The 143749-nt window shown below is 46.6% G+C and overlaps 2 protein-coding genes, 1 long non-coding RNA gene and 1 other non-coding gene across 7 annotated transcripts in view; 2 read left to right on the top strand and 2 right to left on the bottom strand.

Annotated features, from left to right (window-relative positions):
* The window catches only part of EIF4EBP2 (eukaryotic translation initiation factor 4E binding protein 2), a 25903-nt gene extending 5261 nt beyond the window's left edge, over positions 1-20642 (bottom strand). The window contains exons 1-3 of the mRNA XM_020877396.2: positions 20200-20642; positions 1037-1222; positions 1-50 (exon numbers count right to left, since the gene is read on the bottom strand). The exon at positions 1-50 is cut by the window's left edge and continues 5261 nt beyond it. Of these exons, the coding sequence (XP_020733055.1) occupies positions 19-50; positions 1037-1222; positions 20200-20344 (363 nt within the window). The 5' untranslated portion in view covers positions 20345-20642 and the 3' untranslated portion in view covers positions 1-18. The remainder of the gene's footprint in view (positions 51-1036; positions 1223-20199) is intronic.
* LOC139036059 (uncharacterized) lies at positions 8349-20075 on the bottom strand. Its single transcript, XR_011488775.1, has 2 exons — positions 12951-20075; positions 8349-12624 (listed from the first exon to the last, which is right to left on the bottom strand). It is a non-coding gene; the product is annotated as an uncharacterized lncRNA (long non-coding RNA).
* Positions 20643-48132: 27490 nt separating the features above from the next.
* On the top strand, positions 48133-124125 carry LRRC20 (leucine rich repeat containing 20). 4 transcript variants are annotated; one of them, XM_020877456.2, is made up of 5 exons: positions 48133-48219; positions 56501-56639; positions 90071-90220; positions 100842-101009; positions 121635-124125. In XM_020877456.2, the coding sequence occupies exons 2-5, from the start codon at positions 56558-56560 to the stop codon at positions 121787-121789; spliced, it is 555 nt and encodes a 184-aa protein (XP_020733115.1). In that variant the 5' UTR covers positions 48133-48219; positions 56501-56557; the 3' UTR covers positions 121790-124125. The 4 variants fall into 4 exon arrangements, with proteins under 4 accessions (XP_020733115.1, XP_070326868.1, XP_070326867.1 ...); XM_020877457.2 differs by lacking the exon at positions 48133-48219 and adding an exon at positions 56299-56374; XM_070470767.1 differs by lacking the exon at positions 100842-101009.
* TRNAQ-UUG (transfer RNA glutamine (anticodon UUG)) lies at positions 113308-113380 on the top strand. The gene has a single exon. It is a non-coding gene; the product is annotated as a tRNA-Gln (tRNA).
* Positions 124126-143749: the final 19624 nt, after the last annotated feature.

Genomic DNA, 143749 nt, shown 5'->3' with positions numbered 1-143749 from the left:
CTGATCCTCGAAGGACAATCAGATGTCCATCTCAAACTGAGCATCATCCCCTGGTTAGAACGAAGAAAAGGAAAAGTTGGGCACAAAAAGGAAAAGCAAAACAATTTTAACTAACATTCCCTCTGCACAAGAGTCAAAAAAGAATTCAAACTGTCCCTTCTCTGTAGCCTCGAAACAACTATTCTCTGCCTTGGCTGGTCTTTTTAATCTGGGGGTGGGGGAGGCCAACAAAAGAGTGGCAGTCATATCACCCCAGGCAGGAACAATTATGGGAAAGAATACAAGTGAAAACTTTCCAAGTTTCACTCTCCTTTGTCCGAGGTTGACCAAACAGGAGCTTCTAGAGAACTCTTGGCCATTTATCGAGTCAGCACACTCTTCTGGAAGCTCTGAACTTTTAGCCCTACTCAGAATGACACACAGTCCATCAAAAACTCCTTTGGAATTTGAGAAAGTAGAAAGTTGGCTCATGTACAGGGGTCATGGAGTGCAACCCAAGGTATACTTCAGGAGCTGGCCATTTCCACAGACATGGATAGGACTTATTATTAATGGTAAACATGTGTGTGAGTGTGCGGGGTGTGGGAGGGGGGTGTGTTTACCGAAATAGGCTATCCTGAAAATAGGGTGAAAAACAATACTGCTTTTCCCTACACCATAAAAAAGACATTCTCTTTATAAGAAATAAGGTCTATTTCCCGAGGGTGATGGAAATGGGAGTTATTAAATTCTGCTTTGTGTGTGTGTGTTATCCCTAGTCCAACAAAGTCCAGATTCAAGAAGTCATCTTTGGGATTTACCATTCCCTGATTTTGGATTCTTCCTCACCCCCACCCCTCTCCTAGATTAGATTTGGCTATGGTTTAAAACTCAGGTTTCCAGAACATCTCAGTAAGTCTTGGTGAGGGCAGGGGGGGGAACCTCAGAGATGTATGTATTTTCAGTCGAAAATCAATTATAACTGAAGCATCAACATTTCTTCAGACTACTCGAATCACAGGGCTATCTCTTGGTCCCTAACACCAGCATCTCTTACCAACTGCATGTTTCCTGTCATGATTGTTCAAGTTGTTCAAATTGTTTACTTCTACTTTGGAGTCTTCAATTAAGGTGCCAGGGCTGGTGACTCCTGGGATATTGGGCAGATGGCAGGGTGGGGTCTGAGCCATAGGAGAGTTGCGACGATCCAACAAAAACTTTCGATCATAAATGATTCGAGTTCCTGGAAAATAGGGTTTAAAGAAGACGAAGTTTTATATACTGTTTCAAATATAATTTTACACTAATGAAAGTAGAAAGTTACCTTCACTTTCTTTGCTTTGAAAAATAAGAACTAGTAACAGTTCAAAAAGGCAGCTGAAATTATGAAGAATGAATCATTCTGGAGAGCAGAAAACTTAGATCAAGTTTGAATTATTTAGGATGGAAAGTTTTCCAATACAAATTTTAAAACTTTTTACTACCTTAAACAGAAAACAATCCAACCCTTTCTTGATGCATCAGGGTGATTACGAAATTCATTTATTATACTATGTTGTGACCCAGGAAGACTCAGGGCCTATTCAGTTGATGACCTGTATTCTCCATAGACCGAACAGGACTCAGATAGCCAAGGCTGTGCTGGTGGCCCTCCCCACCAGTTTCCGTGTCTCTCCTTCACTGTTTGGCTAAGAACCATGTTTTTTCCATGTCTTAAGTCAGTTTGGCTGCCATAATCAAATACCACATATTGGACTGGGTGTCTTACACAGAAATGTATTTCCTCACAGTTCTTGAGATTTCCAAGACAAAGACACCAGTTTAGTGTGTTTCTGCTGAGCGCTCTCTTCCAGACGTGTAGACACCTTCCCACTGTGTCCTTTCATGAGGGAGAGGGAAGCAAGTGTCTCTTCTGGTGGGGCATTAATCCCACTGTGAGAGCCCCACCCTCAGGATTTCACCTGAACCTAATACCTCCCAAGGCCCCATTTCCTGGAGAAGGAAATGGCAACCCACTCCGGTGTTGCTGCTTGGAGAATCCTATAGACAGAGAAGCCTGGCGGGCTACAGTCCACGGGATCACAAAGAGTCGGGCGTGACTGAAACGACTTAGCAAGCAAGCCCCATTTCTAAATATCACATTGTGGGTGTCAATCACATTGTCAGCGTGTCAGTATATGAATGGGGAGAGCACAAGTCAATCAACAGTACATGCTTTACACTCATTCTAACTTAATGTGTCTAATCTGCTGGGTCTGAAAACTGGTGATCTGATTTCAACACTATGCAAAATAAGAGCAAAGAAATAGAGGAAAATAATAGAATGGGAAAGACTAGAGATCTCTTCAAGAAAAATCAGAGATACCAAGGGAACATTTCATGCAAAGATGGGCTCAATAAAGGAAAGAAATGGTAGGGACCTAACAGAAGCAGAAGATATTAAGAAGAGGTGGCAAGAATACACAGAAGAACTGTACAAAAAGATCTTCACAACCCAGATAATCATAAAGGTGTGATCACTCACACTCACCTAGAGCCGGACATTCTGGAATGTGAAGTCAGGTGGGCCTTAGGAAGCATCACTATGAACAAAGCTAGTGGAGGTGATGGAATTCCAGCTGAGCTATTTCAAATCCTGAAAGATGATGCTGTGAAAGTGCTGCACTCAATATGCCAGCAAATCTGGAAAACTCAGCAGTGGCCACAGGACTGGAAAAAGTCAGTTTTCATTCCAATCCCAAAGAAAGGGAATGCCAAAGAATGCTCAAACTACCGCACAATTGCACTCATCTCACACACTAGTAAAGTAATGCTCAAAATTCTCCAAACCAGGCTTCAGCAATACGTGAACCGTGAACTTCCAGATGTTCAAGCTGGATTTAGAAAAAGCAGAGGAAACAGAGATCAAATTGCCAACATCCACTGGATCATTGAAAAAGCAAGAGTTTCAGAAAAACATCTATTTCTGCTTTATTGACTATGCCAAAGCCTTTGACTGTGTGGATCACAATAAACTGTGGAAAATTCTGAAAGAGATGGGCATACCAGACCACCTGACCTGCCTCTTGAGAAACCTGTATGCAGGTCAGGAAGCAAGTTAGAACTGGACATGGAACAACAGACTGGTTCCAAATAGGAAAAGGAGTATGTCAAGGCTGTATATTGTCACCCTGCTTACTTAACTTATATGCAGAGTACATCATGAGAAACGCTGGGCTGGAGGAAGCAGAAGCTCAAATCAAAATTGCTGGGAGAAATATCAATAACCTCAGATATGCAGATGACACAACCCTTATGGCAGAAAGTGAGGAAGAACTAAAGAGCCTCTTGATGAAAGTCAAAGAGGAGAGAGAAAAACCTGGCTTAAAGCTCAACAATCAGAAAACTAAGATCATGGCATCCAGTCTCATCACTTCATGGCAGATAGATGGGGAAACAGTGGAAACAGTGGCTGACTTTATTTTTCTGGGCTGCAAAATCACCGCAGATGGTGACTGCAGCAATGAAATTAAGAGACACTTACTCCTTGGAAGGAAAGTTATGACCAACCTAGTCAGCATATTAAAAAGCAGAGACATTACTTTGCCAACAAAGGTCCATCTAGTCAAGGCTATGGTTTTTCCAGTGGTCATGTATGGATGTGAGAGCTGGACTATAAAGAAAGCTAAGTGCCAAAGAATTGATGCTTTTGAACTGTAGTGTTGGAGAAGACTCTTGAGAGTCCCTTGGACTGCAAGGAGATCCAACCAGTCCATCCTAAGGAGATCAGTCCTGGGTGTTCATTAGAAGGACTGATGTTGAAGCTGAAACTCTAATACTTTGGCCACCTGACGTGAAGAGCTGACTCGCTGGAAAAGACCCTGGTGCTGGGAAAGATTGAGGGCAGGAGGAGAAGGGGATGACAGAGGATGAGATGGGTGGATGGCATCACTGACTCGATGGACATGGGTTTGGGTGGACTCTGGGAGTTGGTGATGGACTGGGAGGCCTGGCGTGCTGCGGTTCATGGGGTCGCAAAGAGTCGGATACGACTGAGCGACTGAACTGAACTGAAAATAAGAGCAAACAGGCTGGGAAGGAGCCTGATGGTTTTCCAACGATCTAAGGGAAGGAACTTCAGTGGATGGATTTTGTTCTGTCACCAGCACCCCCCAACCTTTTATTCATGGCTAAGTTTCAGAAGGGTGAGATTTTTACTGTGAGATGTTCTTACTAACATTCATGTTGCAAGTCAGAACAAGATTATTTTTACTTCTGTAGTATACTAAACTCAGAAACTCTTGGGGTGAAGTGGTGAAAAAAGAGCACAGGGTAAAAGCAAGCTTTCTATTTCTAAGTTGTATATCAGCAACAACATAAACATTACAGCACTGTAAATGAGCCAAGTAGAAAATTAGTAGTAGAGATTCAACCTAAACATGTCAGGTATAACAAAGTTTGAAAAACTCCTATTCCTGTGCAGAGGCAATAAAAAATATTTTTTACTGCCTTGAGATATAATTCATGTACAATTCAAAGTGTGCAATTCAATAGTTTTTAGTATACTCCTGGAATTGTGCAACCATCACCAGTCTTTTTCTTTTTTGCTTTTGAATGCACCACCTGACTTGTGGGATCTTAGTTCCCAGGAACTGAACCCAGGCCACAGCAATGAAAAAGCCAAATCTAACCACTGGACCACTAGGGAATTCCCACCACAATCTACCTTAGAACACTGTCACCATCTCCAAAAGATAACCCTTAAACATTTAGCAGTCCCTCCCCACTTTACTCCACCCTCGCCAGTCTAGGCAACCATGAATCTGTTTTCTGGCTCTATAGATCTGCCTATTCTAGGCATTTCATATAGGTGTGATTATGTAATATGTGACCTTTCGTGACTGCTCCTTTCACTTGCAGGTTTTTAAGATTCATTCATGTTTGGCATTTATTAGTACAGCTGATCCTTGAACAATCCAAGTTAGCACTTTTTCAATTGTAAGTACTACAGTACTATACAGTCAGTGTTGGCTGAATCCATGGATGCCGAGGGCCAATGATAAGTAACACGTGGATTAACCCCCATGTTTTCCAAGGATCAACTGTACTTAATTTATTATTATTGACAAATAATGTTCTGTATGTATTAATGTATATCACATTTTATCAATCTGTCCATTGATGGACATCTGGTTTTTTTCCATTTTGAATAATGCTTCTGTAAACATTCATGTACAAGTTTTTGTGTGAACTCCTGGGTATATAAGAGAGACTTGCTGGATTATATGGCTTATCTTTTGAGGAACTACCAGACTTGTTTTCCAAAGTGGTAGCACCATTTTCATTCCCATCAGCAGTATATGAGGGTTCCAGTTTATATACATGTAGCCAACACTTTCCTTTTTTATTTTTCACTTTTCCTTTTGGCGGTTCCCCAGGGCATGCAGGATCTTAGTTCCCCAAACAGGTATGAAACTCCAGCCCTCAGCAGTGAGAGCATGGAGTCCTAAGCACTGGTCTGTCAGGGAATTAATTCCCTTTTCATCTTTTTTATTACAGCCATTCTAGTGGGTGTGAACTGGTATCTCATGGTGTTTTAATTTGCATTTCCCTGATAGCTAAAGGTGTTGAGCATCTTTTCATATATGCCTATTGGCCATTCCAACAAATATCTTCTTTGGAGGAATGTCTTTAGTCCATTCTTTTTTTAATATTTATTTATTTATTCATTTGACTGCCTCAAGTCTTAGCTGTGGTATGTGGGACCAACTTCCCTGACCAGGGATTGAACCCTGGTCCCCTGCACTGGGAGCATGGAATCTTAGCCACTGGACCACCAGGGAAGTACCTTTAGTCCATTTTTTAATGGACTTTTTACAACTGCACTGTACGAGTTCTTTATATATTATGAACACAAGCTTTTTTAAAAAAATTTTATTTTATATTGGAGTATAGCTGATTAATAATGTGTTAGTTTTGGGTGTACAACAAAATGATTCAGTTATATATATACATGTATAAAAGCTTCATATTCATAGATGATTTGGAAATATTTTCTCCTGTGGGGTGCCTTTTCAATTTTTTTCAGAGTTTTAAATTTTAATTAAGTCCAATTTATGACTTTTTCTTTGGTTGCTTGTGATTTTGGTGTCATATCTAAGAAACTTGCCTAACCAAGGTCACAAAGATTTGTGCCTATGTTTTCATCTAAGAGTGTTACAGCGTTAGTTCTCACATTTAGGTCCTGGAGTCATGGGGTCCAAATCTAGTTTTTGTGTGTGGACATCCAGTTGCACCAGCATGATTTGTTGAAAAGACTATTATTGAATATTTCCCCATTTAAATGTCTTAGTATCCCTGTCAAAGATCAATTGGCTATAATTGTGAGGGTTTATTTCTGGGCTTCCATTGATCGATGTGTTATCCTTATGACAGTAACACACTCTCTAGATCTATAACAACTTTTGAAGCCAGGTGAGTCTCCTAACATTGTTTTTCGTCTTCAAGATTGCTTGAGGTTATTTTAGGTCTCTTAAAAGTTTCATATATGCATTTTAGGGTCAGCCTGTAAACTTCTGCAAAGAAGCCAGTGGGGATTTTAATGGGGACTGTGCTCTGAATAGATAAATTTGGGGAGTAGTACCATCTTAACAATATTGAGTCTTCCAATCCATGAACATGGACCGTCTATTTATATAGACATTTATAGGTAAATGTCTATCTTTATTTCAAGAATGTTATACAGTTTCCATAGTATAAGTTTCATGCTTTTTTTGGTTAAATTTATACCTATGTATTTTATTATTTTCATGCTATTGTAAGTGGAATTATTTTATTTCATTTTTGGATTGTTCACTGAAAAATACAAACACAATTGGGCTTTGTATACCAATCTTGTATCCTGAAGCCTTACTGAACGCACTTACTAGTTAATTCTAATAGTTTCTAGTGAAGTTTTAAGTTGCATTTGGTTTTAAACGGACACAAAGTAAACAGCTTAGAAGAGAAGCCACCCTGAAGCGTTACAGCTGTGATGATGCTGTTACCGTTCTCAAACACGGCCAGGGAAAATACCGACACAAAACCACAGTATTTCACGTGTTCCAATTGTAGATCACTGAAGCTAAAAAAATTGTTGCAGATAAATGGCAAAAAGAAGGAATTAACCTGTCAGTGACTAAGGATTCTATGGTGTAATTCAAAAGCATTTAATATTCAAAAAACCAAAACTGTCGAAAGAAAAACATTAAGACTTGACTATAAATAAAATGCCAGGAAAAAACCCCTTTTTTGATATTGTGTGTACTGTGAAATTATATAAATTCCAAGACAATTTAAAAACCTAAAATATTCAGGGTCTCTTAAAAATGTGCATGCATAGACACATCTTATGAAGCAAGAACTTCCAGCAATTCAATTTCAACTGCCAGTCACATTTATGTTAGCCCAATTCAATGTCAACCAACGCATGCATAACTAGAGAAAAGTTAACCTTACATCTCTAAGGGAAAGAGACATACCGGGAAGTAGAGGCAGACAGGCAAAGAGTATAATCTCACATGCTGCTGCGGCTTAGTTGCTTCAGTCAAGTCCGACTCTGTGCGATCCTGTGGACTGCAACTGCAGCCTGCCAGGCTCCTCCATCCCTGGGATTCTTCAGGCAAGAATACTGGAGTGGGTTGCCATGCCCTCCTCCAGAGGATCTTCCCCACCCAAGGATCGAACCTGGTCTCCTGCACTGCAGGCAGATTCTCTACTGCCGAGCCACCAGGGAGGCCCCATAATCTCACGTGGTGGAGAGCTAAAACTGACAGACTGAGACACAGAGGTTTAACTAGATTTATTTAGAGTTTTAAAGGTAACTACCCAGGGCTTCCCTGGCGGCTCAGTGGTAAAGAATCCACCTGCCAATGCAGGAAACATGGGTTCGAGCTCCGATCTGGAAAGACCCCACATGCTGCAGACCAACTAATCTCATGTGCCACAAGCATTGAGCCTGTGCTCTAGAGCCGAGGAACCACAACTGAGCCCTCATGCCTCAACTACTGAAGCCTGAGCGCCCCAGAGCCCATGCGCCACAATAAGAGAAACCATTGCAAGGAGAAGCCCACGCACTGCAGCTAGAGAGTAGCCCCCACTTGCTGCAGCTCAAGAAAGCCTGCACAGTAATGGAGACCCAGCACAGCAAGAAATAAATACACAAACACTAAAAATAAATACATAAAGGTAACTACTCAGAAGAACCAAAACAATAAAACAATTTACAGAAACTGGTAAATGGAGAGAGGCGAGTGGAAATAAGAAGTACAGAAAGTAATCAAAGTGTCCCGTATCCCTCATTTTCATAACAGGGAGTCAACAGTATCCTCTAATGTTAAGAAATCAAGAAATTGTGGTATAAATATTTATTATTTATAGCAACAGTAGCTAACCAGTAAAATCACTACACACAAACTTTTAAAAGCAGCAGTCTATTGGCATTTTACTTTGCATTTTAGGTGTTTCTGTTCAGTTTTCCTTTTTCTATTTTGTTTTAAAAACATGCATATCTTAGTCTTCATGTTTGGATTTCAAAATAAATAGGAATCTTTAGATCTAGGTTAACATTAGATATCTACACACATTCTTCATTCCCTGGTGACCAGTTATGTGGATAAATCTAGTACCCTGACCTAGCACTTTCTAAATGCTGACATTACTAGGAAAACATGAGAGTAAAATTGAGCCCTTTTGATGGAGAACAGAGTAAGGAGAAAAAGCTGCTACTTTTCGTTCTAGAAATTAGCGATTTTCAAATGGCAAGGAAAAAGAGGCAAATAAATGAGATCCAAAATTATGCTTGCCAAGATGGTCAGTACAGAAAAAAGGTCATTCAAGTCTAAGGGCCTCTTTCAAGACCAAGTAGCTTAGTTTAAATGATAGTCAATCCATAAGTAAGCTATATACACCCAAGAAATTGTATAATCTGATTCAAAACTGCCTAGACTGACAAGGCTTGTAGTTACTATACTTTCGCAGAGCCCAGACCATAAAACTGTTTAAGGCTGCTTCCAGAATTAGAATTAAGCAGCCACTCATGCAAATAAACATCTTAGAATAAGAAACAGTTAAGTAACTTGCCCACATTGAACAGGTGGTGACAAAACCCTCCAAGAAACCTGAGATTAACCTACGCCTTCCCAACAATATCCCAGGCAAGAAGGGAGAGTGTGGAGTCAAACAGGGCTTCCCTCAGGGGACTTGCCTCATCAAAGAGGAAACTGTTTCTCATAAAACCATAGTGGACTCCCCTCTATGATCATCAGGTCAGAACTGAGTCAGATGCCCACCATCCCAGACACTAGGGAAGCCATAGAGGAGTCAGGGTATATTTTCTGGGGCTTGGCACACTACTACTTTTAAAATAATGAGGAAATCTGGGGTAGCATGAAAAGAAGAGAGAACAGCTGTTGGGCTGGAAACCAATAGTGTCAGTCACATCCATATTTAATATTTACCTAAATTTAAATCCTTATCTTCCATAGTAGAAAACTGTTAGTATCTTAAAACTGAGAAATAGAATTAAATCATATTATTCAGAAATCCAGAGCTAAATGCTAGAAGAAATAGCTAAAAGAGTTTAAAATGGTTTTTCCAGGAATGGAACTAGAGATGAGATGGGATGTGAGACTGTTGCTTTTTGTTATTAGCCTAATACTACTATATGCAGAGTACATCACGAGAAACGCTGGGCTGGATGAAGCACAAGCTGGAATCAAGATCGCTGGGAGAAATATCAATAACTTCAGATATGCAGATGACACCACCCTTATGGCAGAAAGTGAAGAAGAACTAAAGAGCCTCTTGAGGAAAGTGAAAAACTTGGCTTAAAGCTCAACATTTAGAAAACTAAGATCATGGCATCTGGCCCCATCACTGCATGACAAATAGATGGGGAAACAGTGGAAACAGTGACACACTTTATTTTTTTGGGCTCCAAAACCACTGCAGATGGTGACAGCAGCCATGAAATTAAAAGACGCTTACGTCTTGGAAGAAAAGCTATGACCAACCTAGACAGCGTATTAAAAAGCAGAGACGTTACTTTGCCAACAGAGGTCTGTCTAGCCAAGGCTGTGGTTTTTCCAGCAGTCACGTATGGAGGTGAGAGTTGGGACTATAAAGAGCCGAAGAACTGATGCTTTTGAACTGTGGTGTTGGAGAAGACTCTTGAGAGCCCTTGGACTGCAAGGAGATCCAACCAGTCCATCCTAAAGGAAATCAGTCCTGAATATTCATTGGAAGGACTGATGTTGAAACTGAAACTCCAATACTTTGGCCACCTCATGAGAACAACTAACTCATTGGAAAAGACCCTGATGCAGTGAAAGATTGAAGGCAGGAGTAGAAGGGGACGGCAGAGGATGAGATGGCTGGATGGCATCACTGACTCAATGGACATGAGTTTGAGTAAGCTCAAGGAGTTGTGATGGACAGAGAGGCCTGGCGTGCTGCAGTCCATGAAGTTACAGAGTCGGACATGACTGAGTGACTGAACTGAACTAACAATACTATATGACTTTTAAATTTTACTTTCATAGGTAGAAAAACAACAGGGTGACTGCATGAACACTGAAGGTATTTTGTTAAGTCAAACAAGTCAGACACAAAAACCAAGTATCTTTTGATCCCATGTATATGAGGTACCTGGACTAGTCAAATTCACATAGAAAGTAGAATGATGGTTGCCAGTGGCTGGAGGTGAGCAAGTAATAGGGAGTTATTGTCTAATGAGTATGAAGTTTCATTTTGAGAAGATGAGAAAAGTTCTGGAGATGGATGGTGGTGACAGTTGCACAACAATGTGAATGTACTTACTGCCATGGAACTGTATACAAACATGGTTAAAACAGTAAATTTTATGCTATTTACACAATAAGAAATACACATGATTTCAGACTTCCAGCCTCCAGAAATACAAGAAAATAAATTTGTTTAAAGCCTCCCCACACACAATCGTCTTTTTAATATCAACACAAAGTGTTTTAGAAATAAAAAGCAAACCCCATTATAAGCAATTGGGGGCAGTGAGTGACTCAAAAAAGTATTTGTAAGTATATATATATAAAACAGACTGACCCTACAGTCATGAGGAAATCTAGAAATTTAAAAAACAAAGCACTTAGCAAGTAACCTCAGTATTCCATTAGGAATTCTTAACATCCTCCATCTATGCCTCATAATAAGGCCCACCAAGAGATCAGAAACAGACACAAGATGAACAAGCAGCATAAGTGCATATGTGCCAAGTTTCTCAGCCGTGTCCGACTCCCCACAACCCCATTCACGGACAGTAGCCTGCCAGGCTTCCCTGTCCATGGAATTCTCCAGGCAATAATACTGAAGTGGATTGCCATTTCCTTCTCCGAACAAGCAACAAGTGTTTCCAATACACTCAGAAAGGTAGTCTGCCTCTTTCCCTCTCCCCCCAGCTCCATCCCAATAGTAAGAAGAGAACATAAGAAGTGAAAAATACAGAAAGGACTTACAAAGAAAGTGGTTTTCTCTGTTTTTTATTCTACCAGCGTAGGGGGGTGATTAACAAGGTCTGTGTTTCACTATGTTAGAGAATATTTTAAATGCATTTCAGTTTTAAACATCTGTTCTTCATGGAGGCTCCGGATGGAACAGACAGACTCCTAAAAGCTCTATGCCAGATAACCCAGAGGAGGCTAAAAGTTGCTTGACCCAGTATCCTCCAGGGAGGCTGATGGTGGCCAAATCACATTCAGAGTGTACAATCATCAAATCTCTAAAGTGCTAATAAAACCAAGAGAGGGACAATTTTTACATCAGCAAAAGGCACAATTAGAGCCAGAGGATATTATAACTTGGTATGGCTAAATAATTATGGCAAATGGAAGACATCCAAGGTTTGTGAAAAGTCAATTCTACTGTCCTTTGATTAACTCCAATTCTCATAACCAGGAGCAAAGATTTCCAAGACATTAATGTCAAAGGAAGGCTCCCTACCCAATCACACAGGACTCTGCCAGAGTAGAACACACACCCAGGCTGAAAGGGAAGTTGATAATGACTATGCTCCTATTCACAAGGTTCTGTTAGAAGAGGCCTCAGACAGCACCTGGTGGAAGCCGGTCATTTTACAGATGGAGAAAACAACATCCAAAGAAAGATCACACAGTGAGTGCCCCAGGAGTCAGGAGACCAACACAAATAAGCAAGGCAGTGTGAGCAAATCTGCCTTTCTTGAGTCTGGCCAAAAAATGGCTGGAAACAAATTACTTTTTTAGTTAGTACCAGGTACAAAGTAGTATACAAACCACAAACTAATCTCAAATAAATGCCAACTGATTTTAAGACTATCAAAATTAAGTACGTCAAATATGTCCATGTCTGTTTGGGTTTGAACACTCGTCTTGAAATAAATTTTCTTCACAAGAACTATCCGGTTCTGGTTCCAGGAAAATGCTGGTTGGATGCGCCAGACTGCTGACAGCATCCTGGATCAATTCTTTGGATTAGATTCCACACGTGCTGTGGTTCAGCCTCTGCAACGCTAATAATGAACGAGGGCTCGCTGCTCTGGCACGGGGAAGCGCGCGGAGTCAAGCCTGACCGTCACCCCCACTTCTTCTTTTCCTCCCAGTTGACTCCTCTCGGGCACTTAAAAAAATAAAAATAAAAACAATGCATAATACATATCTACCAGTATCTTCTACTTACAGGAAGGAACTTGAACTCATCAATAAACTTCAGAGGCAAAAGCCTACTGAACATCACTGTTCCACGTCACTTTATTTATGTGCTGCCTCTTCATTATGGTTCAAGGAACTTATCAGACCACAGAGTGGTTTCATTTCAACGTAAAAGCAGCCCAACTCTAACATAAACATTCTCTGGTGATGAGATGAGCACCTCTCTGAGGCCCAAAGAATGAATTACAACATCTTAAAAATGAATCACAGGTCTAGCAAACTTTTGATAGGTACCTCTTAGAATGGACTCTGCAGGTGGCGCAGTGGAAAAGCATCCGCCTGCCATGCAGGAGACATGGGTTTGATCCCTGGGTCTGGATGATCCCGTGGAGTAGGAAATGGCAACCCACTCCAGTCTTCTTGCCTGGAAAATCCCATGGATAGGAGCCTGGCCTTAGAACCTAGAGAGTAATCAATGGTCTATCTTCACCAATCCTCACCTGCTATAAACATCAGACCATTTCTTAAAAAAATTAAAATTGAGTGAGGTATTACACTGATACTAAAACCAAAGATACCACAGGAACAATAGACAAGTATCTCTTAGGAATATAGATGCAAAAATCCTCAACCAAGTATTAGCAAACAGAAGTCAGCAACATATAAAAAGGATTATATACCACAATCAAGGGTACTTACTCCAGGAATGAGAGGCTGGTTCAACATCCGAAAATAATTAACACGATACATCATAAGAACAGAATAAAAAACAAAAATCATAGGATCATTCCAAAAGATACAAAAGAAAAAACTGCCTCTTGATAAACCAACATCCTTTCATAATAAAAATAATCAACAACAACAACAAAAAATAATAATCAACAGACTAGGAATAACAGAAAACTTCCTGAACCTGATAAAGAGCATCTATGAAAAACCACAGCTACCATTTTACCTAATGATAAAAGACTGGAGGTTTTCCCCAAATACTGAGTACAGGTCAATGGTATCTGTTCTCATTCTCTTGCCATGTTTGTTCAACACTGTACTAAAGGTTCCAGTTCTAGCCAGGGCCATTAGGCAAGAAAACAAACAAAAGAGGTACCTAGATCAATAAGGAAGAAGTAAAACTATCTTTATGCATATGTGGTCTTGTATATAGACAATACCAAGGAATCTGTAAGAATTGTATTTTCCAGTTACTGATTCTTGTTTACTAAGCATTTTACTTTTTAAAACAACTCAATGACATGAACAGCTTTAGTTCATCAGGGCATTTGTCCTCAAAATCTAAAAGACAATTTATTTAGAAACAAATACAAATATCTGAGCTTTTGGCTTCAAACTGTGGCCTGAGAACCAGGTGAAAAGGGCCTTTAAAAACTAGTCCTGTATCACATAAATCAAAGCAAGATTCTCTATGACCCATCTCCAGGGTAACAGGGTAACAGAAATAAAAACAAAAGTAAACAAGTAGGACCTGATTAAAAGCTTTTGCACAGCAAAGGAAACTATAAGCAAGGTGAAAAGACAACCCTCAGGATGGGAGAAAATAAAAGCAAATGAAACAACTGACAAAGGATTAATTTCCAAAATATTCAAGCAACTCATACAACTCAATGCCAGAAAAACAAACCACCCGATCAGAAAGGGGGGGAAAGACCTAAACAGACATTTCTCCAAAGAAGACATACAGATGGCAAACAAACACATGAAAAGATGCTCAACATCGCCCATTATTAGAGAAATGCAAATCAAAACCACAATGAGATATCACCTCACACAGGTCAGAATAGCCATCAACAAAAAGTCTACAAACAACAAATGCTGGAGAGGGTGTGGAGAAAAGGGAATGCTCTTACACTGTTGGTGGGAATGTAAATTGATACAGCCACTACGGAAGATGGTATGGAGACTCCTTAAAAAACTAGGAATAAAACCACCATATGATCCAGCAATCCCACTCCTAGGCATATACCCTGAGGAAAGTTGAAAAAGTTGAAAAAGACACATGTTCACACACATCCCATTGTTCATTGCAGCACTATATATAATAGCCAGAACATGGAAGCAACCTAGATGTCCATCCACAGATGAATGGGTAAAGTTGTGGTACATATACACAATGGAAACATTACTCAGCCATAAAAAGGAATGCATCTGAGTCAGTTCTGATGAGGTGGATGAACCTAGAACCTATTATACCAAGTAATGTGAGTCAGAAAAGAGAAAGATAAATATCGTATTCTAACGCACATACATGGAATCTAGAAAAATGGTACTGAATAATTTATTTTCAGGGCAGCAATGGAGAAAGAGACATAGAGAATAGACTTATGGTCATGGGGAGAGGGCAGGAGAGGGTGAGATGTATGGAAAGAGTAACATGGAAACTTACATTACCATATGTAAAATAGATAGCCCACAGGAATTTGCTGTGTGGCTCAGGAAACTCAAACAGGGGCTCTGTAACCTAGAGGGGTGGGATGGGGCGGGAGATTCAAAAGGTAGTGGATATATGTATACCTATGGCTGATTCATGTTGAGGTTTGACAGAAAACAACAAAATTCTGTAAAGCAATTATCCTTCAATTAAAAAAAAAAGTCATATATCAGATAGATAGCTGCTGGGTTGCTAAAACACAGATTTTAAGGGGTCTTCACAAAACAAAGTCTGTGATAAACAAATTTGAAAATGGTAGCCTAGGTCTTACTTATTCAATAAGCTAAATGATGGAAAGTTTCAACTGACTTTTGTTCTATTTTAAATAGAGCAGCAAATATCTTTGAAACAGTAACTTTCATCTAAAGACTTGGGAGTCAAGAAAAAGTTCTATCCTTTACCAACAACTATTATTCTACTTGGGGCTCTCTTCCTTCCAACCAGGTGAACTAGTTTTCCCACGTTAACTTTACCCTGTCTGATCAGCAAATCTTATTTTTTTTCCATCACATCACAGCCTTTACTGCTGACTGGCAGTGAAAAATCTCCGATATTCAGTACTGTAGCTATCTGAGTTCCCAAAATTATTTTGGCTGATTCCATATAAAAATAGAAAATCTGACATTCCTTAGTTATTGGTTATGACATGTCCACATACCAAAATATTTTTTGCCCATACAAATCCATGAAGCCTAAATTTTACTCAAGATAGTATATCAAAAAATTGAAAGGACATGATCCGTAACTTTTTACACACACACATGTAGTCAAGCCTACAGTTGTCTCCAAACCATGCAAGACCCCTCCCATAAAATCATTTTTAAGACACCAGTCCTCAAAAAGTCCTTGCGGAACCCTAGTAGTGCCAGTTTACAGACGCACATTTCACCCGTAGGCCGTGGGAGAGCAGAAGGGAGTTGCGCACTACCCGCCTGGACCAGCTCCGGCTTCCCTCATCAGGTTTCGTCTAACCTGGAGCAGGCAGAGGCGCTCCCTGCCACACAATACACTGCCGTATGCCCCGCGGCCGAGGGCTGCTGCCTTCCCCGGCAAACATGGACCCAACACAAAAGTGCACCCACCGCAAAACTGAGCTACATCTTCTGGTACATACTTTGGTGGCTGACGAATATGAGACTAAAGCCAAATCTCCTCTGGAATGACAACACATGTTAATTTTTGTTACTCTGAGGTAAGTAAATGCCAACTTCCTTGAACACAAGGCAAAGTGAACAACTTTCAACGTGTTTTTCGTGCACTTCTTACATGTAATCATGAAGTCCTTCAGTTAATAACTGAAACTAGAGAGCCAAACAAGTACATTTGCTGGTTCAGAAATTTTTGGCTAGAATAAACTCAGGTCACTGTATTAGAAATATTATAACAGTGAGAAATTGGCCTTTCCTCCCCATATCTACAGGGCTCTATTCACTTCTCCCAACAAAACTAGATTAACATTCAGGACTCTCCCCAAATATTCTTACTTTATTATGGCTCACACCAAGTGGATTCTTTTCCCTTCTTCCTGTCTTCTCCTTTATCCCCAAACCCTTCCAATGGCCTTCAGGGAACCAACCAATTAGAGCAACTCTTCAGCTGGCAGAAAGGATGCACAAGAGTATGAACAAGATTTCAAACTAACAGTTCTCCTCTGGCGCTCTTGTTACGTCAACAGCATACTTTTCCACAGATGAGGAGGATGTTATGCAGGAAAAGTAAGGCAAAAAGGCTCAAAGAGGTCTCTTTGTTCATTCCCCAGAGCACAACCCTCTCAACAAGGAGACAGTTCAAAACTCATTAAAATAAATAAATAAATAATAAGGTAGCAAAAGCATCATATTATCTGGCATTCCAGAGGTAGAAGAGTCTTCTTAGACGTTTGCAAACTTCCTTTCCTAGGAAAATATGCAACTTAAGACAGCAGAGAAAAAACCTGAAATAGGAATCAGGACACTAAGTTTGAGACTACCAACTGACATTAATTAGCTGTAGGACACTAACAAGTTACTTAATTTCTCTCAGTTATAGAAGCAAAGCATTAGGTCCCTTCCAGCTAACCATTGTTACAAAGGTGAAGCAGACTGTAATAACTTTACCTTTCACTGAGGCTAGAAGCAGCTTCTCAAAGGATGAACCAAATGTCATGCCCATTCCCCCAAAGGCAGATAAAACAAAATAAAAACCCAAGAGCGTTTTGTTCTGAATTTGGTCAAAAATTTTGTTCTTCCTTAATAGCGAGAAAAAGGTACACTTCTAAAAATATGAGAAATGTAAGAGGTTACAGAAAGTTTTCATTTCATTTCCCAACTCTCATTTTCCAACCACAGGAGGCAATTTTGAGAAATCTTTTCAAGCGTAAGTTGTATCCTCTGTGGGGAGATGGCAAGTTCATTATGCTGTCAATGTCTCTGCCCAGTCTGATCATACAGGGCATTCAGCACATCAACGGTTATCTGGAATGCTCTGACCTGTGTATGACACTCTAGAAGCTTGAGACAGGAAATTCTAATCCTCTTCCTTCCTACTAGAGATTACTCATACAAGCCTACTACCACTTTTCTAAATGTTTTCAAGTCTGAAATATGTAACTTCGCACTTGACTCTTTACAAGTTTTTTATTTTAGAACTAAAAAGCTTTTCTACCCAGCAAGATTTTAAGACCACTGAGAGTAAAGACTGCATTTCCTACTTTTGTCTGTGGTCCCCTTTTGTGCAAAGCACTGCCCTGGACCCACAAAACTCACTGAACATACCTAACCACACCAATTCAGGTGCCTAAAGGTGACCAAATAACAATCATGATTCAGGGAAAGAAAATTACATAGAAGAGACGGAAATGTAACAAAAGAAATGAACAAATCATCAGAAAATTGGAAATTTTCCAAGGCGGGGGGATTAAATCAGTAAGTACTGCATATCTAGGTGGCACTGAGGTAACTGCTATAAAAATGGTGTTTAAATCCAACCACAACAGTGCTACATCTTATAAACATATTAGGTAAGTCTTTGTGTTAAAAATTTATGACAATGTGCTCTACTAATAAATAACAGCTCTGTAAAATAGATGAGCTAAGATGTATTTAAATCTGCAATTAAAAAGAAGAAACCATCTGGAGACAGGATAAGTGATATTTGAGAAAGTAGATGAGGACTATGTATGTAGGGAGGAAAGATAAATGATTCAGTATTTCCAGCAGAATCTTTCCCAACACTGTAGGAACTAATTCAGACTACCAGATAGGCATGTATCTTTAAGGCACACTTAAAGACAATGCCCTTACTTTAAAAGCATATAAGCTTGGGTATTTGAAATATGTCTAAAGGTGCCCCTGCAGTTTTTCCCTCAAAGGAATAATGATTAATATACAGCTAAAAGTTTAGTTCCTTCCTCAAATAAATAATTATCTGCTACTATGACATTGGTTCTAAACCACTGGAAGCACAGGCATTACAGAATTCACAAGGAATTCTGGAAAAAGTTATAAATTTCTTTCCATCACCTCGGAAAACAACATCCATTTCTTAAAAGTTGTCAGTTCAAGTTCAAGACAACCTATGGAGAACAGATCCTGGTTTGCCAAATCTTTCACGATTAAACGGCAAGAAGATTTCAGCATGCTCAGAGGCTGGCCTTGACCAGATGAGGTCAGGAGAGAGGTATCTCCAATGAGGTAAGCCACCTCACTAGAAACTCCACTGTTCCACAAAGTTACAACTTCCTTAAGCCCAGTTCTCCACATACATCAAAGAACGTCTCCTGCCTGGATCATTTAAAAGTATTCCAAGGCAGCCACGCCACCCCTAAAGTCGCCTGGGTGGATTCCTCTGTAGAGCTCTCTCCGAGATTTTTATATTCCTTGCTGGCAAGATCTTCTTACTCTACCGTCTTGATATTGTGCAACGATTAAAAAATGGCCCAGGCCTAACGGCAAGGGACTGGTTGAAGCACAACTGGTGAGCCCAGCCCACAGGAACCAAGCTAGCAATCCCGCAGACAGCAAGGGCTGCCAGCAAAGTCCCAACCCTCTAGCCAGAGGCCACCATCAAAAAGCTAAGTAACCAAATTAAAAATGAAGCACCATTCCCTTCATGAGGTCCCTCAAGATCGCTCTCCAGTCTTCTCCCACTGGATAAAAGCCCAGTCAGGGAACAGACAACCTTTGAGCTCCCTTTTCCAGTGACCAATTAATGCCACGCTCTTCACCTCTACCCCAGTGTTCTTCCTTGTAAACAGTCTTGGTCGCACTCTGCAAAGTAGTGCCCAGGGACCCCGCTCTGCACGGCCCCTTCCCCCGGATGAGGCAGTCCCGCCGGGGAGGGTACCGTCTTCCACCTATCTCCACAGGCGTCGCCGCCAAAACTCTACCCTCAAGGCTGCCAGCGCTCCTTTCCCTGGGCTATTACTTGAGCATGATTTTATCACTCCTCCTCCAGCCTGGGGACTCCCCCCACCCGTGGGGCCTCGTCCAGCAAAGTAAACAATGCTGTCAAAGCAGGATAACACTGGGCGAGGCTTCCAAACTCCGCATTCCAGCCTCCCCCCTCCTGGAGTTCTAGAAGCAGCAAAACAAGTCATCGCAGGGTCCCAGGAGCAAACTACTCTCCCCAACTTCCTTTCTAAAAAGGCCGGGAGACAGCTCCAAAATCAAGCTTCAATGTGCACAAAGACACTATAGGCAGAGGGAATGCGGAGCGAGTGCAAAGCCAAGTGTAGACGAATTTGCCCTGGAGTACGAGGGCGGGGGAAGGAGAAAACTGGGTCGAGTGCGTAAACCTGCCACGAAGCGGGAACAGGGGCTTTTTTTTTTTCCACGAGAGGAGAGCCAGCCACGTTCCCAGAGCGGGCACGCGCTGAATAGAGTTGCGGGAGAGAGAGAACGCGAAGCTAATGTTCTCGAAAGCCGTCTCAAGGGGGGTTCGGGGAAAGCCCCAGGAAAGGGGCTTTGGTGGAGCAGGGGGGGCCCGAGCGGCCCAGAGTGGATACGCCCCGAGTTAAAGGACCGCGGCGGGAAACTGTGGGGACACCGCGAAGGTTAGCGCGGGTGCGCTCGGGTACCGGCCGCGGGCTCGGGTGAGGGCGGCGCGGGCGCCGACGCTCACCTCCCGGTGTGGTGGAGAAGAGCGTCCCCCCGGGCGTGGTGCAATAGTCATGAGGTAGCTGCGCGGCGTCGCTGATGGGCACGGTGCGGGTGGGGATGGCGCGGCTCTGGCTGGGCTGGTGGCCGCTGCCGGCGGACGAGGACATGGCTCTGGGCGCGGACTCTCGGGCTTTTGTCCGGCGGGCGGGCGGGCGGGCAGGCGGGCGGCGGCGGCGGCTGAGGGCCCGAGCTGCTCCAGCTGCTCAGGCGGGCTGAAGGGCGGGCGGGGCTAGGCGCGCTCCGCTCGCTCCTCGCTCGCTTCCTCTTGCTCCCTTGTCCCGCTCCGCTCCCGCCGCCGCCCTCTCAGCCGCCGCCGCCGCCGCCGCCCGATCCTCCGGCCTCCGCCAGCAGCCTCAGCAGCAGGAGCAGCGGCAGCAGCGGCGACGACGACGACGACCGGAAGCGGGCGAAGGCGGGAGCCAGAGGGAGGTCGGGGTAGCTGGTCGGCCGGACGTGACGTCACGAGGGCGGGTCCTGGGTGGCAAGGCTCTTGGTGGGGCGGGGCTTATGCCCAGAGGGCTGGACGCGAACCAGACTGAACTTACGCCAAGTGTTTGTGAACTGAACGTAGGTGTGCTTGGAAAACTTGTGTGGGTTTTTTATTATTATTATTATTGTTATTATTATTGTCAGTCAACACTAATTGAGTTGACTTCTGTTTCCTATATCGAGGCAAAAGTGTTATTTTACTTTTAATTGTTCATTATTAAATAAAAGGAATGCGTGCATGTATTAAAAGACGATCAGAATGGTTTATGGTGCCACCGTGCTCAAAGGGTAGCAAATTTTTTCGATAAAAAATTTAGCGAGAAAGCAGCCTTCGACAACATGTAAATAAATACGCTTGGATCCAACAGGACTTTATTGACAAAAACAGGTGACCAGGTGGATTTGTCCTGTGGGCCATGGTTTGCAGATCCTGTCTTTGTTTTTGTTTTTGTTTCGTCCAGGTGCACGTCTTGTGGGATCTTAGCTCCCTGACCAGGGACTGAACTTGGACCCAGGCAGTGAAAGCCGAGTCCTAACCAGTGGACCACCAGGGAATTTTCCTGTCTTTGCTTACACTATACATGAATTCAACAAATCTATAACAAGCACCTACTGTGTGTGTCAGGAACTTTCTAGGGGAGAAAGTATAGCAGTAAACAAGACAGAGGCCCCGCAGCTCAGTGGAGTGAACATTCTGCTTGGAGCAACGGGGCTCTCCTCCCCACCTCCCCTCCCCTACCTAACCCAGACTCCTATTTAATACTTGGTGTGGGTGGCACTGGGCTTTCCAGGTGGCTTGGTAGTAGAGAACCTGCCTGCCAATGCAGGAGACATAAGACACATGGGTTTGATCCTGGAGTCGGGAAGATCCCCTGGAGGAGGGCATGGCAAACCCACTCCAGTATTCTTGCCTGGAGAATCCCATGGACAGAGGAGCCTGGCAGGCTACAGTCCATAGGGTTGCAAAGAGTCCCACATGACAGAAGCAGCTTAGCACACATGCATGTGGGTTGGCCTGCCTTGACTTTCCTTGTGCTGTCAGAGGTGGTTCTTCCCCTGGGAGCTCCCACAGTGCCCTGTGTACACTGACGTCACTTGTACCGATCGTGTGCATGAGTGTTATCTGCTTACGCCTCTGGCTCCCTTCAAGGCTGAACACTTCAACGTCAAGGGCTGGGCCCATCCTCCCCTCATAGTTTGGGGCCTAGCTCAGAATCAGCCTGTGGTCTGCGGCATTGAATTGACCTTAAGAAGTCTTTGTGGAGACTGAGAAGGAAACGTTAGGCATAGTTGTGGGCAGTTCGGCCGTGGAGGGACCTGTTCAGCTGAGAAGTTGTGTTTATCAGCTGGGTTATGTGTACCTCTTTTATGTGTCCACAAATTTTGACAGATGTTTATTTTACATCCTTGTAAACACCACCCCACTGAAAATCTGCAGCATTTCCTCACACCCAAAAGTTCCTTTGCAGTCATCACTTCACACCCCAAGCCTCAGCCTGAGATAATCACTGATCTGCTATCACTGCAGGTTAGCTTTGCCTGTTCTAAAACTTTATAGAAATGAAATCACACTGTGTATATTGTTTTACACTTGGCTTCTTCACATAGCACAATGTGTTGCTATATCAGTAATCCACTCCTTATGGCTGAGTAGTATTCCATTTATGGATATACCACAGTTTATCAGATGAGAATTTAAAGGAAAAATATCTGTTGTTCCCTTTCCCAGAACCTACCATGGGGAATCAAGAGGGTCTTGGGTGGTGGCCTCAAATGTACAGGCTGTGTATTTTCTCTTATATTAAGAATATTGTGGTTTATATTAGGAAATATGTATTTGTCCTCAGTCCCTGTTCCTAGCACAGAGCTCCTAAGACCATTAAAACTTCCTGAGGGATGAGAGTGATCTAGGTGTCTTTTGTGATGTCAAGGTGAGTTTTGAAACACCCTTAGGTCACCCAAGAAGGAGAACTGGTCACCAGTGAAACCAGCTAGGTGATTTGGAGAGCTAGAACTTTCATTGTCACCCCTCTGACCTCTGGGGACGGAAAAGGGGCTGGAGAGCGAGTTCAATCACCAATGGCCAGTGAGCTAATCAATTATGCCTGTGTGATGAAGCTTCCATAAGGACCTAAAAATGATGGACAGAGAGAGGCTCAAAGAACTTCCAGGTTGGTGAACATGTGGAGATCTGAGGAGTGTGGTGTGCCTAGAAAGAGCATAGAAGCTCCACTTTCTTTCCTCATACTTTGCCCTATACGTCTCTTCCATCTGGCTATTCTTTTTTCAGTAGTGTTTTTTTTTTTCCTTATTGGAGGATACTTGCTTTACAATGTTGTGGTGGTCTCTGCTGTACATCAATGCAAATCAGTCCTGATTATATACACCCCCTCCCTGTTCAGCCTCCCTCCCGCCTCAGTCCACTCCGCTGGGTCACCACAGATTGCCAGGCTGGGTTCCCTGTGTTTTACCGCAGCTTCTCACTAGTTATGTACCTGGCTGTTCTGAGTTATATCCTTTTATAATAAACCAGTGGCCTAGTAAATAGCAAGTTTCTGAGTTCTGTGAGCCACTCTAGCAAATTAATCAAACCCAAGGAATGGGTAATTGGAACTGCTGATCTATAGTCGGTTGGTCAGAAACACAGGTGATAATCTGGACTTTAGATTGGCATCTCAAGCTGGGGGGGGCGTGCGGGGAGCAGTCTTACAGGACTGAACCCTTAATCTGTGGCATCTGATGCTATCTCCAGGTAGTGTTAGAATTAAGTTGAATTATAGGGTACCTACCAAAACAAAAAACAAGTGTAAAAAACTAGGGACTTGCTTGGTGGTCTAGTGGTTAAGACTCCTTGCTCCCAATGCTAGGGGCATGGATATGATCCCTGTGGGAACTAAGATCCCACATGCTGCGGGATGTAGCTAAACAAACAAAACAAAACCAAGTGTATAGGGCACCCAGTTGGTCTTGGAGAATTGCCTGGTGGTGAAGGAAAAAAAAACATTTCAGAATTGGGGGCAGAATCTTATCTCTGAATGAGGTTATCTAGATAGCTGGTGATTTGAAAGCTGCTGATGCAATTGTGACCTCTGGATCCATACCTGATGTACTGCCAGGATAGAATGTCCAATATATACCGCATCTGGAGAGCCCTTTCTTGGAAATTTTAATGTTAACTAATATAACTTGGGTTTCAAATAACAGAAGTGACCTGGGTGTCCCCAAATTAGGGGTTCTCCTTCTGTAGCCTATTATTCCAGTGTTTAGCTAGCAGGCCTTACCCAAATTCATTCCTTTTAACTCCCCTGTACCTACCTGTTATCACCTTTCTCTCTGGTTTCGTCTTTCTCCGGGGCAGAGAGAGGCTCTTTCCCCCGCCCTCTGTATTGAGGCCACCCACACTAGATCTGTATCATCATAAGGATAATAGCCCCTTATCTTTAGATAACGCTTTTCCACTTTAACAAGCACTTTCAGACCATTATCTCACTTAAGCTGAGCCACAGCCCTGTGATGGAGGCAGCCTGCTTATTATTCTTTTCATTATTATTATTGATATTCTTCTTCTTACATTTCACAGATAAAGAAATTGTGACTCAAAGAGGTTATGACTTCCTGAGCTTCTGGTTGGCCATTCTATGTGCTTCCTATTGTGCCCACAGGCCTCCTGCATCATAAAGAGGGTAAGGTGCCCCCTGGGTACCCGTTCTTTATTGTCATATTTGCTGAACTCATGGAGGGATAAGCAGTAGCCATTCTTGAGCTCCTGACACATAAAATACTGAATGTGTTCAGATGGTGATAATAATCATAGATAACTTTTATAGACAATGAGGCTGAGTCACATGCTGTTTTAGGCCTTCTAGAGATCTTATCTCTAATACTGCCAACTTCCATACAAGGTGGATATTATTATGCCTGTTTTACAGGTAAGGAAACAGCCTCAGAATCCACCTGCCAATGTAGGAGACAAAAGTTGCAGGTTGGATCCCAGGGTTGGGAAGAACCCCCAGAGGAGGACATGGCAACCCACTCTAGCATTCTTGCCTGGGAAGTCCAGTGGACAGACGAGCCCGGCGGGCTACAGTCCATGGGGTCACAAAGAGTCAGACACGACTTAGGGACTGAACCCACACAGGCACATTCAGAAAGGCTAACTTGCCTGACGTCACCTGTGTCTCTGAAAATTCTCTAGCCTCTCACTGTGGTTTGGAGAAGGCAATGGCACCCCACTCCAGTACTCTTGCCTGGAAAATCCCATGGCCGGAGGAGCCTGGTAGGCTACAGTCCATGGGGTCGCTAAGAGTCGGATACGACTGAGCGACGTCACTTTCACTTTTCGCTTTCATGCACTGGAGAAGGAAATGGCAACCCACTCCAGTGTTCTTGCCTGGAGAATCCCAGGGACGACGGAGCCTGGTGGGCTGCCGTCTATGGGGTCGCACAGAGTCGGACACGACTGAAGCGATTTAGCAGCAGCAGCAGCTCATTGTGGTTTGGAACCCTCCACTGTGACCTCGCATGTACATTGGTTCAAGTGCTGGGTCTCCCACCTGCTTGCCACGTGACCATGAGTCTCAACGTGTTCCCTCACTTGAAAAATAGGAGGGGTCCCTCATTCACAGAGTGCTCTTCTGAGGAATAAATGTCAGACCCAAAAACCCAGCCCAGTTTGGCAGATGGGAATGATGATTAGGCATCAATCCTGGTCCAAGAAGATGATGGGGGCCTGGAGGCTAGAGGGCGGAGTGTCTGACTGTCAGGGCCCGTGTTTCAGTCTAGGTATTGCCTCCTTCAGAGGCTTTGTCAGGTGATGCCAACAAAAGTCTGCAGTTGTAGACATCATGAGGTAGGGTTTGTTCAAAGTTATTAGGTATCATAAAGTTCTCTGTTGAAACTGGTTTATTATCTGCCTGTTTACTACAATTCAGCACCTGTATTCATCATTTTCTCTCCATCTCAAAGCTTAGTAGAAGATTCTTCATGAATACAATCCTTCCTCTATCACCCCTGGCTTGCAGGGTGAAAGCGGACAGTTCACTTAAAGCCACATCACATCCAGTGGTGTGTTCTGGATTGGATGACTTGAACTCCAACCAGAGAGAACACTTGTAAAATGGAAATGCACTGTCATCCAGAATGAATGGTGTGCCACGCCCTGTGCCAGCCACAGCCCAAAGGCAAGGCACACAGTGTCCGGAGCCTGGGAGCTAAGAGTGGGTGCTCACTAAGTTGAGTCAAGAGGCACTTCTGCCCTCTCTTGGGTGGAGGCTAGGGTTTCCAACAGGAATCATTTAGCAATCATTGAGTGGTGCTCTCGGCTTCAGAGTGGATGACGTAACTCAGTTAGGGGATCTGATTCTCCCTGTGGGCTCTGGACAGGTTACCTGGCTTCCATGTCTCCATCAACTCTGGGTTTGGGATGAACAGGGCAGACCACATGCAGCTTCCATGGGAGTCATTCAAGTCCTTGTATCCAGGTCTTCTGGCTAGATTTAAATGGGGCCATTCGTCTTTCCACACTGAGTTAGTGTCAGAAACCCTGAGTTTAGCAATGACTGGCATGTGTATTGTATTGTCAGTTCAGTTCAGTGCAGTTGCTCAGTCATGTCCGACTTTGTGACCGCATGGACTGCAGCATGCCAGGCTTCCCTCTCCATCACCAACTTCTGAAGCTTGCTCAAACTTATGTGCATCAAGTCGGTGATGCCATCCAACCATCTCATCCTCTGTTGTTCCTTTTCTCCTCCTGCCTTCAATCTTTCCCAGCATCAAGTTCTTTTCAAATGAGTCAGTTCTTCACATCAGGTGGCCAAAGTATTGCAGCTTTAGCTTCAGCATCAGTCCTTCCAATGAATATTCAAGACTGATTTCCTTTGAGATTGACTGGTTTGATCTCCTTGCAGTCCAAGGGACTCTCAAGAGTCTTCTCCAACACCACAGTTCAAAAGCATCAATTCTTCAGCATTCAGCTTTCTTTATGGTCCAACTCTCACATCCATACATGACTATTGGAAAAATCATAGCTTTGAGTGGACAGACCTTTGTTGGCAAAGTAATGTCTCTGCTTTTTAGTATACTGTCTAGTTTGGTCATAGTTTTTCTTCTAAGGAGCAAGTGTCTTTTAATTTCATGGCTGCAGTCACCATCTTCAGTGATTTTGGAGCCCAAGAAAATAGTCTGTCACTGTTTCTATTGTTTCGCCATCTATTTGCCATGAACTGAAGGGCTGGATACCATGATCTTTGTTTTTTGAATGTTGAGTTTTAAGCCAACTTTTTCACTCTCCTATTTCACTTTCTTCAAGAGGCTCTTTAGCTCCTCTTCACTTTCTGCCATAAGGGTGGTGTCATCTGCATATCTGAGCTTATTGATATTTCTCACAGCAATCTGTACCACCACCCTGTGGCTTCCCATACCTCTTAGGATCCTGAATAAGGTCCTCCATGGTCTGGCATCATTTCCTGTCTTTCTCCTCCCTTCCTGTGCTCCTGTTCCTCAAATGGACTGTATTTCCTCTTATCACAGGGCCTTTGCAAATGCTATTCCCCATGCCGGGTCGTTCTCTGTGATGAACAGACTTTAAGGTGACCCCCACAACCCCACCGCATGATCCCTAACTCCTGGTGTTCACACCTTTGAGTGTGGGTGGGACCTGTGACTTGCCTAGAATATGGCAAAGGTGACAGAATGTCACTTTTGTGATTATATTATGTAAGATTCCATCTTGCTAGAGCCTCTGACCCTTCTCTAGTCAGGTCTCCATGTCAGAACACAGCCCTGCCTCACCCCCAAAGAAACTGTGAGATAGCAAAAGTATTCTTTTTTTTTTGGGGGGGGGGGTGGTACTGCACAGCTTGCAGGATCTTAATTTCCCAACCAGGGATTGAACCTGGGCCCTCAGGAGTGAGAGCGCTGAGTCCTAACCACTGGACCTTTGAGGGAACTCCCTCTAAGGTCTTCTTTTAAGTTATGTTTGTTGTTTAAAAAGAAAAAGCTGGGTAAATGCATTACTATTTTCTATATGCAGCACAGAAAACCAATATATTCTCTAATATTCACCTAGTTTATGCCTACTCATCCCTCACCATTCCCACCCCACTGAGATTTCTCATCAGCCAAGATGCTAAGGCCAGTCTCCTTATTAGAGGTTCTCAGGCCATTGTGTGCCTCGCCACTGCATGACTTACATAGTTATAAGTGTGTGATTATTTAATGAATAGCTGCCCCCCTCCCCAGATTGAAAGTGCCAGGAAAGCAGCCTGTCATGGTCTCTATATTTCCCAAAAGACTAGCATACTGCCTAGCACAGGTAGGTACTCAGTAGATATCTGTTGAATAAATAAGTGATTTGTAGAACACTCAGGGTCAAAACGGGTTAGGGTATAGACAGGGGCTGAATTGTTCAGTGGCTAGAGGTTAAAATGACTTGGGTGGAAAATGGATTTTGTAGTACTAAAAACTCACTTTGGGGATTTCCCTAGTGATCTAGCGGCTAAGATTCCAAACTCCCAATGCAGAGGGCTGGGGTTCTATCCTGGTTCAGGGAAAGAGACCCGGCATGCTGCAACAAAGATCGAAGATCCAGTGTGCCAAAACTAAGACGCAGTGCAGTCAAGTGAATAAACAAGTGTTTTGTTTTTTTTTAATCTTGATTTTATTGTGATGGAGCTAGACAACTGAAGCTAAAAATGCATTTGGGGGACATCTTTGTTGGGAATAATATGTGTCCATACAATAGTCACATGAGCCACCCCATGGCTTGGCATAAGGATGTTTCTCTTCAAAGCTCCAGACTCCCTTCTCCTTCCAGAAGAATATCTTGTATTTTGATCACCAGGCAACTCTCTTGACAGTGTCCTTCCTATGAGCTTCCACCTTCATGGTCAGAGAAGGGACAATGCAGGGGGAGGAGGGAACGGTGTGGCACTCTGGCTGATCACATTTAATTCACAGATGTTATTATTTTGCTCACATATCATTCAAAATCACCTAATGAACTTCCCACATTAAAAACCTGGAGATTCCTGTGCAGAACAGCCAGACAGGCTCCTTGAGGGGAACAGGATCACCAGGACTTGCCGGCTCTGTTGCCTGGACCTTCAAGGAGCAAGGAGGCTGCCTTCTGAGGCCAAATTGGGGGGTGGGGGGGTGCCCTCTGCCTGTGCTCCACCCACCTCCACCAGCGTGCATGCCTCTTCCCTAGAGAGACTGTGGTAAAACAGTACATGAATCAATAAAGAAGTGATACAAATTCTAGCCTAAGAAAAAAAACAAAACCTGGAGATTTCAACATAAAAAGTGGGTTTCTGGCTCTTCCTGAAAAATGAGATTTAATAATTCTTGACCCAGAGCAAGAGCATCTAGACTGGATGCTGATTTACAGCTGCCCCACGTGGTGGGCCCTTATCCAGTCTCCCCCTGCCTGCTTCAATCACTCATGCTGCTGCCTGGACCCCAGAAGCATCTGAGTTTGCTATACTTAAACTGAATCTTCTCAAGTTTTCATCTAGCCTGGGATTTTTACATGACTGCATGTAAGCAGTGGAGGAAATTCCCTTGGGGCTTCCTCTAGGTTCCCTCTCTGACTGATCCCAGTAAATCCACCTTCCCACATCTCCTCAGTAAGAAGCGTTACTAAACCCATCTGCTTTTTGCCTCTTTTCTCACTTCCCTGTCTCATCTACTCTGGCCACCCCATCATCATCGTGTTTCTAATACTCCTCTGGTTCTGCCTTTAGCTATAAGGCCCATGGCATTTCAATAGTGGGGCTCCTCACAGCCCAGCCTTTTCAGGCATTTCCGTAAAGACTGTGTGTGCCTGTGCCTTGCTGTTGCTCTGGAGGTGACATTAAGCTTTAAAACACCAGAAGACAGATGAGTGGGATGTTCTTCTATAAGATTCTGAAGGTCCCCTAACAAATACAGATGAGCTAAAGAGAGTCCAGGGAGATGGCAGTCCAGTTAGAAATTCATTCCTGCATTCACACCTGCAGATATTGGGCTGGCCAAAAAGTTCATTCAGGTTTTTTTCTGTAACATCTTATGGAATCATTTTAAAAAATAATAAGAATAATAAAAACTTTTAAAAAGCCATGTAATAAGAAGTCCAGGGAGTTCCCCGGTGGTCCAGTGGTTAAGAATTCACCTTCCAATACAGGGGACACGAGTTCAATCCCAGGTTGGGGAACTAAAATCTGACATACGATGGGGAAAGCCTGTGTACCACAACTAAGACCCGACACAGTTAAATAAATATATTTTTAAAAAAGAAAAAGAAGTCCAGAGCTCTGAGGTTGTTGGAGTTGATTCAGGGCCTCTCTCTCATGGTCAGAACATGGTACTCAAGGCTGCAGCTACTATATTTACATATAAGGCAGGAAGAAAGTTTGTCTTATTGTATCAGGAAAGTGAACATTTGCAAAATACCCCCAGCTGACTTCTGTTTTTATTTCATTAGTGTTAGGGGTTCAATTATGGCCTTCCCCAAAAAGGTATGTTGGAGTCCAAACTCCCAGTACCCCCAGAATGACCTTATTTGGATTGTATATACATACATACATATATATATTTTGCCACACCTGGCCAGGGATCAAAACCAAGCCTTTGGCAATGAAAGCTTGGAGTCAGGGCCGCCAGGGAATTCCCTGAAGACTGTATCTTTAAAGAGTTAAGCAAGTTAAAATGAGGTCATTGAGTGGGTTCTAATCCAATAGGGTATCTGTGTAAAAAGGAGAAACTTGGACACAAAGGGAAGACAATGTAAAGAGACATTGGGAGAGACTTCCCTGGTGGTCCAGTGGCTAAGACTCTGCCCTCCCAATGGAGGGGGCCCGGGTTCGATCCCTGGTCAGGAAACTAGATTCCTCATGCCACAACTAAGACCTGGTGCAGCCAAATAGATAAATATTTTTTTAAAAGACAGAGAGAGAGAGAGAGATTGGAAGAAGATGGTCATCTGCAGGCCAAGGAGAGACACTGGAATTGATCCTTCACTCGCAGTGTACTAAAATTGCTTTCCGAAAGAAATTGCCCTGCTGACACCTTGATTTCAGACTTGTAGTTACCAGAACCAGGAGACAATACATTTCCATTGTTTAAACCACACAGTCTTTGGTACCTTGTTATGGCAGCTCTAGGAAACTGTTACAATTGACAAAACCACAACACTAGGTTTTCCCTAGTTTCAAGAGAGGGCAGGGAAAATGAATGTGTAGTTGGTCTGTTGTTGTTCAGTTGTTAAGTCATGTCTGACTATTTGCAACCCCAAGGACTGCAACACATCAGTCTTCCGTCCCTCACCATCTCCCAGAGTTCGCCGAAGTTCATGTCCATTGAATCAGTGATGCCATCCAACCATGTCATACTCTGCCATGCTCTTCTTCTCCTGTCTTCAATCTTTCCCAGCATCAGGGTCTTTTCCAATGAATTGGCTGTTCGCATCAGGTAACTAAACTATTGGAGCTTTAGCTTCAGCATCAGTCCTTCCAGTGAATATTCAGAGATGATTTCCCTTAGAATTGACTGGTTCGATCTTCTTGCTGTCCAAGGACTCTCAAGAGTCTTCTCCAAGGCGAGGGTGGGATGTTTAGAAAGAACAGCATCAAAACATGTATATTATCTAGGGTGAAACAGATCACCAGCCCAGGTTGGATGCATGAGACAAGTGCTCGGGCCTGGTGCACTGGGAAGACCCAGAGGAATCGGGTGGAGAGGGAGGTGGGAGGGGGGATCGGGATGGGGAATACATGTAAATCCAAGGCTGATTCATGTCAATGTATGACAAAAACCACTACAATATTGTAAAGTAATTAGCCTCCAACTAATAAAAATAAATGAAAAAAAATTTTTTTAATTAAAAAAAAAAAAGTGTCTTCTCCAGCACCACAATTTGAAAGCATCAATTCTTTGGCATTCAGCCTTCTTTATGGTCCAGCTCTCACATCTGTACATGACTACTGGAAAAACCATAGCTTTAACTATACAGACCTTTGTCAGCAAAGTGATGTTTTTACTTTTTACCCTGCTGCCCCAAACAAAAGTGAATTCTACTGATGAGAAAAAAGAAGAAGGTGGATGTTGGAATAGCAACGGATAGCATCAGCCAAAGTCCTGGGGAGTCAGAGGCAAAAAAAGCCAATCTACAAGAAGGTGTGAAATGAATGGATGAATGACTGATTTCCTGGCCTGCTGATAAATGAACAATTGATCAATAAACAGTTACTAAGCATGTGGGGTCTCAATCCTGTGCCATGCAGAGGATACTTGCTCAGTCAGTCTCAACTCTTCCCTCCGTCAGCTCATAACTAGACTGTAAACATAAAATCTTTATTTATAAACCATATTTTCCTGGACCCCAGCAGTTTGAGCATGAAAGTGACTTAGCACACATGTACACCTACATTTTAATAGGTGGAGACTAAGCTAAATAAATAAATCTTGTTTTTCTTGCTCAAACTGCTGGTGCCCAGGGAAATATGGTTTATATAAAATGTAGGCACTCCTACCCTAAATCCCTCCTTTGGGCAGAGATCACTAATTGCTCCCCAGTATCCATTTTCCCCTTTTTTATAAAATTCACAAGTTTTAGCTGGGCACAAGAACACTCAGCCATGGACTACATTTCCCAGCCTCCCTTGTAGTTTGGGGGTAGTCACATGACTAAGACCCAGCCACAGGATGTAAAAGAGAGTGCTCATGTGGGTCAGCTCCTTAAAGGCAAAGTGGCTTTCTCCAGACACTTTCTTTTCCTCTTCCTGACAGCTTAGAACTAGTATAACTGCAATAGTAGCCTTAGACCCAGAGAAAGAAGGAACACATTGAAAGTGACAGAGTAACTGGCCATCTTAATTTTTAGATGATCTTTTGGAGCAGAGCTTGCCTAGACCACATTTATCATAGGAGAGAAACTATCTTATTTAAGCGGAAGTATTTGAAGGTATTTTTTTACAGCCACCTAGATGAATCCTTAGTGATATATTCCATGAGAATAAAGTAGGGGCGACCCATGTGTATTTTCAGGTATACTTGCCCTTCTGCACAGTTAGATGGGATACTCTCCACTCTGTGATTTGATTTGATTCCAAACCAGTCCTGTCTAGTTTTCAGTTTCTCACTGAGACCCAGAAGCTAGGGGCAGGGTTTGGGTGGGGCAAGACCTAAAGAGGCACTTTCAGACCTGTGTAGGGTTGGCAGCGGCAAGTGAGTGTGAAACCGAGTCCCCCTAAAACTGAGTCCCCTTCCTGAGTTTTATGATTAATATCTCTATCCAAAACTTTACACTCTTACTTGCCTCCTCTGAACTCAATCCCTTTCCTGTCCCCTTTGACCTCCATCCTGTGGTAACTGAACACCCATTAACCAGAGTCAGATGACTAAGACTGCTGCTGTTGATAATATCGTTAATGTACTAAAATTGCTGTTGTAGAAATCATTAGCGTACAAATTCAGGCTGTTTCTCCAGGGCAAGATGAGCTCACAGACCTCTTAGCCATGGGCCAATTGGCTGAGAACTGTAAGCTAGAGACATCCTGACTCTTGAAACCATGATTAAGAAATGTCACAAGACGATGATTAATCCCAACCTCTTTGTTCTTCCCCCTTAAAACATACCTCGCTCAAAGACCGAGTTGAAATATATATGAGAATTGTCTCCCACTTCTTAGCTGCGCATCCTGCAAATAAACCCTAACTTTGCTGCAGATACCTGCTGTCAGGGTTTGGCTCTCTGTGGCTGTGAGCACATGAGCTCTCCTTAATTTTTGCATCATTGTGTTCCTAAGTCTCCTTAGGAACCTTAGTTTTCCTAAACCACTCTAGTCTCAGCCCTGCCAGAAGTCATAGCATTTTCATTTAAAAACTTAAATATATGCTTGTTCTTTGTCCTAATTGCTAGGAATTCTTCCTTTGGAAATAAACAAACAGGGTTCTAAACCATATGTTCAAAATGATCATATATATAAGACAGGAAGGACATGCACCCAAATAATAACAGAGGTTATCTCTGAGAGATAGGGTTATAGATTATTTTTTCCATTGTGCTTGTGGGTTTGTGTGTGTGTTTTATACATTTTCTGCACTTGACAAAAATGTTTTTGTGGCTAGGGAGAGATAACGTTATATTTAAATATGACCTATTGTGCTTAGGCTAAGCATCTGACTGCCCTCTTTCCTTCTGGACAGCTCTTTCCCATGAGGCTCTCTGATCCCTCATGGAAACAACCCCACAGAGTCTCACCCCACAGACCTCGCAGACAGGCATACACATGTCTGAATCTACAGAGAGGCTGGGACAGGCCTGTTGGGGTGCGGTCTTCTCTGAGGGCACTGTAGGACGGGATATGATGATTTAAAGGCCTCTCCCCAACTTCTTCCTCCTCTCCCAGGGGTTGTTCAGGGAATCCACACCCTCGTGGAAGGAGTCAGACGGACAGGATTTGAATCCCTGACTTTGCCAGGTACAAGCCATGTGACTCTGGGCAAGTTATTTCATCTCTCTGCTCAATCTTCACATCCCTAAAATGGAGATAACACTGAAAGTTATAGCACAATGATCTTCTGGGGCCAGTAAGAAGATGCATGGGAAGTGTGGACGCCAGTCTGGCATGAGATGACTCAACAAGAGGTAAGTGGTGGCATTCTTATTGATGCCCTGGTGGCTGTGTCTCCCTCATCTCAAACACAGTACTGGACATGCTGAACTCTTAATCACCCCCACCCCCAATCTGTTCCTTTCTAGGCCTGGGTCATGGTAGCACCCAGGAAAGGCTCACCTCTCTTTCAGTCTCTCAGTTCAATCCACCTCCATGTCCTGATGGTTCTGCCTTCTAACTATCTTAACATCCTTCTGTCTCCTGTCACCATTATCTCTCCACTGGAAGACTGAATGCCCTTCCCAATTATTCTTCCCATGTCCACTCTTGGCCCCCTCCAATCCTTTACCACATTGCAGCCATAGGAATAGTAAAATAGAAATCAGCTCTTGTCACTCCCCTGTTCAAAACCCTTTTGGACTTCCAATTGCATTTAGACCACACGAGGCTACCAAGCCCCCCCCCACCACAGTCTGCCCTCTGGACCGCTCTCATCCTTTGCCCTGTCTCCCACTGCAGGCCAGCCTCACAGACCTCTTGGTTTCCTGGAAACACCAGTGCTTTGTAGCTTCAGAGGCTTGAGCTTCAGAATACCTGCCCCAGATACTCTTCTCCCCTTCTTGGCCTGACCCTGCTCACCCATACTGTTGTTCAAGCCCCAGCCTAAAGGCGGTTTCCACAAAGAGCCACCCCACCCCACAACACCCAGTCTAAAGCAGGCCCTCCTGTTGTTCTCTTCCCCTGAACTCTCCTTCAAAGCCTTTTTCACAAACTACCCTGGTCAGCATGTATTTGAATGTCCTTTTAATGTCTGTCTCTAATACCAACACTCCAGGAAAGCAGGGACCATATTTCTTTTGCTGATTACTGTTTCCATAACACCCAGTGAGGTACCTGGGACAAAGTGTATGTCAAACAAAATATTTTTTAAAAGAATTAGTTAAATATCAGAATAAAAAAATCTCTGAATGTTAATATACATGCTATATAAACTCAAAGCAAATCATATTGGAATTTGGGTCAGTGAGAATTTATCGTGGGCTGGTTTGGCCTGATAAATCATCTTGGAAGAGGACGTCCCTGCTAATCTAGTGGATAAGAATCTGGCTGCCAATGCAGGGGACATGGGTTCGATCCCTGGTGTGGAAAGACTCCACATGCCTCGGGGCAACGAAGCTTGTGTGCTGCAACTACTGAGCCCACGCTCTGGAGCCTGTGCTCGGCAACAGGAGAAACCACCACAATGAGAAGTCCGTGCACCACAGCGGAGAGTAACCCCACAACTAAAGAGAGCCCACGCACAGCGAAGAAGACCTAATGCAGTAAAAAATTTAAAAATGAATAAATTTTTAAAAATCGTCTTGAAGAGCAGTAAGCATCCATCTAGCTATCCATATACCCATCAAGTGATCCACTCATAAATCCATTCATTCACTCAACCATCCATCCACTTGCCCAAATGTCCATCCATCATTTCATCCAACATTCATTAAACACCACTTAAAATGTTGAAAGGTAAGGATCTAATATAAAACATGATGATAACACTATATTGTAAAATTAAAAATTTCTTAAGAGAATGTCCTCACAAAAAATAAGATAAATTTGTGAGGTAATGGATATGTTAATTAGCTAGATAGGGGGAATCCTTTCACAGTGTGTATTTATGCCAAGTTACCACAATGTGTGCTTTAAATATCTCACAATTTTATATTTCACTTATGCTTTAATAAAGCTGAAATTTTAAAAATGTTGAAAGGGTGTAGAGGGAATAAATTAAGATTTTGAAATTAACAGATACAGACTACGATATATAAAATGTATAAATACAAGGACCTACTATATGGCATAGGGAATTATATTCAATATCTTATAATAATCTATAAAGGAAAATAATCTGAAAAATTATATGGGTATAATAATCACTTTGATGTATACCTGAGAGTAACACAACATTGTGAATCAACTATCCTCCAATTTAAAAAGTGCTGACAGAGCTGAGCCAGCATCTAGGACAGTGGCTGATAAGCATTTCTGACATTGATTTACAGTTAAAAAGTCCCACACTTATTATCATGACTTGGTAAGTTCATTCATTTGTATAAAACAGAAACAAACTTTTTGTTAAATAATACCCTTATCACATGTGAACCTCCCTGTTGTATTCTATCCCGTTCCATTCTATTCTATCCCATTCACAGAAATGTTAGTATTACCCACTGTGGTTGGCAGTTTCTGAAATGGCTCCCAGTGATTCCAACCTCCTGATATTCATACCATATGTAATCCCTTCCCTTTGAGTGTGGGCTGGACCTACTGACCTGCATCTAATCAACAGAACACAGCAGACATGGTGAGGTGTCAAGTGACAGGAAGTCCTGGATTAGGTTACAGAAGACTGTGACTTGTGCACTGACAGCACTCTTGCTGACTCTCCCTCTCACCCTCTTCCTTGCTTGCTTAAATAAAGCAAGTTCCCGTGTTGAAGGATGCTCTGCGGGAAGGCCCATATGGCAAAGAACCGAGGGAAGTTCTTGGCAACAATTCATGAGGATTTGAGGTCTTAGTCCAACAGCCCATGGGAACTGGATCCTGCCAGCAACCCAGTGAGTGAAGCAGGAAGAGGGTTCTTTTCAGTTTAGCCTCCAGAGACAGTGAGAGACTCAGAGCCAGAGGACCGACCTAAGCCACTCCCAGATTCTTGCCCCACAGAAACCAGGATAGAATAAATGTTATTTTACCTACTAAGTTTGGGGTAATTGGTTATGCAGCAATAGATAATTAATACCATCACTAAACTGACTTCTCAACTTGCTGATGAGTATTGACTTTCTAGATGCAAGTCCTGTTCTGGGGCGGGGGTGGGGGGAGGGCATCAAAAAGAGGTTGAGGATGAATAAGTCCCGGTCATTGCCTTCAAAGAGCTTTAACTGTTTTTTAAGGATCCGTAATTTAATAGGATGCATATATTTGTGGGTCAGAGTTCAAAGACAGAAGAAGTAAGTGAGAGGTTCGCCCAGGCTGAGACAGACCACTGTGATGAGCACAGAGATATCTTGTTTGGGGATTCCTTATAGGGGGAAATACAGCCTTCACAGAAGGATTCTTCCACACTCAGAAATGCTTGGAAGAGGAGGATGTGACCACGAAGAACTCTACTCAGGGGAAGGATCAAAGCGGCCACAAACCATGTCTTACGTCTACTGTGGTTAAAGTCTGAGGATTACTCAGGAGTCTGAGAGTAGGGAAGGCGGGAGGAGGACAAAAATGTTATAAGGCGTACATAAATAAATATGTGTAAAATGCTAAGAATGGTGCCTGATGCATACTAAGTGCTATGTGGTGTTATTCCTGTGGTTTTGTTATAGTTGTCTGGTCCTGCCCCTAGCAGTGCTCATCGGCAATGTCTAAATGATCAAACTCAGCAAATTTTCTCAGTTTTTCCCTCCTCACCTCCCTGCAGCATCTGACTTCTCTGCTGCCCAAGTTTCCACTGAAGCTCTCCAGACCTGCACCTTTTATGAGCCCTTTCTGCCCTCTCTGCCACACTGACCTCCTCTTTCAAACCCAGCATCCACCTTCAGATGTTGCTCTAGTGTCCATTCTCAGATCTTGCCAGTTCTCACTGTGCCCTCCCCTCTCTGCTCTCTGAGGATCCTTCTCCTTGCACAGCTTTCAGCCAGGGCCTCTGACCTATGAGACTGCAGCCTTGACCTCCAGCCCTGGTCTCTCTCTGCACCTCCTGACCTCTACTTCCAAGACTTTGTTGGACAGCTCCAAACGGACATCCCCTTAACATCCTTCTCAGCATATTCTACATCCTCCTCCTCTTTATTCACCCTACACCAGCAAGACCTCCAGGTACTTTAATCCTGTGCAAGGCACAACCTAGTCCCCCACACCTGACACCTCTCCCATACGTTTTGTTGTCGTTTAGCTGCCAAATCGTGTCTGATTCTTTGTGACCCCATGAACCGCAGCACACCAGGCTTTCCTGTCCTTCACCATCTCCCGGAGTTTGTTCAAATTCATGTCCATTGAGTCAGTGATGCCATCCAACCATCTTGTCCTCTGTTGCCCCCTTCTCCTCTTGCCCTCAATCTTTCCCAGCCTCAGGGTCCCTTCCAATGAGTTGTCTCTTCGCATCAGGTGGCCAAACTATTGGAGCTTCAGCATCAGTCCTTCCAATGAGTATTCAGAGTTGATTTCCCTTAGGATTGGCTGGTTTGATCTCCTGGCAGTCCGAAGGACTCTCAAGAGTCTTCTCCAGCACCACAGTTCGAAAGCATCAATTCTTCGGCATTCAGCCTTCTTCATGGTCCAGCCCTCACATCCCATACATTTCCCCCCACATCAGTTTCCAAGTGCTGCAGGGTCTATCTCAGAATTATCTGTTGAATCTGTTCCTTTTTGGTCCCCTCTACACCTACCCTAAATTTGGCCCTTCCCTTCCTCACATCGACCATCAGAAGGATTTTCTCTTGAGTCCTTCCATAGTTTTGAGAACTAAACTGTTGTCTGCTGTGTCAGTAAACAAAGGATATTACAGTCAGCAAGCCATCACATTACGGCCACCTGGGTGGTGAGCCCTGAGGAGGCTCAGGATGGAGACAAACAGGCAGCCCATTGCCAAGCCCATCTAGCAGTCACCCCCATCACCACCACCCCAGAGCACACCTAAGGAAACCTAGGATGGGGAAACACAGGACACTGCCCCCAGGTAGCTGAGGTGCATATCAAGGGAATGATTTCAGTGAGCCCAGACTTTTGCATGTCCTATACACAGAGAAGTGTTAACTTCCTTAACTAGAGATATCTGGTTTTCTTTTATTAACAATAATCTTTTGATGTTCCGACTACCCGGTTTTGCTGCAAAGACTCCTATATACCCTGCCTTCCCCTTTTCTTCTTTGGAGCAGTCCCTCAGTGCTGTTTGAGATGTTGTCTCCTGGGCTTGAAATCCTAAGACTATCTGACAAATAAAACGTAACTCACAACTTTTAGGTTCTGCATTTTCTTCAGTCAACAGTACAGTAGTTATACATGCAGAGTTATAGAGATAGGCTACCTGAAATTGAATCCTAATGCGTCCACTTAGTAGCTCTATGACCTCTGATAAACTATTTTATTTCTTCATGTCTTGGTTTCCTCATCTTTAAAATGGGGCTACTAACAGGTGTGTGTGCCTGTGTAAGTATGTATGTATGTATGTAAAGACTGAGTAAAGTAACAGCTTAGTAGAAAAAGTGATATTTTAGTGTAAATCATCATTGTTATTATTATTTCAAATCATCCCATGCTCTGTCCCTTCCTCCCAGAGTGCTTCCCTAGTCATACCACTCCCTTGCTCAAAGGCTTCCAGAGATCTTCTGTTACCTATTATGGGAGACTGATGTCTTTACAGTGCCAAAATGTTTACTCCTCCCTTGATCCACACTCTAGGTGCCCTTCCGTATGGACTCCAGGCTTGGCCATGTTTTGGTTAATCAGGTAATAGAAAATCTGTGCCACTACCAGAGGTTTGAAAAGTGCTTTCACTCTGGGCTTGATTTTCAGCCTGGGCTGACCCCCTGGGCAATAAGAGACCATGTGGAGCAGAGGCCCATCAGCCAACAGCGAGCCCTACTGACAGAGGCAGGTGTGAGTCTGTCCTAGATCATCCAGCCCCAGCCAGGTGCCAGATGATTATAGAGACCAGCTGAACCAGTTCAGATGGAACTGCCCAGCTTAACTACAGAACTGAGAGAGATAATACACATTTATGCTTGTAAGCCACTCATGCTCAGTGAGGTTTGTTGCAAAGCAACAGCTAAGTGAAACATCCAGTAAGTAAATCAAGTATGCCCTCCTCATTTTGGCAGTGAAGGCTCTCATGGGCAGATCAGTGCACCCTTTCCTACTATTCCCATTGTTTCCTTCCCTCCAACCCCCAGCCCAAGCCTCGGGCAGGAATACACTGAACTTGCTGACTTCTGAGCTTCTGCTCAAATTGAGCCCTCCTCCAGAAATGGTCTTCCCTGTCCTACTCCTTTCCTACTCTCACTGGCTTCTCACTCTTATTCTGTGCCTATTGAAATTTAACTCAACCTAAGATTTATTCAAGTACCTTTTTTTTTACCCCCTGCAGTTCGTGGGCACATTGGGAGCAGCCTGTTTTTGGAACTCTTTACTTGGTACTGCTGAACTCAAATTTCTCTTTATTGCAATATGACAAGTCTTTCCCAAGGAGCTGATTCCTGGAGCTCCAGGAACACTGATGTGAAAACTATTCCCTTTTCAAATCTTGCTCAATCATCTTGAATTAACCAAGGCACTGGTATGCTTTACCATCTCCCTAACATTTGCTAGACTCTTTTATAAAAAGAACAAGTCTTTATAAGTCCCAGAAGCAGACCTTTAGCAGGCAACAATAATTTGCTATAATTAAAAAAATAATAATAATTTGCTATAATTTAATAACATTGATTCATTTTAATTATATTTTAAAATCTTTTCCACTTCTATTGAGACACAATTGACTTATTGTTTATTTTTAATGTTACTTTCTATAGAAAATGATATGAGTTTCCACTTGTAGTAATGATACAAAGTTTCCTTTAAACTAAATTTTTTTTTAATTTGAAGTATAGTTGACTTATTACTGCAATGTTGTGTTAGTCACAGGTGTGTAGCAAAGTGATTCTCATATATATGTACATACATATATATGTATTTTTTCAGATTTTTTCCATTATAGGTTGTTATTGGACATTGAATATAGTTCTCTGTGGTATACAATAGGTTGTTATTCATTATCTCTTTTATACATACTAGTGTCTATATGTCAATCTTGTCTCCTAATTCATCCCACTCCCTCTTTACCCCCTTGGTAACCATAAGTTTGTTTTCTAATCTGTGACTCCGTTTCTGCTCTGCAAATAAGTTCATTTTTCTAGATTCTACATGTAAGTGATATGATATGATATTTGTTGTTCTCTTTCTGATTTATTTCACTCTGTATGACAATCTCTGGGTCCATCCATGTTGCTGCAAATGGCATTATTTTGTTTCTTTTATAGCTGAGTAATATTCTGTTGTATATAAGTACCACATCTTCTTTATCCATTCCTCTGTTGATGAATATTTAGGTTGCTTCCATGTCCTGGCTATTGTGGATAGTGCTGCAGTGAACATCAGGGTGCATGCATCCTTTCAAATTACCATTTTCTCCAGACATATGCCCAGGAGTGGAATTGTTGGGTAGCTCTACCTATTCTGTATATAATAGGGTGTATCTGTTAATCCCAAACTCCTAATTTATCCCCCCCTTCCCTTTCAGCAATCATCATTTGTTTTCTAAGTCTGTAAGTCTATTTCTGTTTTGTAAATAAGTTAATTTGTATCATTTAAAAAAAAATTCCACATATAAATGATATCATATGAAATTTGTCTAACTTACTTCACTTAGTATGATAATCTCTAGGTCCATCCATATTGCTGCAACTGGAATGATTTCATTCTTTTTATGTCTGAGTAGTATTTTATATATATATATATATATATATATATATATATATATATATATCACGTCTTCTTTATCCATCTGTCTATAAATGGATATTCAGGTTGCTTCCATGTCTTGGCTATAAAATAAACTTTTTTTTTTTTAAGTTAAAGGAAAAATGAATTTAAAGGAGTACTCTTGCCTGGAAAATCCCATGGACGAAGGAGCCTGGTAGGCTACAGTCCATGGGGTCAAGAAGAGTCGGACACGAGTGGGCAACTTCACTTTCACTTTTCACTTTCATGTGTTGGAGAAGGAATGGCAACCCACTCCAGTGTTCTTGCCTGGAGAATCCCAGGGAAGGGGGAGCCTGGTAGGCTGCTGTCTATGGGGTCGCACAGAGTCGGACACGACTGAAGTGACTCAGCAGCAGCAGCAGCAGCAGCAAGTAAACTGTGTTACCACTTCCCTCCAAAAAAGCCCTGATTTGTAGTGTGTGCTGGTTTCCACACTGTAAATTTTGTCACCATGCTCATTTCCAATAACCTACATGATGCCACTAAATGCAGGGTTGGAAAAAGAAGTGTAGGATGCACCCTCTGGGTCCATAGTAGTGACTCATTGTTGAGTGGCTCAGATATTGCAAATATCCAGAAAGTGCTATGGCAATGCCTGAAGCTTGAGGACCACTTTGTTATAGTCACTTTTTGTATTAATCTTATTCCCCATAGCAAACAGCAAGCATCTTTAGTGAACTGATTGCTTCTTGATCATCTTTGCAAAGCCTGCACTATCTACGGGGGGCTCATGGTGGGTACCTTTCACTAGACTAAGCTTTCTGGAAGAGGGACAGTGGTGAACCACTCTTCTGTTTAGGATGGTAGTGACTTGGAGTGACCTTGAGCTTCTGGCTATGGTAACTTGGCTCTAGGCAGAGGTGTGGCCCCAGGTGGACGACTTAGGGAGGCAAAGGGTGATGCATGGGTCTGCCTCATCCATGTCACTGAGACTTCATGTTTTGTTTCTACCCAAATGTACTTTTCCCTCAAGGGGTGTATGATAAGAACAAATATGAGGAGAACAGAATGGAAAAGGAGAGATTGAAGGCCTTGTATCACTTTTATAACAGACGACCACAAACTAGATGGCTTAGCAACAGTAGTTTACTATCTCACAGTTCTGGAGACTGGAAGTCTGAAACCAGATGTTAGCTGAGTTGACAAATCAAGACGAGAGTCATAAGGAAAGGATCCGTCCCAGGTCTCAACCCTTGGCTTGATTTGTAGATGGCCCTCTTCTCCCTGTGCCCCTTCACACTGTCTTCCCTTTATGCTTGTCTCTCTGTGACCAAATTTCTCCCTTTTACAAGGATATCAGTCTTACTGGATTAGGGTCTACGCTGTTCACCTCATTTTAATTTATTACTATGAAGACTCCATCTTGAAACAATGTCACCTGAGGCACTAGGGGTTAAGATTCCAACGTATCTTTTGGGGAGGATGCAGTTCAAACTGCAGCAGGCCTGGAGATTGATTCTAGTGATTCTCTGATGGGAAGTGTTCCCCATCAGGGCTCTCAGTCACAGGAGTTGAGCTGTTGGCTCTATGCACAGGATATGTCCCCTCCACAAGTGCCCTGAAAATTTATTCTGCTCAGTGGAGGGGTAGACCCTCCAGGAAACAGTCAGATAACAATTTTGTCATCACACAAAATTGTTTCCTATCTGGCAGGCAGCTTGCTAGGCTATCAGGCTTAATAGGGACTGTGTTTGCACCCTGGCTAACATCTAATTCTCTCCCTATTCACAGGTAAAGATGGATGGCTTTCAATCAGGTGACCAGGTTTGGACCAGATCCCTTGGGGACCCAGTTTTCTAAAGATGCTCTGGATCTCTTCAGAGGAGGCTGTTTGGGGCCAACTGAACTTCTTCCCTGAGAAGCCTCAGTGGGACTTCCCCTCACACAGGCTTGTCTTCCTGATGCCCTCTTTTGCTATTCTGAAACCGAAGGTGGTAATGGATAGCTTATGAGTGAGGGCTAAAATTCTGCCAATTAATTGCATTGAATGAAGTTTGTGAACATTGTGATTGGAAATTTTAGCACTGTCAATAAGTATTTACTGACTACCCACTACGTGGTAGATATCGTGGGAATATTTTTGAGTACAGCAGTTGGCTGCAAAACCAGCCCCAGCTCTCTATCCATCCCTGTATCTGTGTTCCTTGCAATGTGACTTTGCTGCTCCTGCCATCAGGAGATTGAATCAGGGTGTTGCTGTGACTTGGTTTAGTCAATACAACTATGGAAGTGACACAGTCCTGGTTCTGACTTCGGCCTTAAGAGACCTGCATGATTCCAGTCTTGCTCATCGAACCCTGCAGCTCCATGTGAACCAGCCTGGACTAGCCTGCTGATGTATGAGGAACATGTGGCCTCATGTTACCTCAGTTGATAGCCACCTGCAAGAAGCAGAGCCTCTGGCTGCCTAGCAATTACCCCAGAAGCATGAGCGTGTCCAGCGGAGACCAGAAGAACTACCCAGTTGAGCCCAACCTAAAATCCTGACCCACAAAAATCATGAAATAAACTAATATGTTTTAAAGCCACCTTTAAGTTCTGGGGTATTCTAACATGCAAGAAAAAAAAACCTAAAAATGTACTGACTGATACAAGCACTTACCTCACGCCAAGCCCTGGCTCTGGTCTATTTGAAAGCATGCAGAGTCTTGGGAGCAAAGGCCTGTGCAAATGTGCCATATTGGGTGTGATGCAGAAAGTGCTGTGGAGGGCAAACTCACCAGGAATAGAAGAGATGGCATGTGAGATGGGGAGGCGTCATGTCCCTGTGCAGTAGGCTGGTCCAGGATGAAATTCCTGAGAGAGGAGAATGAGTGAGGTAAGGCAAGAACATGGGAAATTCCAGGCTGGGGCCATCAGTGGTACTTACTGAGCACTTACCTTGTGCATGGAAGCATTACACAGGCCATCCCAGGTCTGCATGAGGCCTAGCAGGAGAGAGAAGACAGCCATATTGCTGTAGCAGAATTTAGTTGAGGCACCCCCATTATGTTAGCCCTTTTTCAGCTCTTACTCTTTCTGCCCATACAGTCTCCTACAGATGTTTTGTTTCCCCCTCTCTTGTTTAATTGTACTCTGAAAATGATTGCTTTCTAGCCAAAGTTGTACTATGTACCTGATGTTTACTTCTTGAAGACAACACTCCTTAACACTCCTTTTCTTTGTGAGTATTCTTCATGCCAGAAGGAAGGTCACAGAATGATGACCTCAAGGACCACCAGAACCTGTTCTGGAACCACCTGCCACCAGCCCTAATGATCTCAATGTCTCTAGGAGGAAAGAAGAATGCAAGACTACATCAGTCCCGATCCTTATCGACAGCCTATTTTCCACTCTGCAGCTACAAGACCATTTCCTGTTTTCCAGGAAATGAGGCAATTGAGGCAATTGAGGGTCTTAGCCTGCCGTGCCCACATCTGCCTGACAAAGTAATAAAGCTACTCTTAAAAAAAAAAAAAAAGCTACTCTTTTCTGCTCCTCCAAAGTTCAATCTCCACGTTTCTATTCGGCACCAGTGAACAGAGGCCAAGTTTTTGGCAACTGTATGTAGAAGTTGGCCAGAAATGTCAAGCTGGTTTTAACTGAAACAGGAGCAGCAGAGTCTGCTTTGTCGGGGGTAGTGAGAATCTTGGCTTGGGCAGATGGGACTTGATCTGTTTGTTATTTATATCTGGTTCCTGGCATGTGTGTGGCAGGGATGGGGTGATGACGAGGGTGGGGAGAAGCCTCTGTAATCTTCCCAGGAAGGCACAAGGAGTCAGAAAACCAGCTGCTTGCCACCCTCCCCCCAACCCCACCCCACGAGTGGCAATCTCTTGAGGGCAGAGTCTGTGTTTGATTCACATTGGTCCACCCTATGACACAAGGCCTTGCATACACTAGGCATTCAGTTTTGCAAGACTTTTTCGCACGTGTTTCGCATTCCCTTCCCTTTATTCCTACTCACCCACTGAATTAGTTTCCCATGGCTGTTATAAGAAATTGACACAAGCTAGGTAGTTTAATATGAGAGAAACTTATTCTCATAGTTCTGGAAGCTAGAAGTCTGAAATCAAGGTGTCAGCAGAGTTGGTTCCTTTATGGAGGCTCTGAGGGAGCACCCAAACCTTGCTTCTTCATAGTTTCCAATCCTTGTCCACAATCCTTGGAATTCCTTGGCTTGTAGACACATTACTCTACCCTGCCTCCATCTTCACAAGACCTTATCCATTTCTGTCTATGTGTTTCTTCTGTTATAAGAACAACAGTCATGCCCTTTGCCAGTATGATTTCATCTTAACTAGTTATATTTGCAATGACCTTATTTCCAAATCAGGTCACATTCTCAGGTACTGGGAGTTAAGAATTCAACGTATCTTTTTTTCTTTTTTTGGTTGGGGGAAGATGCAATTTAACCAATAACATCCATCAAGACCCAGGTGAATGTATATTCCTTGTCTAACTGCCCCAATCCCCAAGGGCAGAATTAAACATTATTTCTTCAGGGCTCCGACACATTTACACACATGCTTCTGTTTATTGGAGCATTTGACTCATTGACCACCACGACTGGTTGAGTTTGGGGCCTCATCTCTTTGGTCTTCCTCACAGTGCCTAGAAAGGAATATATGGGAAAGGACTTCCCTGGTGGGCCAATGGTTAAGAATCTGTTTTGCAATGCAGGGGAGGTGGGTTTGATGCCTGGTCCAGTAACTAAGATCACACGTGTGGTAGGGCAACTGCTGAGTGACCCGTGATGAAAGATCCTGCGTGAGGCAAGGAAGATCCCTCCACCCCAACAAGACCTGATGCAGTCAGGTCTTGGTTTACCTTCCAAAAAAAAAAAAAAAAAATAGAATCTATTGGAAATCCTCTGTAAACTTAGGTCTATGAAGCAGCCACCCTTCCCTGAGCCATCATGCCTGGCACTCCACTAAACTTTTCATGTGTTAACCCTCACAATGACCTGTGAAGTAGATATTTATACATTTTAATTTCTATTTTATAGAGAAGAACATTGGGACCTAGAGGGGAGAAGTAACTTAGCAGTAGCGAGAATTAATTGCCTCTAAAAAATCAGTAACCTCAGATATGCAGATGACACCACCCTTATGGCAGAAAGTGAAGAAGAACTAAAGAGCCTCTTGATGAAAGTGAAAGAGGAGAGTGAAAAAGTTGGCTTAAAGCTCAACATTGGGAAAACTAAGATCATGGCATCTGGTCCCATCACTTCACGGCAAATAAATGGAGAAACAGTGGAAACAGTGACTGACTTTATTTTTCTGGGCTCCAAAATCACTGCGGATGGTGATTGCAGCCATGAAATTAAAACACGCTTTTTCCTTGGAAGGAAAGTTTTGACCAACCTGGACAGCATATTAAAAAGCAGAGACATTACTTTGTCAACAAAGGTCCGTCTAGTCAAGGCTATGGTTTTTCCAGTACTCATGTGTGGATGTGAGAGTTGGATTTTAAAGAAGGCTGAGCGCCGAAGAATTGGTGCTTTTGAACTGTGGTGTTGGAGAAGACTCTTGAGAGTCCCTTGGACTGCAAGGAGGTCCAACCAGTCCATCCCAAAGGAGATCAGTCCTGGGTTTTCATTGGAAGGACTGATGCTGAAGCTGAAACTCCAATACTTCGGCCACCTGATGCGAAGAGCTGACTCATTTGAAAAGACCCTGATGCTGGGAAAGACTGAGGGCCAGAGGAGAAGGGGACGACAGAGGATGAGATGATTGGATAATATCACCGACTCAATGGACATGTGTTTGAGTGGACTATGGGAGTTGGTGATGGACAGGGAGGCCTGGTGTGCTGCGGTTCATGGGGTTGCAAAGAATCGGACACGACTGAGCGACGGAACTGAAATGAACTGAACTGAACTGAAAAACCTTAATGGGCGCCAAGAGGCATTACGAGAAAAGCTTCCTTATCCCTATCTCCCTGATCTGGCTAGTTCAACTCTGCTCCCTTGAGAAAAACAAATCCGGACACTCAGTCTTATGGATCCTGGAAACTGTCGTGCATTCGGTTCTACACTCCGGCCATCCAGAGCGTTTTTGCTCCAGAAGTCGAACACAAAGCGGATCCACCCTGCGGACGCGAGCGCGCGGGCCTCCTTCCCGGCGCACCGCTGCCGGGCGCGGCGTGGGGAACGGCACGCTGATTGGTTGCATAAGCCAGCCTGCTCCCGCCTCGCGGCCGCTCCTGACACAACTATTGGCCAAGCGGCCGCGCGCTCAGAGCCTGCAGCCCCTCGAGCCCCTCCCGGCCGGCTTCAGCTACCCGCTGTTGCATGGGGCGCCGCCGGCGGCCGAGGGAGCGTGACTGCGCTGCGCAGGGCGCTAGGAGGCATTGTCGCCGTAAGTGGAACAGAGATCGACCCGGAATCGGGCACCACTTTCGTGCCCCGCAAAGTAAACGTAGTCTGAGGTTAAGCGCTGGAGGGGCTGGGGGAGAGAGGGAGAGAAATGCCCCTGTTTTTTGGAGAGTACCCTCCCCTCCCCCAAGTCACCCGGTGGAAGGAGCATTGGTGCACCCGTTGCGACTTTAGCAGTGCCAAGGGGCCCGACGCCAGACCGGTTCTGGCTTGCAGACTGCGGCTGGACCGCAGCTGGCTCGGGGGAGCGGGCGCCGCGGTACCAGGAAATAGGGAGCCCGGGGAAGCCGTTCCAAGAGGGCCTCCGTTCCCCGTGGGAGGCGCCCCTGTTCGAAGAGGCTATTGTAAATTTCGTCCCTCACGCCACACTTTGAGGATTTGCTTCCGCTCTGGGGAACTGCCTGTCCCAGAGCGTGCTTCTCGGCCTCGGGGTACCGCGGGAGTCCCCCAGCCCTCGGCGATCACCAGCATTCTACCCCTCTGCCGGCTTTATTCTTCCCAGTCCCCGCCTGCCGAGCGAGCGGAGGGCCGGCGACGAGAAGCCATTGGCTGCGGGCGCCGGGGGTGGGGAAGACGGTGAGGCGGGCCTCTAGAGCGAGGCTTGGGGACCCTGCCGTGGCCACCGCGCTCAGTCCTGGGAGGTGCGGACTGAGGATGCTTAGATGCCCATACAGAAGCGTGCCCCGGGCTCTGCGAACTCCGTGGCTCAAAAGCAGGGCGGCCAGCCCGTCGCGTTGTCGCCCCAGCGGGCTTCTTCCCTTGGGTGGAGAAGTGGGTCAACTCTGTCTGGCCTCGAGTGGGCCTTCGGGGCTACTTGGGTCCGAACCAGCTGAGTTCTTCTCACTTCTCCGGTGGCTTCTTAACTTGGCGAGGTCCAGAGGGCCCGCTGCAGCCAGCGGTGGCGGGGAGCTTGCACCCATGGCTCAAGAGGCTCCAGTTGCCCTGCGGGCGGCTGCCAGGCTCTAAAGTTCCCAAGTGACCACAGCCGTAACTAAATATAGGAGCAGCTGGTGCGCACGGGGTGTTGCAGCAGCTCCTTTGCACAGATCTCGGGGCTTCAGATAAGGTAGAACTCTCAATGATGAGGGCGGTAGCCCTGGGGGAGGGCTGTGGTCAGTGTTTAAGCAAAAATCATCTCTTCTCAAACCTGTATCCAGGTGAAACCAGACTATAGATACAAGAGGGCTCTGTTGCCAGCATTCACAAAGGAGGACAACCTCTTTTCTGGCATTACATTTGTTATATCCTAACTTACCATCTGAAGTGGTTTAAGCACATACTAGTAATGTCTTAGTGTGGGAAGTGCTTAACAGTTTGCAAAGATTTCTCAAAAGTTATGTATCATTTACTTCTCAAAACAACCCAATGAGGAGGGTGGTATTTCCAGCTGACAGATGGGACTGCTCACAACAGTGATAATCTCCTCAAAAAAACTTCCCATAGTTGCCTGAAGACTTGTAGGATGGGCTCCAGCCCCCTCCCCCGGGAATCAAGGGACAGACTGACTGTCTCTCTCCCTCTTTCTCTCATCATTTTGGGTCCCTCTGCTCACCCCCTGCCCCTGTTTCTTCTTCGCAACCATGGCCTGTGCCCTCATGGCAGAGGGCACACTTGCTCTTCAGGCTGGCGTCGTGACCTCCAGCACGTGGCTCATCCTACCTTTTGTCACTGAGTCTCTCTTACCTGATGGACAGCTCATCCTGGCCCATGTCCTGTCTCTGCACCTCTGCTCCTCCAGTGTGGGCCTAAGACAAGAGCCCAGGCCACGTTTGTTGGATTGAACATTTTCTTGGAATGGTACACACTCTGAGGAAAGATGAGCTGGAGAGGGATGTTTTGCTGGAACAGCAATAGTGTGAGTATGAGTTTGGACCTTGTGCTGAAGGGTCTTCAGGCTTTAGAACACTTTCCTTGAAATTTTCTAAGGCTACCCTCTGGTCTTGGGACCCCAAGCCCAGAATAGACCTGTGTGGGCTGATGGGTCCTGTTTATCTCCTTTGGGACACTCTTTGATTTTCAGCTACCACTTTCCCTGCCTGTGGGATTGACCAGATGTCTCAAGGAGCCCAGAACTTGAGCCTGTGTGGTTGACTTGTCTTGGGATGCTGTGGTTGGGGTCTAATTCTGGGAGTGCTGCCTTGCACACTGATTGCTCCCGCTGGCTAGCATGATCTTCCTTTCATGGAACTGAATGAGAACGGGCAGCCAGAGTGGTGGTGCTGACACGAAGATTTTGGTTGGCTCAAATTGTTTATTTAGTCAGGGGCCCCTCACATCCTAGGGCGGTCGGGGCTTCACACTTAATGAAGAAATGGGCCCATATCTCTCTCCATCACTCATGTGTAACTCAGACAATTCTCTATTTTTCTTTAAAACAATTTAAAACCAAAGAGAAAAGTGCAGTTTACTTTATTCCACCTACAACCCCCCAACCCTGGGCCCAACCCCTTTCTCTGTCGGCTCCTGTTACATGCTCAATAAATTCTTGCTGCTTTTTGGTCAAAGAGGTTCAGTGTTGGGTTGGTGCTGAAAGGAGCTGTCAGCGAAGTTGGGCAACCTTGTAGGATCACTTTTGGGGACACACTCTAGACTCTCATCATTTCAGGTTTGTTCTTCCTTCAATTCCAGGGCCCTCCTACCCCATCTTGGGCCTCATACGCCTGTGGTCCTGTCACCCTCCCATCTCAACCCTGCCTGTGCCAAAGAATAACAGGCCTTGGTCACCTGATCTGCCAGAGGGACTGTCAGCTGGACTTTATAAGGAATTCTCCCTTGGTGGAGGGGTGGTTTTAGGTGAAGGAAGCGTGGTTTCCTACCCAGATAGTGGAGTGGTGATTTTAGGCAGTTGGAACCTCTTGGGAGTCTAGGGCATATCTGTGCTGTATGCAAAGCATCTTCTGGAATGTAAAGGGCCTCTTCTAGTCATTTGCTTTGACAGCCAGATTTTACAGGCTGTTCCTGTTCCTGCTTTGAGGTCCAATCTCTGACCCACATTATAGGATGTCTGAGCTTGCCACCACCTGATGAGGTTTTTAATTTGACTAGTTTTTAATCAATGGGTTCTGAGGTAAGGCGCTACTGCTCCCACCTGGTGGCAGCTGGTAGAAATTGCAGGTATAGTGCCTGATGGAAAATAGTCAGCCTAGACAATCCCACCAGGATTAGCACAGACCCTGGGTAAGCTTGGAGATTTACCTTCCCTTTACCTCTTTTGTGAGGCCAGGATTGCCTTGGTGATGTTCCTTAGAAAAGCCTTCCTCATCAGAATCATAAGTCAGAGCTATTTCTTATATTTCCTTCCTCTCTATGCTTTCCCCCTGTACCTTGTGTGTGTAAATCGCTCAGTGGGGGAGTCGCTTTTTGTGACCCCATAGACTGTAGCTTGCCAGGCTCCTCCGTCCGTGGGATTTTCCAGGCAAGAATACTGGAGTGAGTTCCCATTTCTTTCTCCAGGGGATCTTCCTGACCCAGGGATCGAACCCAGGGCTCCCACATTGCAGGCAGACTCTTTACCATCTGAGCTACCAGGGAAGCCCTATCCTATGCTCAATACATGTTTGTGATTATTAGTGATGAACACTGTAGATGAGTAAAGAAGGGAGAATGGTATGTAGGAAGAAACCTATTCTGAGAGTTAGGGTTTTTTGTTTCTAAGCCAAGAAATACCTGGAGTAACAGGCAAATTTGGCCTTGGAGTACAGAATGAAGCAGGGCAAAGGATAACAGAGTTCTGCCAAGAGAACGCACTGGTCATAGCAAACAGACTCTTCCAACAACACAAGAGAAGACTCTACACATGGATATCACCAGATGGTCAACACCAAAATCAGATTGATTATATCCTTTGCAGCCAAAGATGGAGAAGCACTATACAGTCAGCAAAAACAAGACCGGGAGCAGACTGTGGCTCAGATCATAAGCTACTTATTGCCAAATTCAGACTTAAATTGAATAAAGTGGAGAAAACACTAGACCATTCAGGTATGACCTAAATCAAATCCCTTATGACTATACAGTGGAAATGAGAAATAGACTTAAGGGACTAGATCTGATAGACAGAGTGCCTGATGAACTATGGACAGAGGTTCGTGACATTGTACAGGAGACAGGGAGCAAGACCATCCCCAAGAAAAAGAAATGCAAAAAAAGCAAAATGGCTGTCTGAGGAGGCCTTACAAATAGCTGTGAAAAGAAGAGAAGCGAAAAGCAAAGGAGAAAAGGAAAAATATACCCATTTGAATGCAGAGTTCCAAAGAATAGCAAGGAGAGACAAGAAAACCTTCCTCAGTGATCAATGCAAAGAAATAGAGGAAAACAACAGGATGGGAAAGACTAGAGATCTCTTCAAGAAAATTAGAGATACCAAGGGAACATTTCATGCAAAGATGGGCTCAATAAAGGACAGAAATGGTATGGACCTAACAGAAGCAGAAGATATTAAGAAGAGGTGGCAAGAATACACAGAAGAACTGTACAAAAAGATCTTCACAACCCAGATAATCATGAAGGTGTGATCACTCACACTCACCTAGAGCCGGACATCCTGGAATGTGAAGTCAGGTGGGCCTTAGGAAGCATCACTACGAACAAAGCTAGTGAAGGTGATAGAATTCCAGTTGAGCTATTTCAAACCCTAAAAGATGATGCTGTGAAAGTGCTGCACTCAATATGCCAGCAAATTTGGAAAACTCAGCAGTGGCACGGGACTGGAAAAGGTCAATTTTCATTCCAATCCCAAAGAAAGGTAATGCCAAAGAATGCTCAAACTACCGCACATTGCACTCATCTCACACGCTAGTAAAGTAATGCTCAAAATTCTCCAAGCCAGGCTTCAGCAATACATGAACCGTGAACTTCCAGATGTTCAAGCTGGTTTTAGAAAAGGCAGAGGAACCAGAGATCAAATTGCCAACATCCACTGGATCATCAAAAAAGCAAGAGAGTTCAAGAAAAACATCAATTTCTGCTTTGTTGACTATGCCAAAGCCTTTGACTGTGTGGATCACAATAAATTGTGGAAAATTCTTCAAGAGATGGGAATACCAGACCACCTGACCTGCCTCTTGAGAAACCTGTATGCAGGTCAGGAAGCAACAGTTAGAACTGGACATGGAACAACAGACTGGTTCCAAATAGGAAAAGGAGTACATTAAGGCTGTATATTGTCACCCAGCTTATTTAACTTATATGCAGAGTACATCATGAGAAACGCTGGGCTGGAAGAAGCAGAAGCTGAAATCAAAATTGCTGGGAGAAATATCAATAACCTCAGATATGCAGATGACACCACTCTTATGGCAGAAAGTGAAGAAGAACTAAAGAGCCTCTTGATGAAAGTGAAAGAGGAGAGTGAGAAAGTTGGCTTAAAGTTCAACACTCAGAAAACTAAGATCATGGCATCTGGTCCCATCACGTCATGGCAAATAGATGGGGAAACTGGCTGACTTTATTTTTCCGGGCTCCAAAATCACTACAGATGGTAATTGCAGCCATGAAATTAAAAGACGCTTTTTCTTTGGACGGAAAGTTATGACCAACCTAGACAGCATATTAAAAAGCAGAGACATTACTTTGTCAACAAAGATCCATCTAGTCAAGGCTATGGTTTTTCCAGTCCTCATGTGTGGATGTGAGAGTTGGACTATAAAGAAGGCTGAGCGCCAAAGAATTGATGCTTTTGAACTGTGGTGTTGGAGAGGACTCTCGAGAGTCCCTTGGACAGCAAGGAGAGCCTACCAGTCCATCCCAAAGGAGATCAGTCCTGGGTTTTCATTGGAAGGACTGATGTTGAAGCTGAAACTCTAATACTTTGGCCACCTGATGTGAAGAGCTGACTCATTGGAAAAGACCCTGGTTCTGGGAAAGATTGAGGGCAGGAGGAGAAGGGGATGATAGAGGATGAGATGGTTGGATGGCATCACTGACTCAATGGACATGTGTTTGAGTGGACTATGGGAGTTGGTGATGGACAGGGAGGCCTGGTGTGCTGCAGTCTATGGGGTCGCAGAGTTGGACACGACTCAGCGACTGAACTGAACTGAACTGAGCTGATTTACCTTTCTTCTTGGTTCCTCAGGATTCTCATTCATAAAGGCATTCAACTGAGTCTGCAAGTTTCCAGTAGCATTGCTGTGACTCAGGCTTAGGAGGATGGTCTTATAGGTAGCAGGGGGAAGGTGTTGAGTCCAGTTTGCCATAGTCTGAACTATTCCCTTCTGTTCTACCCTGGCACATTTTATGCAAATTGCCCACCTGGCCTTGTTATGACTCATGACCCTTCTATTTAGATAGTATCTTTGTTGTAAGAGTTGGTTGACTTGTATTTAGATTTGAAACCCAAATGATGGCTGTTGATCGATGTCACCATTGGGGGATACCAACTGAGCATTTTCTTAGTATGTGGTATAAAGTGCAGGAGGAAAGCACAGTATATATCTGCTCCCTGCCTTAAGTTGCCTGCAGGCCAATTGGGGGGACAAGTATGTATATTTTTAAAAGCTCATAAATAACCCCAGTTTGTGCCAAGGCTTTAAGTGCTACTGAAACTCAGGGAGGAGAGAGTGCTGATGGTTGGGGCTATCTGGGAAGATTTCCTGGAGGTACAGAGATGAGAAGTTCTACTCATTCCTTAAAGATGAGTTCCACTGACTTGTTGGTTCAGAGTCATATGGATATTTAACTGGGATTAGGTGCTGGCGTCACGTCTGCACGTGTCCTGCTTAATCCTTTCAGCTAACGTTTAGGAAGTAACTTACGTGTCCCAAGCCCTGATCTAGAAAGGTATGTATTTTTTGTTCAATCATCATTTGACCCAGGGTGGTAGGTATTACTAGATCTCTTACTCAGATGAAGAAACTGGGGCCTGGACTAGTTAAGAATCTTTCTCAAGGCTTCTCAACTAAGAAACGCCAGAGCTGGGCATTAGGCCTGTGTATAGCCTTGGCGAGATACAAGCACGCACTGAACTCATCACTGACTCTCCCTGAGCAGCCGAGTGGGCTTGCCTGGGCCTCCATGTCCAGTTGAGCTCATGTGGACTTTTCCTTGGTGTCTGTTGGCAGTTCTGAGCAGTACCCTCACCCGCTTCTCTCTGCCCTTCACATTGTCCTGTCTTTGACTCTCAGATGTGTTCAGTAGAGCTCCTTGAGCTGTCTGTGGATCTGGGATTGTGAGCCAGGAGCAAAAAAGGGCAGCGACCTTGGCCTCAAGTTCATTTTCTCCATGGGGTGCTCCCACTGGCGATGTGAGTGACTTTTGTAAAGAAGAGAACACTGAATGTGGAGTTCAGTTAGATTATTGCCATTTACTTACTTTGTTTGACCTTGGCCAGCTTCCTTGAGTCTCTCTGCCTCAGTTTCCTTCTCTGTAATAAAAAGGAGTTGGAGGCATTTCCTGAGTCCCTATTGTCTTCAACACTTGATCATTTTGATTGTGTCCTCATAGTAGTCGTGGCCGAGTGGTTAAGGCTATGGACTTGATTGTGTCCTCATCCTTTTTTTTTTTGGCTCTGCCACACAGCATGTGGGATCTTAATTCCCAGACCAGGGATCAAACCCACACCCAGTGCAGTGGAAGCACGGTGTATTAACTACTGGACCACCAGGGAAATCCCATCCTCACCCTTCTTTAACCCTCTTCTGTGCAGTGATCCAGTCTCCCTCTTCTCATTTTCCTGCCCCTATTTCTTTTCCCCTGGGGTCTTGCCGATAAACTCAGAATCAGGGTGACAGTTAGGTCTGCGACTAAAACTGTAACCTTCCCTCCTTACTGCCTCGTGGGGAGGGAATTCTTAGAGACCACCCACTCTCTAAACGGTGAGCTCCGACCCAGCAGAGATTTTGTAAGGAGAACTGGAAACTGGAGGAGTGGACAGGGCTTTGAGGCTGTGGGATGGAGGGACAGGTGTCTCTCCTTGCACCTGGCTGCACCCTGCCTCCTCCCTACTGCCCTGCCAGTTCAATGAGTCACAGGCCAGCACACACCAGAGTCCTCACACCTGCCTGGACACGGGTTGAGGTCTTGGCGAGGTCACACATGTTAACCCTCCCAGGAAGCTGGTAGGGCCGGACTGATGGATAGATCAGGTGCTCTGAAGGCCGAGCTAGATGTCGCCTGGGCTCTGGGCCCCTCAGGAGGAGGTGAGTGGCCTGGGGCCCTCCCTGCAGACTTCCTGCAGCCTGGGTCCTCGGGTAAGGCGGGTCAGGGGTGGGTCCTTGGCTGATTGTGGGTGGGTACTTCATGGCCCTGTGTCTTCCCTGGCGCAGGTTCCTTTGTGAGCAGCAGACCAGCCTAGTGGCTGGTGATAGGATACCCGCATCTGCATGCTGAGGAAGATGGGTGAGGCCGTGGCCAGAGTTGCGAGGAAGGTCAACGAGACCGTGGAGAGCGGCTCCGACACCCTGGGTGAGTGAGGGCATGACTTTTCCAGCTGCAGCGCCCCCTCTCCGTGGTTTATTGAATCGGGCTGGAAATGAGATAGAAGGAGAAGGTGAAAGCACAGTATCAGTATGCACCCTTCAGCATAAAGGGCAGTGTTCCATGGACTTTTATTGTAATTGTGTTCAATTTGTATATATGGGGTTCCAGCATAAGACATGTTTCTTGCTATGGGTCATAATCAAAGAGGTTTGGAAAGCACTGAGTAGGGGTGTCATCTGCTGGGAGCCTGTCTGCTTGCCCTCAGACGATTGACAGCTGCAAATATGTATGTGCCCTTGGACCAGGGTGATGGTAGATGACACTCCACGTAGCCCCAGGATGTGCACAGGTGCCTCATGAGTGTGACCTTGCTGAATCTTCACAGCCTCCCCGGGATGGATGTTACCCACCAGGCATGACTAGCCACAGATTTCAGATGAGGAGATGGCGGGTGAAGGCCAAGTGGGCTTTTTCCAGGTCACCCAGCCAGGAGGCCCCTTTTCACTCCACAGTTTTAATTGAATCATGTCATATATTGTTGAACTGGTCATAGCATTTTAGCCCGTGTAACTATCCTAAGGCTGTAAGCACATAGGCAAACCATCCCATTTAATTGAATTCAGTAGATATTTATTGGGGATTCTCTGGTGGCTCAGATGATAAAGAATCTGCCTGTAATGCAGGAGACTTAGGTTTGATCCCTGGGTTGGGAAGATCCCCTGGAGAAGGGAATGGCAATCTACTCCAGGACTCTTGGCTGGAGAATCCCATGGACAGAGGAGCCTGGCGGGCTACAGTCCATGGGGTTGCGAAGAGTTGGACACGACTGAGTGACTAACTCATTCACTTTCAGATATTTACTGACTTTCCACCATATATAAGAGTGTGTGTGTGTGGTCTCTGTGTGTGACCTGCTGGGACCTAAGTGCCCCCTTAGAGTCACAGGTGTGTGGCAAGAACACAGAGGAGGTGAGTGCAGACCTGCCCAGGGGATGACTGTACAAGTGGTTGGATTGGGATTTGAATTGGGCCTTTGGCACACAGAGAGGAATTTCATCAGCAGGTAGGCATGTGTGTTCTTGTGTCTGTCTGTCTGTCTCATGGAGGAGCATTTCCGAGAAAGTTACTGCCTGAGAGATTGGGAAGGTGGAGTGTTTCTGCTAGCAGCCTTTGGTCAGGTGTGTCTGAGGGTCTTAGGGCAGGGGGTGGTGGCCCAGAAAGTAGAGGGATACTCAGCCTTCAAGATGTGCTTGGTCACCACCTCTTCCAGGAAGTCCTCAGCCCTGCCTGATCCACCCCTTGCTCCCTTCCTCCTCTGGAGCACTCATTCAGTGTCCCTGGAGGGCAGAGATCCTGTGTCTTTTGTCCCTCACCTGCCAAGAGCCAGAGCAGTGTCTGGCACTTTGTAAGCATATAGTGGTGTTGGCTGAACTGAACAATAGTGAGAGAAACATCTCTGCCAGCAAACAGACTTGAAGATAGCCATTGGCTTTTTAAAAAAATATTCATTAATTGTTAAAATTTATTTATTTATTCATTTACTTGGCTGTGCTAGCTCTTAGTTGCTGCACATGGGATCTTCGGTCTTCATTGTGGCATGTGGTTTCATGTGGCATGTGGGATCTAGTTCCCTGACCAGGGGTCAAACCCAGGCCCCCTGCATTGGGAGCATGGAGTCTTAGCCCCTGGACCACAAAACTCAGCCTTTGATTTGGGAGGGAGGCCTGGCGGGGGGCTGTGTGGAGTGGGGGAGGGGAGGGCTTTTGCATGGGGAGCTGAGGGCGCTCAGGAGAGGAACTCTGGAATCCTGTGCTGGTCACTCGCGTGGTTGCATTTACCTGAGTGCTCAAGGCTGTCCTCCACTGACAGGGCCTGGGTTCAAACCCCTAGGCTGCCACCTACTAGCCTGCTCCCTTAGCAGATTGCTTTACCTCTGGGAGTCTTGGTTTCTTCATCTATAAAATGGGGGCGGTAACTGTGCCTCCCTCATCAAGGTGGTAGGAGCAGTTATTAAATGCCAGGCAGCGCTGTCAGCTCTTCACTGGTTTTGACTCATTTAATTCTCACAACTGTAAGCCAGAGGTGATATTAATATCCCCATTTTACAGATGAAGAGACTGGAGCATGGAACTTTTTTATGCAGTGTTTCTAAGTGTTCCTTAGCATTAGGGTATTTACCTTGTCTCCTCTGCTCTATTTCTTTTGAAGTAGGAGACTTCCCTGGTGGTCCAGCGTTTAAGACTCTGCCTTCCAATAAAGGGGGTGGGGGTTCAATTCCTTGTTGGGGAACTAAGATCCCACATGCCAAAAGGGTGAAAAAAAGAAATGAAGTAGGAGCTTCCTCTGTTTAACAGGTGCTGGAGCTGAGGCTGAGGGTGTGAGTGACACAGCTGTTTAGAGGTGGAGCCAGGTTCAGCACAGGTCTGAGTAGCTCAGCCCTGTCTTCCCCATGCACCCCTGCTGCCCCCATTGTGGGGAGGGGGCGGCCAGGAAGACGAGAACTTGGAGATCTGAGTAATCCTCCTCCCTCCTTAGGTTGCCTCTCCTCCCACACCATTTTGGAACCACAGTCAGCCTACCTTGTCCTTTGAAAGGAGGAAAATAATGAGAGTCTAATATCTGCCTGGCCATTTAAGATGTCTTAGGTGGTAAGGAGAAAGGGACCGCCCTCATAGGCTATATCTACTTATGTGCAAACCGTGGACCCCACTCTAGAGCTTTCACAGTGGAATCTCAGAAGGTGGGCGTGATGACCTACACATTAACATGAACTCTGTATGATTCTTCCCTGCCTTGAATTTTGGGAACCACTGGCTTACTATTTACAATCTGGAACTTTCTTTTCCTGGCATGTTACAGGGTACTGGCCAGGGGTTGGAGGTATTATCTGGGTAGGTCTCTAGATATCTGTGTGTGTGAGACAGAGAGAATGAATATGAACATGGACTTGGCCGTCCCAGGGAACTGAGGGGCTAGGGTGGGTGCTGTGAGATAACCAAGTGAGGAGACCAAGACCCTTCTCCCCCGTCCCCTCCAGCCCTCCCTCCCTCCTCCCAGGCTCACTCACACTGGGGCCACTTTTCTCCTGACTCACCAGTAGATGGCACCGTGTTACCAGCTGACCTGGTGACAGGCCGCTGAGCCCAGGACTTGGCCAGGCTGTCGCTGGGCGTGAGCGTCTGGTCCTGACAAGGGCTTCCCTGCCCAGGCCAGCTCACATTCTGTGTCTCCAGTCCTAGCTGACTCCGCAGCCATCTGATTTGGCAGCTCCTTTCTTGAGCAAGGGTGCTGAGGAAGTGTCAGGAAGCACTCCGTACATACTCACTGGATCAGAATGACATCTTCCCTTGGATCAGACACTGCCACCGGCTCCTTTGTCAACAGACACACAATGAGCACGTACACTATGTGCCTTCCCCGGAGGACTCAAGTGCCCTAGAAGTGCCCAGTCTAGAGGAGGAGGCAGACGCGCACACACCCCACGGGAGGGGGGCAGCCAGGGCTTGTGGTGGGAGCAGTCTTTCTTCCCCAAGAGGGGCTTGTGGGTCCACGGTTCCTAGCTTAGGGCCCAGGAGGCGGGTGGCGTTCGTGGGGGAGGGGTGTGTGCTGTGTGTTTTGCTGCTGTGTCACCGGGCCTGGGGAGTCCTGAGGGTCAGCTGGGTACAGGTCAGCTCTGAAGGCATGGAGTGGGGAGCCGGCTTTCACAGGGCAGCCCCCAGCCTGGCCGGGACTGCCTGTCTGTTTATCATGAAGGCTGGAAGCTTCAAACCTGCCATCCTCTACTTCTTGCCTCTCAAGTGGGGAAGCGGGCTGGGGTGGGGTTTGCCAGGGGAGGAAGGGATAACCCCTGCTGCTCTCCCCACTCTGTTTCCTAAGAGGAAGGCATGATGTGAGGGGTGACTCGAAGCCTTCTGCCTAAAACTCCACCTCTAGACTTGGTCTCTCTGGATAGGGGGTTCTGGGAGGCTGAGAACTGACCTTGATCCTCCCCTCCCCTTTACACCCCTGAGCAGAGGGATTTTCTCCTCGAGGACTCAGCACTTACTTGAAATGAAGGCTTTATATCCCTCACTGGGTGTTTCTCAGTCTTGGCACTGTAGACTCTGGGGGCTGGATGAGTCTTGGTGGGGGGCTGTCCCGTGCATTGTAGGGTGTTCTGCAGCTTTTCTGGTCTCTCCCCACTGTATGCTCATAGTCCCCTCTGCTACTCTCCCTCCAAGTTGTGACAACCGTGTCTCCAGGCCCTACCAAGTGTCCCCTGGCAGCAGAACTCCCCACCACTGAGAACCACTCCTCTAGAAGGTCATGCCTATAAGTTGTTGAGGCTGATGGCCCGTACAGTCAGCTCTGCTGTGGCAGGACTGGAGCCAAGTGGAGTGTGGTCGGTGAGCTGAGAAGAAGATGGGAGCTCTGTTTTGTGGAAAGGGCTCTGATCCAGAAATCAGGAAGCTGGGGTTCTGGATCTCACCTAACCCCAACTATGGGTCAGTTTCCTGTCTGTAAAGGTGAGGCTCCAGCTCTGAGCTTTTTTAATTCTCTCTCTTTTAAACCCTCATTGGCTTCCATCTGCACAGAGAGTAAAACCCAGGCTGGTACTGCAAACCTGGGAGTTACTGACACCTGCCAATTTCTCCCACTGCACTTTGGGCCCCTCAGGGCTTCTCTCATTATATCCAGCCAGATTGGCCACCTGTCAGTTCCTTGGACTGCTAAACTCCTTCCAGCCTCAGGGTCTTTGCACATGATGTTTTCTTTGCTGGGATGCTGTTCCTTGTTCTTCATGGCTGGGCCCTTCTCATACCTTAAGTTTCAAACTAAGTGTTTCTTGTTCAAAGAGGTCTACCTGGCTTTCTTTTTAAGTGACCTTCACCCAAACATTTTTCTTAAAAAAAAAAAAGGCTGTGAAAAGGTATACACAAGTAGCAAAGTTCATAAGATCATACATGCTTAGTTCAGCAGACATTTATAAATGAAAACGCATGTAACTACCACCCAAGTCTAGACATGGAATATTGCCAGAATCTCCAGAAGCCCCTCCCACCTGAGAGGTAACCATTCTCCTAACTGTTGTGATGAGCTTTTCCTTCCTTTCTTTAGTTTGATCTTGCTCTTCTTTAGTTTTTGGCCCTTGGGTTCTGGAGAGGGCAGGATGTGGGTGCTGGTGAGGGGGCATCAGGAGGTCTTGTGTCAACAGGCTGTGCTAGTGCAGAGAAGGGGTGGAGGTGAGACCCTGCTGGGGGGTTGCTGTGGGAGCGCATCATTCAGTGGTAAGTAGTCAGGGTGGAAAGGAAAGCCCGCAGAGCTTTCAGAGCGTTTATGGGTTGCACTGGCACAAGGCGGTAGCCTGTGGTGCAGAAATGCAGGGCCTGGGCCTGGGCTGCCCTTCTCATTTCAGAGATGATTGAGTGATGTCAGCCCAGCCCAGCATGCCTGTGGCATTCTGGCTGCTTCTGAACTGACTCAGAGAGATGGAGAGAGAGGGCCATGTCCAGGTGGGCGGGACTGAGCTCACTGTTCAGGCAGGCGAGGAGGAGCTCGGGTAGGGATTTCTGGCTATGCTTTGCACCCATGCCATGGTCTGGCATTGCCTCTTTGCGCTCAGATTGGCATGGACTCAATTGGGGCCTTTCTGGAGCTCCAGCCTTGCGTATAAAAGGGGCTGTGGAGGGAAAGGGAACAGCTTAGTCTTGGAAGGCCGCTCTTAAGATAGAGAGAGAAATGTGTTCTGTGGCTCCAGCCTGGGCATTTGCACTCTGAGAAATACTTTTAAAACTGCATATGTTTAACTTGGTGGGGGGGGCGGGGTAGTTGGGTTTCCCTGGTGGCTCAGACAGTGAAGAATCTTCCTGCAGTTCAGGAGACATGAGTTTGATCCCTGGATCAGAAAAATCCCCTGGAGGAAGGCTTGGCAGCCCACACCAGTATTCTTAACCTGGAGAATCCCATGGACAGAGGAGCCTGACAGACTGTAGTTCATGGGGTCACAAAAGAGTTGGACACAACTGAGTGACTAACACTTTCACTTCACTTAAGAGGGATGGGAGGAAGGCTCCAGAAGGAGGGATGTGTATTTATACATATAGCTGATTCACACTGTGCAGCAGAAACTAACACAAGTTGTAAAGCGATTATACTCCAGTTTAAAAAATCTATGTATGTTTAACCTAAAACAATAAGTTTTACTTGTATCTAGTGCACAAAACACAAGGCCCACAGAGTAAGCAGAGAGACTGGGCTTCTCCCCATCCTGTCCTCTGGTCCGCTGGTCCCCCAGCACAGTGTCCTGTGGAACTAGAGGGGCTGTTACGATGTTACCCTGGCTGGTTCTAGAGTGCTAGAGATGAGGATGGGTCCTGAGGTTGTTTCAGTTTATGGCAGTGGTGGGACAGGATCCCAAAGCCCTTTAGTTGTGGCTTAAGTCTCTCCACTGGGGGGGGGGGTCCCTGAGTCCCCATCTCAGGGGAACAAGCTCTAATGGCCTGAGCCCCACCCGCTCCCTCCCAGCTGTGCTGTAGACCTCAGACTTCTAGAAGGAGGGAGAATAAGGATTGTGGGGCGTGGGGGTCTGTGGTGGACACTCAGCATAGCACCCCTGTTCCTTGAGTCCCCATTTGCTGGGATGCTGCCTGACACAGTGCTGATGCTCAGAAGACATGGATTGAATGGATGGAGGAATTCCTTCATCCTGTGGGTACAAATTGCACAGTCTTCTCCCCTTAGATTTCTGTTCATTGCTCAGTCTACAGAAACCACCCCAGCTGTGAGAGCCAGTCTAGCCATGAGGGGCCTCCAGGGAAGCCCGGTGGGAGGTGGAGGTCTCATCACAGTGGGGACACTGGGACCTAGGTGGTGTGGTAACCTGTGGAGATGCTGTAAGTCCTGGAGGTGGCCGCCAGGCAGCCAGCCAAATGGCGTGTCGAACACTTGCAGAACCTAAAGTGAACTAAGTAAGGATGAGTTACCCTTCTATTGTCTTGAGATGTGTACACACTGGGCAGTAGTTTAGCATATGTGCTGAGGGGGTTGCACAGAAAAGGCAGAATTTTAGCTTCACCTAAAGGATGGAGCAGGTTTAGGGATGTAGGTGTGGGATGGGAGTGAAGAGAAGGGTGGTCTCAGTGAGCTTGTCTGAGCAAAGGTGGGGCAGCGTGCAGGTAGGTGCAGGTGATGAGAATTGCAAGACTGAGACACGGGAGAGCCAAGGGAGCTGAGCCGGGAGAGGAGGGAGAGGATGGCTCAGATCTCAGAAGGCCTCGAGTGCCACCTTAAGTATTCCTCCAGTGACGCTTCTGTCTTACACAGGGGTTAAGTTCTAAAGAGAGCCTGAAGAGTGATCTTCAGAGTCAAAATGACTCATGACAGATAATAGTGAGCTTCCATGTATTTTTGTTTTTTTTTCCTGCTTGCACGGTGGTGCATGCCAGATTTTAATTCTCTAACCAGAGACTGAACCCATGCTTCCTGTAGTGGAAGTGTGGAGTCTTAACACTGGACCTCCAGGGGAACCCTTGAGCTTACAAGTATTTAATACCCACAGCTTATTCAGTCCTCACCACTGCCCTGTGATTTAATTGCCACTCAGCCTTAGGAGGTAACTGCTGTTATTGTCCCCATTTCCCACAGGAGGAAACTGAGGCACAGAAAAGCTAAGCAACTCCCACAAGTCTGGGGAGTTGCACCAGGCGCTGAGACTGCAGAGCCCACGTTCTTACCCTTGTGCTCACCTGCAGCCTGGGGCAGACTGTTTTGATGGTTGGAGACCAGGTGACATTGCCAGCTTGTGGAGAGCCGTCCCACACCCTGTTTGTAGGAAACATGTCCCTTCAAAAACACTAGTGTCACGCTCAGCATCTGAGCTCAGTAAGTTAGATGGGGGTCCATCTGCTGGTCTGGGCGACAGTGGGGAGCCCCTGGCACGTTCTGGGCAGGGAGTAGCATGAGGTGATCCCGGCTGGGTTCTGGTAGAGCAGTGCAGGGCATAGGATGGATGTGAGATCGTGGAAGGGATAGTAAGGAAGAGGCATTTCCCATGGCTGGGCCCATCCTGGTGTGGTCTTGATCTGAGAGAGGGAGCTGGCAGGAGGGTGTAAGGAAGGAGAGGCTTTGGATGGGGCTGGGCAGCCGACTGGTTGTGGGGGGCATAGATGGTCATGATGTAGCTGAAACAGGGACACCCGGGCCGTTTGGGTGGGTAAGGGGACTCTGATGAGTCGAGGTCCCCAAGGGACACCCCTGAAAAAGCACATAGCAGGGAAGTAAGGGCAGAAGTGCTGCTGCCCCAGAGAGGCCGTACTTCTGGTGTCCCTGACAGCCCCAGTGTATCTGTCATCCCTCCCACCAGGACAGACCAGCAGGCGTCCTAAGAAGCAGGTGGTTAAACAGGCTGCCTGGCTGCCCTGTGTCCTTGGCACTAGGAAATGCATTTTTTTGAAGATAAAGAGGAATATCCTTTGAAACCATGTGTATAATTATGCAGCTTTTAAAAATGTATGTTGGTAAAAAAACGAAAATGTTCTGCTCAGAAGGATAATCAAATAGGTGATTTTGTGGCATCAAAAGCTTGCATTACTTAATTTTTAGACTTGGGGAGGTGATTTAGCAAAGTTGAGAAGGTTATTAAAATGAAATGCTTTCAGAAATGCAAGCATGGCTCTGGCTGACTAGACAGCTGGGAACCAGGGGAGGTGGGGCAGGGGCCTGGCGAAGCCAGTCCTGTTGGAATGGAGCCCTGACACATCCCGAGCTGTAAGTGTGGTGACCCAGGCTGAAATGAGTGGTCTGTGTTTGCTTTTAAATGTAAGGAAATTGTAGTTTATTCAGAGCTGTTTGATTATGAGCTGCTTAATTGGCATTAGCCTCATCGTGGTTGACTGTGTTTTGTTAGGAGGCGTATTTTTGTCATGCTCCAATTTGTCCCCAGAATTTTATAATTCTGTCATGTTCATTTTGGCAACATGTATTCACTGTGTGCTCTATCTGTCTGTGTAACGCTCTGCAGAGGATGGAAAAGTGAGAGGAGGAGTAGGGGGCTGATTACTGAGCTATAGCAGATGTAGCATTATTCTATGCACTTGCTGGTCTTGCTGCCTGGATCATCCTTTGCCCAGATCTTTGCATACCCTGCTCCTTCTTTTTAATTCTTATCTCAGCTAAATGCCACTTCCTCCAAGAAGCCCTCCTTGACCACCCTAATGAGGTTGCTGCCCTTGCCTCTGTCTCAGTTACCTGCTCTCCCACTACACCAGTTTATTTTTTCTGAGAGCAGTGTCACCGCCTGACATTCTTTCAGTATTTGCCACTGTGTTTAGCACTCTAATCTCCAGACTGGTGTGTAAGCGCCTTGAGGCCAGGGACTCTGTCTTGCTCATCACTGTATTCTCCCTAGCATGTACTAGATACACAGGAGATCTTTGTCACATAAATGATTGCATCTAATATTCTCAACAGCTCTGGACGGGTGGTGTTTTCATGCCACTCATAGAAAGGGGAAACTGAGGCTCCGAGAGCTGCGGCGGTTTACCTGGACTCTCACAGCCAGCAAATCTTACGCTGGAGTTTGAACTTGAGTCTGTTGCACTCTCCTGCCTCAGTGGGATCTCATTAATCCTTGCTCTCAAGGAGATCTCCACCCAGCCAGGAAGAGTGAGACATACACGTTAGTCATTCCCACACAAGACACACAGGCGAGGCACCCTGACAGGCACAGACACACAGTGGGAACGTAAGGGCAGGAGCAGTCCCATCACACGAGGACGTGGGCAGAGGCTTCTTGGAGAGGTGACATTTAGACAAGACCTTGTAACATGGTGTTGATGGGAAAGAAAGATTTTGAGGGTAGGGGAGCACATTCTACTCAATGGGAACAAAAGCAGCAGAAATACAGAGGTGGGAAAATAAAGGGAGTTTGCCAAAAACAGTCTGGGTCAGGTGGAGGGTGGCATTAGTCTCAAGCAGGGTACCTAAGAGGGGAGGTTGGACCCAGATCCCTTGGTGGGAATGCCAGGCTGCAGAGATTGGGCTCATCCTGTGTGGCTGGGAAGGACTGCAGGTTCTTGAATGAAGAGAGGTATTCAGGTGATGGGGGTGGAGGGCTGGGGGCAGGGTGTGGAGGCCAGGGAGAGTCCTCAATGAGAAAGCAGCCATGGTCATGGTCAAGATGGATTTCAGGGTTAATGAGCAGGTTTCTTTCAGTTAACCGTAAAACCATAATAGAATAATCACATCTTTGCCACTGACAGGATGGTTCTTACCATAAGTTCAAAGCCTAAACAGATATTAGCTCATTCTTTTCTTCACTCCCTGAAAGGGTATTTGAACCCCCATTTTATAAAGGGGGACCCCACGACAAAGCTTCCTGGTGGTGAGGGGTATGGTTAGGTCCAGAAGTGTTTGCCCAGCTCTGTGCTGGGCCTGAGGGGTCGTCAACAGGCAGACACATGCTCCTCCAGTCAAGTTCACTGCTCATGGACCCTGAAGGCAAGTCTGCTGATGTTTACCAGTTGGGAGACGATGGTCTGGCTTAAGCACTCAGGCAGTGTCCTGAGGCTGGAGGTGAGGAGACTGGGGCACCCTTCCTGGAGGAGGTGGGGCTGGGCTGGCAGGAGGATCTTAGGAGGCAGAGAGGAGAGAGAAGGGCATTCTAGACTGTGGAGTGGCATGAGCCGTGTCTGGGCGATGAGTGACGTCAAGAACTGGCAGGAGCTAATGAAACTTAAAAGCTTTTGCACAACAAAGGAAACTATAAGCAAAGTGAAAAGATAGCCCTCAGATTGGGAGAAAATAATAGCAAATGAAGCAACAGACAAAGGATTAATCTCAAAAATATACAAGCAACTCCTGCAGCTCAATTCCAGAAAAATAAATGACCCAATCAAAAAATGGGCCAAAGAACTAAACAGACATTTCTCCAAAGAAGACATACAGATGGCTAACAAACACATGAAAAGATGCTCATCACCACTCATTATCAGAGAAATGCAAATCAAAACCACAATGAGGTAGCATTACACGCTAGTCAGGATGGCTGCTATCCAAAAGTCTACAAGCAATAAATGCTGGAGAGGGTGTGGAGAAAAGGGAACCCTCTTACACTGTTGGTGGGAATGCAAACTAGTACAGCCGCTATGGAGAACAGTGTGGAGATTTCTTAAAAAACTGGAAATAGAACTGCCATACGACCCAGCAATCCCACGTCTGGGCATACACACCGAGGAAACCAGATCTGAAAGAGACACGTGCACCCCAATGTTCATCGCAGCACTGTTTATAATAGCCAGGACATGGAAGCAACCTAGATGCCCATCAGCAGACAAATGGATAAGGAAGCTGTGGTACATATACACCATGGAATATTACTCAGCCATTAAAAAGAATTCATTTGAATCAGTTCTAATGAGATGGATGAAACTGGAGCCCATTATACAGAGTGAAGTAAGCCAGAAAGATAAAGAACATTACAGCATACTAACACATATATATGGAATTTAGAAAGATGGTAATGATAACCCTATATGCAAAACAGAAAAGGAGACACAGATGTACAGAACAGACTTTTGGACTCTGTGGGAGAAGGCGAGGGTGGGATGTTTTGAGAGAACAGCATCGAAACATGTATATTATCTATGGTGAAACAGGTCACCAGCCCAGGTTGGATGCATGAGACAAGTGCTCGGGCCTGGTGCACTGGGAAGACCCAGAGGGATCGGGTGGAGAGGGAGGTGGGAGGGGGGATCGGGATGGGGAATACATGTAAATCCAAGGCTGATTCATGTCAATATATGACAAAAACCACTACAATATTGTAAAGTAATTAGCCTCCAACTAATAAAAATAAATGAAAAAAAAAAAAAAAAGAACTGGCAGGCGGGTGGTTGTGGTGTGGTGGGGTTGGAGCTGGCAGCCAGGCACTGGTGTTTGGCAGGGTCAGATGCTGAGCACATGGAGGCATTAGCTGCCACTTCCTGGGTCTGTTCGGTTGTCTAGCTGTGACCTGAGGAAGCCCACTTACTGCTTCGAGAAACCATTCCTTCCAGGGTAGGATTCCTCATTATTTCAAGCCTGAGAGACAGTTTGAGGAGGAGAAAAGGCATTGTTAATGTCTAATCAGCTAGTAACTGCTGCTATATCGTGCCCAAGGCACTGCCTTTGTTGGGTAAGTGCAGTTTCCCTTGCTGTCAGCTGTGGCCCTCTTGTCCTCTGCCCTGCTCAGAAGCCAGCTCCAAGCTGAGTCGTCTGGCCTTTCATCACCCGTGGAGATGCCCAAACACACACGTGAGCTCTTGCCCTGTAGCCAGCAGCTCCAACTATAGCAAGAGTACTGTCAGATCACCTCTGCCAGTAACGCAGATTAGGGAAATATATTCTGGGATGTGCACTGACTCTTCCTGTGGGCTAGGCAGTGTGCTGGGCACTGGGGGTGTTGAGGAGGCTGGGAGGGGAAAAGGCACTGCCTCTGCCTGCAAGAACAAGTGTTTACCTCCCTTTAAACATGTACATGTGGAGGAGGAAATGGCAACCCACTCCAGTATTCTTGCCTGGAGAATCTCATGGATGGAGGAGCCTGGTAGGCTACAGTCCATGGGGTTGCAAAGAGTTGGACACGACTGAGTTTCTTCACTCACTCACTCAAGCATGTACATGTGATGGCCATGGTTTTGACTATGTGAGAGGGCCAGCTTCAGTTCAGTCGCTCAGTCGTGTCCGACTCTTTGCGACCCCATGAACCGCAGCACATCAGGCCTCCCTGTCCATCACCAACTCCCAGAGTCCACCCAAACCCATGTCCATTGAGTCAGTGACACCATCCAACCATCTCATCCTCTGTCATTCCCTTCTCCTCTGGCCCTCAATCTTTCCCAGCATCAGGGTCTTTTCAAATGAGTCAGCTCTTCTCATCAGGTGGCCAAAGTATTGGAGTTTCAGCTTCAACATCAGTCACTCCAATGAACACCCAGGACTGATCTCCTTTAGGATGGACTGGATGGATCTCTTTCCTGTCCAAGGGACTCTCACGAGTCTTCTCCAATACCACAATTCAAAAGCATCAATTTTTTGGCGCTCAGCTTTCTTTATAGTCCAACTCTCACATCCACACATGACTACTAGAAAAACCATAGCCTTGACTAGATGGACCTTTGTTGACAAAGTAATGTCTCTGACTACTAGAAAAACCATAGCCTTGACTAGATGGACCTTTGTTAACAAAGTAATGTCTCTGCTTTTTAATATGCTGTCTAGGTTGGTCATAACTTTCCTTCCAAGGAGTAAGCATCTTTTAATTTCATGGCTGCAATCACCATCTGCAGTGATTTTGGAGCCCAGAAAAATAAAGTCAGCCACTGTTTCCCCATCTATTTGCCATGGAGTGATGGGACCGGATGCCATGATCTTAGTTTTCTGAATGTTGAGCTTTAAGCCAACTTTTTCACTCTCCTCATTCACTTTCATCAAGAGGCTCTTTAGTTCTTCTTCACTTTCTGCCATAAGGGTGGTATCATCTGCATGTCTGAGGTTATTGATATTTCTCCCAGCAATCTTGATCCCAGCTTGTGCTTCATCCAGTCCAGCATTTCTCATGATGTATGCTGCATGTAAGTTAAATAAGCTCAATATACAGCCTTGACGTACTCCTTTTCCTATTTGGAGTCAGTCTGTTGTTCCGTGTCCAGTTCTAACTGTTGCTTCCTGACCTGCATACAGGTTTCTCAAGAGGCAGGTCAGGTGGTCTGGTATTCCCATCTCTTGAAGAATTTTCCACAGTTTATTGTGATCCACACAGTCAAAGGCTTTGGCATAGTCAATAAAACAGAAATAGATGTTTTCCTGGAACTCTCTTGCTTTTTTGATGATCCGGTGGATGTTGGCAATTTGGTCTCTGGTTCCTCTGCCTTTTCTAAAACCAGCTTGAACATCTGGAAGTTCATGGTCCATGTATTGCTTAAGCCTCAGTCATAGGTGGAGTAACGTGATTGACTAAGTCAGGTTGCCTTGGTTTGAAGCCTGGATCAGCCACTCATTAGCTGTGTGACCTCGGACACGTTACTTGATCTCTCTGATCAAGTGAAGTCTGATCTAAGTCTCAGTTTTCTCATCTCTAAAAGGTCCTTGCTTTCAAGAGTTGTGAAGATGAAAATTGTGTAATGCACATGAGTGTTTAGAGTGGTGGTTGGAGTATGCTCAGTGCTGTAGGAGTATAAACTATGACTATTTTTACTAAACATCTTTTTTTGGTAGGGTGAAGTAGAAAAGGATAGCTTTATTGCTTTGCCAGAATTAACAGTTTTCTTTAAATAAATTTAGCTTGTATATTAATTTAAAAAGAACTTAAGTCATTACTGTAAATGAAAAGTCAACATAATTTTTCATTAATAGTTGATAACCATAAAAACAAATATTAAAACACAGCACTGTTATGAAATCTTAGGTTAGGCTTGAATCTGCTCCCCGACTAAAGAGGAGGTAAAGCGAGGACTTCCAGTAGTCATGTATGGATGTGAGAGCTGGACCATAAAGAAGGCTGAATGCCAAGAATTAGTGCTTTCAAATTGTGGTGCTGGAGAAGACTCTTGAGAATCCCTTGGACTGCAAGGAGATCAAAGCAGTCAATCCTAAAGGAAATCAACCCTGAATATTCATTGGAAGGACTGATGCTGAAGCTGAAAGTCCAATACTTTGACTACCTGATGCAAAGAACTGACTTGTTTGAAAAGACCCCGATGCTAAGAAAGATTGAAGGTGGGAGGAGAAGGGGACGGTAGAGGATGAGATGGTTGGATGGCATCACCTACTCGGGACATGAGTTTGAGTAGGCTCCAGGAGTTGGTGATGGACAGGAAGGCCTGGCGTGCTGCAGTCCATGGGGTTGTAAAGAGTTAGACATGACTGAGTGACTGAACAACAAAAGCAAGGCCTGGAGGACTGAGAAATTGAAATGGGACTTTCTTGTTGTGTGTCTGATTGTTATTTGCACAGTGATCACCATCCACGTCCTTCTCAAAGTGTGGTCTGAGGACCAGCAGCATCAGCATCCCTGGGGGGACTTGTTAGAGATGCATATCCTTAGGCCTCATCCCAGACCTCCTGATTCAGAACCAGCATCCTGGCAAGATCTCCAGGTGACCCATGGGCACATTAAAACTTGAGAAGTCTGTTCTTTTGTTGCCAGATTTGCACATTCCCACCCTTGGAGAGAGATGGGCTGAGTTCATTTTCTGTATTTTACACAAAAGGAGATTAAACTCCAAGAGCGGCCTGGCCAAGGTCATTTGATGAGTTAAGAGCAACAGCAGATCAGAATCCAGTTCTCCAGACTCACTCTGCAGGGCGACGTCCTTGAGAGGAAGCTAAGCTCCACTCCATCGTTACTTACTGTGTGACCTTGAGTGCATTCTTAACCTCTCTGGGCCTCAGTTTCCTTACCTGCAAAAGGGGACTGACAGTACTGCCCTTCATCAGGGGTTGTAGTCAGGATTAAATGAGGTGATGCTCAGTCAGTGTTGCCTGCTGTTGTTTTTGTAGAAGACCTCAGGGCCTGCCCAGGCCTCCCCAAAGTCTGACTCAGCAGCTGACCTCTGCTCAGCCTGGCTGTGACCGCCTCAGAGCTGTTGGTGGCCATGCTGTTGGCATCAGCGTGGCTCCTGTTTCTATCTCCTTTTGTTCTGCATGTTAGCGATGAGTCATTAATTGAACAAAGTAATTTAATATCTCGAGTCAGTGACTGTGCATCACTTGGTTGTATTCTGTGTGGTATTAACTTTTGGTTTTAATTAAATACAGGGTTTTGTTTTTTTTTAAGCAATTAGCTGGCTTGCCAAGAAGAAACAGGAATTGTTTTGGCAAGTCCCAGATTCCACAATAACATATACAGTTGTCTCTTTGCTGTGAGATTTTTGGAATAAGTGACTGCCAGGGGCCTTCTTCCTCCTTCAAGGAACAACAGAGCTGAAGCACTTCCTGGTAATGAATTCTCACATCAAAACAGTGTCTTTGCAGCCTTGTAACAGGATCTCTTGTTTACTGAGTACACACTGCCTGCCATGCTGTGCTTGGCCCCTTGTGGACATTTTCTTTCATGTTCAGAACAACCCTGTTGGTTAGATAGATCATCTTGTCCTCACTTTTTTTTAAATTGAAGAATAATTTACATATCACAAAATTCACCATTTTAAAGTGTAACATTCTGTGGCTTTTAATATACTCACAGGTTGTATAGGCTTGATCAATTTTGGAACATATTCATCATCCAGAAAAGAGCCCTGTATCACTAAGCAAGAACTCCAGATTTCTCAAATCTCCCTCAGCCCCTGGCAACCCCCAGTCCCCTTTTTTTGTCCCTGATTTGTTTATCTTAGATGTTTTATGTAAAGAGAGTCATCCAGTATATGGCCTCTTGTGATTGGTTTCCTTCATTAACATAATTTTTTTGAGGTTCATCCTTTTTTTTTTCTTTTTCCCTTAGCTGTGCTGGGTCTTCGTTGCTATGGGCAGGCTTTTCTCTAGTTGGGACAAGCGGGGGCTACTCTTGGTTGCGGTGTTTGGGCTTCTCATTGAAGTGGCTTCTCGTTGCAGAGCACAGGCTCTGGGTTTGCAGGCTTCAGTAGTTGCAGCACATAGGCTTGGTAGTTGTGGCTTGCGGGCTCGAGAGCACCGTCTCAGTATTTGTGTCACACAGGCCTAGTTGCTCCGTGGCATGTGGAATCTTCCCGGACCAGGGGTTGAAGCCTGTTCCCTGCATTGGCAGGCAGATTCTTATCCACTGAGCCACCAGGAAAGTCCTGAGATTCATCCTGTTGTATCAGTACTTCATCCCTTTTTAAGGCCAAGTGATATTCCAGTGTATGGAGCTACCACCTTTTTCTTATCTATTCCTCAGTTGGTATACATTTGAGCTATTTCTACTTTTTTGAGCTACTTCTACTATTGCAAATGATGCTGCTGTGAACATGCATGTAGAGGATTTTGTGTGAATTTTTGTTCTCACTTTATGGAAGGGGAAACTGAGGCTGGGGCTAAGTAACTCCCCTGAGACCCCATAGCACGAAAGCCTCAGCCCCAAAAAAGCCTCAGTTTGGATCTGGAGGAAGAGGGAGCTCTCAGACACCTCTTCGTTCTTTACTATCTCTAGCTGTTCTTGTGTGGTTGGAGCATCTCCCGACTGTTGGGTGTGGTGGCCACTGGCTGGGGGCCAGAAGCTCAGCTTTGTTTTGGGAGGCAGACACTCTGCAGTCCGGTCGTGTCCCAGAGAGGCTGGGACTCCTGCAGGAGGTAGAGAAAGCACCTCTGAGCTCCAGAGCCTCACGTGTGCCGTGTTTGTGGTTGGGCTGTCGACTCTACTCTGCCGTAGCCCTTCTGGGCTTGGCCCTTCAGGATTTTACCCCATTCCCCCTGTCCCCATCAAGAGAGATCTCCACCAACCCAGCCTCCTTAGCCTGTTCCCCATGGGTAGCTGGATGTTAGGGATGTTACTTTCCTTAAACTGAGGATAGTTGTAAGAAGTAACTTTGTAAAAGTATCACATAATACAGAGATCTGTAAAGTACATAGAAGAAACAAGCCCATGGTCATGTTCAGGTTCAGTGGTCTCCCCCTGTCCCCAGAAGATGCTTTGCACCTTGCCCTTTTCCTGAGTACCTTTCTGCTCTTCTCGAACTCCCTGCCAGGGCCCAGTATAACCGCTATTGAAGTGGAATTTTCTGGACTTCTGCGATTACTCAATGAGCTCTCCTGTGACCTTTCCTTTCCAGGTGGCATGAGGCAGATGGGGAAAGGCCAGGAAAAGCCTGCTCTAGGGACTGGCAATTAAACACCAGCAAAATCCCCGAAAATGCCTAACATGGTTGTCTCTGGAGAAGGGGGTTTGCCAGGAGGCAGTTGTCCAGGGCTCCTTTGTGTCTTAAACCTTCTACAGCTAGTTAGCTCTTCAATGCTGTGTGCAGATAACAGGATACAGCCTAATTGTGTGCAGTGGTGCGTTGATGCCAGTCCTTGATGACTTGTTTCACCTGCTCTCTGCATCCCGCACCTCCCAGCTTTAGAGACCAAACGGTGTTTGAGAGGCTGGCAGCCCTTTGCTTCTTATGCCAGAATGCCAGCTTCTAGCCCCAGCCCCTGAATACATGCAAAGGTGCTGGAGTTTGATCTTCTGGAAGGAGTACTGACTCTTGCCAGTAGGCCCATGTCTAAGTTTTCATTTTCATGTTTCAGAAAAATCTGTTTTCTTTATCAGTTCAGTTCAGTCGCTCAGTCATGTCCGACTCTTTGCAACTCCTTGGACTGCAGCATGCCAGCCTCCCTGTCCATCACCAACTCCCGGAGTCCACCCAAACCCATGTCCATTGAGTCGGTGACACCATCCAGTCATCTCATCCTCTGTCGTCCCCTTCTCCTCTGGCCCTCAATCTTTCCGAGCATCAGGGTCTTTTCAAATGAGTCAGATCTTGGCATCAGGTAGCCAAAATATTGGAGTTTCAGCTTCAACATCAGTCCTTCCAATGAAGATTCAGGACTGATCTCCTTTAGGATGGACTTGTTGGATCTCCTTGCAGTCCGAGGGACTCTCAAGAGTCTTTTCCAACACCACAGTTCAAAAGCGTGAATTCTTGGGCGCTCAGCTTTCTTTATAGTTCAACTCTCGCATCCATACGTGACCACTGGAAAAACCATAGCCTTGACTAGATGGACCTTTGTTGGCAAAGTAACATCTCTACTTTTTTATACGGTTTTCTCTATACCAGCCTCCTGAATGAGAGTCTCCTCCCACCGAGGGCCTTTGGTTTGAGTTCCTCACGCCATCCCCTGTGCTGTTCCACTAAACTGCGCTCTGTCAGGGCAGACTGCCCCAGTCACATTGCAGCTCTACTGTTCAGCCCCTGTTTCTACAATGATGCCTGGACGAGGAAATGACAACCCACTCCAGTATTCTTGCCTGGAGAATCCCATGGGCAGAGCACCCTGGCAGGTTACAGTCCACGAGGTTACAAAGAGTCGGACACCACTGGGCGACTAACACACAGTCTACAATGATGAAATGAGAATGGACTTAATACTACCTTCTTCATCAGCTATTTAAAGTCTCAAGCAGAGGGAGGTGGGAGGGGGGTTCAGGACGGGGAACACATGTAAATCCATGGCTGATTCATGTCAATGTATGGCAAAACCACTACAATATTGTAAAGTAATTAGCCTCCAACTAATAAAAATAATTGGGGGGAAAAAAGTCTTAAGCATATAGGTGTGCCACATAAAGGGTAAGCTATTATTGTATTACCTTTGGGTTTGTTTTTTTTTTGGCCATACCGTGAGGCATGTGGAATCTTAGTTCCCTGACCAGGATTTGTACCCATGCCTCCTGCAATGGAAGTGCAGAGTCTTAACCACTGAACCACCAGGGAAGTCCCCATGTTACCTATTTTAGGACTATCTTCTGACCATGGTAGGAGAGAGGGTGGTGTGGTGTACTCTGATGTGATATAATGTTGTGGAAAGACCATGGGCTTTTGGAGTTGGGTTTCTTGGTTCAAATCCCAGCTCTCTGTTCATGGGCCTGGGTGACTTGAACCTCAGATCCCCCTATTATAGTACATGTTCCATAATGTTCTAAGGCAAGGACAATTCTGGAACACTTAGCTGCAGCTTGCAGCCTCTCCTCTTTGACAGGAGCACTGGCCAAAGGTCTTTGTTCAGTAGACTCATAGAGTCACAGAATGTCCAGCCTGGTTGAGACTCCCCAGATCCCATGGTCTAAATCCTCATTTACAGAAGAGAAAACAAGGCCCCTGGAGAAGTCTTTTCCTGGAGACCCCACAGCTAATAGCAGGGGGGCTGGGACAAGAATGTGGGCCTCCTGAGCCCAGCCCAGCTGCTTCTACACCAGGGGTCACCTGTGCCTTTGTCAGAGTCAGAAACATGAACAAGCAAGAGAGAAGGATGAAGAGACAGTGGCTCTATCTTGAAATCCTCCAATCTGATGAGAAGCAGGAGGCCCCCGGGGCAAAATAACGTTCCCCATGTGAGTAAACTTGAAGCCCCGCACAGGCACAGACCAGGCAGCACTTAGTGAGTGTGAGATGCTTTCATTGTCACCTTCATCACCATCCATCAGGGCCAGGAAACAACAGCTGGGGGAAGCCCAGTCTCTCTAAGCCAGGGTGATTCTCACACTCAAGTTGGAGAGCTTGTTAAAACACAGATGGGGCTTCCCTGTGTGGCTCAGTGGTAAAGAATCCACCTACCAACGCAGGAGACATAGGTTTGATCCCATATCTGGGAAGATCGTGCCCCACACATGTTGAACCCATGCCCTAGAGCCTGGGAACCACAACTGCGGAGCCTGCGCACCACAGTTACTGAAGCCTGTGTGCCCTCGAGCCTGTGCTCTGCCTCGAGAGAAGCCACCTCAATGGGGAGCTGACTGCTGCAAGGGGAGAGTAGCCCCCGCTTGCCGCAACTATAGTGAAGACCCAGCACAACCAAAAATAAATGAAATTTAAAAACCGCCAGCAGGTGATCAGTGATAACAATAATAATAGTAAATAAACATCTTAAAACACACACACAGGTGGCTGGGCCCTGCCCCGAGAGCTTCTGATTCTGTAAGTCTGGAATGGGCACTGAGAATGTGTATTCACAATGGATTCTGGGGAGATGCTGTGGTCCAGGGGCCCTGCTTTGAGAACCACTGCCTTGAGAACCACTGCATTGGACTAGTCCTAGCTACTGAGAGTGGTCTTGGACCTGCCTGGTAGAAATACAGGATCTCAGGTCCCGACACAGACCTCACCATCAGAAGCCTTATCCTAATAGGAACCCTGGATAATCTGTTAGTAGTAAAGTTTGAGAGGTAATGGTGTAGTGCAGCATTCTCTACCCTGGCTGTGTGTTAGGATCACCAGGGGAGCTTGAGAACCCCTGATCCCCAAGCGCCAGCTCACAGTTTAAGTTGAAATCTCTGCGAATGAGACTAAGGGATCGAGAGTCTCTAAAGCTCCCCAGGTGACTGGCTCGGTGTGTCACCAAGTCTGACAACCACCAGCTAGATTTCACAGTGGCAGCCGTGAGGAGTCTCAGAGTTGATCAACTCCAACCTCGGCATTTACCTGAGACGCACACCAAGGGCATAAGACCCAAAGGGCCTTGCGTGAGGTCCCAGAGCCAACTTACTGACACATCCAGGCACTGGATAATTCTTTCACCAGCTCTTTCAACTCTAAGCCTCCTTAATATAGCTCCATGGTAACTGTAATATACCAGTGTCCATAGCAATCCATTGTCAATCTTGTAAGATCTGTCTGCTCATTGGAACTCAAAATCTCTTGTTTTATTTCAGAGCAGCTGACCATCTTAAGTGACACATCCTAGGGAGGCTGTGTACATAGCGATGCACTAGCTCAGGGCCAGCTATGTCACTTACTAACCAAGGCCACAGGCGTGTGTCTCAGATTCTTCTTCTGAAAACAGAGATGGTGATAACAGTTCCCATCTCATGGAGCTGTTGTGAGGACTGAGTTAATATGGGACATGGGGCCGGGGAAGGGGAGAGTGGGAAGATTGGGAGATTGGGACTGACATGTATACCCTACCATGTGTGAAACAGCTAGTGGGGAGCTGCTCTATAGCACAGGGTGCTCATCATCAGTGCTCTGTGATGACCTAGATGGATAGGATGGGGCTGGGGAGGGAGGTCCAAGAGGCAGGGGATACATGTATACATATAGCTGATTCAAATCAGCTATTGTACCGCAGAGACTAGCAACTTTATAAAACAATTGTACTCCAATAAAAATAATAATAAAAAGTTAGATGAAATACTGAAAAAAAATGAGTAGATAGAAACAACAACCCTCTCCCCTAAATAGTTAATATAATACCACTTAACCATAAAAGAGGATGAAATTTTGCCATTTGCAACATGGATGGTCTTGGAGACTATTATGCTTTGTGAAATAAGTCAGAGAAACACATGCTTTTGTATGATATTGCTTATATGTGGAATCTGAAAAGAATCAATAAAATAAACTAATGAATGTATGGGCTTCCCTAATAGCTCAGTTGGTAGAGAATCCGCCTGCAATGCAGGACACCCCAGTTCAATTCCTGTATTGGGAAGATCCGCTGGAGAAAGGATAGGCTACCCACTCCAGTATTCTTGGGCTTCCCTTATAGATCAGAGGGTAAAGAATCCACCTGCAATGAGGGAGACCTGGGTTTGATCCCTGGGTTGGGAAGATCCCCTGGAGAAGGGAAAGGTTACCCACTCCAGTATTCTGGCCTGGAGAATTCCATGGACTGTATAGTCCCGGGTCGCAGAGTCAGATATGACTGAGCGACTTTCACTTTCTTTTTTTCAATGAATATAACACCACCAAATAAACCAGACACACAGATACAGAGAACAAACTAGTGGTTACCAGTGGAGAATGGGAAGCTGGGAAGGAAAAGATAGGGGTAGTGAATTAAGAGGTACAAACTACTATGGATGAAATAAATAAGCTACAAGGATATATTGTATAGCACAGGGAATATAGCCAGTACTTTATAAATATAGATAGAATATAACCTTTAAAAATTGTGAATCTCTATGTTATACACTTGAAACATAAAATATTGTACATCAACTAAAACTCAATAAAAAATACAAAAATTTAAAGGTAGTATGACAATGCTAAGTGGCTTGCATGTAGAAAGCCCTTTATGAATGTTAATTATTGTTTAATTAACTGGGTGACCTTGAATAAATCATGCAACCTTGAACAATCCAGTCTTTAACTTCTCTGTAACTCAGTTTCTTCCTCTGTTAAAGGGGGTAAGTATAGAACTGACCTTACAGAGTACTTGTGAGTAGATGAGATTGTAGGTCGGAGGCCCTGGGAAGTTTTGGACATACATCTGGTGTCAGTGAGTGGTGGCTATGGTCATGTATTACAGACGGAAAGCCTGCACAGGAGTCAGTTCTGGCCTTGGCAGGGTCTGAGCTGGACCAGTCTCGACTCTGAAGGGAGCATTGAAAACCGTGGGATTGAGGTTTCTAGCTGCTTTGCCTGGAAGAAAGCTTATCATGTCCTTCATCCTCATGTATATAAAGCATTGTCACTTGGGGGCAGATAGCCATATGTAATCCAAGAAGGCAGAAGGACCGCTGGGTAGTGGCAGGGTAACAGTTACCATATGGTTCATGAAAGAAGTCTCTAACAGTTAAAACTATTCTGTGAAAGGGAGGTGAGTGTCCCGTCATCAGAGGCATTCAAGAAGAACTCTGTGCCTCTTGTGGAGACAGTAAGAGAATTTCAGGTCTGAGGTGGGAGGCTGTGTTACTCAGTATTCCCCAAGTTTGCTTATTGGTAACTGTCACCTAGGAATACTTGTTAAAAAACAAATTCCTTGCTGCCATTCTAGACCCACTGAGACAGAATCTCAAGGGTAGGTTCCTAGGACCCACCTCTCCAAGTGGGAAGTTTGGAAAACATGGGTTAAATGACTTTCCACCTTCTAATCCTGGAAAAAAGATTCTATGAAAAAAAGACTTTGTGAAAAGAGGTATTTTGTGAAAAAAGATACCCTGGGTGGGACTGGTCACACTGGTGGCAGTGTTCCTTCTACAGTCTGGGGAGTCTTGTTTGTTGATGGGGCTGAGGAGCCCATGCACCTGCCGGCCTGAGTCCCTGACACTTCCTTCTCAGGCCCTGTGACTTGGTTACCCTCCCTGCTCCCGCCACAGGGTTCTGTCACCAGGCCCACCTCTCAGCAGGGACTGAGCTGGGTCAGTTCTGAGTTTCTAAGGAACAATACAAGCTTGACTCAGCCCTCCTGATTTCCCACACAGTGTTCTGTGTACTGCTGGGATTTTGTTTGTTTTGCCCACCGGTTACTTTTCACCAGGCATTCATTAGAATTTACAGGATAACCTTTAATGAAGGACCCACGCATTTTGAATTAAAAAGGTTCTTTATTAACATAAAACGCTATCCTAATTAGAGATTTGGAGACCTGCAGTTTGACTTTCTTGCAATGATAGTTATAATTATGAGGATAATTATGCTTTGTGTTTATTACTGCCTCCTGCCTGAAGGTCTCTGCTCTCTACTATAGTTCAGGAGTCAGGGACAAAGGCACTAAGGAAAGGCACGCTTGAATCCAGCTGCCATTCAGATGTTGATGGAGGACCCCATTGTTGGTAATCACAAACCCCTGATGTTGTCTGTGGGATTGTATGCACCACTAAGGAGCCTGAAATGTTTTCGAGACTGGAATCTTCCAATCTCATGAGCTCTAGGAAGTTACAGGAGGAGGTGGGACTCAAAGGTCGAGCTCCAGAGAAATGAAGGTCTTTGCTCATGCCATGGCTCACGCTAGGTTGCCTTCCCCCCTCCTCTCTAATTCTAGTAATCTCTCATCCGTCAGCATGCAGCTGACTTTAGGGTGACCAGTTGTCATCTGGGATTAAGGAGGGGTCCACCAGGCTGTCAGGCTTTCAGTACTAAAATTGGGAACATCTTGGGCAAACTAAGACAAGTTGATCACCGTACAGGAATCTTTGCATTCTGGTTCTTTGTACTCCACATCATCTCCCTGAAATGACCCTGGACAATTCGCCTATCACCACAGACCTCATTTTCCACCTGTGAGGGTAACTTAGGGTTGTTAGGGGAATGTAGCAAGTTAATACGTAAAAGGGGCTGCTACTGTGCCTGGCATATAGTTAGTACAAGTAGCTCCACTTGTTTACTTTTGGTTGAATGAGACCTTTGAGATCGCCTGGCCTCCATCTGGTTCAGGAGTCCTCTCGGTGGTAACCCTGCCTGATCTCCCCGTGATGTTGCATTCACTTCCTCACCTGGAGCCTTTTCCTTATGACTGCTGAACTAGCCTCCATCCTGTCAACTCTGAGCACTCATAGAGAATGGGACTCTTGGTGACCTCCTGGGCCACCTGGAGGATGACTCGCCTGTCTCCAGCCTGGGTCTTCTTTTCCCTGGTCCTCCTCCCTTAGTGCGACTTGGCCCCAGCTATATCCTGGCTGTATTTTCTGGATGTCATGCTATGTGCCCCTGGGAACGTTGAATTTGACTCAACCCAGGGGCTTGTCTCTACCTCACACAGGCATAATAGGTATAAAGGGTGCCTGGAGGTATAAAGACCTGGAGAAGTTCCTAAGGACAGAAGGCTCATAAAGAAGGCTGCGAGGCCTCTATCCCTGGATTGTGGGTGCTAAACTGGAAAGGCCTACAGGAGTTTGTAGCCAAGGCCCTGGTTTCCCCCTGAGCTGCTCAGCAGGGACTCCCCTTTCTCTGGCCTAGATGCAGACACCTGGGCACACTCTTGACTCAGCAGCGCAGGATAGCAAAATGGTTAGTACCCCTGGTTGCCTGATCAAGCTGCATCGAAATCTTACACTACTTTTAGCTGAATGACCTTGGGCAAGTCACTTGTAGTTTCCTCATGTGCACAGAGAGGATAGGTCTGCCAGCCTAGCTTATATGAAATAGTGAGTGCTGCTATTTATGGTTAATATCTCCACCCCCAGGGAATGGACATGAGATGTTTTGCACCTTCTGTACAGATGGCAAGGTGACCCGGCAGGGCTGCGACATGCTCCCACATGTCTGGGTACCTGGATCTCCATAGTCTTGTCCCAGTGACCATGGAGAGCTGTGCCGGAGATCACAGGCCTCTCCTCCCCACAGGGGAGGAGACTTCACGGGCCGTGTTAGTGGCTGGTGACATGGCCTGGAGGGGGTGTTTGCATCACATTCCAGCAGGGCTCTTTGCAGGTATCCTTGGGGGCCTTTACCATCAAAGGCAACTAGACTGTTCTGAGCAGGAGCATCGTGGTGCACCCTCCTACTTGTGCACCAAAGGATGGAGGGAAACAGACAAGAGTCCCCAAGAAGAAATAATCATAGGGAAGCCACAGGGCACACAGAATGGTGCCTGGCACACAGCCGGGCCTGGATAGCTATTTGCAGAGGATAAATGAAAGCAGCAGGTGTGGCTGCATCCCGGCCCTCAGCACCCCTCAGGTGCTGGGCCATGTGCTTCTGTGACTATTCGTGAGCAAGAGAAGCTGTGGAGGCCGCGTGTTGCTTGCACTGGGGAGTGGGAGAGTGGGGTGGTGTGCGGGGGGACGGCATGTGGACAGCCCAGGTGGGAGGAACGAGGCTGTGGGTTGTGTGTTTCATCTTCTTGAGCAGACAGCTGCTTTGAGCATTCTTGGGAATAGGTTGAGTGGCTTTGTGGCTTTTCTGCCTTCATCGAGAACACATTCTGTCCCCACTTAGGAGAGCAGGGTGCTGTGTATGTTTCTTTGAGTAGTACTTGAGTCCTGAAAGCTCTATCTCATAACTTCTACTTCAGTCCAGGACAGAGAGCTACTGTCTTTTTTTCATGGGTCTGCCTTCTCTGTTTTTCGTATTAAAGAGCTGGCTGACTTCAGTTTATCCTTGAATATGCCAGATTATTTTTTCCAAAAAAGTTATTTTTTATGATGCATTTATTTTTCAGTTTTAAAGGTAGAGTATCACTGTATCTGCTGAAAATATTTTTATGCAAATAAATAGTGGTACTTATTTTATACAAAATAAACAGCAGGACTATAAATAGTAATAAATTGCTCTAATCCTTTATAATAACTGTTTAACATTCTGCTTATTTTTTTCAGTTTTCTTTCCCAGGCATGTATACTTTCATACATAATTGAAATTATTGTGTGCATATAATTTTTATATTCTGTTTTTAAAAAAACACCTAAATGCTGTAACTTGAACTATTAAACAAGAAAAACAATGAACAGATGTAGGTTGATAATATTATTTAGGGAGCTCTACTAACACCTGGAGAGGGTCTGAGGCATGTGGAATGCCAGAACTCCAAGTAGGAAAACAGCCAGAGACCCAAGCAAGATATTCCATCAAGGAAATAAAAATGGTTAGTTAATCATAAAAGATAACCAGTCTCATTATGACAGCAAAGGAGCTAATTTTCACTGATCATATCAGCAAAGCCTTTTTGATGGTCCTCTTATTTGTTGGCCAGTGAGTGAGGTCGCTCAGTTGTGTCCGACTCTTTGCAACCCCACAGACTGTATGTAGCCCACCAGGCTCCTCCATCTATGGGATTTTCCAGGCAAGAGTACTGGAGTGGGTTGCCATTGGCCAGGATATATGTAAATTGATGTAAATATTCTGGAAAGCAGTTTGACAGCATATATCAGGGGCTATATATTTGTTTATTAATTATATTTTCTCCCTGGCGAATTGTCTATCATCTGGTGGATTAATTTTTTTAATTGAGTTATACTGAGTATTTAAAATCATCAAGATAACAACTTATTCGGTTTATAGATCCTTTCTCACAATCTGTTGCTTGTTGTTTGATAACAAACATCCAGGTTTGTTATCCTTTGTAGTTCTTTATGGCTCCTATGTTGAAAAAGTCATCCTCAGTTAAGGGGCTGTATAAATGTTAAAGTCTGTTTACTTCTGATATTTTGATTTGATTTCAAAAAATATTTAAAATGTAAAAAAAAAAGAGTTTTATTTTCTTAGGTTAAGAGTCTTTCTCCTATTTCCCACAATTGTTCATTGGCTATTCTGACATCAGTTATTAACCCTTTTCTTCCCTAATTTATTTGTGAGGCCTCATTTAGTACTTATTAGATTATGACAGAGATCAAATTGCCAACATCTGCTGGATCATCGAAAAAGCAAGAGAGTTCCAGGAAAACATCTATTTCTGCTTTATTGACTATGCCAAAGGCTTTGACTCTGTGGATCACAATAAACTCTGGAAAATTCTGAAAGAGATGGGAATACTAGACCACCTAACCTGCCTCTTGAGAAATCTGTATGCAGTTCAGGAAGCAACACTTAGAACTGGACATGGAACAACAGACTGACTCCAAATTGGGAAAGGAGTACATCAAGGCTGTATATTGTCACCCTGCTTATTTAACTTATATGCAGAGTACCTCATGAGAAACGCTGGGCTGGAGGAAGCAGAAGCTCAAATCAAAATTGCTGGGAGAAATATCAATAACCTCAGACATGCAGATGACACCACCCTTATGGCAGAAAGTGAGGAAGAACTAAAGAGCCTCTTGATGAAAGTCAAAGAGGAGAGTGGAAAAGTTGGCTTAAAGCTCAGCATTCAGAAAACTAAGATCATGGCATCTGGTCCCATCACTTCATGGCAAATAGATGGGGAAACAGTGGCTGACTTTATTTTTCTGGGCTCCAAAATCACTACAGATGGTAATTGCAGCCATGAAATTAAAAGACGCTTTTTCCTTAGAAGGAGAGTTATGACCAACCTAGACAGCATATTAAAAAGCAGAGACATTACTTTGCCAACAAAGGTCCATCTAGTCAAGGCTACGGTTTCTCCAGTAGTCAAGTATGGATGTGAGAGTTGGACTATAAAGAAATCTGAGTGCCAGAATGATGCTTTTGAACTGTGGTGTTGGAGAAGACTCTTGAGAGTCCCTGGGACTGCAAGGAGGTCCAACCAGTCCATCCTAAAGGAAATCAGTCCTGGGTGTTCATTGGAAGGACTGATGAAGCTGAAACTCAAATACTTTGGCCACCTGATGCAAAGAGCTGACTTATTGGAAAAGACCCTGATGCTGGGTAAGATTGAGGACCGGAGGAGAATGGGACGACAGAGGATGAGATGGTTGGATGGCATCACTGACTCGATGGGACATGCATTTGGGTAAACTCTGGGAGTTGGTGATGGACAGGGAGGCCTGGCGTGCTGTGATCCATGGGGTCGCAAAGAGTCGGACATGACTGAGCGACTGAACTGAACTGAACTGAATTTAGGGGCTGTATTTTCTGGACTGTAGGTTTTCTTTATATGATCTCTTTTCCTATTACCCTCTATTTTAATCCCTGCAGCCTTATAAAATTGTTTATCTCCCTACTTTCTTCTCTTTTAGAGAGTCTTTCTTGCTTATTACCTAGTTGAAATTTAAAACCATTTCATCAAGTTAAAAAAAAAAAACTTTTTGGGATTTGAGTCAGAATTGCATTAAACAATCTATAATTTAACTTCTTAAAAAAATCACCATTATTACAGTATTTTGACTTGTTGTCAATGAATGTTATATATCTTTAATGTACAAACCCATTTTTTAAAATATATTTGTGAACTTTCCCACTTTTTTTAATATTGGTCAGATGCATTTTCCATTATGATTAGCTCTATATTTTGTTTTATTATTTAAAATTTTTATTTTTCTATATTTTTGAGCTCTATATTTTATATTATATTGCTGTTTGAAATAGGATCCTTAAAACTATATTTATTGTAGGCATATAGGGATATTATTGAACTTTGCATGTTTAGTTTGATTAGCCACTTTGCTGAGATCTTTTTAATTTGTGTACCTTGTCAGACGACTGCTTTGTTGAGGTTATGCAGTCATTTCATATATACATAATCATCATTTTATCTGTTTCTGATGTTTATGCCTTCTCTTTCTTTGGCCAGAATGTCTATGACCGTATTTAGGGATACTGATGATGGAAGACATCCTTATTTTGCTCTTTGTTTTAAAGGGAAAGCTTCTGATACTTTCCTTGATGTTGTTCCTGGCAGGTCTGAGATCCATTGATTTTATCCACAGGGGCTCTTATGATTTATAACCACAACAAGAAACCTTTCTGGACCTTTGAGCATCTGTCACAAAGCAGTAGGGGGCTCATTGTTTGGAAGGTTTGCTTTTTCTAGAATCCTCAACTTGCCCCAAATTTCGAGCCTGCAGGGCTGATCCAGTCCTCAATCGCTTTTTACTGGAAGTCTGACCTCTGGGCATTCATCCCTCCCTGTAAGACTTTGCACTCTCTGCTGCAAACTCCATCTTGCTGATCTAAGAGCAGGTTCCTGACATTGGACAGCAGCCGGGCTGGAGTCACCTAGCATAGCCCTGGACCAGAAGAAACAGTAAAGACACTTTTTTTTTTTTTGACTGAGCCTCGAGGTTTGTGGGATCTTAGTTCCTTGACCAGGAGTTGAACCTGAGCCCCCTGCAGTGAAAATACAGAGTCTCAACCATTGGACCACCAGGGGAGTCTCTGAAGACACTTCTTAATGGGATGCCCTACCTCTCTGGTTCCTCGGTCTTTTGGATTTTTGCCCTTACCCCCATCTGTCCCCTTTCTTTCTTCAGACCAGCTCAGTGAGGTCACCAGTAACTCTGTCCTGCCCGCTGAGCCTGGTCCACCTCTGCTGGTAATGTTCTCTGGGGGTCTTCCTACTCTACCGGAAAAGTAGATGCAAAAGGAGGTTAATACAGTAACGGGTGAAGGGGTCTCTTTCACACCATGTAAGACTCAGGGACTGGAGCTTAGGGTTGTCAGGGAAGGCTTCGTGGAGGAGGTGACATTTGAGCTGCTGTTAGAGGCAGATAAGGGTGAAGGGCTTCAGTTTTGATTATTTCTATAGACTTTGCATTCTTGCTGCTGTTCAGAATAGGATCTGTTTCTTTCTTCTTTCCCCCTTCCCTCCTTCCCTTCCTTTCTTCCTATCTTCTCTTTAGCATACTTTAAAATATTTAAAATACGAATTAAAAATTTTTTTATTGGAGTATAGTTGATTTATAATATTGTCTTAGTTTCTGCTGTATTGCAAGGTGAGTCAGTTATGCATGAGCATATATCCACTCTTTTTTGGATTCTTTCCCCATATACGCCCTTACAGAGTACTGAGTAGAATTGCCTGTGCTATTAAGTAGGTCCTTATTAATTCTATTTTACAAATAGTAGTGTGTATATGTTAATCCCAATCTCAATTTATCCCTCTTCGTGCCCCTCACCCCATAACCATAAGTTTATTTTTCTACATCTGTGACTCTATTTCTGTTTTGTAAATAAGTTTATTTGTACCATCTTTTTAGATTCCACATATAAGTGACATCATACTCTTATATAACTGAGAAAGATTTGTTCTCTGTCTGACTTTCTTTACAGAGTAGGATCTTTAAAAGCTCTATTTTATTGTTGGCATATAGGAATGTTATTGAACTTTGTGTATTAATTTTGGAACGAGATTCAAAGGCTTAGAGGCCTGGGGAAGCCTGGCCTCTTGAGGGAAAAGACCACAGTTTGCTGAGAGATGGATCAGTGCTGTCTGAGTCAGTGAGTGCTCCTGGAGGGGGCAGTCACCAGCAATGCGGGCATCCAGAAGGACTTCTAGAAGAGGTGGGATGGGACCTGGCCTTGCAACATGGACAGGTGTGGGTAGGATGCGAAGGGGAGGGCAAAGTGGAAGGTGAGTAGGGAAGCAACATTTGTAGTAGCCCCACTATTTACCTGCTAGGCACTTGGTTAGTATATTGAGTACTTTATTAAAAGGTAATTTTATTTATTTTTGGCTGTGCTGGGTCTTCATTGCTTTAAAGGCTTTTCTCTAGTTGCGGTGAGTGGGGTCTACTCTCCAGCTGCAGTGCACAGGCCTCTTTGTGGTGCTTCTCTTGTTGCTGGGCGCGGGCTCTAGGGTACACCAGCTTCAGTAGTTGTGGCATGTGGGCTTGGTAGTTACAGCTTCCGGGCTCTCGAGTACAGTCTCGAGTTGCGGTGCACGGGCTTAGTTGCTCTGTGGCAAGTGGGATCTTCTCAGGTCAGGGATGGAACTTGTGTCTCTTGCTTTGGCAGATGAATTCTTTACCACTGAGCCACCAGGAAAGCCCCACTGAGTACTTTTTATTATATTTACTTTTCCTGACAGCTTACTAGGTAGACAATGATGCTCCCATTTTATTATTTTTTTTAATTTTTTTTTTTTTAAGTCTCCCAGTTTTCTTTTTTTTTTTTTTTAAGGCTTATTCATTTTATTTTTTTTATTTTTTATTTTTTTTAATTTTTTTTTTATTAGTTGGAGGCTAATTACTTTACATCATTACAGTAGTTTTTGTTATACATTGAAATGAATTAGCCATGGATTTACATGTATTCCCCATCCCAGTCCCCCCTCCCACTGATGCTCCCATTTTAAAGATGAGAAAACTGAGGCTCAGCAATGATAAGTGACTTAGATGAGCTGGACAGATAATTTCTGAGCCTCCATGCTTTCAGTGTCTCTCTGCTACCGTATATATGAACCAGCTTTATTGAAATATAATTCACATACCATATACTCCATCCATTTAAGGTGTACAGTTCAGTGGTTTGAGTATATTCAATGTGCAGCTATCACCACATTCAACTGTAGAACATTTGCATTACCCCTGCAAAGAAACCCCTCACCCCTCAGTACCCCCAGCCCTGGGTAACCAATAATCTACATCCTGTCTTTACATTTGCCTATTCTGGACCTTTCATGTAAATGGCCTCATCTAGCATATTGTCCTGGTGATTGGCTTCTTTCACTTACCATAGTGTTTTTAAGGCCCGTCTAATCCTCCTGCCAACCAGGAGATGCGGGTTCAACCCTGGATCAGGAATATTCCTGGAGAAGGAAATGGCAAACTTTCCCTTGCCTGGGAAATCCCATGGACAGAGGAGCCTGGTGAGCTACATTCCATGGGGTCGCAAAGAGTCAGATATGACTTAGCGACTAAACAACAACAGCATTTAGTAGTACATATTGGTATTTTATTCCTTTCTGTTGCCAAACAAAATGAATATACCACATTTTATCTATTCATCTGTGGATGGACACATGAGCTGTTTCCATTTTTTGGCTATTATGAATAATGCAGAGGATGAGATGGTTAAATAGTATCACTGACTCAATGGACATGAGTTTCAGCACACTGTTGGTGAAGGACAGGTGAGCCTAGTGTGATGCAGTCCCTGGGGTCGCAAAGAGTCAGACATGATTGAGCAACTGGACAACAACAACATGAGTAATGCTGCTGTGAATAATTGCTGGGTAATGTGCTAACTAGGTTTAACCATTCAAAGAACTACCAGACTGTTTTTCAGAGAGGCTTCCCTGCTGCCTCTTGGACAGACCTATTTTCAGAGTGACAGGACAGGGAAGAAGGTCAAACCACAAAGTCTGAGTGAATTACCTCTTTTCAAAGAAGTAGACTGTTATAAAGCACTCTGAAGCCTGCGACTTCACTGCCGAGTCTGATGATCCCAGAGGGACTTGTGGGTCCTGCAGGGCCTCAGGCACACGGCCATGTGGCCTGGTCATCGGTGTGCTGGCACAGCTCTGCCTTCTGCATTTTGGCTAGCAGGCCGTGCTATTAGAGATTGTGCTAGAATCAGCCCTAAGTTCAGGGAGCTAGATGGGGACAAGTGTGGTGAATGGTAATGAAGGCTCTTGGAGGAAGGAGGACACGGTCTTAAGCCTGGCACAGGGAAGATGGGTGGGGAAAAGGGAGGCAGTAGGAGAGACAGGGTCAGGTTCTTTGGGGTTGGAGGCAAGTCCATGGTCAGCTGTGGCTGCTCACTCTGGTCTTTGTCCTTTGACTGCAGACCTGGCCGAGTGCAAGCTGGTTTCCTTCCCCATCGGCATCTACAAGGTCCTGCGAAATGTCACCGACCAGATTCACCTCATCACGCTGGCCAACAACGAGCTCAAGTCCCTCACCAGCAAGTTCATGACCACGTTCTGTCAGCTCCGAGGTAGGCCGGGAGGGCATTCTGGCTCTCACCCTGAAGGTTCCAACCCTCTCTGGGGACTGTCACCAGGGCTGGTGCCCTAGTCAGCTAGTCTCAGGAAAGAATTCCCAAGGAGGGCCTTTAAGGGTGTCCTCCCTGCAGCCTGAATATCTCCCCTACCTCTAGCTGGCTGTCAGTCAGATTGACTCATGGTTAAGGCCGTGGGTCCTGGAGTGATTCTTTTGTTTTGAATAGACCAGCAGGGTATCTGGGGTCTGGCAGCTCTGGAGTAGTCTTTTCTCAGTAGACTTGTTAACGAGCCCCCTTCTGCACCCCACCAATCTAGCGCCGTTTTCAGCTCAGGAGTGACATGTCAGGGATGTTGTTTTCTCTGCTGTGCCAGTGCAGAGCAAGCGGACTCGGGTGCTTGGCAGAGAGACGGGCAGGAGGCTGACAGGTGGGCGTTGGAGGTGCGTATGAAGTTTCTCCTCCGGATGGAGGAGCAGGATGCAGTGGCCACTGCGTGTCCACTCCCCGCTCCTTTATCCTTCTGCGAGTCCCTCATCCTTCCACAGGAGTTCACTGCTGCTCAGCCCAGTGACTGTGGGGTGGAGCTGAAGCCTGGGTGCTTGGTGTGTGTTTATGAAATGGTGGGGTGGGAGGGGGAGTTGGGGAGGGCACAGGAGAGGTAATTCCTGCCTTCTGGAATTCTCTGTCTGATAAGGGCATGAAAGGGGTCTTAGAGTCTGTTTAGAGAAACCAGTATGTAAAATGCTGCTGATGGAATCTGAGGGACCTGAACAGCCTATTTCCTGCAGCTTCCCAGAGGAGATGGGGACTCTGGCGGAGCCCAGAGAGGAGAGGAAAGCATGAATTGGCAAACCTGGGCCAGGGATAGGAAGCTTCTTGGACAGTGGCTCGGGAGAAAGCTACAGGTGGGACCTAGACTGGGTGCAGACACAAGGGCCTGGAGGAGGGATTGATCTGTGTGGTCGTTTCTGACTGAAGCTCACAAAGCTCTTTGCATTTGTGCCTAAAATGTTAAAAGTGCTTATGATGGAGGGTGAGTCAAGGAATCCCAGGGCAAGACATCCCAGGAGCATCTGTGAATGGTTTTCACCAGGACCATTTTACCATCCTTCCTTTTCTGGTGCCTGCTTCTTTACACAGGTGAGATGGGTCCTCCCAGCCAGTGGGGCTCTTGGACCAGCAGCTCTCAGCCTGAAATTAGAATCAATTTGCCGTGGCTTTACCCCAAGACCCATTGAATCAGAATGTCTGGGTGTGGGTCTGGGTGTAGACATCTGTTAAAATCTAAATCAATCGTTCTAAAGTGCTGGCAGCCAAAATTGAGACCATAGTTTAGGAGTTATAAATGCAAATGCTGAAGAGACTAGCATGTAAGTTATGAGTGACTCAGATTGGTAATGATAAGGAGTGGTGGGGGCTGTGGCAACTGGTACCTGCCCTGCTCAGCTTCTGCCAGACATGCCATGGAATTGTTCTTATTTTCCCATCTTCTATTTTTTGGCCACATCGTGCAGCATGTGGGAACTTAGCTCCCCAACTGAGGATCAAACCTGTGCCCCCTGCCGTGAAAGTGTGGAGTCTTAACCACTGAATCATCAGGAAAGTCCCTGGGATTGTTCTGATTATTTTATTCAATTGAAGCTAGAAAGGTGGATCTTTATGTGAAATTTATCCATTTTTACTTTTAATGTGGAAGCCAATAAAACACATTTTGCAAGTTAGACTTAGCCTGTGGGCCACCACTTGAGAGAATCTCCCATAAAATATTAGAGCTGTTTCTGCCATCTCATCTCACAGTGGAAAAGGAAGGTCAGGGAAAGAAGTGATGTGGCCAGGGTCTTCTAGCAGGACACTCATGTCACCCACTTTGCAGCTGGGATTGCCTTTCCAGACCACCTGCATTGGTTAACACAAGGACTTGACATTTGGCAGCACCTTGTGGAATGAGTGAGCAGGCCCCTTCCAGGGGACACAGTAGAAAATTGCCAGAGAAATACATTTAGGGTCCCTATATTTATGCCTCAGCCATGAAAATATACTTACCATGATACCCTTCCATCAGTCAGTCATGAAAATATACTTATCATGACACCTTCCATCAGAGATCTGCAGAAGGATGCTGTTTGCCCTCCCACCTGTGCCCTGGTACTCCTGCCTCCCCTATACCACCTTGGATTACAAAGAGAAGGCCCTGGTGTGCCCAGTGATTGGATTTCACAGAGGCAGCAGTGGACCCAGGGAGGGTGACCAGGAATAGAGAGGCTGGAGTAGAGAGACTCACCTGGCTCCCACAGTGATGGCTCTGGGTCCCAACCTTTATTCTGGTTTCTGTATCAGATAGAAAAACCTTTTCCTTTCAAGTATGACGAGGAGGCTTGAATAGGCTTTGCTGAGCTCCTTACCGCCTGCTAGCATCCTCTTGTGGGTCCTTGACAGAGAAAGTTGGCTGCCTCAGTGTTGGGGAGAGAGCGGCCTGCTTACTCCCTACCTGTGCTTGGCAAGTGGTCTCCTGTGGGTACCCTGGACACTTTCGTTTGCTGGAGTCATGGCCCGTTTGAAGTTGGATGGTCTTTTTTTTTTCACTTTACTTTTTTATTTTTTAGCCACATCATGCAGCATGCAGGATCTTAGTTCCCCAATCAGGGATCCAGCTTGTGCCCTCTCTCTGCCCTCTGCAGTGGAAGTGCTAGTTCCTAACCACTGGGCAACTAGGGTCGTCTTTAATGGTTATATCCCCTTGACATCTTTCACCGAACTTATAGTGGGAAAAAGCAAGATCTGAGATGGACAATGGCACAGACTGTACCTGTCCAAAGGGCAAGTAGGCTCTGCCGAGAGTGGGTCCCTATGTCTACCTGTGGCTCCTCTGGCCCGTCTCTTCCTCCCATGTTCTCATCTCTCCATTTCCTCCCAATGCAGGTCATTCAAGTGTTTTTATTGAGTGTATCCTGAGTCTGCCAGGCCAGAGGTGTCCAAGACACACCTGCAGAAATAGACAAAGACCATCCAAATGAGAACCAACAGAGGCATTTCATTCAGAGCTTGCTCTAGCCAAGGATTCAGCCACTGTCACTTGCATTTAGCAGGGAGTCAAAGGCAGACAGAGGGATGGGAAGGCTTTATAGTGGGTGAAAGGGAGAAGGCCTTAGGTGTGCCTGAAGGCAGGCTGGGAGCCCAGGGAACCTGGAGGCAGGCGGGCCAGCTGGCTGCAGGGCGTCCTATGTGATTGCTTAGGATGTACTTCTGGCTGTCTCTGGTTGGTCCTGAATGGGATATTGGGATAAACATTAGGGAAACTCAGTAATCAAGTTCTGGCCATTTGAGGCCAACTGTTACAGAGGATGTTATTTGGCTTCCTGGATAGTTGATGGAGATGGTAGTCTGACTGCCTACAAGTCTGACTTAACAGAAGGCTAGCTTCCTGGGTGGTTGCTTTACTAACAGGATGATTTCCTGGACAGGATGCTGCAGGTTGTGGGTCGCAGACCTATTTTTATACTTGGTCTGGCCATAGTCTGTGTGTATATTCAGTCTCACAGCCTGCTTTTTAGCTCAATTCACTGGCTTCTCCTGAGCACCTGTTCTGGGCCTGGCAAGGGCATGAACAAATGACTAATAACACTGGACCCAAATTCACTGACACTTAGCATCCCCAGCTCCACCCTGAGGGTTTTACATGTGTCATCTCATTTCACTGTCATGGTGTTGCAGGAAGGGGGGGACCCCTTCCAGGGCCCGAAACTAGGCTCTTGTCTAACCCTCAGAAATGAATTGTCCGAGGAGACACATGTGCTGACAAAGCAAGAGATGTTATTGGGAAAGGGCCCCCCGGGTGGAGAGCAGGAGGGTAAGGGAACCCAGAACAGCTCTGCCCCGTGGCTGGCAGTCTCGGTCTTATGGTGATGGGACTAGTTTCCGGGTTGTCTTTAGCCAATCATTCTGACTGAGAGTCCTTCCTGGTGGTGCAGGCCTTGTTCAGCCAAGATGGATGCCAGAGAGAAGGATTCTGGGAGGTGGTCGGCTAGGTGGGGTCTCATTTTGACCTTTCCTGAACTCTTCCAGTTGGTGGTGGCTTATTAGTTCCGTGTTCCTTACCAGGACCTCCTGTTGTAAAAACAACTCATGCATATGGTTACTATGGTGCCTGGCCAGGGTGGGTGGTTTCAGTCAGCGTGCTTCCCCTAACAATAGCAGTGACACTTGGGAAGGATAAGAAAACCAAGAGCTAGACCTGGTCCTCGAGTAGCTCACAGTCTCCCAAGGAGGCAGGTGTGTAAGCACAGAACCACATCATAATGTGAGGGGATGTTTACTCCAAGTCTGGAGCCTCTGGGAAGTCAGTATGCTTATTATCTTTGTTTTCCATGAGGAAACTGAGGCACAGAGAGCTTAAGGAAAGAGGATGGGGTCAGGACTGTGGGTCCAGATCCAGAGCTCCTTAATAAACTATTGACGGGAGTAAGTGTCTGCACAGTTTTGCAACTTGCCGCTTTTACTTGAGGATAGATTTTAGGAACTGGTTCATGTCGGTACAGTGAGACCCACATTATCCTTTTCATGGGGGTGGGACGATTAACACTTCAGTTTAGTCTGTCCCAGACTCGTCAGTTAGAAGAGTTTTCTCCCCCTTCTTTCTGTCTACCCAAGAAGTGGATGTGGCTTTCAGAAACTTCATTCCTTTCCTCTCTGTCCCCCCACAGGCAGCAACTGTCTCTGTGCAAAGCACCTTCAGTGCTGAGTATGGGCCATTTGAAGAACAATCATTGTCCCACCCAACCCGCTGACTCTGCTCTGCAGGAGGTCCCTTGCAGGCAGAACAGTAATTGCTCAGTGATGCAGGGTCCCAGCAGCCAAGGTGCTGATTGATCCTCAGTGGGCGGGTATTTTTGGAGCTGGCAATTCCTTTACCACCAGGCTGAGTAATTACTACAGGCCGGCCACATCTGTCCCTTAATGAAATCGGCAGGGTTTGTCTCTTGCCTGGAGTCAGTCTGAGGCCCATGAATCAGCCCTGACAATTGTCCAAGATAAGGATGATGCAGAAGTAATAAGAGGAGCTTCTGGGAAGGAGAGATCCATCTAGCTGACACCAGAAGCCACAGTTCAGAAGAGATAGTAAATAAGTGAATGTCAGGCCTGTCTGCTCTCAGGCGGGGGACAGTCTGGGGAGTGGGATAGAGGAAGTTCTCCCAGAGCCCCTATCTGTTCTGAGAGCCCAGGTTGTTTGACTCTGAACCCTGGCACAAGATAGCAGGAAGAAATATGTGGAGCTCCTTGAATATAGCTCCCTGGGCCAAGAGGGCATTGAGACCCTGGGCATAATTGTGAAAGTCTGATTGATTTTCCTGGAAGCCATGTATCCCAGCTGCAACCACCTTCTCTTCTTTTATCTTTTGATTCTCACCTTTAATGTTAGCTTTTAGTTTTTTTTCCCCACAAAAAGCTCCATAATCCAGTAATTAAGTCTTGTGAATCTCATATCCCTCTAACAGAAAACAGTTCCATTTATTGAGTGCTTTTACTTTTCAGAGATTATCCTTTTCATTTTCAAGTATGGGACTGAGCACGCAGTAGGTGCTTAATAAATATCCATGTTTTGCCACACATCCTGCTTTTCACAAGACTCACAACTCATTCTCACAGCCATGCTGTGAATGGGCAGGGAGGACCTTCTCATGAAGGCTGTTTAGGGAGAGGATGGGCCTAAGGACACGTGATGAGTTAGGTCAGTACTAGGTCCTCTTGGTTTTTAGCCCATCATTCATTCACCACTAAATAAGCAGAGACTTGCTGAGGATCTACTCTGAGGACAGGTGCAGCAGGAATTAGGCACGCAAAACTGGAAAAAGAAGGCCCACTTTTCTTGGGGAAGCTGGCTGGGGTTTGCATCCTAGTTTGGGGGTTGGGAGAGGAGAGTCAGATTAGCTAGGGGAGAGGTTGGGGTTCTGTGTGACCTTGGGCAAGTTATTTCATCTCTCTGTAAATTGGAGGTAACAGATTATAGCAAAATGAAAATGATGATTGTGTGTAAACCCCAGAAAACAAGTGCCTGTAGCAGAGTGCTACTCCTTAGATGTTAGCCATCATGATTCCTTTTTGTTTCAAGCCCCATATCCTGAGACGTTGGGTATCTGGCATAAGAGCTCTTGCCTGGAACCCCCTCTCCCATCCAATCCCAGCACTTCAATACTTTGTTAACCCAGCAGGAGCCTGACTCACTGGCTTGGGTTCACATTGCCTTTCTAGTGCAGATCTGGGCCCCCTTTGAAGATCAGTAATGGAAAACTTTCCCTTCCTTTCCAGTTTCAGTACAGCCCCTCTGATTACCCTAATGCAACCAAGGAGCTGAACACCAAGGGTGCAAACCCTGCTTTTCAGCCACAATTCTCTCTGTGCCTTTTGCTTTTCAATGAAGCTTCTGAGCTGGTGGGGAGGCTGCCTTTCAGGCAGACTCAGCTCCTCCTTGCAGCTGAGCATCGCCTTAGAGCCTGGAGCTGAAAAAAAGGCTGGACTTCAGAGAGCAACCTTCCCTGGGGAACAAGAAGCTGGGCGGGGGTGTGATTTTGTAGCCCCAAGTCTCAATCTTGACAGCAGTGATCTCTAGAGGAGGATACACCAAGCGATGATTTGGAAAGCTGCCTTGGCTTTATTGAGTAAAAAAGCAGGGATCAAAAGAGTACATAGTCTATGATTCCATTTTTTAAAAATATTTATTTGTGTGCACCGGATCTTAGTTGAGGCATGTGGAATCTTCAGCTGTGGCATGGGAACTCTTAGTTACAGTATGTGGGATCTAGTTCCCTGACCAAGGATTGAACCTGGGCCACCTGCATTGGGTGCATGGAGTCTTAGCCACTGGGCCACCAGCGAAGTCCTCCTCCATATGTTTTTAAAAAATAGTATCTATCCATCCATCTATCTATTAGTATGTACGTAGAAAACTACAGACTAGAGAAAACCAGGCAACTGTGGTTCTAGGGTTGGAAACAGGATTTTCATTTTCCATGTTCCATATTTTGTGATGTCTCTATTTTTACAATGAGCATTCATTGCGTTTTATCAGTAGAAGATGCATTTAAAGTGAAACAAACTGTATCGGTTATGATAGGCCAGTTTTGAATTAAAGTGAAAGTAAAAGTCACCCAGTTTTGTCAGACTCTTTGCAACCCCATGGACTGTAGCCTGCCAGGCTCCTCTGTCTGTGGCATTCTCCAGGCAAGTATTCTGGAGTGGGTTGCCATTCCCTTCTCCAGGGCATCTTCCCAACCCAGGGATCAAACCGAGGTCTCCTGCATTGCAGATGGATTCTTTACCATCTGAGCTACCAGGGAAGCCTTAGTTTTGCATTAGGAACAAATAATTTTAAATCTCAATGGCTTCAAACAACAAAATCTTGTATTTACAGTTGGGATAGCATTGAGTGTCTATGATGGTTATCGGCACTCTTCACACACCTGAGTGCTAGGCGACCTGCTGCCTTCAGTGGTGATGGAGGACTAGACCTGAATTTTCTTGAGAAGATAAGTCAGCACAAATATGGCCCAGGAGGGCTGTGCACAGAGTGGGGAAAATATTAAAACAGTGACAACAATAATCTCCCTTGAGGATAGTAAATTTCAGCAAGAACATCTAACTTTAAGTAGTGCATCTTTCTGAAGCTTCTCCTGGATAAACCAGCTGCAAACGTTGTCCATGGTAGCTAGCCAAGCGACCCTGTGTGTGTGTCAGGAGGGTGTGGAGAGTCAGTAAGTGGCATGACTACAATTGCAGAACCTAGAACCACACTGGCCTCAGGTCAGAACCTGGCTCTGCTGTTTCTAATGTCCTGATCTATATGATGCGATCCATTCTACGCCATTTCAGTGGGTCATCGTAAGGATTTAGTTGAGGTAAAACATGGTAACATTGAAAAGAGGGTACCGGCGTGTAGTGAATGTTCAAGACAGTTTGCTCTATCAATCATTATGTGATTGGTCCCCTGTGCAGTCATGTCCCGATCCTGTCTGTTCCTCCCAAGAGGACCTGAGGTATCCAGAGGTGTCAGGAGGATCTGTTGTACCTTTGGGATGAACCACCTAGCGAGCAAATAATCTGTAATTTGATAGGAGTGAGAGTTGCCCTTTTCTAGAATGGGGTTCGACCAGATGGAATCAAGCCAGAAAGCATGAGGAGAAAAAGAGCTTAGGAAGAACTTGCTGTTCAGAGTGGTTCTTGAGCAAACATTCCTGAAACAGGAATGCCTTGTTTGGCTTGGAGTTTTTTCTAAAATTTTTATTTACTTATTTTATTATTTATTTTTGGCTGTGCTGGGTCATCTTTCCACATATGGGCTTTCTCTAGTTGTGGCGAGTTGGGGCTACCCTCTAGGTGTGGTGCACGGGCTTCTCATTGTGGTGGCTTCTCTTCTTTCAGAGTATGGGCTCTAGGGCACTTGAGCTTCAGTAGTTGCGGCTCACGGGCTCCAGAGCACAGGCCCAGCAGTTGTGGTGCATGGGCTCAGTTGCCCCGAGGCACGTGGAATCTCCCCAGACAAGGAATTGAACCCATGTTGGCAGGCATATACCTAACCAATGGACCACCAGGGAAGTCGTAGCTTGGGCTTTTTAATTAACCTCACTGATGAAGGAGCAGTCTTGACCTTCTGACACCTGGGTGTTGGGATGTGGGCAGTTGACGTTGGTTTGTAAAGCTTGGAAGAGCAAGCCTCCCACGGGTCTGTCAGGCTCTGAGCCTGAACAGAAAAGATCCCTGCCCTCCCGCTTCTCCCCCAACCCTGAGAGGAGAGGACGTGATGATGCAAAAGCCTGGGGATGATGTTCATAGTAGCCACACATGATGGCAAGGAGTTTAAAGAGTCTTTGAGTCGTGAATGCAGCAAGACAGAGATGTGGAGAAAAGCTATTGAACAACAAAGAAATAGAGCTGGCAGGTCATGCTGTGCTTTCATTAAAACGCTGTCAGTCAAATGAAAAGCTTTTCAGCTTCTCAACTGCGGAGATGCTCCCGGCTGATCCCAGGCACATCTCCCCAGCAGAACTCACAGACTGTGCTCTGCACGGAGGTGTCTCCAGCCTCCCCCAGAGGCTCTGCTCCCTGAAGGCTCCACTCAGCCCTGACCTGATATCAGTGCCTGGATGGACCCCTCCCCGACCCCACTTCCCTGAGGAAATGAGACTGTCATTCCATTCCTCCCTTCCTTCTCTTATCCGTGAATCTCAGGGAACATGGGGAACATCTGCCAGGTGTGTGCGCCTTTGGGCAGGTTCTTTGACCTCTGTGATCGTCAGTGCTCTCATCCGTAAACTGGGAGATATTTGTGAGATTTCATGAACAACTAATACATTGCCTGGGACATAGCATCACTCGTTAAATATTCACACCCGTCTCCTGTCACCTTGGTCATGTTTATCCCATGTTTGGTGACCAGTACCAGGGCATCCAGGCCATCCCAATCCTGGCTTCTCTATCTTGGGCAAATTGCTTAACCTCTCTTGAGTCACCATTTCTGTTTCCATCAAATGGAACAGAGTAAGACAAATCTTGCCGAGCTGTTTTGAGGATCAAATGAGACAATAAGTGTCTGCTCCTGGCGGCGTCTGGGACTCATAGTAAGTAACAGGGAAAAGGAGCTCTTGTTACTGCTTCTTTAGTACTGCACTGGAGTCCAGCAAGATGATGTTGTATGACTTCTCCTGTGTTGTGTGAAGATCATCCCAGAGGACATTCCAGGGCAACCGGGGCCCAGACCCGGATGTGAGTGATGGACCTGCAGATCCTTGGCCTGATCATAGAAGGCCTGGATTACCTGGGGGAGGAGGCTTTGCTGCTGCTGCTGCTAAGTCGCTTCAGTCATGTCCGACTCTGTGCGACCCCATAGACGGCAGCCCACCAGGCTCTGCCACCTCTGGGATTCTCCAGGCAAGAACACTGGAGTGGGTTGCCATTTCCTTATCCAATGCATGAAAGTGAAAAGTGAAAGTGAAGTCGCTCAGTCATGTCCAGCTCTTCACGACCCCATGGACTACAGCCTACCAGGCTTCTCCATCCATGGGATTTTCCAGGCAAGAGTACTGGAGTGGGTTGCCATTGCCTTCTCCAGAGGAGGCCTTGGGGATGTACTGAAGAGTTACAAGCTCAGAGCTGTGCTCATGAAGTGAAATAGGTCCCACTGTGCAGCGTTGATTGGAAAGGGGCTGGAGGCAAGAGTCCAGGGAGGAGGCTGCCAGAGTGGTCCAGGTGAGAGGGACTGGAGGGAACAAATTCAAGAGCCTGTTTGAGCTGCAGTAAGAAAAACCTGTCTGGTCACTCTGGATACCTCAGTGCAAGGATGCTGTCGCCCCTAAACCAACCTCAGGAAGGACCCCAGATGTGCCATCCTAAGCAGGGGTGAGAGCCTTGCTTTCCAAAGCCAAAAGCAGGACGCTCAGCTGGAATGATGGGTGGCAGTGGTCGGGGTTACCCCTCCTTGTGCATGAATATGGAATGTGCCCTTTGGAAGGACTTCCTTCACATCTGGGTTTCCTCACAGCCTTCCTGGCCCAGGCAGCCAGCAGTCACTGTGGGCTCTGGGTTGTTTCTGCTTCCCCTCTCCTTACTCTTCCTTCCCACCTGGCAGAACTCCACCTGGAAGGGAACTTCCTGCACCGCCTTCCCAATGAGGTCAGCACCCTGCAGCACCTCAAGGCCATTGATCTGTCCCGGAACCAGTTTCACGACTTCCCTGAGCAGCTCACCACCCTGCCTGCACTGGAGAACATCAATCTGGAAGAGAATGAGATTGTGGGTGAGTGGACCCAGCCCATGGCCCTGCCCCTCCTCTGTCTGCAGAGCCTGCCCTGAGCTCCCTTGCCTGAGTTGAGGCTCACAGGGCCTTCTGGGGCACAAGGCATGGGGCTCTGGAGGCAGAGTTTCATAGACAAGAGTGCAAGGTTGGGCTGTCTGGTCTGAGTTTCCTGAGTACAGGGCATTGAGCCTAGAAAGGTAACTATTATGAGGTCCTGCTGCCTGCCAGGGGCCAGGCTGGATGCTTACTTTCACCTGGCAGGTAGAAGGTCTTGGCTTTTCACACTGCGAGCCCTGAACTAGTTGGGCCATCTTGGACCTCAAGCTCTCCTTCTCTTGTCTCCATCTGCCAGCCTTGGCTGCCTTTACAACCCTTCAGTTCAGACCTTCTATGTGTTAACTCCTGCCTGAGTCCCTGGCTCTCCCTCCCTGGCTGCACAGGAGCTCTTTGCCGTTATTAAGCAGGAGCCCCTAGGCAAACATGTTCTGAACAGCCTCTCTGTGCCTTCCAGTACAAATATGCTCCCCCTCAGGGAAGCAGAGGTCTCTCCCTCTGAGTTGGAGGTGTGCCTGCAAACAGCAGACCCCAGCAAGCTGGGTTCCTCTGAGGCGGAAGTTCCTTTCCTCCTTTTGAAACACTTGCATACCTCCTGGTCTCATTTGGCCTGAGCATCCTCTCCGACTGCTGTCTAGCCGCCCCAAGAGAGAGTCCGGCACTCACAGGGTCCCTCGGTACCCCTCCTCCTCGGCTCCTCCTGCAGCTGCTTTGGCAGGCTCTGGAAGCCCGTCTCCAGCTGCATGTTGCCTTCTCTCACATTGCCTCTAATGTTGATGGTTAATAATAACCCCCTTCAGTTATGCATTCATTTTTGTAAGCTCTTTTACAGGCATTATGCTATTAGATTAAAAGCAAGAGGTCTCTGGTGGTTTGGTGCTGCCTAGTGCACTGGTGAGCTTCCCTTCTATCAAGGATGCTGCCTGCAGGGCTCAGGCTCTGGCTGAGTGGGAGGGGGAACCAGCTAAGCTCTGAATTTTGGGGTCCGTCCTTTTACAGGTGTGTAAACTGAGGCTCAGAGAGGTTATGAGAGAGCATGGGGTTGCACAGTGAGACCACAGAAATGCCGGGGTAAGAGTACATGATTCTAAAACTCAGCCCTATGCCTGGAGAGGGCTTCCCTTGTCTGGCCTCTGGGAAGGCCCTAGGGGTGGGCTGTGGTTCAGACCTGCCATCCCAAGACCAGGATCACTGAATGGCTGGCCCCTGGGTTGGCACCCCCTGGCCTCTTGGGCCCTTGTGCTATCTTTAAACAGAAGTGCCTGTTTACTGTATAGCTCCTGACCACCTAGGGCTTCCCTCATAGCTCAGTTGGTAAAGAATCCGCCTGCAATTCAGGAGACCCTGGTTCAATTTCCTGGGTTGGGAAGATCCTCTGAAGAAGGGATAGGCTACCCACTCAAGTATTCTTGGGATTCCCTGGTGGCTCAGCTGGTAAAGAATCGAACTGAAATACCTGCAGTGTGGGAGACCTGGGTTCGATCCCTGGGTTAGGAAAATCCCCTGGAGAAGGGAAAGGCCACCCACTCCAGTATTCAGACTTGGAGAATCCCATGGACTGTGGAGACATTACTTTGCTGACAAAGATCCGTCTAGTCAAAGCTATGGTTTTTTCAGTAGTCATGTACGGATGTGAGAGTTGGACTTTACAGAAAGCTGAGCACTGAAGAATTGATGCTTTTAAACAGTGGTGTTGGAGAAGACTTTTGAGAGTCCCTTGGACTGCAAGGAGATCAAATCAGTCCATCCTAAAGGAAATCAGTCCTGAATATTCATTGGAAGGACTGATGTTGAAGCTGAAACTCCAATACTTTGGCCACCTGATTCGAAGAACTGACTCATTGGAAAAGACCCTGATGCTGGGAAAGATTGAAGGTAGGAGGAGAAGGGGAAGACAGAGGATGAGATGGTTGGATGGCATCACCTACTCAATGGACATAAGTTTGAACAAACTCTGGGAGTTGGTGATAGACAGGGAAGCCTGGTGTGCTGCAGTGCAAGGGGTCGCAAAGAGTTGGACATGACTAAGTGACAGAACTGAACTGTATAGTCCAGGGAATCGCAGAGTCAGACATGACTGAACGACTTTTACTTTCCAGATCACTGGGGTCTTGCCCTGAGCTCTTCATTCTTGGCCAGGCCCTCCTTGCTGGGCCCTTCTTCTGCTGCCTTTTGCTTTTCGAGGCATTCCTGATGTCTTCTGCTTTTCCAAGTGGGGCAGTAACCAAGAAAGGGCTACTTGTTTGGGCTAATGTCAAGACCAGAGCTGGGTGGGTAGCTGCAGGCAGGCAGGTCAGGATAAGTATTGGCCAATGGCTTCCTCACTTCCTGACTGTATCTTTGAAAGACTCGCATCCTTTCTCTAAGCTTCTTCTCCGCTTTCACGTGGTGGTTCTCCGACCCTCCCCAAACCCTTGCCCCAGAAGGTGGCTTTTCCTCAAGCGGAAGAGCAGGGTGAGTGGGCATCTCTTCTGGCTGTAGTATAAGGAGTGACTCCCCCAAAATGAGAAGTACAGGGTGACAGATCCCCTAATCTTCCTCCCTCCAGCAAGGCTGACAACATTCCTTAGCAGCAACAGCTCCCAGAACCTAGATCAGCTGTTTTAGCTTATTCTTTTGTACACATATCTCTTCCTTTCTACAGGGTGACAGTAATAACTCTGCACATGGAAGCATCTTGCAGTTTACCAAGAATGCTCATGTGCAGGCCCAAGACAAGAGGGTGATCATCCCATTTGATAGATGTAGAAACTGAGGCACTAAGATCCCCCCGGCCTTCATGGTCAAGTGTCTATTGCACACCTGGCCAGGTAACAGGGACTTCAGCCACTGGGCTATGTTTCCCAGTCAGTTCAGTCTGTGACAGTCTCCTGCTGCCCAGGCCTGGGGGTCATGGGGACACTGGGGAATGCCCTTGCCTGCAAGTTTTCCCCAAGTGCCCAATGGCTCCTAGAGATGCTTGGCTGATCCCAGGACTGCTCCACTGTGGGATGCCCTGGGTGTTCTCCCCACACCAGATGGAGAGAGGGGCACATGGGTAGAGAGGGGCAGTGCTGGTTCCTTGCTGGAATCTCCTTACTTCTACGTTCTACCTCTCTCCAGCCCATCCTAGTTACTTGGATGGTTTCCTGACTCCCAGACCAGTGCAAGACCAGGCCACAGCCTTTACAGCCCAGGTTGGAGGGAGGAGGGCTGTAATCACAGTGAAGTAGGTGAGGGCTGCATGCTCCTTCATTATGAAAATAGCTTTGCACTGTTGGCTGGTTGTAGACAATCTCCCGCAGGAGCTCATTGGGATAATTGTGAAAGGAACTTAGGATGTCTTCAGTTTGGCTTATTTTTCCCCTCAGAGCTCTCAGAGGGGATTGGAAGATTTTCAAAAAAATGTTTTCTAAAGCAATAAATTGGAGGTGCATGAATCTCCTTAAAGCTTTAATTCAGTAAGTAAAGAACAAGCAGCTCTGAAACAAGCTCCAGGTGCATCTGAAGGGACCTCTTCAAAAGATGCCTCTGGCCCAGCCTCAGGAAGGCCTGGAAGCTTCCAAGAGCAGTGACATCATCTTTTTAAAAATTTTTAATATTTATTTATTTTTCCATTTATTTATTTGACTGCGCCGGGTCTCACCCGCAGCACGCAGCATCTTCAATCTTCATTGCAGTGTGTGGGATCTCCAGACAGGGCATGCTAAGACTTTATTTGCAGCTTGTGAACTCTTAGTTGCGGCATGCAGGATCTAGTTCCCTGACCAGGGATCGAACCCAGGCCCCCCTGCATTGGGAGCACCGAATCTTAGCCACTGGACCACCAGGGAAGCCCCTAGCAGTGGCAGAGTGCCACTGGCCAGCACTCTCTGGGCTGTGATGCGGAGAGAGGCTCGGCTCAGGTCCATGGAGGGGAGAAGACACAGGGCCTCATCAGTGTATGCCAGCTGAGAGAGGCAGGGACATTGCCCTCTGCTTTCTGGTTCAACTGCGGGTGATGGGCGGATGCTCATCCTTGGTGTTCACTGGTAGCAGGAGGCCCTCAGGTTGAGGATCTGGGTGGCACGTGGAGGCCTCATTGCTGCTGCCTCCTACAGACAGTCCTCTGGTTTGTGTGTGACTTGGCCTTCAAGTCCTGTCATGTCCAGAGCCAGCGTGAGTGCGGTGTCTGCATGCAGCCAACTTGCAGCTGGTTGGGAGCACAGTGCAGAGCAGGAATCCCAAGTCTCAAAGGCTCTCTGAAATGACTGATACTGAATAGGGCCAGTTGTTTCAAGTTGCCAGCTGTGACCCACTAGTAAGCTGTGAGACCAGCATGTGCCAGGGTACCTCACCTGTAGCATGATACACAACCACTTTGTGACTTTATTTCAGTTTTTCTATATGCCTGCATAAATATAGGTACTGGGTCATGATGTAGAATGTATTTCTTTTTTTTTTTTTTTGGCCACTCCACGAGGCTTGTGGGATCTTAGTTCCCTGACCAAGGATCAAACCTGTACCCCCTGCAGTGGAAGCGTGGAGTCCTAACCCCTAGACCACCGGAAGTCCTAAAATGTATTTCTTGCTGTGAGTCATGATGAGAAAATAACAAAAGCTGCTTCTCTGAGTTGTCCCACAGTGACTTGGGGTCTGTGCTCAGCTGGCCTAGCTCCCTGTCCTTCAGCTCTCCTCCCTCAACTATGCTACATTCTTCCCTCCTCCCATCTCCACCCGCATCTCTGTCCATCTTGGTCACCACCACTGCATCCTCCTGGCGACTAGTTGTTGGGAGTGGTGTGAGGATGGGCTGTGGGGCCCCAGCTGAGGGGACGATCTCAGCTCTCCTCTTACCTGAGTATGGAGCCAGGTAGATGGTAGGTTCAATGCTACCTGACCCTCTACCCCATCCCACCTTACCTCACACACCCTGCATGGCCTGAGCTCATAGTCCAGAAGTCCTGCCTTTGGTCTTACCATTTTCCCTGCCTCTGTCCTAACCCCCCAAGTGCAGGTCCGGGCCTGGTGCAGATGAACAGGAAGTGGTGAAAGTGACAGGACTCTCCCTCCCCCACTCGCTGGCTCCCAGCACACACATCACAAGTGCCCCCATCCAGATGGGAGGCTTCCTGGGTCCTTGGAGACAGGCCTGCGAGGACATGGTGGTTTCCTCCAGGCACTCCTGAGAGAGAGAAAAGGGTTTGTAGCTTAGAGTGTTTATTCCAATAACAGTGCATCACAGGTTTCTGGGATATGGGATGGTACTTTTTTTTGGGAGGGGGGATGGTCCTTATATTTTCCAAACCAGAAAGAGGTATATGGAAACTTCTGAGTGTGTATAAACAAGACTGCTTGGGGAGAGAGAGGCTCTGCAGAGGTAGGGGCTACAGAGATGAAAGAGATACAGATCCTGACCTCAAGCAGCTTACAGACAGTAGGGGAGGTCTGAGTGGAAGTGGAGAGTAAACTGCTAGATAAGACATGGTCGGGGGACTTCCCTGGTGGTCTCGTGGTTACGACTCCATGCTTCCACTGCAGGGGGCATGAGTTCGATCCCTGGTCAGGAGCTAAGATCCTGCATGTCTTTTGTCACAGCCAAAAAAAGACCAGACATGGTTGGAAGGGCTGAGGGTGGCCATCCATCTATCCTTGTGAGGTGGGTTCCCAAGAGAGCCCTGGGAAAGCTTTGGAGGAGGTGGAAGCATTTAGTCTGACTGTGAATGCTGACACAGGAGAAGATGGGTCACTCATCCTATGAAAGCCAGGGCGTCAGTGCTTTACCCCAGCAGCCGTAACAGAGGGCTTGAAGGTGGGTGCTGAAGCAGTGTTCACGCCGAAGAACTTGGAAGTACTTGATGCTTCAGAGCAGTTCAGCATGGCCCTAGAGCGTGTCAGGGGTGAGGGGAAACCAAGTATTGAAGAACCTTCGTTTTGCTAAGTAGGAGACTGTTTTTGCTAAGCTAGAATTTCACTTTTTGTCACCCTCAATTCACTGTTTTTTTTTTTTTTTTTAAACCTGATGCATTCACTGTTCCAGAGAGAGCAAGAGATCATAGGAAAAGAAAATCTTGCTAAGAGTTTAACAAATAGAGCAATGGTACTTGTAAAAGGAAAAGCATAGCTACCCTTGGTTTTTTGAAGGTTTTCTTTACACCTCTTCACTTCACTTCACTTTGATTTCACTAGTCAAAGAAATCTGAAGAGGATTTTCACTTTTATGAAAAACTAGGAAAAGTGCAAACAGCATTCAGCATTCATTTTGCAGCAAGTGTTAATAGAGGAAGCTCCTATCTTGAGCAGGGAGAGTGGCCCCGCCAAGCTTCTTCCCGGGATCCCCACTCAGCATCAAGCCGCCATTGCTTTGAATTGTGTCTGTGGGCATCTGTGCTTCATCTCCATTTATTTTGTGTGTCTGTTAGTAAGTGAAAGTGAAAGTCACTCAGTTGTGTCTGACTCTTTGCAACCCCGTGGACTATAGTCCATGGAATTCTCCAGGCCAGAAAACTGGAGAAGGTAGCCTTTCCTTTCTCCAGGAGATCTTCCCAACCCAGAAATTGAACCTAGATCTCCTGCATTGCAGATGGAGTCTTTACCAGCTGAGCCACATGGGAAGCCCCAAAATACTGGAGTGGGTAGCCTTTCCCTTCTCCAGCAGATCTTCCCAACCCAGGAATCAAACTGGGGTCTCCTGCATTGCAGGCAGATTCTTTACCAGCTGAGCTATCAGGGAAACAAGATATGTCCTAATGTGATTGCTTCTTCACTTTGTACCATTTCTGCTTACAAAAGCTTTTATGTGAACTCTCTGCTTTTGGATAGCAGGATACATCTGTATCTGTATTACACAGAGATGCTTTGGGCTGCATTTACTTAATTCTGCCCAATACAGTTTCACTTCTTACTGTTGAAGCCAACAGTTCTGAGTTGATGGGGTTGGGGGTGGTCCCAGGACCAGCAGCATCACCTTAGAACTTGATAGAAATACATATTTTTAGACCCCTCCCCAGACATCCTCAATCAGAAACTGGGGGAGGGAAGTGGACAGCAAATGGTTTTGTTTTCTTATTTTGACCTTGCCACGTGGCTTGTGGGATCTCATTTCCCCGACCAGGGATTGAACACAGGCCACGGCAGTGAAAGTGTTAAATCCTAACCACTAGACCACCACCTGATGTGGAGAGCTGACTTATTGGAAAAGACCCCAGTGCTGGGAAAGACTGAAAGCAGGAGGAGAAGGGGACAACAGAGGATAAGATGGTTAGATGGCATCACCAATTCAATTGACATGAGTTTGAGCAAGCTCCGGGAGTTGGTGAAGGGCTCACAAAGAGTCAGACACAACTGAGCGCCTGAATATCGACAGACCACCAGGGAACTCCCTGGAAATTTATATGAATAATCTCTGACCCTGCCCCCAAATGATGCATATGCATGCTGAAGTTCGAGAACCCCTGTCGAGGCTCTGGCTTCTCCAAGTGTCACCCAGCGGCAGGGTGAGCTTCATCTGTTAGAAATTCAGAACCATGGACAGAGGAGCCTGGTGGGCTACAGTCAAAGGGTTGTAAAGAGTCAGACAAAGCTGAGTGACTAACACTTTCTTTTGGGTGTGGCTCAGTTTGTAAAGAATCTGCAGGAGATGCAATGCAGGAGAAAACGTGAGCTCGATCCCTGGGTCAGAAAGATCCCCTGGAGGAGGGCATGGCAACATACTCCAGGATTCTTACCTGGAGAATTCCATGGACAGAGGAGCCTGGTGGGCTACAGTCCATGGGGTTGCAGAGGGTTGGCCGTGACTGGTGACTGAGCACACACAGGCTTCACCTCCAACCTCCTGAATCATGATCTGCACCTGAGAAAGACACCCAGATGTCTTCTGTGCACAGCAGGACCTTTTTCCTAAAGCCCCCAGTGCCTGCTAATTGGCCCGGCCCTCCTCCCAAGCATAGTGCTCCTTGAGCCTCATGGAATTCCTCAGGGTACCTGCCACAGATCCCCATTTGGATCCCTCTGGAGCGCTTGTTAAAAAGGAAGGCTCCTGGGTCTCCTCTCAGACCCACCACATCAGATTTTGTGTGGATGGGACCCAGGAATCTGCCTTTCTAACACGTGCCCTGGGCGAGGCAGTGGTGTGTTGATCGAGAATCTGTGCAACTGATGTCTATCATTCTCTCCTTTCCTCACATCCATCCAGCTAGTGCCTAGTACAGCCCACTCTGCTTTCTAAATCATCTATTGCAACTGGTTCTTCCTTTCATGCTTCACAACCTCCACCCTTGACTCCCAGTCTTCATCATAGTTTATCTGGGCCATGGCGCCAGCCCTCAAACATAAGGTTTCCACAAAGTACAGGACCCTCATCCCCTGGGATACAAGGATGACAATGGGTGGGGGGCACTGTGGAGACTTGGAGGGAGCACTCCTGGCCCAAGGGAACACCTGCACGCCTGCCATGACCCAATGTATCTCTGGGGGCCCAGGCCCTCTGTCGCAGTAACTTCTCCCTCCTCTGGGAAGGTGGCGGGGGGAAGAGGCAGATCCCTGCAGGGAACCACAGCTTCACTCTGGTCTCCATCAATAGATGAAAGTCTCCAGGGTGTCCTCCCTTAGCCTGGGGAACAGGTGCCCACTAGGGCCTCAGGATTGCCCTCCCACTGCGTTGATGTCAGTATGCCAGCCTCACCCTGTTTCACAGAATGAGTTGATCAGCATCACAGGAGCAGAGAGGTGTGGCTTTATTTCACTTTGGGGCTCTACCATGCTGCCCCTCAGTGGGAGGTTCTGCAGGCTCTGTTTGTTTGTTCTAGAAACTCTCGAGGGGGCGGGGAGATGAGCCACTAGCACTGAGTACCAAGTGCTAAGTGAGAGGGCCACGTAGCGGCTGAGTAGGGAAGGGCTTCCTGGGGAGCAGGAGTGAGTGGGACCCAGTCCTCTTGTTCCGAAGCACAGCCTTTCTGTGCCCCTGGGGGGACAGGAGGAGACTTCTTTCATAAGAGCCCAGGAAATAGTTTTTAAATAGAGGAAACCCTAGAAAAGCAGAAGTGGAAGTAATGTTCTATTTGATCTGAAAAGATAAAATCGCACCGATTTCAAAATCTAACAGCCATGGCTGCTTGACACTGCTCTTCTGTAATTCTCATTTAATTTGCTCAGGCCTCTCTTCTGGATAGGAGGTGTTACCTTCACTTGACATTTAAGAGACAGACTCAGAGAAATTAAACAGATTGCACAGGGGTGTGTGGTGGAGGCAGGATTTGAACCCAGGTCTTTGGCATTCCTGGGCCCACATTGTCTTTGGTGTTCCGTTCCAGAGCTTGCCTGGTCTACATGTGCTGGGCGTGGAGGGTGTGGATGGTGCCCAGAGAAGCATGTACAGGTGCCACATGTCTGGTAGCACCAGTATGCTGTTGGCCAGGTCACAAGGGGAGAGTTTTCCTACACTGGTCTTGCTCAGCCCTGGCACGATGCCTATGGTGGCAGGGAAGGGAGCTCTCCCTGCAAGGAGTCACACTACATGGGCTTTTAGCTGCTATTAACAAGGGGCCAATTGGCAAGCACATTTCCTGTAGCTTCCTGCCTGCCAGAGAAGGCTGTTAACTTGTGCATGTGTGTGTGTGTTAGCCGCTTGATTGTGTTAGACTCTGCAACCCTATGAACTTTGGCCTGCCAGGCTTCTCTACCCATGGAATTCTATAGGCAGGAATACTGGAGTAGGTGGTCATTCCCTTCTCCAGAGGCTCTTTCTAACCCAGGGGTCGAACCTGGGTCTCCTGCTTTGCAGGCGAATTCTTTACTGTCTGAGCTACCAGGGAAGCCCTACTAACCCCTAAGACGTGTCAAAGCAGAGAAGGTCTGGGAAGACAATGTCAAATCCCTGACACTGTCCTCCTACCCCTGGATCTTGGGCTCTAAGCCTGTCTGAGGGGACTCCTAGGCACTGGGTTTGAATCCCCCCCCTCCCCCGAGCATACAACAGTCTGAGCCTTGCCCTACCCCTTCCACCAGGCACTAAGTGTTACAGGGCCCGGGAGAAGAGAATTCACCCTCCAAGGTGGCAGCTGTCTGTATGGCACAGTGGACTCATGCCCTCTGCCCAGTATGTCCTTGTTCAGCACCAGCAGAGTGCTGCCGCGTACCCCATGGTCAGTGAGAAGTCAGTGCATGCATCGATCGTGAAGCCATCGTTAGACACAGTGTAGGAGTGCTTGCTGGCTGTGGAGCCTCTTGAGGGAGAAGCTCAGAGTAAACAAACAGTCTTCAACATTAATTAGACTTGGCTTCCAGGCGTGGAGGGGAGGAAAGCTCTTGTTGCAGCTCCTGCACATGTGTGTCTGCCTGGAGGGAACTAGCAAGCCAAGCCTCTGGACAGAACACCTTTCATACACCTGGTCTCTGTCCAAATGGCATCCTCTGTGCCAACCAGTGAGTGGTAAAACCTTGATTACCCAGAACCTCCAATTATCCAGGATGCTCATAATGCTCTGTCGGTAGCACACAAGAGAAGAGCAAGAAAAGTTCTCTGACATTTGCTTAAAACAAAGCACTTCCGTGCTGCCTTAGACAAGCCGGTCTAAGAGACGGTCTGTCCCTGTCTCTGTCCAGAGTGCTGGAGAGCAGCCCAGACGCTCTGACTCGCAGAACTCAGCCTTGCAAGGATCTTATTCAGGGAGTAAGAGGCTCCCAGGGGCACAAACACAGACTTAGGCAATGGGGAAATGTTCATTCACCAGCTGTTTTTTGACTGGGCAGCTTGCTCTGCACTTGGCATTGTGCTGGAGATGGAGATGGACAAAGCACGCTCCCTGTTCTCGCAGGCTCGTGGCATGTCTGTTACCCTGGCTGATACTTAGTAACTGTTTACTTCACATCTGGATCCTCTCTAAGCATTTTCAAGTGTGCTTTTGTTTAACGTGGGTGACAGCCTTATGTTGTTGTTGTTTAGTTGCTAGGTCATGTCTGACTCTTTGCAACCCCGTGGACTGCAGCACGCCAGTCTCCGCTGTCCTTCATTATCTCCCGGAGTTCCCTCACATTCGTGTCCATCAAATCAGTGATGCTATTTAACCATTTCATCCTCTTCTGCAGTCTTCTTCTTTTGCCTTCAATTTTTCCCTTATGAGGCAGGTACTATCATTCTCTCCGGGTGAGGAAACCATGGCTCAGGGAAGTTAAGTAACTTGGCCAAGGTCATGCTGCCTGGACAAAACCAGGATCCCAGCCCAGACAGTCTGTCTCCAGAAACCCAGCTATTGAGGACAGTGCTTTGCATAAGAAGAGGGACTATAGCTGGAGGGAGATTGAAAGCCACAGGAAAATTATGGCTGCAGCACACAACTTTGGTTGGAGGGAAATTCCCTTGGGGTGGAGAGAATGGGGATAAGGTAACGAGGCAGGATTTCCTAAGCCATGAATTCAGGCAATCAGTCTGGCTGTTGACGGCTCCGCCCCACACAGTGCAGCAGATGGGCAGTGTCCTAGGATGGAAGTGCTAGATGAGTGTTTTCACCAGACTCTCTCATTAAGCTTCACCGGGAAGACCAGTGGTATTCAAACTAGCTCTGCATTCAAATCATCTGGGAGATTTCGAAATACCTGTGTCCAGGCCATACCCCATGCCAGTTAAGTCAGAATCTCTGATGGAGGGTTTGGGGCTTGATGATTTTTTTTTTTAAGCTCCCCAGTGATTCCAATGTGCAGACAAGGTAGAATCACTGAGCTAAACCAGAACCTTCCAACAACATACCCTGTAACCTCCTTCCTTCTCCTCCCTATGTCTGTTGTATGTGTGTGTGCACGCGCATGCTTAGCTACATCAGGCTGGGAAGAGCAATCAGCCCAGCCGTGAGAGCTGACAGTTGGCTGGGAGGGTGACAGAGGTGAGCTCTGTGGACTTGCCTCTTGGCCTCTTTTCCCGCTGACCCTACTGGACCCTGGGCATGGTGCTCTGCTGTCCCACAAACTGCCCCTCCTGATTTCCTTGTCGCACACCTAGCGTTTTCATTTATAAATGAACCAAAGGCAACTGAGAACATATAGATAGCAAAACTATGGGCCAGTTCCCAGAGTTCAAGTTTATTCGAAAGAATCATAGTGTGAGCAGACAGGAATGGGCCTGAGTTCTGGCCCCATGTGCTCGGGAGCCTGTGGTCCTGCCTGGGTGGGCCACTTGACTTGGCTCCCCAGTACTGGACATGCTCACTCAAGTTCAATGACCTCAGCTTGGTAGCTTGAAATTGACCATGGTAGGAATATTTATACCATGAAAAAATTGGCACATGCTGGGAATTCCCTGGTGGTCCAGTGGTTAGGATTCAGGGCTTTGACTGCTGAGGGCCTGGGTTCAATCCCTAGTCAGGGAACTAAGTTCCCACTGTGTGTTAGTCTCTCAGTCGTGTCTGACTCTTTGAGTCAGACCGTATGTAGCCTGCCAGGCTCCTCTGTCCATGGAATTCTCCAGGCAAGAACACCGTGCTGGGTTGCCATCCCACTGTGTAGTACAACCAAAAAAAAAAGAAAAAGAAAACCTTGGCACAAATCAGGGCTGTTTCCCTCCGGGAAGTGGAGTGTTAAACCTTAGCCAGCACATTACTTCCTCGTTGGTGCCCTCCCACCCCTCCCACTTCGCCTCCACCACCACCTGTAACTCATTTTGTTTTCTAGAAGCTGGTTTCCCTGGTGAGGCCCTCCCTTACTCATTCCCACCTAGTGCTTATCTTAAAAGCGTTTCTTCTTATTTTTCCAGTTTGTAAAGGAGGTCTGATTTCGCTGACAATGATCTTAAGTCTGATCAGAAAGAGTTGTAAAGTTGGTAGCAGTGAACTTATGTTCAGACCATGGAGAGGATTTACAAAGGAGCCACAAAAGAGCCATTCACACATCCGCCCCCACCTGGGAGAGGAGCTTTCAGGAGGCCATTCCTTTTCCATCCCACCTGTCCTTCACTCCTCACTTCCAGACTCTTGCTGTACACACAGCAGATGAGGCGGCTCTTGTCCTCCATCCTCCAGCTACAAGGGAGGGACCGGCAAACACTTAATGGGAGGTCACAGCAAAACTGCCGTTGTTTCCTGAGGCCCTCCCAGAGCTTCTAACTGAAACAGTTGGAGGAGCAGAGAGGTGGGGGTGAGTGGGTGCTGGGACTTCAGTGGGGAGGGGGAGGGACACAGGAGAGCAAAAGGGGAAATCTGACCTGGAAGACAAATTGCCAGGCTTGGGCCAGGCAATCTGAGTTACCTACTTGGCTGTCTCCAGAGCAGCCAGAAATAGGACTATGTTATTTCTTTATTTTTAATTTCTTATTTATTTATTTTGGACACAGTCTCTGGCATGTGGGATCTTAGTTTCCTGACCAGGGATTGAACCCATGCCCCCTGCATTGGGAGGACAGAGTCTTGACCACTAGTTCTCCAGGGAAGTCCCAACTGTGTTATTTCTGAAGAGAATCATTATGACCTGGCTTTGACTGCATATCAGATCTGGGCTGGGGAGTGCCTCTGGCAGGCAGCCGCACTAGAAGCCCACGGGCTCACCTTGCTGGCCAGCCTGTGATGAGGAGGGAATCACAGTGGGGCTTTTCTCCTTCTGTGTTTTTCTTTCCCCGGAACCCTGCCCTTAGGGAAACATATTGTCTCAAGGTTCATTGGTGGATTCCTTAAAACACTGTGCTCCCCATCCTGTTGATAGGGTTGCCCACCATGCTGTCTGCACCTTCTTGGGGAGCACCATCTGGTTCGTTCTGTGGGCCTCTGTAGCCTCATGAGGCAAAGGACCATTTAAAGATGAGAGGTTGGGGTTCAGAGAGGTTAGGGGCCCACCTGAGGTTGCACAACTCCAAGTGGCAGGTCTGAGGTCAGGGCCCGAATCTCTGCCCCGTCCTCTCCTGCAGATGGCCTGTCTTCACCAGAGGGCTTAGAGCTGCCCACACACAGCCTCCCCGAGGGACTCGGCCTGCAGGACTGGCGGGTGCGTGCGGTGTCACCTGTGCCTCCTGAGCACGGGGCAGCTTCAGCCTTCTCCCTGTGCCACGGCCGCCCCACACACCCAGGGCTCCGCCCAGCGTGCTGTGGGGCAGAGGAGGCTCAGTCGCGGCCCCCGCCCGGTCTTCTGAAGGGACAGCCCTGGCTGTCAGTGTCCCTCCTTGTTACAGGCACGATTCTCTGTCCCACCAGTCTACCATAGTTTGCCTGCTTGTGTCCTGTGGCATTTCAAGAGGGGCTGGAAGCTCGGTATCCTTGATCGTAGTTGTTGCAGGCTCCAGGCACCAGGAGCTGTGTCAGGGCTGAGGTGTGGGGTTGGCTCTGGCTGCCAGGCCAGCCTGGATTCTCCAGCATGAATGTTCCTGCAGCCCCCCACCCCCACCCCGGGGAGACTAAGATAGCCCCCATGTGCTGCCCATGAGCCTAAAGCCCAGGACTGGGGTGCCGCCCTGCATCTTTACCCAGCATCCCAGGTCCCACTGAAGGAGGCATCAGGCTCCATACTCACTGCTGGGGATTCCTTGGGGATTGAGGCAGAGATGCTGAAAAAAATCCTGAAAATTCAGGCATTCTGGCTGGAAGGGTTATCTTCTGGATGAGAAGTGAGACTGCCAGCCATGTGTAAGTGTTGCTTACAGTGTTGATCCAGCCTGGGCAGCCCACAGGGCACCATGATTTGTGTCTAAGCTGCCAAGAAAACTGGTGGACTGGAGCCCTAGGCCACCAGGCTGGGGAGCCTCTGATCCCAATTCTGGAAGGGACCAGAGGGCCTCAGCTCCACCCGAAGTGGAAATCAGAAGTCCCACTGGCCTCTGCTGTGACTTCTGGAGCTCACTCAGTAACACTTGCCACTTCCCTGGGCCCAGACTCCTTCTCCTGTCAGCATCCTTTTAGACCAGAAGTGCCACATGTATGAAGAATCATGCTGTGGAGGGATCATTTTTATCATCTTGCATCTAGCTTGTGCCCCTGGCATGAAACAAGTTTTCCAGTCAATAGTGCCAATGATTAGCGAAGAGAATTCAAGCTAACCTTGGAGAAGTAATTTTCTCTAAACACTGTCCATTCTGATGCTGCTATTATTGATTATTTTAAGCTTCCACAGACACAAGCAGGAGTCTGGGAGGGCTGTCTGTGGTGGAAAGAGGGTTGGAGTCATCTCTCATTTTCTGGAATAATGAAAGTTGGAAACAACCTGAATGTCTTTAACAGTAGAAACATGAGCCAAAGCATGATTGCTCCATTCTTTGGACCACCAAGCGGCCATAATACTGTCACTGATTTGTAACCTGAAAAGATGTTTACAATGTGTCATCAAGAAAAACTATGTTATGGCATAGTGTCTAGGAGGCCACTGTTAAAACATAGTTGTGAACACACATACATACACACACATACAAGTATAAAAAAGTTGGTAAGACCATATATCTCACATTAAGTAATTGGTTCTACATGGTGGAACATGGGTGATTTTATTTCTGCTCATCAATATTTTCTCATTTTCCAAATTGGATTATTGTGCTAAAGAACTAGTAACCTATCACAACCTTGGCCCACAGAGGCCTGGCCCTGACTAGCAAAAGTGCCCAGAGTGGGTCAGGTTAGAGGAAGGGTCCCAACTCTTGAAAGTACTGAAGTTAGAGTTGTTTAATCAAATGGTGTTGATGGTGGGTCCACTGTGTGCCCAGCTCAGGTTGGTTTTGAGCCTGAAGGAACTTATGATCTAGTTCAGGAGGTAAAACGTTCATTCATTTATTTGTTCATTCATTCATCCAACAAATAGCTATTGAGCACCTGTGGGCACTGTGCCAGGTGCTGTACTTACAGCATGAACATAGTCCCAGAGTGTGATGTAAGACATGCTCTCCTATAAAGTGGTACGGGAGTTTGGATGGGGACCAGAGGGAGAGACAGAGGAGGGGGCCTTTAAACTGGAATATGAGGATCCACAAGACTCAGTGAATGGGGGTGAGGGTATGCCCCATGGGAGGGGTGGGCTGGGGCTCTTCTTCCTCTCCAGGTGTGCCAAAGTCCAAAGATCTGGCTTCTGTTAGCAGCATGATGTCAATGTACCATGTAGCCCTAGGGAGCTTATGTAACCTCTCTAAGCCTAAGTTTTACCATCCACAAAATGCAGATCATTTCATATCCTCCCCTTCACCATCCAGCCACTTCCCTCTCTTCTTAGGATGCTTGGAGACTGAATGTTCTCCTTTGTGCTTTATCTAGAAACTCTCCATTTGCCTCTTGGGCTTATTGTTTGCTAGCTTGGCTAGGCCAGTTGTTGATTCTGCCAGCTTTAACGCAGTCTGTTGGCCCCATTGCTTCTTCCTCTAAGCTGCTCAAATGACCTTCATGGTTAAACCAGGGGAAAGAAATACACATAATTCCACGCTATCAGTCTCCTCCAGCAGAGCCATTTGGAGAACACTGAAGACTCTGAAGAGGCCAACTCCGTGGGTGGTACTTGGAAATGACAGGCTGAGAGCTCAGGGAGCACTGAAAACTCAGGGAGGGCTGCTCTCTCTAGGCCTGGAGTCACGCAGATTTGCTCTAAGGCTGGGCTGCAGCAGGTCTTCATGCCATGCCCAGCAAACCTCGGCAGGGGCATCACAGGGAGACCCTCCTCCCCATCTCAGGAGCACTGGCCACTTTGTAACCCGCAGGCCTCCCTTGCTGCAGGATGGAGGAGTCATATAGTTCAGAGAGAGAGAAGTCCTTAGCAACCCCTAGTTCTTGCTTGAAGGCAGGCCAGGGTGAACAGACATCACTTAGGGTATGGTAGATGGTGGGGAACCCGATTAGGTATTGAGAGTGAAACTTTCTGGCTCAACCAACTTAGCAGAATTCTTGCTAACATTGAACATGAGAGATGAACACTGAAGTGCAAAAGTCAGGCCTAGATGAAAAATCGAGGGAAGCTAGAGTAGAGTCAGAGAATCGTTGTCAGCATAGAGACTCTATGATTCAGTTTCCCTATCTGCCAAATGGGTCACTATGAAGGACCATCTAGTGCAGGCCCTCAAATATCAGTTCTCAGAATCAGCCTCTTTTCTGGGACCTATTTTATGAATAACAATGTGTTAACCTCCCTGGGCCTTGATTATCTCCTGTGTCACCTGGGATAGAATGGTAAATACTCTGTGAAATGACCCAAGTTTTTAAATAATTAATTAATTAATTTTAATTGGAGGATAATTTCTTTACAGTGTTGTAATTATTGCTATACATCGACGTGAATCATCCACGAGTGCGCGTGTCTCCCCATCCTGAACGCCCCCCCACCTCCCTCCCCACCCCGTCCTTCTGTATTGTCCCAGAGCACCAGCTTTGAGTGCCCTGCTTCATGCATCAAGCTTGCACTGATGACCTGACTTTTAAAAGAAATTTATTTATTTATTTATTATTGGCTGCGCCATGTCTTTCGTTGCTGTGTGCGGGCTTTCGCTATTTGTGGTAAGTGGGGGCTGCTCTTCCTTGTAGTGCATGAGATTCTCATTGCAATGGCTTCTCTTATTGCAGAGCACAGGCTCTAGGGTGCGGGGGTTCAGTAGTTGCGGCTCGAGGGCTCTAGAGCACAAGCTCAGTAGTTTTGGCGCATGGGGCTTGGTTGCTCCAAGGCATATGGAATCTTTCTGGACCAGAGATGGAACTTGTGTCCCCTGCCTTGGCAGGCAGATTCTTATCCACTGTGCCACCAGGGCGGTCCATGAACTGACTTCTTAAGAGCCCAAGACAAGAGGATTTTCTTATCTGGGCCATCAGGGGCAGAGGGAATGATGTCTGTCACACGTGCCCAGCTGCTGGCTGTGCTGTCGGCCTTGGCTGTTACAAAGCTGGTGTGCCAATACAGAGAAGAGGAAGCTTCCAAGTCATTAGTCCTTCTCTTCCCAACCATTGTTGGTAGGGCACTTGGGAGCTCACTGTGCATGAAGAGAGACAAGGAATTCTACAGGCAGCCCCTTCCTTTGGCTCCCCCTCCTGCAGCCCCCCCCCGCCCAGTAAGGAGCATAGGGGAGCAGGCTGCTAGCAGCTGAGTAATGTGACATTAGCATGCGGATGTGCTCCAGAGAAAGCAGAAGCTGAGTGGGCATTGACAGCAGTTGATCTTGCATTTCCTCCACTCCCAGGAACAGTGTCTGCTCACAACCTAGTGATCTGGAAACACCTTATCTCTGCTTCTTTCCCAACTGAGCCTCCATGATTGCCTTGGGCTCTGGGTCCCTCCCCATCACTTCCTTCATGGCTCCTGTCCTCTCATCCATCACGTAGGTTCTTGTCTGTCAAACGGAGCCCCCTGGCAGCCCTCTAGCCAGTCTTGCTTGGGACCCATCTCCCGGCCATGACCCACCCTAGTAACTCCATGCCAGCTGCCCAGAACATGTTCTTGTGCTCACCGTGTCTACATGCCACCTATGGTGTTTAGCCCTGGGGATTCAAGGGCAAAGAAAAGACTCTACTCTTAGGAGGTTAAGAATTTCTCCTGTCTCCAGCACTAGACCCTTGGTCTAATTGATAGAGCCAGTCCCCAGGGAGCTCAGAGCCAGTCACCCCAGGGTACTAAAGGGAGAGCAAACTCCTGTAACCTGTGATCAGTGATGTTTGATGTTACTATCCCAAAAAGATTGTGACTTGCTGAAGGCTCAGATGATGGGGAACATTTTATTTTAGCAATAAAGTATTTTAAAATTAAGGTACATGTATATATTTTTAGATATAATGCTATTGCATATTTAATAGACTACAAGGTAGGGTAACAACTTTTATATGCACTGGGAAACCAAAATATTTAGATGACTCCCTTTGTTGAGATATTCACTTTGTTGCAGTGGGCTGGAGCCAAACCCACAGTGTCTCTGAGGAATCACTGCACAGATATTCTCTTATTCATGCTTAAACAACCATGTGAGGTATATACTGTTATTATCCTGATATGAAGTTCATTTTATTATTTTTTAATTAAAGTATAGTTTTAGGTATATAGTGAAGTGATTCAGCTATACAAATATAATGTATACTTTTTTCAGGTTTCTTACCCACATGTATTATTATAAGATATTGAATATAGTTTCCTATGCTATACAGTAAATCCTTATTATTTTTTTATATATAGTGGTGTGGATCTGTTAATCCCATACTCCTAATTTATCACTCCTCCACTCTGCCTTGGGAGTCCCAGGTGGCTTGGTGGTAAAGAATCCAGTGCCAATGCAGGAGACACAGGAGACTTGGATTCGATCCCTGGGTCAGGAAGATTCCCCCGAAGAAGGAAATGGCAACCCACTCTGGTATTCTTGACTGGAAAATCCCATGGACAGAGGAGCCCAGCGGGCTACAGTTCACGGGGCTGCAGAGTCAAACACAACTGAGCACACACATGCATCCTGCCTTTCCCCTTGGACAACCAGGCATTGCTTTACATGTCTGTGAGCCTGCTTCTGTTTTGTAAATAACTTAATTTGTATTATATTTTAGATTCCACACATAAATGATATATGGTATTTGTCTCTATCTGACTTACTTCACTCAGTATATTATTCTTTAGGTCCATCAGTGTTGCTACAAATGGCATTATTTCATTGTTTTTTTATGGCTGAGTAGTATTCCATCGTGTATATATACATATATACATACATACATACATACATACATATATATATATGTATGTATGTATGTATACACACACACACACACACATCTTCTTTATCCATTCTTCTGTTGATGGACACTTAAGTTGCATGCATGTCCTGGCTATTGTAAATAGTGCTACTATGAACATTATGGTGCATGTATCTTTTCAAATTAGAGTTTCTGTCTTTTCCGTATATTTGACATGAAATTTAGTAATTTGCTTTAGGCACACAGCTGTTATGTGGCTGACCTGAGACTTGAACCAGAGACCGAGGGATCCTAAAGTTTAGGTGTGAGGAACTGTAAATGTTACCAAGTTTTAGTATAGCTTTAAAGAAAATGTGATAAAATTAGCCATTTTAAAATGTACAGTTCAGTGGCATTTGATACATTCACACTGCTCTGCAACTGTCAACTCTATCTAGTTCCAAAATACTTTATCACCCCAAAGGAGGCCCTGCACCGATTAAGTAGTCCCTCTCCAATCCTTCCTTCCCCAGTCCCTAGCAACCACTAATCTACTTTCTGTCCCTGTGGTTTTGCTTGTTCTGGACATTTCATAAGAATAGAATCATGTACTTTGTGATCTCTTAACGTCTGACTTCTTTCATTCAGCATAACGTTTTTCAGGTTCATCTGTGTTGTAGCCTATGTCAAGCTAATAGTCCGTGGTTTGTCTATACTGCTTTTTGTTTATCCATTCATCATTGGTGGACACTGGCTATTGTGAATAGTGCTGCTGTGAATACATGTACACAAGTGTTTTGAGTGCCTGTTTGCAGTTTGGTGAGTCCCACTCAGGAGTAGCATGGCTGGGATAAGTAGTAATGCTGTGTTTAATAGGATGCTTTCCTGCCTGTGGTTATATCTCCCTGGTGGGTCCCAGTGGCCCCTCACACGGGGCTGGGTGCCAGGCGCTGAGCCCACATACAGTGAATGAACCCATCATCCTTCTTCTCTGCCCGCGTGTCCCTGACCCCCTAACTTGTCCCCTTCTCCCTGACAGACGTGCCCGTGGAGAAGCTGGCTGCCATGCCTGCCTTGCACTGCATCAACCTGCGCTTCAACCCGCTGAACGCCGAGGTGCGCGTCATCGCCCCACCACTCATCAAGTTCAACATGCTTATGTCTCCAGAGGGCGCCCGGGCGCCCCCACCCTAGGCCTGCCTCCTCATGCCCACCCAGCAAGGGACGGAGGCCACCTGGCCTGGCGCCCTAGGGGAGGGAGTCCCATGGGCCTGTGTGAGGCCAAGCTTGGGGGGCTGGGGACGGGTGGGCTGAGTAGCGCGCGGTGGGAGGGTGCCGCGGTCCCAGGTAGATAGCGTAGAGCGGTAGTGGGCCCTGGAGTACCTGGATGGAGGAGGCGAGGAGGGGCTTGGAGCCCAGGCAACCAGCACTCAGCTTCTGTGCAAACCTGGGCAGGTCCTCTGAGCCTTACAATTTGAGAAAGGGGGCAATGGCAGGGGCTTTTGCCTCCTTTTGACTCCTTGAAGGCTTTTGGCAGAACACATACCTCCAAGTTACCTGCAAGTCATCAGTACCTTCTGGGCCCATGGACGAGCATTGCTGCGCACTTTCTGGGCCCTTGTGGGTTTGAGGTCTTGTTTCTAGTGCTGAGAGCCAGCAGCTGCCCTGAGAGTGACAGAAGACAACCTCCATCTATTTATTGTCTCCTGAAGACTGACCTGGATGAGGCCCTCCACTGTGCCCCATCCTCAGCCCTCTGGGCCCCTGGATTGGCGCGAACTGGAACTAGGCGTCACGGGAAAGCTGCAGACAGAGTGTGGCCCAGCGCTGAGGCACCGCTGGGAAAGTTTGTGTAGGGGCCCAGGGACCAGCGGGGGCATATCGAGTAGGCCCTGTGCTTCCCCATGACTAAGAAGTCAGCGGGGCTGGAAGTCCAGACTGCTGCATCCCTCCCCCGTGGTGACCGGGTTTGCCTGGCATCAGTCCTGCTGCAGGAATGACGGCCCAGAGAGAAACACAGACATTCGCACCTGTGCCACGCTCAACACAGTCGCCCTCAGACAGTTGTCTGGCTGCCTTGTCATTGGTCCACATGGGGGCAGAAGGCACCATGGACCCCTGGATTTGTGACCAGTTCCCAGGCTGCCACCACCCAGAGCCCTGATGACCTAGTCATCTCTAGGCCCTCGATCTGGAGTCTAGGGTGTGGCCAGGAAATTGTGTGACCAGCCATCTCTGTGTGCCCGGGACTGAGGGGTTTCCTGGGACGTGGGACTTTGAGCGCTAACACTGGGACAGCACCCAGCAAACGGGCAACTGGTCCCTCCATGGGGCCTGGGCTCTGGCTTCCTGACCACACCTGTGGTTTGGACAGCTGCTGACCCCATGATCCCCAGATACATCTACCTCCCACCTTCTCATCTGTGGAGCAAGTAGACTCAGAGCCCAGAGCCCACCTGGCCTGGTCTACAGGAGACAGCTGAGGCCTCAGGGGTCTGCAGCAAGCCAGACTACCCAGTCTACATCTGTAGACTAGTGGCCCTCTTCCCGTCCTGCGGTTAGGCTGTTCACAGCTCAGACCACTGCTCAGAGCACTAACCCTTTCTCAGAATGCTCCCAGACCCATTCCTCCTCCCCGGCTCCACGGCCCACCCCTGCCCAGGCCTTCGGTCTCAGCAAGAGGCTGACTGATTGGGCCACTGTTGGCCCATTGCTGAATGATCAGTGTTTGCTCTGCTCATCTTTCAAGGCCTGGTTGGTGAAGCTCTGGGGGAGAGTGTTTTCAGGTTGAGGAGGCCGAAATGGGATCTTTTAGGGCTTTGGAGTTAAGCTGTGGATGGTGGGGACGAGTGAGCCTGTAGTCCAGCCCAGGCTGATTGGGATACCCTAGACTGTGTCCTGGAGTGGGGTTTTTCCTTGTCAAAGAAGGGGTGCACTTTTCCGATATGCAGGAAGACACTGTATAGCCAGAGCCTTGCAGCTCAAGTGTGGTCTGTGGGCCTGCAGAGTTGGCATCCATGGAAGCTCAATAGAAATGCAGAATCCCAGGCCCTATTCTAGACTTCTGGAACCAGAAACTGCATTTCAGAAGAGCTGATTTCCACAAGCAGGGGCCTGGGGCGATCCTGGGGACATTCTCAGAGAAGAGGGTGAAGGTTCTCGGCTCTCCCTCTGCACCATCAGTGGAGTCTGAGTCTGCTCATGCCCCTCTAAGCCAGCCCCCAGAGACCCTGGGCCCCTTCTATCTTTCCAGAGGCTGTGCGGTGCTCCCAGTGAAGGGACTGACCCAAAGCCGCCAGGAGAGGAAAGCTGGCTTTGCCTGGCCTTCCTGGGTAACTTCTACTGCTTCCCCAGGTTGTCACCTAAGGCCCTTAGACAGGGTGGCTTCTGGAAGCTGTTTTCTACTCTGCTTGGAGAGTTTGCCCATGCCTGCTGGAAAAGCTTGGGCAGTCAGAGAAGGCCCCAGATCAAAGCCCACTGTGTGAGTGAGCCCTTTGCTTCAGTCTGCAATAAAGAATGCATTGGTTTCATCTGTCTGTTGCTGTTTGATTCATTCTCACGGCACAGATCTCACGTGGCCCGGGTGGTGACCACATCCATTGGCAAAGAGGGGGGGCTGCCCCTCTGGTTGAAATTACGGGGTGAAGCTGCTTGACCCGAGTGTGGCTTGGAACATTCACCATGGGCGGAGACACAGCCAGGCAGAGTTGATGCCTGCCCTGACTCTGTGCAGCTGCAGAGGTCTAAACATCAGTCTGGGGGACCTGGTACCTGCAGAAGGATGAGGGGCCCACTGTCCCCGCCTTGCCGTTTCTCCCTGACTGATGCCAGAAATTGCACCCTTAGTGGTTCGTTTCTCAGGGTCAAAAGTTCTCAAGGAGAGGTCTCGGACCAGCCAGGGAGCTGGTTAGAGATCTCACCCCAACCCCACAGCTACAGAATCAGATGCTCTGGAGATGGAGCCCAGCATGCCACTTTAATAATCTTTAACTCCAGTAGTTCTGATGCACGTGAGAAACTGCTCCTGGCTTCAAGGTTTAAGTCAGTTTTTGTTTTCTAAATCTGGGAGATCAGCCCGAGTTTGCCTTGAGTTTTAGGCCAGCCTTGCCATCACTTTTGTTTCACAAACACATATAGAGCTTAGGACACACCAGGCAGTGTCTAAGCACGTGATGGATATTAACTCATTTAATCTACCAACAAGTGCAGTGAGTTCTGTGCATTGGACAAATTCCTTTCCTCTCTCTGAACCCTCTTTGCTGTCTGTAAAGAGAAGGGGCTGTAAAGGGATCCCCAAGAGACTTTCTAGAACTCACTCTGTCTGTGGTTCTGGGGGCTTCACTATAGCTGTGTCTTTTGGACCAGCCTGGACTCAGGCTGCCACGCACCCCACCCCAAAGGTCAAAAAGAAGACTCCCCCGACTTCATTTCTTCTTGCTGAATGCTGGCTTACCAAAAATATCACAGGCTGAGAGCTGTTGGCCAGACAGAGCCGAAACAGCTCTTCTCCGGGTCAGGGAGATCTTTACCATGCCTCCCCAGCGTGCCAGTGTAGGGAGGGTACAGTCATGAGAAGGAGATTTCCGAGTCTGGTTTCAGGTGGGGCTTTCTGCGCAGGGAAGGATGCCTTGACTAGGATAGCATAAAGATCGTGATAGAGTTTAGGATCGGTGGACACGACAAGGAGACGTTTTGAGGCGAGGAGTTCAAAGATTCTTAAGATGTAAGCTCTTAAAGACTTAAATGCAAGATCAGAAACTATAAAACTCTTAGAGGAAAACCTAGAACACTCAGTGACAAAGCAATATCTTCTATGACCCACCTCCTAGAGTAATGGAAATAAAAACAAGAATAAACAAGTGGAACCTAATTAAACTTAAAAGCTTTTGGACAGTAAAGGAAACTACGAACAAGGTGAAAAGACAACCCTCAGAATGAGAGAAACTGACCAAGAATTTCCAAAATATAAAGCGGTTCATACAACTCAATACCAGAAAAACAAACAACCCAATCAAAAAGTGGGAAAAAGACCTAAACACATTTCTCCAAAGAAGACATACAGATGGCTAACAAACACATGAAAAGATGCTCAACATCACTCATTAGAGAAATCCAAATCAAAACTACAATGAGATATCACCCTGTACCAGTCAGAATGGCCATCATCAAAAAGTCTATAAACAATAAATGCTGGAGAGGGTGTGGAACAAGGGAACCCTTTTGCATTGCTGTATCAATGTAAATTGAAACAGCCACTATGGAAGACAGTATGGAGATGCCTTAAAAAACTAGGAATAAAATCACCATATGACCCAGCAATCCCACTCCTAGATATATACTCTGAGAAAACCATAATTGAAAAAAACACATGTACCCCAACGTTCATTGCAGTGCTATTTGCAATAGCTAGGACATGAAAGCAACATAGATGTCCATCAACAGATGAATGGATAAAGAAGCTGTGGTACATATACACAATGGAATATTCAGTTCAGTTCAGTCGTTTAATCGTGTCCGGCTCTTTGTGATCCCATGAATCACAGCACGCCAGGCCTCCCTGTCCATCACCAACTCCCGGAGTTTACTCAAACTCATGTCCATCGAGCTGGTGTATTAGCCATAAAAAGGAACACACTTAAGTCAGTTCTAATGAGGTGGACAAACCTAAAGCCTATTACACAGAGTAAAGTAAGTCAGAAATGTAACTATCATATGTTCTCACATATATATGGAATCTAGAAAGTTGGTACTGGTGAATTAATTTTCAGGGCAGCAATGGAGAAACAGACATAGAAAACAGACCTAAGGACACGGGGAGGGGAGGAGGAAGAGGGTGAGATGTATGGAGAGAGAAACATGGAAATTTACAATACCATGTGCAAAATAGATAGTGGGAATTTGCTGTATAACTCAGGGAATTCAAACAGGGGCTCTGTGATGATCTAGAAGGGTGGGATGAGAGGGAGATGGGAGGTTCCGGAGGGAGGGGACATGGGTGTACCTGTGGCTGATTCTTGTTGATGTGTGACAGAAAACCACAAAATTCTGTAAAGCAATTATCCTTCAATTTAAAAAAGTGAAAAAAAATGAAATATTTATTAAAAGGAAAAAAAGATGTAAGTTTTTTCTTTCTTTCTTTTTTTTTGTCTGTGCTTAGTGACATGTGGGATCTTAGTTTTCTGACCAAGGATTGAAACTGTGCCCCCTGCATTGGGAATACAGTTTCTTAACACTGGATGGCCAGTGGAGTCCTTGTAAGCTCTCTTTTGATGCTGTTTACTAAAGAGTTAGGCAGTTTGATGTTCCTTTAAATGATGGTTTCAGGGATTGCCTAGAATGAACAATACAGTGATTTATAACTTTTACTCTCTGGGCAAGAATTTCCTGGATTAGTACTGTTGTGTTGAATATGATAAGATACAAAGACTTAATGATGTTGACAGGAAGATGTGTGGGGCTAGAGGGCTGCTTTGCTTGAGAATACAGCTGACATATAACATTATATTAGTTTCAGGTGCTTAACAGTGATTCCCTATGTGTATAAACTGTGAAATGACCATCACAGAAAGTCTAGTTAACATCCATCACCACACATAGAGGGGTTCGGTTCTCAGTCTCCCCCAGATTCAGTGTTGGACCCTAGGCCTTACTTTGGAGCTACCCTTTACTTTACTGAAACGTGCCTGTCCCTTCTCAGAAAGCTGGCCCTGGGGCGGGGAGCAGTTCCTGGAAGAGTGAGCATTGGCAGGGGCCCAGAAGTTCTGGCCAGAGTGCTGGGAGAGATGCCAAGGCCAAGAAGTGCTGGGAGTCTGCATCACTGGGCCACTGGGCAGGACATGAGCTGGGCTGGGTCCAAGAGCAGTCAGATCACTCTGTGGACGTGAGCCTCAGGGCTGAGTGGGCTAAACCTGTCCCTCAGAAAAGGGGCACAAGCCCAGCTGCTCTAGGTCCGAGCAGGAGCACTCATTAGGCCCCTACTGTTTATCAGCCCTGGGCAGCACTTCTCTGTCTTCTCGTTTACTATCAGCAACACGCCCTTGGTCCTCACTCTGCAGATGAGGACAGCCTTAGGGCCTAGGGGTTAATGTGTTCCTCGGAAGAAGCAGAGCTGGAGTTTGAGCTGGAAGGCTGGCTGGGATGGGAGATGCCATTGCCTTTTTTCCAACTCACATGTTCTTTCTCCCATCACATTCCTGTGAAGAGCCCCTGACCCTTGCTTTTCTCATCCATAAAATGGGTGCCAAGACTGCCTCCCGTCACACCTCAGGTGGTAGAGGTAAGTAGCTCTTGGCAGTCAGCATTATGCCCACTGCATACACCTAAGAGCTTCCTCATCCTCTGCTTACACCAGCCCTTGTGTGGGCTCAACTTGAGTGCCCAGACAAGAACCTGTCTCTCAGGGAAGCACAGAGCTGTTTGTCACACATCCCTGGAGGACATCTGGATGCTGATGGGAGATTTCATCCCACAGGAAATGACAAGACTGACAGCTCACTGGTCCCCCATCTTCACAGCTCAGGAATCTAGGAGGTTCTGCGTTGGGCCGCCAAGGACAACTAATAACTCGTATGACTCAGAGCCTTGGCCAGGAGTCAGCTGAGGCTCATGCTACTCTGTGCACATCCAGGTTCTCACCAGCCAAGGGTACCTGGACACCCTCTCTCCTCTAGATGGAAAACACTTAAATTAGGGTGTCTTCAGGGGTGGACCCTGCAGAACTGCCACACGACGCAACTCCGATGGGTGCCAGTCATGATGCATTCTAGCTCATTGGCACCAGTTACCTAGAAAATGGGTTCCCAAGTGGTCTGGTAGTAAAGAATCCACCTACCAAAGCACGAGATGCAGGTGCAATCTCTAGGTCAGGAAGATCCCCTGAAGTAGGAAATGGCAACCCAGTCCAGTATTCTTGCCTGGGAAATCCAATGGACAGAGGAGCTTGGTGGGCTACAGTCTTAGTCAGTCAGTCAGTTCAGTCACTCGGTCATGTCTGACTCTGCAACCCCACGAATCACAGCACGCCAGGCCTCCCTGTCCATCACCAACTCCTGGAGTTTACTCAAACTCATGCCCATCGAGTAGGTGATGCCATCCAGCCATCTCATCCTCTGTCGTCCCCTTCTCCTCCTGCCCCCAATCCCTCCCAGCACCAGGGTCTTTTCCAATGAGTCAACTCTTCGCGTGAGGTGGCCAAAGTACTGGAGTTTCAGCTTCAGCATCAGTCCTTCCAATGAACACCCAGGACTGATTTCCTTTAGGATGGACTGGTTGGACCTCCTTGCAGTCCAAGGGACTCTCAAGAGTCTTCTCCAACACCACAGTTCAAAGGCATCAATTTTTTGGTGCTCAGCTTTCTTCACAGTCCAACTCTCACATCCATACATGACCACTGGAAAAACCATAGCCTTGACTAGATGGACCTTTGTTGACAAAGTAATGTCTCTGCTTTTTAATATGCTATCTAGGTTGGTCATAACTTTCCTTCCAAGGAGTAAGCATCTTTTAATTTCATGGCTGCTGTCACCATCTGCAGTGATTTTGGAGCCCCAAAAAATAAAGTCAGCCACTGTTTCCACTGTTTCCTCATCTATTTGCCATGAGGTGATGGGACCAGATGCCATGATCTTAGTTTTCTGAATGTTAAGCTTTAAGCCAACTTTTTCACTCTCCTCTTTCACTTTCATCAAAAGGCTTTTTAGTTCCTCTTCACTTTCTGCCATAAGGGTGGTGTCATCTGCATATCTGAGGTTATTGATATTTCTCCCGGCAGTCTTGATTCCAGCTTGTGCTTCTTCCAGCCCAGCGTTTCTCATGATGACAGCCTATGGAGTTGCAAAACAGTCAGACATGACAGAGCATGCAGGTCACGCCTGGGAATGAACACTTCAATGAACCTAGAAAATAACATGCATGGACCCTGGGGGTTGGACAAGGTTGGTCCTGGATCTCCGGACTGTATAAGAGACTAAGTCACTGGGATGTTTTAAGATGCAGATTCCAAACCCACCAGAACCCCATTAAACCAGACTCAAAGCAGGGCCCCCACCTCTGCACCCTAAAGAGTCTCTGTTTCTCCCCCACACAGTACCCAGAGGATCCTTTTATTATTTAAAAAAAATTTTTTTTTTAGCTGTGCTGTGTGATTTGTGAACAGGGATTGATCAGTTCCCCGATCAGAAATTGAACCTGGGCCCTGGTGGGAAAAGTGTGGAATCCTAACCACTGGACCTCCAGGGAATTCCCCAGAAGATCCTTTTAAATCCTAAGTCCCTATCTCCCCACATCCTGCAGGGTCTCCATGGCACTTCAGTGTAAAAGCCAAGTCCTTACAGCGGTCTCTAGGACCAGGTGTGATCTTCCCTTCATTACTTCTCTGGTCCTTTTTTCCCCCTTCTTCACTGCATTTCACTGCAGGGCAGCACACTAGCCTCCCATTGTTCCTCCAACACCCCAGGTGTGCACATGCCTCAGGGCCTTTGTCATCCCAAGGACTGACAAGCGATGGGAAGTCTTTGCTTTGGTCTTTCATCCCTCACAAGCGGGGCTTCCCTGGTGGCTCAGCAGTGAAGAATCCACCTGCCAATGCAGGAGACATGAGTTCAATCCCTGGGTTGGGAAGATCCCCTGGAGAAGGGCAACCCACTCCAGTATTCTTGCTAGGAAAATCTCTGGACAGAGAAGCCTGGTAGGCTACGGTCCATAGGGTCGCAAAGAGTCGGACACAAGGGAAGCGACTGAGCACACACACACACGCCCTCACAAGCCATGGTGCTGTGGCTGGGCTTTTCCTAATGGAGTGCCAGGTGGCCAGCATGCATGATCTGAGGGAGGAATCCCCTGGTCTCCCCCACTAGCCTACCACTGTGACCATTGCTTTTGGTTTAGCACCACCCTGTCGCTGTGATCCTATTCCAACCCTTGATAGGATTTCAAGAAGGATTCCTATACACAAAGCTTAGAGGCTGGATGGGGCTCTTGCTCTTGGTGTGGTCTTCAGATGAGCAGCATCAACAGCACCTGGGGGGATGTTAGACCCAGAGGATGGGTCCCTCCCCAGACCTTCTGAATCAGAATCTGCATTTTTTTTTTTTCAAGAAAATTCTGAAGTTTTGATCAGCATTCATTAGTCCTTCTATTCACTAATATTGAAACTTGCAAGTAAAAATTACAAGATTCATTTCATTGTCTTATCTGATGACCACTTTAAAGGAAAATGATACATTTCTCATGTGATAAACTTCATACTGCTCAAGCTGCTAAGAAAGACCAAAAAATTAAATATCTGGAAAATGGAAACAGGATTATCAAGAATAGCTTAAACCAATCCTCTTTCATATCCTGGATTGAAAACTACTTTGACCCTTAACAAAATCAGCATTTTTCTGTCATCATAACATTGAACAGACAACAGGGCTGTGCACGAATAGGATAGATAAGCATTAGTGAATACGGGGAGGAAGAAAAAGTATAATTTACAAAGCATTGTCTAGAGGGAATTTTTGAGTGAATTCTCTGAGAAAAACTGGGCACACGGAGATGAGTAAGAAAGCCCGAGGTCCCGGGAGAAATGGGAGAGGAAACAGTTGGAGAAAACTGAAAAAGGGAAGTTCAAGGAATAGGTGAGGTTGTTGAATAGTTGGGTGTTTATCTAACAGTAACCGCCACACGTCCTACCTCAAGCACTCAGTTTCTTTCTGAGGAGGCAACACTCTTAACAGTTTCCTGTTTACTCCCCTAGACTCATTTATACATATTCACATTATATATAACTTGTTAATGTCTTTACCCAAATGGCAGTATATTATACACGCTGACAGCTCTGCATTTAACTTTTTTCATTTAACAAAATAAATTGAAGACGTGTTCCATTTTGGTATGTAATAAAGTCACTTGCTTCTTTTTAATGGGTGAAAAGTATTCCATTGTATCAATGTGCCATCATTTATCCAGTCCTCAGCCAACCCTGACAGAAATACAGAGTTTAGTCTAAAATGCCAAATATAAGTGAGAAAACGTATTCATATATATTCCCTTTTACCTACAAAATGGGGATCATTTTGGATCTTATATCTGATGAATCAAACTGGATATTCATGGGTTCAGGATTTATTTCATTATCTACCTCAGTGATGAGAAGATGCCTAGAATCACTATCCATATTTGCCATTTTTCTCAGACTCTAAGAACAGTTCTATGAAGACCTACAAGACCTTCTAGAACTAACACCCAAAAAGATGTCCTTTTCATTATAGGGGACTGGAATGCAAAAGTAGGAAGTCAGGAAACACCTGGAGTAACATGCAAATTTGGCCTTGGAGTACAGAATGAAGCAGGGCAAAGGCTAATAGAGTTCTGCCAAGAGAACGCACTGGTCATAGCAAACACCCTCTTCCAACAACACAAGAGAAGACTCTACACATGGACATCACCAGAGGGTCAACACCAAAATCAGATTGATTATATTCTTTGCAGCCAAAGATGGAGAAGCTCTATACAGTCAGCAAAAACAAGACCAGGAGCTGACTGTGGCTCAGATCATGAACTCCTCCTTATTGCCACATTCAGACTGAAATTGAAGAAAGTGGAGAAAGCCACTAGACCATTCAGGTATGACCTAAATCAAATCCCTTATGACTATACTGTGGAAGTGAGAAGTAGATTTAAGGGACTAGATCTGATAGACAGAGTGCCTGATGAACTATGGATGGAGGTTTGTGACATTGAACAGGAGACAGGGATCAAGACCATCCCCAAGAAAAAGAAATGCAAAAAAGCAAAATGGCTGTCTGAGGAGGCCTTACAAATAGCTGTGAAAAGAAGGGAAGCAAAAGGCAAAGGAGAAAAGGAAAGATATACCCATTTGAATGCAGAGCTCCAAAGAATTGCAGAGATAAGAAAGCCTTCCTTAGCGATCAATGCAAAGAAATAGAGGAAAACAACAGGATGGGAAAGACTAGAGATCTCTTCAAGAAAATTAGAGATACCAAAGGAACATTTCATACAAAGATGGGCTCAATAAAGGACAGAAATCGTAGAGACCTAACAGAAGCAGAAGATGTTAAGAAGAGATGGCAAGAATACACAGAAGAACTATACAAAAAAGATCTTCACAACCCAGATAATCACGGTGGTGTGATCACTCACCTAGAGCCAGACATCCTGGAATGTGAAGTCAAGTGGGCCTTAGAAAGCATCACTAGGAACAAAGCTAGTGGAGGTGATGGAATTCCAGTTGAGCTATTTCAAATAGTGAAAGAGGATGATGTAAAAGTGCTGCACTCAATATGTCAGCAAATTTGGAAAACTCAGTAGTGGCCACAGGACTGGAAAGAAAGGCAATGCCAAAGAATGCTCAAACTACTGCACATTTGCACTCATCTCACACGCTAGTAAAGTGATACTTAAAATTCTCCAAGCCAGGCTTCAGCAATACGTGAACCATGAACTTCCAGATGTTTTAGCTGGTTTCAGAAAAGGCAGAGGAACCATAGAGCAAGTTGCCAACATCCGCTGGATCATAGAAAAAGCAAGAGAGTTCCAGAAAAACACCTATTTCTGCTTTATTGACTATGCCAAAGCCTTTGACTGTTTGGATCACAATAAACTGTGGGAAATTCTGAAAGAGATGGGAAGGCCAGACCACCTGACCTGCCTCTTGAGAAACCTGTATGCAGGTCAGGAAGCAACAGTTAGAACTGGACATGGAACAACAGACTGGTTCCAAATAGGAAAAGGAGTACGTCAAGGCTGTATATTGTCACCCTGCTTATTTAACTTATATGCAGAGTACATCATGAGAAATGCTGGGCTGAAGGAAGCCCAAGCTGGAATCAAGATTGCTGGGAGAAATATCAATAACCTCAGATATGCAGATGACACCACCCTTATGGCAGAAAGTGAAGAACTAAAGAGCCTCTTGATGAAAGTGAAAGAAGAGAGAAAAAGTTGGCTTAAAGCTCAACATTCAGAAAATTAAGATCATGGCATCTGGTCCCATCACTTCATGGCAAATAGATGGAGAAACAGTGGAAACAGTGGCTGACTTTATTTTTCTGGGCTCCAAAATCACTGCAGATGGTGATTGCAGCCATGAAATTAAAAGACACTTACTCCTTGGAAGGAAAGTTATAACCAACCTAGATAGCATATTAAACAGCAGAGACATTACTTTGTCAACAAAGGTCCGTCTAGTCAAGGCTATGGTTTTTCCAGTCCTCATGTATGGATGTGAGAGTTGGACTATAAAGAAAGCTGAGGGCCGAAAAATTGATGCTTTTGAACTGTGGTGTTGGAGAAGACTCTTGAGAGTCCCTTGGACTGCAAGGAGATCCAACCAGTCCATCGTAAAGGAGATCAGTCCTGGGTGTTCATTGGAAGGACTGATGTTGAAGCTGAAACTCCAATACTTTGGACACCTGATGCAAAGAGCTGACTCATTTGAAAAGACCCTGATGCTGGGAAACATTGAGGGCAGGAGGAGAAGGGGATGATAGAGGATGAGATGGTTGGATGGCATCACCAACTCAATGGACATGTGTTTGGTTGGACTCCAGGAGTTGGTGATGGACAGGGAGGCCTGGCGTGCTGCAGTTCATGGGGTCGCAAAGGTTTGAACACAACTGAGCAACTGAACTAAAGACTAAGGACTAAAGAAGGGTGTCCTAAGCAGGCCAAGCCCAGAAACTTAGAGAGCTCAGTGGGAAGGAGGACACTCCTTCCACAATCTTCGCAACTTGTTACAGCCCAGAATCTGTATTTTAACCATCACCACCCCTTCTCCCCCAACATGATTCATAAGGGCTTCCCTTGTGGCTCAACCGGTAAAGAATCCACCTGAAATGCCTGCAATGTGGGAGACCTGGATTCGATCCCTGGGTTGAGAAGATCCCCTGGAGAAGAGAAAGGCTACCCACTCCAGTATTCTGGCCTGGAGAATTCCATGGGGTCGCAAAGTGTCAGACACAACTGAGCGACTTTCACATGATCCATGGGCATATTCAAGTTTGAGAAGATTGACTTTTGATGACTCTGAGATCCCCTCTCATATTTTCAAAGTTCCTGTCATAGGCAGTGCCAAAGTGTAATTTTGATAAAAACATGACTTTTATAAAGATAGGATGATCATGTGTCAAAGATTTTATTCAGCTCATTAGTTAATGAGGGAACCAAGACAGTAAAGCTGACCCCCAGGGCATTTGTATAATCCTGGAAGAAAAAGTAATGTTGAAATATGATCACTGTTACACGCAACACTGGTCAGTGTTCTACAAGGCAATAAACAGCCAACAGTGGGGTTGACACTCTTTTCTACTGGACACAAATCCACAAATTACCATGTAACCTCTCAGCATCTCTGCACTTAAGTAATGGTAACTGACAGAGCCACAGGGGAACATTTCATGGGCAAGCCCTTTAAACAGAGCTTCATGCATACATGCAGTTACCATCTTGGCCTCATCTCTAGGTTTTAGGTACTCTTTTCTAATGACTGATTCTCCTGCAAGGATGTTAATATTCCCGGGACCAAGCTGAACCAAACAGAACCACCTGCTCTGTTTCTCGTAAAGAATGGGGAACCATCCACAGCTGGAGGGGAGAGGAAAGAACCAGAGGTACACAGAGGAGGTGAAAGTAGCTAAAAGAAAATCCATACCAGCAGCTCACCACATGTCTGTGACTGTGCAGAGTACTTCCCCACAGCATGGGAAGAAGCTACTGTTTTAATTTCAATTTTCCAGGTGAAACACTGAGAACTGGAGATGACAGAGAACGTGGTCAAGGTCAGACATTAATCGGTGGGAGAACTGGAGACGAAAGAGAACCTGGTCAAGACATTAATTGGTGGGGCAACCAAACCAAGTCCATATTTCTAGGGATTGGTGACCAGGGCCTGGGAAATGGTTTACAAAAGGCTCTATCTTGTCTGAAGGAGGCTCTGCTGCCCCCAGAGAGCTGCCCACCTCTCCCAAAAGGCCTCAACACTTTGCCATTATTTCTCTGGTCCTGGGATGCTGACCTGACCCCGCCTTGACCTAGAAGCCTTCAACCCACCCCCCTCTCCTCAGGGCATAGGACCCCAGCCAGAGAGCTGGAGTTCCTTGGTGTGGCCCCAGCCCCTCCTCCTGAGGGGACTCCTTAGCCTGGGTTCCCAGAGAAGGTAGACCCCAGAGTGGGAAGTTCTTCTGGTCCATAGCTCTCCCACTTTACAGATGGGAACACTGAGCTCCAGAGAGAGTGTTCCAGAGGGCAAGTGGAGCCCTTACCCAGCGACATGCAGCGCAAAGCCCAGAAGAATGCTCAGGCTTCTTGCTCCGGTCTTGGGTTCTTTCTGGGGTCCTTGCTGGGTCCTGAGCTTTTCTGCTTGGCACTTCTGGCCTCTCCTTCCACCCTGGCTGTGCTGTGGGAAGTGAGTCAGCTATTAGCACCTTGGCTTGTCTTTTATAAATGCAAATAACTCTTCCTTGGGGAGAGCTCATTAATTAGCATTTTAAAGCAATTTGAAGGAAGTGTTGGCTGGCGAAGGAGAGAGGGGCCCCTCCTGACTCCCAGGAAGGGAGCCCACTCTGGCCCAAACCTCAGTCTCTCTGAAGCTCCCCTGGCCTCACTCTTCACAGGGTTAGTCCTGCCCCCACCACCAAACAGATGCTGAAAATGCTGGCAGTGTCACTGTTTCCTGAGAGACATGTTGCCGCCAGGCTGAGGCCCCCCTTCCCCTCCACTGTGGATTCTCATCCTTTTCGAAATGGTAGCAACACCAGTGGCCTTCCTCACCCCAAAGGCCTGGATGCATTTCCAGCCAGGGAGAGAGATCAAGTCTCCCACTGGAGATGCTGACTTTCCTGCCACTGGAGAGACATCCTACAGGGCACTCTGCAGCCTCATGTCAGCCCGCCGCGTGGGCACCTCCCAATTCCCTTGGGCATCTCAGAGCACACCTCTATATGCTTAGAGGACAGGGGCTGCCCGGGAGAGGCCAGCACAGGTCTCAGGCACCCCACCCACCAAGGAAGGATGCTAGGGTATGGCAGCAAACAACCAAGGATCTCTGCTCCTGGTTGGGACAGAGAAGGAGTGGTTATAGGCTAATTAGGCATACAGGTGTGGGAAGGGAAATAGTACTTCAGTATCAAGACAGTGATTCCCAAACTTTGCTGTACAGTAGAATCACCTGGGGATCTTTAAAAACTATTATCTGGTGATGTAATTGGTATAGGGTGTGGCCTCAGCATGGAGTGGGTGGGGCTTAAAACCTCCAAGGTGAGACCTACCGGGAAAGGTTGGTCTAATAGCTACTGTAGAGATGTGGGAGCAGAGAGGATGGGACAAGGGACTGGCTGATGGGCAGGTGAGGAGAGATGAAGAGTGATACATCAGGAGGTAGCCAGACAGTGGGAACAGCACAGCAAAGGCATGGAGCACTTAAACAGGAAGAGCAGAGATGCTTGCTGAGGTAAGTATGGGTGATGAAGGGAGAAACAGTAGGACTCGAGGCTGCAGGTTGTGAGGAGCTTGTATGGCATATGGAGGAGGTTTTGTTTTGTCTTTTGGCCTCACAGAATCTTAATTCTCTGACTAGGGATTGAACCCATGCCCCCTGCAGTGGAAACAGAGAGTCCTAACCACTGGACCACTAGGGAGTCCCTGGAGGAATTTAGGTTTACTCTGGGAGGTACCTGGATGTCTACAGAAGGGGCACAAATAGATTCATGATTTGGGTGAACCACAGACAAGGGGATCATTCATTCATTCACCCACTCACTCATTCATTTCTCCCCATAGCTGATGGTGAGCTCCATGAGACCAAGAGCTTTGTGGAAGGGGAAAAGCCAAGAAGGGGCCTGCAGTGGGTCTCCACCTTGCCATGTATTAGAATCACCCAGAAAGTTTTGAAAAAATACTGATTCCTAGGCCCTGCCTGCCAGAAAATTGATTCAATCTGTCTGCACTATGGTCCCAGCACTGGTGATTTTTTTTTCTAAGTTCCTATGTAGGATTCTAATGTGCAGCCAAGATTGAGAACCACTGGCCTGTAGAGATTCAAGAACTTGCAAAAGGGCCTTGAGCTGAATTCAGTCCACAGATGTATTTTGTTTGGCCTGCACAATGTTTAAAAGTAATTTTGAGTTAGTTGCCCAACCATTTAAAATTGAGAGCTGAAATTCATGAAAAATATCTGGGTTTCTGGCTTCTGAAAAAATCAGAAAAACTGGCAACCCTCAGCCTACATTCTGATGGCAGCGATCTCCAGGAGCTGGGTGGCAGAAGCCAAGCAGGAGTGCCCTTGTGGCCGCGGTTGGCCACATTCATTTATGCATTGGCCTCCCCTGTCCAGCCCCCGTAGGGCCCTGAGTCTGTCACCTGGTTAGTGTTCAGGCTGTGCAGGTGGGGGTCTTTCCCTGGGAGGACAGCACAGCAGGAACAGACAGCAAGGGACGGGAGGGATGATGAGCCGATTTGGAAAGAGGCAGAACTTTCCCATCTTTTGTTCACTGGGAGCTAGGAATGCGAGGACTGGGAGACCAGATTCAGTTCAGTTCAGTTCAGTCACTCAGTCATGTCTGACTCTTTGCAACCCCATGAATCACAGCACGCCAAGCCTCCCTGTCCGTCACCAACTCCCAGAGTTTACTCAAACTCATGTACATCGAGTCGGTGATGCCATCCAGTCATCTCATCCTCTGTCATCCACTTCTCCTCCTGTCCCCAATCCCTCCCAGCACCAGGGACTTTTCCAATGAGTCAACTCTTCCCATGAGGTGGCCAAAGTATTGGAGTTTCAGCTTCAGCATCAGTCCTTCCAATGAACACCCAGGACTGATCTCCTTTAGGATGGACTGGTTGGATCTCCTTGCAGTCCAAGGGACCCTCAAGAGCCTTCTCCAACACCACAGTTCAAAAGCATCAATTTTTCAGCGCTCAGCTTTCTTCACAGTCCAACTCTCACATCCATACATGACCACTGGAAAAACCATAGCCTTGACTAGATGGACCTTTGTTGGCAAAGTAATGTCTCTGCTTTTTAGTATGCTATATAGGTTGGTCATAACTTTCCTTCCAAGGAGTAAGCATCTTTTAATTTCATGGCTGCAGTCATCATCTGCAGTGATTTTGGAGCCCAAAAAAATAAAGTCTGACACTGTTTCCACTATTTCCCCATCTATTGGCCATGAAGTGATGGGACCAGATGCCATGATCTTAGTTTTCTGAATGTTAAGCTTTAAGCCAACTTTTTCACTCTCCTCTTTCACTTTCATCAAGAGGCTTTTTAGTTCTTCTTCACTTTCTGTCATAAGGGAGACCAGATTAGCAATCACCAAATGATTTGCTTCCAATCCATCTCCCTCTTCATGCTGATGCCCAGAGAGGTTGAACCACTTGCTCGAGGTTACACAGTAAGTAGAACTTGCTCTGGAACCGGAGGCTCTTGACTCCCAGACACAGCGTCACACAAGCTAACACATGGCACACTGTCAGCCTGAACCTCAGGCAGGCTGCTGGCTAAGCCCCCACATTCACCTAGCCCATTAAACCGTCCCTCCCGTGGCTGATGGTTACTGCTTTCTCAGACTCTTGCCTCTTTGACTTCCCTCAGTGTCCCCCAGAAAGCTTGATTTAAGATCTCTCTCTATCCCCTTCCCCTTCCCTTCAGACCCTTTTCCAAGCAGGTGTCCACACAGGTTCCAGTTAGCACCGGAAGCTCTTCTCCCTTCAAGGGCCTTCTCAATCCCATGGCCCCCTGCCACCTCCTGGCATCCAGCTTTTCAGATGAACATCAGTTCCCAGGAAGGTGGAACTGATGGTTAGAACACTCCCGGGGACACAACACAGGGGTCCAGCTACAGCTATTGGGGATGGGATGGGATGGGGAGCAGCGCCTCTGAAATGACCCAGAATGGGTAGAGTGGGAAGCCCTGAAAGACAAAGGGCTCCCCAAAGGAGCAGGGGTTGCTTCTGAGCCTTGGGTGACCACACTCATAATTTCTCAGATGCTTCCAAATGACCAAGAACCTTGAAGGTAGGCTAGGGTGAAGGGCAACAGAGCCAATGCCCTAGGAGTCCACAGGAGCGCTCTCTTTCCTCTACTGTCCAGCTGTGTCCTATCAGGTAAGGCATTAACCTATCAGGTAAGGCATTTAACCACATGTTAAATAAGAGTGATGATGCTTTGCTTGGCTGAAGGTTCAAGGCTGGCAGTACCCCAGACTGACAGTCAGGTGACCCTAGGAGGAGGCATGATCTGAAACAGAGAAGTGGTGGGCAGGTTTCCTGGGAGACTTTGGAGTAGGGAGGGGAGTGGAAGGTGACACTTTTAAAATTTGCATGGAAAGGCTATTACTCAAGCTATCTGTTTTGCCTCCACCCATAACTTTGGGGAGAAGGAAGGACACTGGGTCTGTGGCCCTTGACTTTTAATCCTCACAGCAGTCTTGAGAAGATGATAAATTCCTTTTTAAAGATGTGGAAAATGACGTTAAAGCGCCTAAACAACTTACACAGGGCTGCACGGGTAATAAATGGTGGGAAATGAATTCACACCCATGTCTTTCTGTCCATGGCACTGCCCTGCTTGGCCCTCAGAGGCTGAACTGCTGTGTTTGTTTTGAATGGTACCACTTGTCCTTGGGCATGGCACAAAGATTCTGATGGTGAAAGAAGGAAGTCTGTAGACGAGGAGAGAGAAGGTCGGGAAAGTGGCTCTGATTCAGAACCATTCAAAAAACAAAAAGAGGGTGAGTTGGGGGGAACTGATCACGAGCTTACCTTAATGCACTAAAATGATGCGGCTGCTAAAGAAAGAAGCAAGTGAGGGGGAGAAGGAGGAACCAAAAAAGGTGAGACCGAAGTATTAAAAGCCCACATAATAAATGTAGCTCACATTTATTTAGCACCTACTATGCCAGGCACAGTTTTAAGTGCTTTACTATATGGTAGACTCAGACTGCCTGCAGTGCAGGAGATGCGGGTTCCATCCCTGGGTCAGGAAGATCCCCTGGAGAAGGAAATGCAACCCACTCCAGTATACTTGCCTGGGAAATCCCATGGACAGAGGGGCCTGGTGGGGTCGCAAGAGTTGGACATGACTTAGCACCACCAGGTGCTATTATCATCCCTATTTTGTAAATGAAGGGAAACTGAGGCGCAATGAGGTTATATAACTTTCCCAAAGTCACAAATAAAATAAATGGCAGTGCTGGAGTATGCAGATTTTATAGCCATTTCCTGAACTCTGCATTGCTCAAAAGGGCCCAATAAGACCTGTCTCCGTTCTGGGTCCTGACTGTCAGGGAAACTTTGAGCTCTTCTTCAGGAAGGTAGACTCAAGATAGTAATGATATAACCAACTTATATTGATCTCTTGTGTCAAGTGCTAGTCCAAGAGCTTTACACAGAGGAACTTCTTTCATCTTCACAACTCTAGGAGATAGGCTGTCATCCCCATTTACACATGAAATTGAGGCAAGTCACAGGAAGCCAAAAGTCCAAAGAAACTCAGATATTTCACCTGCAGAAGGGCAGACCTGAGAGGGCGCCCTCCCTCCTGCAGGCTCTCTGAAGGGCTGTCCTGGGAAGACAGAGAGAATGAAGACAGAGATACCCACTGCAGGCCATTAGGATCAAGACACTTGCCCAGGTCAGGGTTATACTCAGTGTCTTCTAAAGGCCCCTTCAGTCCTGAGACTCCTCCAGCCATTTGGGTCAGAGAATGGGCTAGAGGGATAAGGGAGGCTAGGAAGTGGCCTGGCGGAAATTGTTTCCCCAGAGTCCCTCCAGAATAAACCCCAGAGCTCCCCACTAAAGGGAAGAATGGACCATTCCCTCTCTTCCATCTGCCTGGAACCTGGGACCTTCATTCAAATGACAAAAGTCTATGGTAGTGCCTGACCAGGACTGGAAAGGTGGGAGGGAGGTGGCCTCCCATCCAGCCCAAGGGACCACTTATTGGGCATCTACTACATGCTGGGCAGAAACTTTGACATCATCTCATTTACTTCTCTCAAAACAATTTCACAAATGCAGAAACTGAGGCTCAGCTGCAGGTAAGACCCTTGCCCAGGAGTAGACATCTGGTGAGCGCCTGGCCAGTTAATTCCAGAGTCGTGGAATTAACTGTCTGCCGACACACTGCCCCTTGCTCTCCTCGCCTTTTGGAGTGTGACAGCTGCCTCTCATCCCCTTCTCAGGAGGGCCTCAGGGTCCTGGCCCCCAGGGTGGTTGGCTGGGGGTCAGACTCCTCTGCGGCGAGGACAAGGAGTGGGGGCCAGGCTCTGGGATGGGGGTCGCAGGGAGAGGGACACAGAGTTCTGTCTCAGCCAAGGCTGCAGTGGTCAGTGGGTTGTCCTTTTCTTTGGAGGGGTGCTCCGTCCCTGCGGAGGGAGCCACATCTGGGAAGAGGCCGGGGACCGGGCGCGCGGGCAAGGGGGCGCTGCGGCGACGCAGGTGTGCCGGGTGCCATGACGACCGCACGGCCCGGCGCGAGCCCCCTCCCCCGGGCCGGGAGCGTGAGCGGCTGGCCGCCGGCAGCGGGCGGTAGAGCCTAGAGCCGGGCGGGCAGCGGCGCGGCTCGGGAGCCTTCCAGCCCGGCCGCTGCCCGGTCTCCTCCGCGCGGCGAGGGGAGGAAGACCCGGCTCTGGGCTAGGGCCTGCGAGCGCAGGACTGTGGGGCAAGGGCGCGCGCCAGCAGCCCAGCACCGGAGAGCCCCGTTCCTTGCCGGTTCGTAGGGGCCCGCTGCCTCCCTCCGTCGGGGACCGTCCTGGAGCAGGGCAGAGTGGGCAGGATGGACGGTGAGTGACCCCGGGGCTGAGGCTGGGGCGAGTGGATGGGTACTGAGGAGCTGTTAGCCTAGAGAGAGGGGAGGGGAGGGGGTGTTCTGATCGCAGAGGGCTGCCCAGAGCCCAACACTGTGACTCTGAGTGTGTGTGTGTCTGTGTGACAGTCAGACACACACTGAGAGAGGGAGAAAGACCTAGAGCGCTTTGTAGAGTGTGTGCCTGAATATGTGTGTGAGACTGAGAGAGAGGTAGGGGAAAGACCCGGAAGCCTCTATGCCCCGAGTGCCTAGCACACTCCCTCCTGCCTGAGAGGGGGCCCCTTTGAAACCAGGTGAGGACAGCTTGCCTATTGGCGTTAAAGGAATTGTCATTCCTTCCAGGCGGCAAAGTCGGAGAGATGGAATTCTAGACAAGGTCTCCTCCATGCAAAATTTCCCTCCCTGGGAGAAAGGAGAGGGAACTATGGACCTGACCTCCAGAACTTTAAGGCAGGGGTCCCCAAACTCTGGGATCTAATGCCTGGTGACCTGAAGTGGAGCTGATGCAATAATCATAGAAATAAAAGTGCACAATAAACGTAACACACTTGAATCACCCCCAAATCATCCCGCCCTCCCACTCCCCTTACCCCCCTACCCCCCCACCCCCATCCTGGTCTGTGGAAAAATTGTCTTCCATAAAGCTCTTTGCTCCAGCCTTACCAGGTGGGGGGTCAGACCCCTGTCTCAGCCGGTGTGGGCAAAGGAAACCATCTTTCAGCTAAGAAACTGGAGAATCCAGGGCTGGTCCACTGGCTTGCTGGGTGTCTTTGGGGTTTTGCCTAAATTTCTCTGTGCGAGGTGGTGCTAGTGGTAAAGAACCTGACTACCAGTGCAGGAGACATAAGAGACATGAGTTCGGTCCCTGGGTTGGGAAGATCCCCTGGTAGAGGAAATGGCAACCCACTCCAGTATTCTTGCCTGGAAAATCTCATGGACCGAGGAGCCTGGTGGGCTACAGTACATACAGGCTCACAGTCAGTCAGACATGACTGAAGCGACTTATCATGCATGCACTTTTTGCAACTGGTTACCTATCTCTTGAATGGAGAAACTTAACATTCAGCTGGATTCACAGTGTGGCTGTGAGAGTAAAATAAGACAAGATGTGTTGAATAAAATCATACCGTAAAAGAAGGCTGCTCCAGGAGGTAATAAAACCCGGAAATTCCAAGCCAGTAGAATTGCAAACATGGCTGGCAAGAAAGAAAAGGGAGTTTTACAGAACATTGTGTGCAGCTGCACTTGTTGCTTTCCAGTGAGCTAGGGTTGGAAAGTGCACGCACACAAGATGCAATGAGAAATGCAGAACTCAAGATGCATCTAGAAGATTAGTGGGATCTGAA

This window comes from Odocoileus virginianus, chromosome 7 (assembly GCF_023699985.2).
Source record: "Odocoileus virginianus isolate 20LAN1187 ecotype Illinois chromosome 7, Ovbor_1.2, whole genome shotgun sequence".
NCBI classification, from domain to species: domain Eukaryota; kingdom Metazoa; phylum Chordata; class Mammalia; order Artiodactyla; family Cervidae; genus Odocoileus; species Odocoileus virginianus.
This window is presented reverse-complemented; position numbering and strand designations above follow the sequence as displayed.

Bases quoted from the DNA above. Each gene is read 5' to 3' on its own strand.
- LRRC20 (XM_020877456.2), top strand. From the start codon at position 56,558: ATGCTGAGGAAGATGGGTGAGGCCGTGGCCAGAGTTGCGAGGAAGGTC. The intron at 56,640-90,070 runs GTGAGTGAGGGC...CTTTGACTGCAG, and splicing joins GAGCGGCTCCGACACCCTGG to ACCTGGCCGAGTGCAAGCTG. The intron at 101,010-121,634 runs GTGAGTGGACCC...TCTCCCTGACAG, and splicing joins GGAAGAGAATGAGATTGTGG to ACGTGCCCGTGGAGAAGCTG.